Source organism: Saccostrea echinata, unplaced genomic scaffold (assembly GCF_033153115.1).
Source record: "Saccostrea echinata isolate AGI-Se365-2 ecotype Australia unplaced genomic scaffold, CSIRO_AGI_Sech_v1 ptg000023l, whole genome shotgun sequence".
NCBI lineage: Eukaryota > Metazoa > Mollusca > Bivalvia > Ostreida > Ostreidae > Saccostrea > Saccostrea echinata.
Genome location: NW_026889772.1, coordinates 13,971,285 through 14,115,463, shown reverse-complemented (window position 1 = coordinate 14,115,463; position 144,179 = coordinate 13,971,285). Strand labels below are relative to the sequence as shown.

The window sequence follows — 144,179 nt, the reverse complement described above, 5'->3', positions numbered from 1 at the left end:
GATATATACTGCTGAGAGCTATCATAGGCATAAACTTTTTTTAACTTGACTTTTCCTTTGACCTTGACCTCACATTTTTAAATTAGTGTTTATCTACGTTTTAAATAAACCATTTATGATATTTTTTATCAAACTTCATATGCTAATAGTAAATACATACTGATGTAAGCTTTTCAACTGCATCAACATTTTGACCTCAACCTTTCCTTTGACCTTGACCTCTCTTTTCTCAAATAAGTGTTAAACTCAGTTTTAAATAAATCATTCAAGATATTTTTATCAAACCTAATATGCTGATACCTACTGATGTGAGAGCTATTCAACTGCATCAAAAACTTTTCACCTTGCACTTTCCTATGACCTTGCCCTCCCTTCCCTTTAATTTGTATTTTGCTTAGTTTTAAAGAAACAATCTAAGATATTTTATGTAAGCATGCACTTATACATAATTTGGTGAGAATTTATCATCTATATCCATTTTTTTTAGATAGAGTCAGGCCACAATAAGGGATCAAAGTTTTATATAGGAATAAAAGGAAAACAAATCTTCAAAATTCTTCTTTTCAAGAATAACAAAAGCAAGATTAATATGGAAACATTCCCAAGAAGTGTAGATTCAAGTTTGTACAAATCATGACCCCATGGGTTAGGGAGGGGCCATTTTTTTCCTGCCTCTATTTGCCATCCACATGGAAATGCAAATTTTTAAACCATTTTACACATCCACAAGACAAAATCAATCATCTTCCAAATGATCATGATTTAAGGGTAGTGAATAAAATATAAGGAAAGTTCTGGGAACCAGGGTGTTTAAACATTTTAATATTTTTTTTTTAAAATTTGACCCCCATTTGACCCCCAGGGGGGAAATAAAAATTCCAAAACCTTACTGCACATCTACAGGACACCACCAACCATCCCCTAAAAGATGATTAGGTTACTGTGTAAAATGTAAGAGGAATTCTGGGAACCAGGGGCTTTTTGGATAAAAAAACGTCATTTTTCGACCCCTGTCTGACCCCAGGGGGAAAATAAAAATTCCGAAAACCTACTGCACATCTACAGGACACCACCAACCATCTCCCAAAAGATGATTAGGTTACTGTGTAAAATGTAAGAGGGGTTCTTGGAACCAGAGTCCTTTTGCATAAAAAACGTCAATTTTCGACCCCCATTTGACCCCCAGGGTGAAAATGAAAATTCCGAAACCTAAGTGAACATCAAGAGGACACCACCAACCATCTCCCAAAAGATGATTAGACTACTGTGTAAAATGTTAGAGGAGTTTGAGAAAGAAGAGTGTGACAGACGGACGGACGGACAGACATGAGTAACAAAAATATACCCGAACTTTCTTTAGAAAGTGCGGGTATAAATACAAATTAAAGAGAATTGAGGTCAAGGTCACAGGAAAGTGCGAGATGAAAAGTTTTTGACCCAGTTGAATAGCTCTTACTAATATATATCAGCATATTGGGTTTGATAAAAATATCTTGAATGATTTATTTAAAACTGAGCGTAACACTTATTTAAGAAAAGAGATGATAGATTCACGTGACGGGGCAGTCGACAGACGTGTCCGATAATCGCTCCGTCTTTTTGACATTTTTTCTTTGGATTTAGCTTTCTTTTGTGTATACATTGTTTACAGTGGATTTATGAAGTGTTTTTCTTTTCATTTGGAAGTTCTTTTAGACAAAAAAGTTTATTTTTGTGTTATCATAACTGTGTTCAATACAACCGTGACTAGACCTAGAGGTGAGTGAAGCTCACTCAAAGTTTTCATAGAACAATGGCTTTGGAGCAATCAAAAATGTTAAAACCTGTCTACTTAAGACATAGAGATATTCAGACGGATAAGAGCAATCCTATTACAGACTATAATTTAGCGTGTGCCGTGGGCAGTGTTGTTTCCGATATTAAATGTATCTAAAGGGAAAGAGACCTATGGAGAATTTATGTTGAATCGCGCGAAAGTCGGAACCTCCTTATATCTGAGGGTTTCGAACTGCGAAATAAAACAGTTTCTCTTTTTGATACAAATCCTTTTCCCGCGGAGACGGAGAATCCAAACGAAGTGGTAGTACGCGTGACAGTGCGCGGGATTCCCCCTCTGTTGATGACGCGTGCATAAAAAGCATGCTTGAAAAACTAGGTGCCACACTAACATCTGACATCAAATATGAAAAAATTCGAAATCCCAACACATTAAAAATGACATAAATTTTAAATGGAAATCGGTTTGTATACCTGAAACCATTGGAAAATGTTTCTACCAAAAAATAGTGAATGTGCAGGTCTGAAATGCTCTATATTTCATTATGGTCAGCCTACCAAAAAAGGAACTTGGTGTGTACAAACTGTTGGGGAGAAGACCACTTAAGGTATAACTGCAAATACGAAGCTTGTTGTAAAGTTTGCAAAAACCCTGGTCATTCCCCGGGAGATACAGCTTGTACCAAACACGATTCAACTTCAAAGGAAATTATTGCCTTCAGTGGAAAAGATGATGTCATGTCAAACTTCTATGTGATATCACGGTTTTTTTGGTATTTCACATGCTTCCGCAGAACATGCTTTTCAATACAGCAAAGCGATGCGAGCAGGTGATATCATTAAGGCATCAGCTGTCAGAAACGCCGCTACTACGCTCGACGCCAAACGTATTGGATCGCAGGTGACCGTTCCGGATCATTGGTTGCACGAGAGAGACAATGCTATGCGTTAGGTCATCGAAGCCAAATTCGATCAAGTGATTGAATTCAAGGAAAAGCTTTCCTCTGTTGAGTCATCCACTCTACTTGTTGAAGCTGCCTTTGATGACTATTGGGGGTCTGGACTGGATAAGAAAGGTACATTGTACAACGATATGAGCGCATGGCCTGGGAAGAACACTATGGGTCAAATTCTGACGGACATCATGAGATCCAAACGGGGAAGCACAGCTCAGAAGCCCCAGTCGGTAAGAAACCGCAGAAATAACAAATCAAATAACAAGTCATAAACGTTTACGTCCTAAAACTGTATGAATCGTAGTTCTTTTTTAAGGACTTATCAAAAATGTATTTTAAAAAATGAAATCTATAACCATTGTTAGATCTTTATCATAATTTTCTTTAACACAAAATATGTTTATATTCCGCTTTTTTTTATATGAATGATAAATGAATAATTTTGAAATATTGTCGGTAAATGTCCGAGGACTTAACTCGGACGAAAAAAGGGTTAAACTATATACATGGCTAAATGATACAAAAATAGATGTTGTTGTTTTTTTTTTTTTTTTTTTTTTTTTTTTTTTTTTTTTTTTTTTTTTTACAAGAAACCCATTATGTTGAGAAAAATATGATTAAATATGACTCAAGATGATTTTGAAAATCATTTCATTGTTATAGTGACTCATCATTTAGCCGAGGCGTAAGTATTTTATTTAAGAAGGAATTGAATGCAGAAATAGTTGAGAAATATGTCTCGCATGACGGTAGAAGATTATTTTTAAAAGTAAAAATAAATGAAATATTATTTTCGTTTATAAATGTTTATGCACCAAATTCTGTTAAAGAAAGGGGTTTATTTTTTCAAACATTGCATTGTTTTTTGCATAAAAAATGCAAAACAGATGATGATTATATTATCTTATGTGGAGATTTTAATTGTTAAATTGATAATCATCACGATCAAAGTCTTCCAAAACTTAAAAAAAATATATTAAATACGTTTGATTTAATGGATACGTGGGGAACGAAATATCCAACCTTAAATGGATATACATGGTGCAATTCAGAAAATATTCCTAGTAGTAGAATAGATTACAAAACAAAAACTGCGCTTTCGAATTAAACAACATTACTATACGTAAAATTCCTGGAACAAATCTCGGAAAAAGAATGTCTGATCATAGGGTTTTAAAAATATCATTTAAATTAGATGAGAAGAAACGAGGGAGCGGGTACTGGAAATTGAATAATTCTCATTTAACTGATATAGAATACAAAAAAGGAATTAAAACTATAATAAGTGAACTACAGGAAGAACAGGTAAACCCGTTAGATGCATGGAAATCATTCAAAATTAAAGCAAGAGAGTTTTCCATCTGAATTTCAAAATATCGATATGAACAGAAAACGCAACCTAGAAGCACAATTAGACGAGCTTTATGATAAAAAGTGTAAAGGTGCTTTTGTAAGATCACGATCAAAATGGATATTAGAAGGCGAAAAATGTTCAAAAATTTTTCTTAATCTAGAAAATGTAGACAAAAACAAAATGTAATAAAAGAACTAAAGGTAAATGACAATAATATAGAGACTACTGATGACATTTTAGGCGCTATGTGCGACTTTTTTGAAAATCTATACTCTTCAAATAATATACCAGATGATGGCATTGATAACTATTTATCATCAATTGAGTTAGAAAATACAGTGAGCGAAAGCGATGCTAATTTCTGTGAACAATTTCCCTCTCTGGAAGAATGCACTGATGCAGTGTTTAATCTAAAAGCTAACAAATTTCCTGGTCTAGAGGGCCTTACAAATGAATTTTACCAATGTTTTTGGAAAGATATAAAACATTTCTTTTACGAAGCATTGAAAAGTATTTTCGAAAATGAACGAATGAGTTTTTCACAGAGAGTTGCAGTTATCTCCCTTTTATACAAGAAAGGCGATGAAATTTTTTTTTTAAAAATTATCGTCCAATCAGCTTGACTAATACTGATTACAAAATAATTGCCTTTATATTTGCAAAAAGACTGCAAAAAGTTATTGGAAATATAATCAATGAAAATCAATCAGCATATATTAAAGAGAGATTTATTGGTGAAAATGCCAGAATTATTTTAGATATTTTAGAATACTGTGAAGAAACTAATAATGATGGAATATTGCTATTTTTAGACTTTGAAAAGGCTTTTGACTCGATAGAATGAAATTTTTTATTCAAAACTTTAGAGAAATACAACCTAAAAACAATTTTTTTAAAATGGATGAAAATTCTTTATAAAAATCCAGTTTTTCGATTAAAAAACAATGGGTGGGTATCTAAAACATGCATTATGTCTAGAGGAATTCGTCAGGGGTGTCCGATCTCGGCGATATTATTTCTATTTGTCGCTGATATTCTAGCTCTTAAAATCAAGAATAACGACCAAATTTCAGGGATTAAACTTTCTGATAGCAGTAGAGAATATAAACATGTCCATCATGCTGATGATCTTACATTGTTTCTTAAAAATGTGGAATCAATGAAAAAATGTCTTAAAACAATACACGAGTTTTCAAATTATGCTGGATCGAAGTTGAATATAGATAAAACTGAATGCATATTGAGGGGCATTGATGCATGTCAGAGACAAAATAGAAGGTATAAAAGTTATTACTTCATCACTTAAATGTTTGGGCATATACATAGGAATAAATAAAGTAGAATGCTATAGAAAAAATTGGATTGATAAATGCGAAAATATGCAAAAACTCTTTGAATCATGGAAAAAAAGAAAACTTACAATTTTTGGTAAGACTGAAATCATAAACAGTTTAGGTATGAGTAATTTTATCTATGTTGCGTCTATCTTACCTATTCCGAGAGAAAACGAACTAAAAAAAAAAATAAATAAGTGAATTCATTTTCAACTTCCTTTGGAATTCCCGAGACAGAATTGAGCGAAATACATTAATTGGCAAAATAGAAGAAGGGGGGATTGGAGTAGTAGATATACTTACCAAGTTCCAAGCATTAAAAGCTGTTTGGATACCTAGACTCATTAATAATGCTAATCACAACTCTATGCTTTCCCACCTTGACAATTTATTAGGGGTGTATAATGTAAATTTTGAATATATATTAAAAACCAACAGTACTGGTTTGAACGACTTTGACTCCTTTAAAAGACTGCCTTTGTTCTATAAAGAAATCTTTATTTATTTTAATCAATGTAAAAAACTTCCCGATATAAAGAAAATGAGTATTAACGAAATTTTACAAGAACCGATCTGGAATAATAGACTCTTTTTGTATAAGGGAAAAACGGTATTCTTTGAAAATTGGGTTAAAAATATAAAATATGTAAAAGATCTCTTTTCAGATGGTGGATTTAAAACCATCGAAAATATAGGAGAAGAAATTCAAAAAAAAAGTCAAATCTATTGTGTGAATATAAAATGATCAAGACAATTTTTAAATATATTAGAGAAAAAAGTGAAGATCAGCAATATAAATTTATTAACATAAAAAACAAAAGGTATTTTAATTTTCATGGAAATTGTTGTAGGGCTGAAAGCAAGAAATGTAAATTTTTCTATGATATCCTCCTAAGTAAAAAAGTTATTCCGCCAAAACATCAGCGAATACTTGGAGAAATGTTCAATGTTAGTCAAAAAATGTGGAAATCTATTTATCAGCAAAAGATTAAACTGGCTTTAGATAAAAACATTGCGGAATTCAATTACAAATTATTGCACAATTCACTTTGTTGTAAAAAATATATGGTAAAGTGGAAAAAGGATACCACAGACAAGTGTTCTCTTTGCTCTGTTGTAGAAGACATGCACCATCTTATTTTCGAATGTAGAAATGTTAAATATATATGGGATATAACTTCAACTGTGTTTAAAGTTAACATTCAATGGAAAGACATTGTTATCGGTTTTTATTTTGAACGTAACCAGAAAACATACTTTCTGAACAATTTTATTTCCTTTATTGCATTAAAAATATAAATACAAAATATTTTGTAGAATAGAAAATCTTGACGAAACTGAATATAATGTTGTACATCAAATGAAAAAATCTACAATATTTTGGTGTAAAGTAATTAAGTTTTGTAATTATGCTCTAAATGTAGATATTATAGGAAAGTTTATAAAATTTCTGTAATTTGTTATAGTATATAGATATAAGTTTATAAAACTAAAAAAAAAAAAAATTCATGTAATCTTTATGTATCAAGTTAATTCATTTTTATAAGAAAAATTAAATAATTCCCGCTGCTAGACGGTTTCTATCCCTCTAGTAGTGCTGCTGAAGGGGAGCCGGCCGAAGGACTGAGTGAATGTATGCGATTACTCCTTTCGATAGCAATGGGAATGTATTTATATTCATACAATATTAAATAAACTTGTACTTTTCTTTTCTTCTGGTTGTAAAATTAATGTATATGTATATATGTATGAATATGTGTGTGTGTATACAACACTATAATTATCATTAATTATTTTTCATTTACAAGTATTATTATTATCATGTCATCATCCTGCGAGATTATGTAGGACTAATTTAAGCTATAATTGCATTTCGATGGAGCTTAGTCAGGGCCCCATCCCTGGCAGCTGCCATAAAGATTCGTGTAGGGAATTCAAATGTTATGGCATAGGTCTGGGAAATAAAATAGAGAGAAAAAAAAGAAAACAAAAGAGAAGTCAAGGTCAAAGGAAAGGTTGAGGTCAAAATGTTGATGCAGTTGAAAAGCTTACATCAGTATGTATTTACTATAAGCATATGAAGTTTGATAAAAATATCATAAATGGTTTATTTAAAACGTAAACACTAATTCAAAAAAGTGATGTTAAGGTCAAAGGAAAAGTCAAGGTCAAAAAAGTTGATGCAGTTGAATAGCTTACAGTATGCATCAACATATGAAGTTTGATTACACTATTTTTAATGTTATCTTTAAAACTGAGCTAAACACTAGTTCAAGAAAAGTGAGGTCAAAGGAAAGGTCAAGGTCAAAAAATGTTAAGGCAGTTGCATAGCTGTTATCAATATCTATCAGCATATGAAGTTTAATAAAAATATCTTGGATAGTTTCTTTGAAACTGAGCTTTGAACTGAGCTAAAACCAAAGCGCGACAGAAGGACAGACGGATGGATGGAAGGACGGAAGACGGACATGTCAAACACTATATGCCTCGGCCATATTCATGGCGGGGCATAAAAAACTTGAATCTACACTATATGAGGATGTTTCCATATCAAAATAACAAGCAAATTCAAAGAAGGTCCCCTGCTTTCCCTGTCTTAGTGGATGGGATGCCATTATTTATGGCATATTGTTTCAAATATGCACGCCCTATTATATGTCATTCAAAAGTAATCACCAAAGTTAAAATTTTTGAAAATTAGATAAAACATTAAGGTGAAGGGGTAAAAAATCATAGCATGCTCGGAAACATCTTGTTACAGGTAATGTACATGTCAAATATGAAAGTCCTATCTCTTCTCAATCAAATGGTATAAGGAAATATAACATTTTTGAAAAGTAGGTTAAACTTCAAGGTCAATGTCACAGAGTCAAAAGTCATGATATATTAGAAAGGTCTTGTCACAGATAATATACATGTATAATACGAATGCCCCATTTTTATCTTTTCAAAATAATCAATTTAAAATAATGTTAATTTGTTTGAAAAGTAGGTCAAACTTCAAGGTCAAGGTAATGGGTTCAAAAATCATAGTATATTAAGAAAGTTCTTGTAGGTAAAGTACATGTGAAATATGAAAGCCCTATCTCTTATTATTCAAAGTTATGACCAAGGTTAGACAGAGGGACAGACTGAGGGTGACAGAGGGACAGACTGACAAACCGACAGACTGACAGACAAATGAGATTTAATGTCCCCTAGGTCACTTTCGCGAATACGGGGGACAATAATGCCCTTGCTGTTCTTGAGAAGAAGATTTATGAAGAAAAAAATCCCCTGCATTTTTCTTTGCAAATTTGAATCTACACTAAGTCTATGTAAAGAAAGTTTCTACTTTTTGGGCCATTTTAGTGGTTCTTGATAAGACTTTTTTAAAATAATACCACCAATTTTTCAATAATTTTTGATTATCCCCCCTTGAAAGAGGGTGTGACCCTTCAGTTGAACAAACTTGAATCCCCTTTACCCGAAGATGTTATGTGGCAAGGTTGGTTGAAATTGGCCCAGTGGTTCTAGTGAAGAAGACAAAAATGTGAAAAGTTTACAAACGGACAGATGGATAACAGAAAAATGTGATCAGAAAACCAGAAAAACTCAAGTGAGCTAAAAACTTATGATTACAAGTACTTGGAAAGAGTTCAGGCCTCTAAGAGGCCTCTAGAATTTAGGCACCAGCTGGTGCCTTATCAAAAAAAAAATTAGTCGCCAATGCAAATTTTTAGTCGCCAGGCAATTTATCTAAGGCGCCAACCTTAAAAGTTAATAGAATATAGGGACCCATGACGTCCTTAAGAAAACACGACATGTCCATTGCTAAAAATAATTTCCTCCTTTTTTTTAAAATTTCCTATCGCTTTTTCAGAAAAATTGTTAAAAATGTGAAAATCTCCGGAATTCGACGATCGCCAAGTCAATTTAAAATGGTCGCCAATTAGGCGACTTATGGAAAAGTTTTAGGCACCAATCAAAATTTTAAGGCGCCCTGGCGACTAAATTAGTCGCCAATTAAAGCCCTGGAGTTACAGTATTTGAAAAGCAGGTTTTTTTTCATGCTTTGTTTTCAGAAGCTGATAATGTATGACTTGTATCCATGTTGAAAAAACTGCACATTTCAGAAAACAGTATGATTAGAAATAGTTAATCAAGGTGCTTTGAGTAGCAAAATAAGCTAAACTGGCATAGGTAATTCAACCACAGAGCTTAGTCAATTTTAAGATGCACAACCTTTTCAACTCTAAATCATTCTTAAAATATTCATATCATCATTTCTGATTCAAGGGAGAACTAGAGATATGACCAGAAGTATATCTGTTGACTAATAAACATGTACATGTATATTGTGTTTTCAAAGTCGTTTGTTTGTTGTTAAATGTCCCTCTCTGGAATTTTTCACTCATATGGAGACACCACCACTTAATAATAGAAAAGACGTACAAGTCCGATTTGAGATTAACATTTATTTTAGGAGTTTTCAACAATAAAGACGTAAAGAGACAACTCCTTCCCCTCGCCCCTTCCCCCTCCCAGATCCCTCTTTGTTCATGTATGCAAACTAATACTTTGTTTTGACATAAAAAAAATTGTGAATGTATTCAAATAGTTTAATGGTCCATCTCTTCGAATGATTTTCATTCCTAATTCTAGGAGGGTACATGGGTTGACCCAAATTCATGAATGAAATGTCAAGCAATCTTATCATTGATGCACTTTTATTTAATTTGATGTAGTCATATTGTGAACATTTCCAGTTCATTAAGAAAGTGGGGATGACCTCCAGGGGTTCATAACCTTAAACCATTAGATGTACATAACATAATAACACAAGAAACAAAATTATGTATAGTCAAATGGAAAAGTTTTCTACTATTTTGGAGTCACATGATCATTTGTCATTTCAGGGACAGGGAGCGGGTAGGGAGATTGCTCCCCCCTTGCAATTTGCAGAGTCATTTAAATAGGACTATATACTGATTTACAGAAGCAAATAAAAATGACTTTGGACGCCCTGCCCCAATAAAAAACGGACCCTACCATCATTGCTTTTATTTGTTTGTTTGTTTGTTTGTTTTGTTTTGTTTTGTTTTGTGTTTTTGCTTCTCAGGAAATTCTGGGCTGGAAATTTTTTTGACTGAGGTGTGGACCCCACCCCCCCACCCCCAACCCCACCCTCCTCCCCCCCCCCCCCCGGAAAAAATTCCTGGATGACAGTAACTGAATGTAATGTAGACAACGGGAGATAACTCTTCAGAATGTGAAATGTGGCATCCGATGATCTTTGATCCTTTTTAAACTTTAACCTAATCATTTGCATTTCGGTTTATTTTACCCCAATCTATACTTAAACTTGTACTTACCAAATGTCATAGGTCCTGTCAACTTCATGAAATATAATCCAATTAAAACACAAAATGAATTTATTCCTACTGATATACATGTAATGATGTACTGCACCATGTGCAATCTAAAAATGATAATGGTAAAACTAGTACTAGTACAAGTAGGGTGACGCAAGCCCAATGTGATGTAGAAATTTTCAAAAAGGTGTTCACGTACATGTACAGTACAAGAAATTTTGAATTATCATAACAAACGATGTTTTAACATAACTTTGCCATCTAGGCCTATTTCCAAAAACAGGCAAATTTTGTGTGTGTGTGTGAGGGTGTGTGTGTGAGAGTGTGTGTGTGTGTGTGTGTGTGAGGGTGTGTGTGTGTGTGTGTACACGTGTGTGTGTGTGTGTGTGTGTTGGGGTGGGGTGGGGGGGACAAAATTGATTGGGAATGGCTTTTCAGGAAGGTTTTAGCCTAATCAAATACTAAGAAAAAGTTTGCACATTTTGATAAAATCATTAAAAATGCTTTGTTCTAAAATAATATTATTGTTGTTGAGAAAATGAATTTAAAAAGTTCAATTATGGGCCAAAAATGTATATCCCCCCTTTTGTCAAAACCTAATTTACATCATTAATTAAATTCTGTTATTTCAGACTGTTAATGAATTAAGTAAAGGAAATACCTATAAGAGGGACATAGGTCAAATGGTCACCTGAGCATTTCATGCTCGATTTGACGAATACATGTACTGTGTAAATTATAGAATTATTTTGACTTTTTCCTTGGTAAGCCCAATATCAAGGAGTGTGCATTTAGAGGCAAACACCTTAGTGCGGGTATTACTGTCTCATGACAGCATCTAGTTATGGTTTTGGTCCCACCCTTCAGGCCCCAGTGAGATAGAGACCATGAAATTGACAATTTATAATCCCCTGGAATTTACCCACAGAAAAAAATCAGATAGCAATATGTCACCTGAGTAACTGGGGTGACCGAACAATGCAATGCATGCATAATGTACATACGTAAAATTACAATTAAGGATGACGTTTATTCACATGGCAAAATATTCCTTTGATAAGAATGTATGGAGCGCCTGGATTGTCTTATCATGGCAAAATTTTATTTATGATGTGCAAATATCACTATGTGATGTGCTTTTACTATTATGTGGTAAGCTTTTTTCATTTTGTGATGTACATTTGTCATTATGTGATACACATTTGTCATTATGTGATGTGCTTTTGTCATTATGTGATGTACATTTTTCATTAAGTGATACACATTTGTCATGATGTGATGTGCATTTACTATTATGTGATGTGTATTTTGTCATTATGTGATGTGCTTTTGCCATTATGTGATGTGCATTTGTCACAATGCGATGTACTTGTACCATTATATGATGTGCTTTTGTCATTATGTGGTGTGCATTTGTCATTATGTGAAGTGTTTTTGTCATTATTTGATGTGCATATTTTATAAGATCATGTACTTTCAATAGCCATTATGTTTGAATCAAAAGTCTCTATATGTGGTGCAAACATCTTTTCGTGATGTGCAAGTTTTATCTTGTTGATAACGTTGACCTCTTCTTTTTTCCTTCTACATATTGGGTACATACTTCTAATTATTTTTAGAATCGGTAGGGGAGGAGAGTAGTGCAGAAAAAATTACAAGTTCCTTAATTTGCAGACCTGAATAAAAAAAACCCAGTGATAATGTATTAAACTGAGCCTCATACTTGTTGATAAGGAATATGTTCCCTTGCAAAAAAGCTTGGCAGATGGTTTATTAAGAAGATCAGCAGAATTATCTTATGTATTATAACACCAGTGAGAAGTCTTGAATTCCCCTACTTTCACTTTCATTTTCAGAGGTTAACGCAGACAGGCGCATTTTTCCGGAAAACGAATCTGACATGCCACCTCGAGATTTTAACCACGGAAAGACAACTTGATGTGCTTTGATTTGAGGGGTCACTCACTGCTGAACGAAAATTAGGGACATTGCTATGTGAAGAAACGTTAAGATTGCCGCCTACGGGAAAACAATTAGTGGGCTGTACCCAATATGTGGAGGGCTGAAGGCAAATGGTAAGAGAAAATTTTCATAGATCTTTACTTTGTTTTTAACTCGGTGTTTACTATCATTTCCAATTGTTTAAATTTTTGAAAGAAGCACATTTTAATTTGTTTATACATATTTTGAAACAAATCGATTTGTTAATAGACCCCCCTCCCCCCTTGGGAACAGACGGCTTATGCTCATATCTCCCATTGTGTTCACATGTAGCATGTAAATTAAATGCATCGAATTTATACAATTTATTAATTCAGAGCCATTAATAGATATTTAGAAAAGGAACAATTATTGTAGAAGTACATCCACGACTATTGTTTATTTTCAATACACAAAAATTCACAAATGAGGTCGGAATCGGTATTCAGTGAAGTTCAAGGTCAAAGTGAAAGTAGAGTGGCAGTAAGTTACCAAAACTGCTTAGTGCTACCTAGTGCAGAGTCTTGCAGTATGTAGGTGATATGCATTTGTCATTTTATGAAAGAGGTAAAGAAGAAAAAGGTTTCCATGCCTTATTACAATATTTGTAAATGAAAACTTTTATTTTTATGGAATAGAATTACATGAATGAGGACATACATGTGCATTCTTTCAAAGAAGTCGATCAGGCTACAGTTGTGTGGAAGTTAAGCAGTGTGTGCGTGAACATGCACACTAACATTTTTTTTAATATATTTTAATAACTACATAACATGTATTTGTCTAATGTATAATTATTGTCAGTAAGCATGCTTTTTACCTGTATTATTAATTTACATGTTATTTAACAATGATGAGAGTAATGAGTGCAAATTCATCATTTTTAATTGATATCAAATTATGGGCATAAAAGGAATGTGGTAGGATTGTGTGTTTTTGATGTCTGTCTGTGAATGTTTTAGGTGCTTTTTGATGCTGATAAATTAATGCAACATTTTTTAAATTGATTTTTTTAGGTTCATGGTGATACAGGACAACTTCAAGGTTCATGCAGATGGTGCAGATGGTGTTTAAAACTATCAGTCAGTAAAAACAAACTCATTTGAACACATCTTAAGTCTTCACATGTAAAATGATGGCAGTACTTTTAATATGTAAGTTAAATTTTCTAAAACTTCTTTGTGTTTGTATGTGTGTGTGTGTGTGTGGGGGGGGGGGGGGAGGGAGGGAGGGAGGTGGTGTTAAAGCTTAGAAAATGTAGATTTTAAATGAATATTTGAGCTATGAAAGTGACCATCAAACTAATATGTACATGTATGCTATATATTTTACAACTAATATATTTGGAAAAGAATTTCAAAATAATTACATTCATAGTGTTGTGTATGATAAAATATTAAGATTAAAAAATATAAGAGTTGAAATTTCTTTAATACCTGTCAGTCAGAATGAGCGACTTGTAAAGAAATTCAAAATTTTCAAAGTTCTCTTTCATTTTCCTACAAATTACAAAATGGTTACCATGCAAACAAAACATTTTCTGTAGACTATTTATTTCATCTGCTCATGCAAGTATTTTTATTATTTTATAGTTATAATGAATATTTCAGTTCTAATTTCATCTTTAATTAAAAGTACGGGAAAAGTAACACTACATGTGTAATAAGCAATCCATTATTATGATGGCATTATGACGTCATAGATGAGTGAACTTGCATTGGCGTAAAAATTGCTTTGAAACAGATTAATGTTTACAAGAATATAAAGGCTTATAACTTTTTTTTATTCCTACACCAATTATCCTGAATGATACATCAATGGACAGGAAATAATCAGTACTTTCTATTTTTTACTACGTTCGGGGTATTTGTAAACTTAATTTTTTTGTCAATCATGGAGAAACAATGAATTCAAGGGTGAGGGATGATCAAATTTTGTGCGAAAATGCATTGATTTTTTGAAATAAGAGAAATGGACCCATTATTGATTATGATTTTACTTGATGTATGTAAAGTTATGAAAGAGAATAAAAATGGTTTAAGTACATTAATAGGCTAACCAATGACTTAAAGTGTGGGTGCAGTTGTGGTTAGATGGAAGCATTTTAAAAGGATTTTGCATATAGAACTGTGCATGCTGTAAAATTTTATTAATGATTGAATTTTCCCGAAATTTGGCATAATGTTAGTACATAGACTGTAGTATGACTTATGATGTAAAATGTTGTAAAATCCAGAAAATACTTTTTCATATTGGGTACATACCTCTAATTATTTTTAGAATCGGTAGGGGAAGAAAGTAGTGCAGAAAAAATTACACGTTCCTTAATTTGCAGACCTGAATTTAAAAAAAAAAACTGTGATAATGTATTAAACTGAGCCTCATACTTGTTGATAAGGAATATGTTCCCTTGGAAATAAGCTTGGCAGATGTAATTTATCAAGAAGATCAGCAGAATTATCTTATGTATTATAACACCAGTGAGAAGTCTTGAATTCCCCTACTTTCACTTTCATTTTCAGAGGTTAACGCAGACAGGCGCATTTTGCCGGAAAATGAATCTGACATGCCACCTCGAGATTTTAACCACGGAAAGACAACTTGATGTGCTTTGATTTGAGGGGTCACTCACTGCTGAACGAAAATTAGGGACATTGCTATGTGAAGAAACGTTAAGATTGCCGCCTATGGGAAAACAATTAGTGAGCTGTACCCATATACAACAATAGATGACTCAAAAATAATCGGACAAGGATATATTGTTTGAAATATTCCTCTAATACTTAATTTTAAATCAAATAAATTCTAACAGATATTTTGGATGTGAATCATATACGGTACCAATGTTGATGCACTAGATGCGAATTTCGACAAATTGTGTCTCTTCAGTGATGCTCATCCCGAAAGGTTGGCAATCCAAAATATTTAAATAAAAAGAATTGGAAGAGTTGAAAAAAGGTGCCAAAGACTGGAGTCAAATACGTCGAAGGATCAGAGCTATGCATGAGGGAGATAATCCTTAATTTTGAAATAAATGTCTAAATAATACCACAGCCATTAAATATATATTGGTATTCTCAAGCTACTACCGAAGTACTGTAGGTTACTGGGCTGTAGAGACCCTCGGGGACTAAAAGTCCACCAGCAGAGGCCTCGACCCAGGAGTTATAATGTAAATCATATTATATTTATTTAAGTTTATCGAATTCAAATTCTCCCAGAGTAAAATGTCACCCTATTCGCAGTACCTGCCTAAATACTACATATTAAGCGGATCCAGGAATTTTTAAGGGGGGGTCCATCCTACTCAAGAAAAGAAATCCTTCCCAGAATTTTTTTAGACAAATAAAAGAAATACTCGTAAACAAACTTTTTTAAACATGTAACCCTATTTTAGGGTTGGGTTGGGTTTGTTATGCTATATAAAACTACAAAAAATTGAAATGAATTAAATCCAAAAAAAGGCCAAAGCCAAAGAAAAATTTCAAATTTACTGAAAAAACTTGATAAGCAGAAAAAGGGGCGATGCAAAACTTGCCAAACTCGAAAATCCTATTTCGTGAAGGGGGGGGGGGGTCAACTTCTTTCAGTACCAAATTTCATTCATAAAGTACTACATTACCCTTACTTGACTATGCTGCACAAAAAGTGTTTGGGAGGGGGGAACTGGCCTTTTAATGAACATTTTCAGTAGTAAAAAGATGTGTTTGAAAGAAGTGATGCTAAGTGCCTGAAATTAGATTTTCGAATAAGAGGAATTTGTCAAATGATATATCTATGTCTGAAATTTTGTTTAGTCATCAAATATTGTATATGGAAAACGTTTTCATCACGATAAAACTTGCACATCACGTAAAGATATTTTATATAAAGTTTTTTGAACACGACGTAATGGCTTATTGAAAGTATATCATCTTATGAAATATACACATTAACTAATGACAAAAACACTTCACATAATGACAAATGCAAAACACATAATGACTAAATCACATCACATAATGCCAAAAGCACGTTACATAATGATGAAATCACATCACATAATGACAAATGCATATCACATAATGACAAAGGCGCATTACATAATAAAAAAAACACATCACATAATAATAAAAACACATCACATCATAATAAAAACACATCAAATCATGACAAATGCACAACATAAAATGATTAATGCAAATCATAAATTTAATTTTGTAATAATAAGACAGTCCAGGCGTTCCATAAGAATGAAAGCCATCTATTTTACACTGTAGACCCATAATTGTGGTGATATTATTCACTTTTAAATAACTAGGTTAATGACCTACTTTTCATGCTCGTGGCCCCTGAGTATTTCTTGGAAAATACCTCAATTTTTTACCCTTTGACCAATATTTTCTTTATTAACAAAATATAACACTTAACAAAACTCTGTGGATGATGAATTATAATGTGAAATGATTAGTTTTACAATATATAAATAAACAGTTAGATTTTGAACCATAAATTTGTTTGTTATTCCAGTTAGCAATTTATTTCTGTCAACTAAAACCCTGAGTAAATGTCATGCTTAAATGACTTAAGTAAGAACTCATTTAGCTGTATCATTTCCAAAATCTGCTGAAATATGTCTGATATACTGCTGCCTTGGCAAAAAACAATAGATAATCAATCAATAAATCTCCAAAACCAGTTAAACCGAACGATTTTTTTTGTATACAACCGTCAGTACTGTCCATATCAAAGATCTTTTTGTGGTTCATTATGTTAAGTGTTCACATGTTGATTTGTTCAATTGTTAAACTCTTATTGTACTAACCTACCCCATGTGGGGGCTTTAGTGAAAATAAAAGTTTCAAGTTTCAAAAGTTTCAAGAAAGAAAACAAACATAAGGAATCTCATAAAATAATTTTATTACACGATCTAGTTGACTTATGATCATGAAATTTACATTGGAAAGTTACACACAACACTATATATTTTTTTGTGAAATGCAATTGACAACTGTTATGCATCTGAAGGGTTGACAACATTGGCAAATCCAACTCTGTTGTTTTCCAGATCGAACTCGGTGTAAAAACGACCGATGAAAAGATCTCCAATTATCCAGAAGGGACCACCAATAGTGACTGGCACGTCTTGACCAACGAAACCGCTCATACAGGTAGTCTTCCCTTGATGCGAGACCTGATTAATAAATTTAATGACGTATATTGTTCAAATTTGTTCCAGGTCAGAAAACAAAGTCAAAATTATAGCACCTTTCTTTTCACACAAGCCCCATTCTCTCCGTAAATAAGTAAGAGATATTTACATGCAGTAGTGTTCATTTGAATTGATTTATTTATTGTAATACTCTGTTTAATCCAGAGAAATCTTGATGATTTCTGAAATGTAAATTACTAACAAAATATTCATAATATGTTTGATTGTATTCAGCAGAAGAGTTTTCTAGCCATCCAATATTTAGAAACATCGTTATATAACGCAGGGGAGTGCCAGAAAAGAAAAATATGCTTGATATTGTGGTGACGTTTGCAAGTATTGTAGTACGCACAATTTTCAGAAAATATAAACTTGACAATACATTAATCTTCTGTTGTCTAAAAATGCTTAACCTTTTCACAGTTTCCATTCCCAATACTCCAAGTGTTGCTTTCACGCATCATCTAAGACAATTTCATTTACCTTTCGAGTAAAATTCAATACAAGGAGTACTCACAAGTATTCTTTAAACAGTCGGAAAATCATGGTAAAGTAATCTATTCTTTAGTGTTTAAGTGGCACAGAAGATTTTCGGACGGAAGAGACAGTTTACTGGATGACATGAGTGAAGGAGGACCATCTTTCCTAGATTGTAATGCTGTAAAAAATGAAGTTCGTAACCTGACTTTGCCGTATTTTCGTACATACAGTCGTTTTACGCGGACAGAGGTTTATGATTTGCAGGATCTGAGACAGGAACTGTTAAATATTATTTCATGTATGAAATTAAACCAGAACAGTTTGTGCACATTTTTGATGACTGGTTGAAGCGACATAAGAAATGTGTTGAGTTTAACGGTGACTACGTTGAGAAAACTTAAATGTATTTAGCTTTTGAGTAATTCGAGTCGTCTTAGTGCTCCGGGTATGAGTGTGTATCTTTTTTGTATCTGATAAAATATAACTATCTGTGCTTTGTTTGTGATTAGAACTTGCATATTAATAAACTGAAACATGAATTTAATGAAAATAATAGTTTCATATAGTTTATCAATGTTTGTCAGTAATTATCAATGTTGTCAACGAACTTTACGGACAACCCTCGTACATTTAAAATATATCGTGTTCAGCTTTATAGATATAATTTAACATTTTCAAAATAAAATCTTGCTTTTTCTCTGGTTTGAAATGAAATATATTTTTTCTTTAAAATTCATTTTCTGGGATATTCTCTTTTGTTTTGATTTTTGATTCTAGTTTGCTTAATGTCTTAGGGGATGCACAACAGAAGACACCAAAAACTTTAAAAACGAAAAACTGTGAGTCTAGGGCAAATTTGCAATAAACATCCAAACCACATCAGAATCTATGCTAAGCAAAGCAGAAAAAAAGTTAAAGTAGTACGAATGTAAAAGATAACAGAAATTGTTTGTAATTAAGCCCTTTAATTTGAAAAATAATACTTGTAGCTTATCCACACATTTCACTGAAAACTCTTCTGCTCAATACAATCAAACATATTGTGAATATTTTGTTAGTAAATAGGAAAAGTATGTAACTGACATTGCCAGAAGAACAATGTTTCATCGTAAAATAAATTAAAAATAAATACCGTTTATGAATTGAGAAATCTTATGTGCATGTTTGTGCATGTATAAATCGAAATTATATTTCATTTTTCCAAATCCAGTTTCTTTCATTTTCAAAACAGATAATTCAGTATGTGAGTAATGAAATGTTTGGAGATAACGAACAGTATTCAAGCTCAAAATTCCATTAAACAATACAAATTTTGCAGCAGAGCAAACACCGAACTCTAAAACATCTGAGGTGGGATCAGGTGGTATGGAGGAGTGAGCATCCCCTGCCGACCGGTCACACTCCTTGTCATGATCGGGAAATAACGAAAAAAAAAACGTCGATAATTCAATGTGCAATAATGGCCTAACGATAAGTATGAAAACGTCAGTCAGCATTTGACTTAATGATCAATTGTATTTGCTGACAAGGTCAGTGTTCCACCATACAACTTACGAAATGACGACTTTAAACGAGACAGCTGATATTCTTGTTTCATCAACTTGTTTGTCAATAACTTACTTCATTTTAGAAATTGTTCAGACGTAGAGTAAGATCTTGCTTATCGAATCAACTGAGAGATATAAACCCTGTATGCAGGTGATGAAGGTAAATTGCTGCATAAGTAAGGGAAGTTGATGATTGAAAAGTTAAAGTCATCACATTTATCATAAAGCTTGGTTGTTAGATTACCATTAATGTCTTTTTCTAGTAAAATATCCAAATATGAAACAGATATGTCAGACTCTGTGGTATCTTTTATTTCAAGCTCACTGGGATATATCGTATCGACATAATTATGGAAATAACCACTGTTAATTGACAATACGTCGTCGATATATCTAAATGTCGAGTTGAAGGCCACAGCAAGTGTTTTCTTCTTTTCACTTACAAGATTTTGGACAAATTCTGCTTCATATGAACACAAAAAAAGGTCTGCTTATAACGGGGCGCAATTGGTACCCATGGGAATTCCAATAAATTGTTGGAAGACCTAGTCTCCAAAAACCACATAGATATTGTCAATCAGAAACTCTAGCATCTTTTTAATATCAACTTCAGAGTACTTGTGTGTACAATCAGAATGTTTTTTAATCAAAATAATTATGCAAATGACCAAAGACAAGTAAATTTACGAGTTCCAGTTTTAATGAAAAAGCAGCTGTCAGTGATATCAAAAAGCCTGCATCCCTAAGGAAATAATGCACTCATCTGACATGAATATTTTTTTTAAAAAATAAATTACCATATCTATATTGGATTCCGAAACTTCATAAAAATCCTTACAAACAAAGATACATAGCCGATTCCGGTAAATATTCTGCCAAGCCTCTTTCTTTACTTCTCACTAAAATATTAACAGTAGTGAAGGAGAAACTTCAGGAGTACTATGCAACAATATATTCGAGAAGTGGTGTAAATCAGATGTGGATACTTAAAAATTCAAAGGAACTTTTGAATTTGAAAAATTTGAAATCACAAAATTTTACCAAAATCAACAATTAAAAAACTTTTCAACTTTATATACAACCATTCCCCACGATAAATTAAAGTCCAGGCTTAAAAAAAAACTCAAGAAAACCATCAAAGAAAGATTGATTGATTGATTGTATGTTGTTTTACGTCCTATTCGAGAATTTTTCACGCATATAGAGACGTCACCATATACCGGTGAAGGGCTTCAAATTTTGACCTTTACTCGGCACTCAGGGCCATTGAGCAGTGAGGGATCTTTATCGTGCCGACGCCTGCCGTGATACGGGTCCTCGGTTTTTAAGGTCTCATCCGAAGGACCCGCAACTTTCACTTAAAAGTGCCGAGTGCATTGCGAAAGAACAGTTGCTACCCATTTTTTATCGACTTAGGTCAGTCGCGGCCGAGATTTGAACTCACGACCTCCCGATCACGGAGCGAGCGCTCTACCAACTGAGCTACCGTGAACGGTCATCAAAGAAAGATGCTACAATTTTAGATCTGTCTGAGGAGTGCTATCCATCAATGTCTCTTGGGTTACCCTCAAAAAGAGTATGCTGAGTTGTTCCTGGCATAGGTTTGTTTGTTGTTTTAACGACCCTCTCGAGAATTTTTCACTCATTGAAGACGCCACCTCTTGCCGGTGAAGGACTGCGATTCGGCACTCAGGACCATTAAGCAGTGAGGGATCTTTTTCATGCCAGCACCTACTGCGACACGGGACCTCGGTTTATATGGTTTCATCCGAAGGACCGGTCTACACGTCCCGCAGTGGGATTTGAACCCGCGATGTAAGGATCAACTCCTTTCTCCGCGACTCTAGAGCAGATGCTCTAACCACTGAGCCACATGGGCTACCCTGTTACAGGTAAGGAGACTTGAGACATGCATAAAGATTAACAGGGAATATTTTAAAGGATTAGATATGTAAACGAATTGCTTTTAATTGTGCTTTTCTTATCATTTGTTGACCTTTTGCCATTACGTATTGAACGACCCGAGTAACTAGGTATACGACAACCTTTCTGTTGGTACTTCTTGAAATAATATTAGATAAAATTGCTTTGTCTATTTATATATTGAGTGAAAACATGTTCAAGGACACTTGCCAATGTACATAAAATGGTGTTTCATTTTTTTCTTTTCAACTTTTAGGGGATAGAAATAGTCCTTGCACTACAAAAGTATAAAGCATGCAAACAATGACAGTTACATTATCGAAAATGGTCGCCATAAGAATCAATTTGATATTTTCCATACATATACTTTATCTAGACAAAGGGTGAATGAACTACGATTTTCACAATTTTTTCATCATTAATCAGTGTTATTAAACATATCTACTTGTAACAAAATTGAAATCTTATATCTCTGAAGCTATGCAAGGACCTGAAGGTCAATATACAAACTTCTTCCCGGACATGAAATATATGGTGATAACGAACAGTATTCAAGCTCAAAAGTCCATAAAACAATACAAAATAGGAGCAGAGCAAACACGGACCTCCAAACATCAGAGGTGGGATCATGTGCCAAGGAGGAGTGAGCATCCCCTGCCGACCGGTCACACTCGCCGTGTGCTCCTTGTCATGATCGGGAAATAACGGAAAAATCCGTCGACAATTCAGTGTGTAAATAATGGCCTAACAATTAGTATGAAAAACGTCAGTCAGCATTTGACTCGATGATAAATTGTATTTGCTGACAAGGTCATTGTATCGACCATAGAACTTACAAAATGATGACTTTAAACGAGACAGCTGATATTCTTGTGTCATCAACTTATTTGTCAATAACTTACCTCGTATTAGAAATTGTACATATGTAGAGCAAGCTCTTGCGTATCGAATCAGCTGAGAGATATATACCCCGTATGCAGGTGATGAAGGTATATTGCTGCATAAGTAAGGGAAGTTGACGATTGAAAAGTTAAAGTCATCACATTTATCATAAAGCTTGGTTGTTAGATTACCATTAATGTCTTTTTCAAGTAAAATATCCAAATATGAAACAGATGTGTCAGACTCTGTGGTATCTTTTATCTCAAGTTCACCAGGATATATCGTATCGACATAAGAATGGAAATAGCCATTGTTTATTGACAATACGTCGTCGATATATCTAAATGTCGAGTTGAAGGCCACAGCAAGTGTTTTCTTCTTTTCACTTACAAGATTTTGGACAAATTCTGCTTCATATGAATACAAAAAAAGGTCTGCTAATAACGGGGCGCAATTGATACCCATGGGAATTCCGATAGATTGTTGGAAGACCTGGTCTCCAAAAACCACATAGATATTGTCAATCAGAAACTCAAGCATCTTTTTAATGTCAACTTCAGAGTACTTGTGTGTACAATCAGAATGTTTTTTAACAAAATAATTTTGCAAATGACCAATGACAAGGTAAGTATATTTACGAGTTCCATTTTTATTGAAAAAGCAGCTGTCAATGATCTCAAAAAGCCTGGACTTTAATTTATCGTGGGGAATGGTTGTGTATAAAGTTGAAAAGTCGTAAGTTTTTAAGCTGTTGATTTTGGTAAAATCTTGTGATTTCAAATTTTCCAAAAGTTCCTTGGAATTTTTAAGTATCCACATCTGATTTACACCACTTCTCGAGTATATTGTTGCACAGTACTCTTGAAGTTTCTCCTTCACCACTGTTAATATCTTAGTGAGGAGTAAAGATAGAGGCTTGGTTGAACATTTACTGGAACCCGCTATGTATCTTTGTTTGTAAGGATTTTTATGAAGTTTCGGAAACCAATATAAATATGGTAATTCAGATTCATTTTGGTTGCTTGGAATATTAAAAATATTCAAAACTGACATATGATTTTGAAGAATTTCTTCCTTAGAAATGGAACTATGAGTATAAGTTGGATTACCACTTGTAGAATTAAATCCAAGTTCCTCTAAAATACATTTAATATAATGAGCCTTACAGACAATGTTGTTACCTGCTTTGTCAGCAGGGACCAGTACGTACTGATCATGTAATCTATCTAATTCTTTTTTCACTTCTGGATTATTGAATACAGAAGGATAGATGGTCTTCAAATTGCCTCTCAATCTTTTAATGCGCGATTTGAACATACATCTGATACATTTAATCCATTCTGACAAAGTGTCATGGTCTTCTTTTTCATGTCTGGCCCATCGCCTGGCGTAATCCTCTACAGAATCCATAATATTTATGAAATTCCGACGCCAATTGAAGGATCTGGGTTCCCTAAATTTAGGACCTTTTAAAATTAGTGATCTAAGGTCCCCATTATTAACTATATTTACGTCACCAGTAATAACGTGTCCAGCAGGACTATAGTTATAGGGCGATGAAGAACATGAACATGATGGAGAACTATGTTTCAGATATTCGATATCCAGGCCCTGTAAAGTTTTCTTGTAATTAAAAAGTTTGGAAGCAATAGTCCATGTATATTTGTAGGAAATACAAGGTGTAGTCTTTAACTTGAAATATGGTGGAATACAAGACTGGACCCTTTTGTGATTAAGAATATTACTTATATTCACCGCGTCAATTCCTTTGTTGGCATATTGAAGTTTAAGGAAAAAACGGATTGTTTTAGCTGCATTTTCTTCAGTAAAACGCGCGGGTTTAAAAAGCCTATGATTTGCAATATCCATAATCACAGATCCTAGCCTATATTCTGGTGTCGAGGAATCAAAAAATGGACTTTCCTTGACCTTTTCAAGAAGACTATTTAAAAGTTTCAGAGGGACAGAGTAAAGTTTGGTGCGAATATGATGTAGACCTAACTGTTGATCGACGTAAGGTAGTAATGAATCAAAAGAGACATCGTGTATTAAAGGTTTATTGTAAGACCGATGCCCATGACTACGCTTACGTCTCTGCGTATGGTTAAAAAACCCCATCACATTTACATTGTTACACTGTTAATATCAAGATATTTTTGTTCCAGTTTAGTCTTGTTTTTGTGGCTGCAGCCACACACAGTTTACAAAAAGTTAAACATGTCACTTTATAAGAAGGGGCCCATGGACCGCAACGCTCACCTGCGTAACTTTGGAACTGCTGCTCTTCACCAGATTTTCAACCTTATAATACTTACTGTGGCTCCATCCTACCCCGGGGGGATCATGATTTGAACAAATCTAAATTAAGAATGCCCCAAATTCCCTATCGTAAATATCCATCACGTACATAAAACTCTGATATTAATTTAAACCATTTTACAGTAGAATGGATTTACCAAGAGAAAGTTTAAAAAATGTAATTAACTAAGCAGTGATTAATTAACAAAGATTGCATTGAAGCCTATGGGGACAAGCAATATTTTTAAAAATAAAAAATCAAATAAAAAGAAAATCAATAAAAACTTTGGTTGATAGATGTATTAAAACATTAGAAATAGAATGACAATTGAAAACAATTCTTTTACCAGATAATTTTTTAAAATTGTTTTTTAATTAAAAAACAGATGGAGATAATCTTACGAAAATTCAAGGTCATAAACTAGGACACATCCCACCCTTATACAGGTTGGAGAGAATACTCGAAATCGGGTATTATCCGTGAAATCGCGTATAGTCCCCGATATCAGGGTATCGTTGAGTCCTCGAAATCGGGTATACCTTGCGTTTTTCTGTAAAAACAGAAAAACAAAGCAACGGCGCATTGTGTCAGTTAGTGTTACTTGTACATCAGTATCTTGGGAGTTTATTTTTATTGAACTCAATTTAAATGGTTGTCTGACAAGTTTAAAATCACACGACAAACACTGCTGGGGTAGCAAAGAAGGCACGGTGGCGTCATTATTTTTCAGTACAAGTTCTAAAAACAAATAATTACATGTCGTCTGTGTTTATTTCCCTATAAATCATTCCCCAAGCTTAATTTCTTAACCTGTGCATTATTTACAAAATGTAAAACTTTGAAGAAATTTAACGACTAACGCTGTGATATGTATTCTTTACTTAAAAATGTATGGTGTCCCTTTCACGTTAAATTTAAATTATTCCTCAGTTGGTAAGTACATGTATTTCTCATCGATATAGAATACCGACGTTTTCGTAAGGGAAAAAAATAAAATAAAAACAAACAAATATAAAAAAAAAAACAAGAAAGGGAAAGCAGGTTGAAAAATGATATAAAATGAAATAAATTTAATATCTACATGTGTACATGCATGTAAACTTAAATACATTTTTAAAAATTAATACAGTGTATATTGATAAAGGTAAAGAATCTTTAGTAAAATCATCAGTTCCTCCTATGGTGTATGTATATAGTCCTGCAATTCCCGCGGGGAAAGGGGGAGGTGCGTATTTTTTAAAGAAAATATTGTAATATCAGTCTACCATGAAAATTTTCATTCAAAGAACCCGCCAATGTTTTGGTTGCATTTTGATTGATGCAAGCGACGTTATTTTACCTGTGTTTGTTTGTGTGGAAATTGAGAACGAGATGTCTTGTTACAAGGATTTTCGTTTAGCTGGGGTGAGGGGGTGGGGTGAGGGGGGGGGGGGGGGCTTGGTTCATATAAATAAATAAAAAAATCCAATTCGCACATCTTTTCATGTGCTTATTATACATTCTCAATGTACAGCTAATATTCAAATATGAATTATACATTAAAGTTTTCACATATTATACTGTTTTTACTTTTTATACGTATGAACAAACTGAAGTGGAGTGTTCAATCGCGTCTTAGCTTAAGTCTTGAGCTGCATTGTTTTTAATTAATCATCCATACAGATTGGAGACACTTTCTTTTATTATTACTAGATGAAATCCCGCGCAAGCGCGGGGTATTGAATTTATAACCTTCCGACAGAAAATATATTATAGTTTCTACTGACAGCCTACAGGCTTATAGAAGGAAGAAATACTTTGTTCAAAATCACACAGGAAGTAAATGTACGTCTCCACACCCACCCCACCCCCTTTTTGTAAAAACCTGAAAAATAACAATTTCATTTAATTGACGTTTATTGTGAAACCTGTTATATAATGTTATGGATATTGTACTTCAGATGCTCTTATTTCATTTCCGCCAAGGATAAAAGAGCGAATACATATGTATGCACATTTTACTGATAAATTGATGGGGGGGGGGGGGGTTAAAAATTCACAGGTACTTGGGTCTTGGTTTAGAAATATGTATGTACCTTATTGATATGTAAAAAATGTACTTTACTTTTTTTACATCTCAATAAAGTACCCGGTACATACATATTTATATACCAAGACCCAAGTACCTGTGTAAAAATAAGCTGCTTAACGCCCTATGAATAGGCCGAGTATTTGATACAAAAGACTGTATTCAGAAAAAAAACTGAAATGTATTGATTTAAGCACAAAATTTTACAGCTTTAATTATATTTGAACAATATCTCATTCATTAATTTTCTCTTTTTATGTAAGCAAGTTTATTACGTTGCCACGATGCTCTCAGTAAGGAAAATACAAATTTTACCGATAAAGTTACAAATTTTACCGATAAATTTATTAGAAAAACCTACTACATATATGTAATAGTCTTTCGATATATAAATATATTCACAACTTATAGTGTTATCAATGATTTACCATTATTTCAATGACCATTCATACAAAAGTTTTTTTTTTTTTATTTTCATGCAGCTATAATCGCCTCGTTTTTCTTTTTAACTTCGGGCTCGATGCTATCTGATGTTCTAGAAGCTTCCGTCAATATCAAGATCGGCGAATGACGAACATAATTTGCACATTTCCCTTTTTAATTGGTTATCACAACTTATTCCTTTTATATCATTTAAATCAAGTTTTGATTGAATAATAAAGTGATGACGTTTTATGAAATAAATAAACGATTGCTTGTTGTCAGTTTCATTAAAAACTGCCAGTAACTTAGATCCGCCAACCGGAAACGCCACCGTACTCACGTTTTTGCTATTTCATGGCTGTTTATAGAAAATAAAAGTAGACTTTTAATTTAATGTACGACACTTACTATGCGAGTGAAATCTAAATATAGTTTACGGACATCATCTTGTATATAGTATATTGTTAGAGGAGTAAGTAAGAACTCTGATGCACCCGTTTCGGAGTTTATTTGCAAAATTTATTAATTTATAAGTATAGATTATAGTATTGGATAGACAGGGAAGATTTTCCCTTCAGAGTCTGTAGTTTATTTTAGGTTATATCGCTTTAAACCTCATTATAATATGCTACGTTATCTGATTGATTCTAGACAGTACGTCACGTGACAGGGAACTGAAACTTCATAATTCCCTCTTTTCTGTAATCTGTGATACTTATTACTCATGGTTATCACTTTTTGTTATTATTCATCTATGATGAAAAACGTGTTAAAAAATAAACATGAAGTTTAGTTATTTTTAAAACTTGTCGAATGTGGTAGAAAATAACAGGTTTCTATTTTAACCTCATATTGTTTCGGTATATAAACAATTATTGCATGAATGTTTTGGAGATATGAAGAATTCTATTCACTCAAGAGGGCAAAATAGGGAATCAATATGATTTTTATTAGATGAATAGATCTTCTCTCTTTATCATGCAATGAATATATACCATTCAATGACGTTTAGCACAAAACTCTACAATAACATTTTACATTTAATTTGATTATTTTGAAAGGGGAGGGATGTTTCTCTTGGACACATGCATAACACATTCGAGGTTAATTTTCGCTTGACCGAAATAGTCCGGACAAAGAATAATTAATGTAAGCAGCTAGTAACAACCGTTAGAGCTATTCACTTTCGTCCCCTGAAGTCGCCGAAAAATGGTAAAATATTGCCGACTCAGCGAAATTAAATAATCAACAGTTATTTTCTCTCACAAGCTATGTTGCTGAGAACATCATTGTCTTTGCTAAAACGTTGGAGGCATGTTGAATCCAAAGGAAATTTTAATAATTTAAAAAAAGAAAAGAAAGAATATGTCGCCTTTTATAACTTCTGGGAATTAGCTTTAATTGTCATTCTCTATTTATAAAACATATGTACTGGTACAAAATATATGTAAGGAATGCTATTCAACGACAAAAAATAGATTCATAACACCCCCACCTCCGAAAAAATACTAAATAATATACGCGTTATATTAGTTTTTGCCGTAATTTGAAACATTTAACCATTAAATAGTTTATACATTTTGTAATGAATTATTTTTATGCACAAGATGAATGTTAAAGCAATTAATGACGCATAATTAAATACGATAGAAAACCCCCTGTTTAAATGTCAGATTATTTTGTGTGTGAAATGTTTTTCCGTATAAATTGAATTATTTACAAAATGTTCATGTTTGTCGTATTGATGTGGAAATATTATAAATTCCAGACTTCTGATATTTAATAGTTCTGTTGTGTTGGGTATGAACATGAAGAAGATGCAAATACGATTTCACGGATAATACCCGACTTCGAGTATTCTCTCCAACCTGTTACATGCATATATACATACTTCTTTAGCTAGCTTCTGAAAGCATGACTTTCCCAAAGTTTTGCCTTATATACCCGTTGGTTTGGCTAGTCCATTCTAAGGGTTGTCAGGTCATTCCACTATTTGAAGTCTTCAATGCGTTTTACTCAAATGCCCCTTTACCATTACACCTTATTCCTATGTAAAACTTTGACCCAAAGTTTTGGCCCCACCCTACCCCCGGGGGTGATGTTTTGAACAAACTTGAATCTATACTATCTGAGGATACATCTATATTATTAAGACTAATATTGGCTTAGCTGTTCTCAAGAAGAAGATTTTTAAGGTCATTTCCTATATATTCCTATGTAAAACTTTGACCCCCTCTTGTGCCCCCGCCCTACCCCTGGAAGTTATGATACGAACAAACTTAAATCTAGAGTTTGGAATAAAGCTTTCACATAAGTTTCATCTTTTCTTACTCAGTGGTTCTTGAGAAGATTTTTAAATGATGCCACCAAAATTTTCACAAATTCTTAATTATCTCCCCTTGAAAGAGGGCACGGCACTTCCTGTGAACAAATTTAAATTCCCTTTACCCAAGGACGCTTTGTGGCAATTTTGGTTCCAGTGGTTCTTGAGAAGAATTCGAAAATGTGAAAAGTTTACAGACGACAGACGGACGCCGGACACTCTTTGATCAAAAAACTCACTTGAGCCTTCGGTTCAGGTGAACTAAAACAGTTTTTTGCCTGCGCTATATGCCTGAAGTCACAAAAGCCACATTAGCTTCTAGGGCTGATACGAATGCCACAGAACTGATATGGGTCTGCTGGGCTGACACGGATTTATATCATACCCCTTGGAGATTAATACTTACAAAACTGTATTTATGATAATACACCTGTTTTTTACATTCTCTTAAATTCAAATTACTGCTCTTTGATTTATTAAGCTAGTCAGTAATTATTTATTTGTATTTGCTAAAGTAAATGTGTACTGTATTTTATTACTGAGTATGTAATAAACATAATAAAACATAATCTTTTCAATATCACATCCAGTATCAGCCCTCGACCAATATCAGCATCCGGACCTTCCTGACATCTTCCTGATATTTTGTGTCTCGGGCTGATACATGATGCGATATGGAAAAGGTTTTTTTTTTCTCTACATATCTCAATAGAAAAAGGATGGGTATATACAGGGGTTTTTATGATGATACACAGGCACATGTTGAAGTCAGACAGAAGCCGTACAATACATGTATCTCAGAGAAACTTTTATAAAAAGAAAAAATAACATAACGAGAGTATGTTAAGCCTACCCATAAATTCTAACTGGCCTATACAATATATTTGAAAATGTACTATTTGTGGAGGACCGGTTTCCACGTCCCGCATATATAAGGATTCAAACCCTAGACGTAAGGATGAATTCCTTACTCCGCAAATCTAGAACAAACGCTATAACCAATGCGCGACGCCGGCAACTCCAAATGAAAATGAAAAGTAAGGAGAATTCATGAAAACCAATTTATGCAATGGAAATGAAAAAAAGCATACCGTGAATATCATAAGAAATTTAAGTTTAAGAATCAGGAACGCTGATTTATTTCCATCACTTTTTGTAATGAGGAAACCCAGATCTTTCAACTGGCGTCATAATTTCATTTATATCATGAATTGTTTGGAAAATTACGCCAGGCGGTGAGCCAAACATGAAAAAGAAAATCTTGGCACTTTGTCAGAATGGATAAAAAGTATCAGATGGTTGTTGAAATCTCGCATTAAGCGACTGAGAGGCAGTATGAAAATCTTCTATCCTTCTGTTAAAAAAAAATCAGAAGTGAAAAAAGAATTAGATAGATTACACTATCAATATGTACTTATCCCAGCTGCCAAAGCAGGTGACAAACTTGCCTTTGTTTGTAAGAATCATTATTTTAACTGTTTTAGAGGAGCTTGGATTTAATTCAACAAGTAATAATCCAATTCATACCCATAGCTCCCTCTCTAAGAAGGAAATTCTTCACAATCATATGTCAGTTTTTAATATTTTTAATATTCCCAACAATCAAATTGAATTTGAATTACCTTACCTATACTGGATTCCTAAACTACGTAAAAATACTTACAAACAAAAATACAACAATCTGTCGGAATTTCCATGGGTACCTATTGCGCCCCGTTATTAGCAGACCTTTTTTTGAATTCATATGAAGCAGATTTTATTCAGAAACTTTTACGTGAAAAGAAGAATTCTCCTGCTGTGGCCTTCAATTCAACATTTAGATATATCGACGATGTTTTATCAATCAACAATACTCATTTTCGTTCCTACGTTGATTCGAGATATCCCCCTGAACTCAAAAAAAAGATACCACAGAATAAAACACACCTGTTTCATAAGTGGAAATTTTACTAGAAAAAGACGTAAATGGTAGCCTAACGACAAAACTTTATGATAAACGTGATGACTTTAACTTTTCTTTCGTCAACTTCCCTTATTTATGTAGCAATATACCATTGTCATCTGCATATGGAGTTTGATTCGTTACGCAAGAGCATGATCTACGTACGAACAATTTCTTAAACTAGGCAAGCTATTGACAAACAAGTTGATGAAACAATGATTTGAACAGTCTCGTTTAAAGTCAACATTTCGCAAATTCTATTATCGATATACATGTAATGAACTAGCCAGGAAACATAATCTCTCAACTAAGTCGAATATGATGACTGACGTTTTTCATACAAATTATTAGGCCATTATTTACACGCTGAATCGTCGACGGATTTTTTTTCTTTGCCCGATCATGACAAGGAGCACACGACGGGTGTGACCGTTCGACAGTGGGGGCTTACTTCTCCATGGCACCTAATCCCACCTCAGATGTTTTTTGAGGTCCATGTTTGCTGTGCTCCAAATTTGTATTGTGCCAATGGACTTTTGAGCTTGATAACTACTGTTCGTTATCTCCATATTTAATTCCCGATAATGAAGGCAAGCCTTTCATGTCGCTCTTAACAACTAAAAAGCATAAGTTCAACACTACGCCGCATACATACGTTCTAAGACTAAAGTACTTGGAAACTGCTAATAGAATCGTGTGGTTAAAATGTATTGATGAAAATTCTTCGTATATACAAAATGTAATAATTGTTGTAGGTTTTCATGCATAAATAATGTGGAATAATTATTTCTGTGACAGGAAAGTAAAATTCTAGCTGCATATTTTATGGCCCAGAAGTGTTTTTACATAATTATTTTTACACACAATAATGATTTATCCCCAGGGGTAGTGTTGAACTTTGCACTTTTTCATTAAGACATACTTTCGTTTTTATAGACATCGAATGATGATTTCGTATTAGATTGCTTCTTTAGGTCTAAGACTCATGGACGTTTGTGCAATGGAAATTTACAGTAAATGTTTTATACGTGGCTCTACTGATTTACCAATGTTACATTTTACAAAAAAATGTAAATTTGCAGAACAATGATCTTGGTTCTGCCTTAACATGCCCGCGTAATCTCTAAAAATAAGCACAGTTTATAATACAAGGTATTTGATAAGACAAAATCTAATAAATTCAATTTAGATTCTGATTGATACATACAGTCAATATGTAGTCTTTGCCTTGAAGAGTAAAATCTTTGCCATTCAGGGTGAAGCTAACAGGAGGTAAACGTGGAATGCTCGAACAGTTTACTGTGTACTGTAAAAGATTATACTAGTATCCAAGCCACCTTTATTTTGAATATTTGATAATATGGTTATCAAAAAAGTCAAATTAGAAGTTTTACATTATTTCTGTCACTAAGGATAAATATGAACATATCCAATTTGTGTTTTTGTCAGAGAGTTTTTGATTTTAAATAATGAATCATTTGACAGCTTTTCAGAAAAGAGTATAATGATTCTATGTCTGCATGTTACTTTAGTACTGGTGAAATAAAAGGGAAAAACTCAAACAAATGGATGTCATACATCTCCAGATGTGGAGGGCTTTGCTCCTATTGCTTGGTTGAGGGACTTGATTTCTGAGGATGGGCCAGTAAGCCAGGAGACTCCAGTATCAACAATAACTTGACAGCCCCCGGAGCAGCATTTAGAAGTTTTACCATTAATCTTCACTCTGAAACGAGAGAGGAACCTCCTGAATCCTCCAGCAACCTCAAGAATAACTAGAAAACCGAAACAGTCAGGGTGGGCCCTGTTGAGGGCTTTCGAAAAAAAACAGACAACTGCACTCAATACAGTTATGTTTAGAACATAACATTTAAGGAAGGTGACATTGAACAATCACCAACGTGTGTTAGAATTATTAATATTTAAAGATTGGATATACATACAGATTTACCCCCAAAGACATAGAGATAAAACTATATTATCACAAAATTAATAAGAGTCTTTTCTTATAATCAACTCCTGTAGAAAATTTTTGTAAGTAAGAGTGCCATGATATATATACGAGGGTTGTCCCAAAATTCCGTAGACTGAGCTCATATCTTTTAACAAGATTGAACGTATCTCTCCAAAATTTTCTGGTTGGATGAAGTGTGTTATTGTTTGGTAAATTACTAAGTTTTAATATGAATGCTTAAAAACAATTTGAGTAATTACAATTTCAGTATTACCGTTCCTTAACACCCGGAGCAATCTCCGACGTCAAAAAAGATGCACTTAACGTCACCAATTTTGATTGAAGTGGTTTCACTAATTAAAAGAATCATTTTTTTTATTTATCATAAACATTAAAGAAATACATTAGAAATATCATAATTGCTATGATACGATTTTACATTAGAAAATACAAAGTATGCACATGTATATATATCCAATAATAACGATTTTAAAAACCTCATGTCTCTAAGGGTTTTTGATTTCTTTGTCTTCTGAAATGGAGTTGCAAAATCTCACTTTGACCCCGATTCAGTGCCCTTCGCTTCGGGCGGTCTCTTATTTAGTTTCGCTTTTCACAAACTTAGAAAATTTTGATACACTAAGGACCGAAAGACATTTCCATGCTTACCAAACATTTATGATTTCTGCGTTTCTGTAGGAGTGAATTCAAGTTCAGAACATTTGATCACAGTCCAGTGCGCCGCCTGTGTCCACACAGGCGCCATTTTTCGACTGGAAAGATTTCAAATTGGTGCATATAAAACGTTATAAAATTCATATTTTAGTTTGTGAGGGTCCGTCCCTCGCGATTGTTTTTAAGCGCTTGAAGCGTCTCGAGCGGGCTTGGAAAAGTTCTGGATGCACAGGCTGAAGTCATTCCGCCCTAATGGTATTAAGAAATTAAATGACTTCACCAGGATGAACGTGAACTAGACCCAATCCCGGATTGTAACAAACAAGTTCATTCTCTCTATATAGTGTAAACTTTACCGTTAATTCGCATTAGCAATTCTGGAACAACCTACCCAAATATTTACAGCTTACTTTTTTGTTTATTTCTTTTATCCGATTTCCAAATTTATAATATATCCAAATTCATATTTTAAAATTGCCCTTCCATATTATCTTTCTTCAATTTCTTTTTATCATGTATAGTTACGCTATTTTGAGAGAATAAGACAATGTACGAATTACTGCTTGGTCGTAATTAATTAGCGATAATTAATTCGTTCAATTATGTAAATCGCACTTCACCAGAGTACACCCGATAGACCGGACGCAATTCATAGCGCTCCGGATTTCTTTGTTCACAACTGTTTATAAACTTCAAATTAAACATGTAACACTGTAAATATTTAGTGTTTGTTAGTTTAGTAGTAGTGCTAGTTGTTTTTGTTTCTCTATTTCCTTTGTTTTTATGACTTTTTGACTTTTTCCTTTGTCCTGAGGAAGGGACAGGTCGTCTCGAAAATTTGACAATTATTATTGTTCGTGTCGTTGGTCATTTTAGTGCTTTATATATATATATATATATATATATATATATATATATATATATATATATATATATATATATATATATATATATATATATATATATATATATATATATATATATATATATAAAGCACAAAGAAATTCACTTTTTTATAAGGATACCCACTTCCGCCCCAGCCCGGGGTTGAACTCTCGACCTACGGAATCTGTCTCCTAGCAGTACAGGAACAGCGCGCTAGACCGCTCGGCTATCTAGGCAAGTCAAAAAAAACTTGCTTTCGATGCCGATGGAATTCTCGCGGCGCTGTCCTACCCTACACGGTCATTGAGAATGGAAGTGAGATACAGTTATTTGGACATTAGTTTTATTAGAGGATCGTTACCAATACACGTTGTAATGAAATTAATTTTTATTTATAAAGCACATTTTACAACAACTCTTAAACTAACATAACTGCCCTAAGTGAAGGAATATTAATATGGAAAGCACAGAGAAATTCACTTTTTTATAAGAATACCCACATCCGCCCCATATATATATATATATATATATATATATATATATATATATAATGCAATTTGTTCCGAATTTATAGGTGTCTTCCCCTCATAGTGAAGTACTTCTGTTGAAAATTTGAAAAAAAAAATGTACAGCGAAAACTAATGAGTTATCAAGTGATATCAAAAGTGTTGACAGACAGACAGAGAGACATGAAATATATGGAGATAACGAACAGTATTCAAGCTCAAAAGTCCATAAAACATTATAAAATAGGAGCAGAGCTAACACGGACCTTCAAAACATCAGAGGTGAGATCAGGTGCCATGGAGGAGTGAGTATCCCCTGCCAACCGATCACACCCGCCGTGTGCTCCTTGACATATCACAAAATCAGTAGGTGTCTTTATCCTATGGTCTACTCCTACGGTATGAAATTTGAAATAGTTATGATGAAAATATTTTGAGTTGCTGTTGCACACAGTCACAGAACACACAGGGATGGACAGAAAGACGGACAGGCAGAGTTGACTTTATGACAGGTTCACTTTATGCATAAAATTGCCCTGTCCTAATATCAATTAATTGACTATCACCCTCTGTCCCATTTCATATATCAAAATAAAGTAGAGACTTAGTGCTTTAATTTCCTATAACAAAATTTCTTTTTGAGAATTCAGGTATTGGAAAACAGGCTTTGTGAAAATGCAATGTTCTTGAATTTTGCAGAAAACAGGCATAATTGACTACGTTCAGCAAAGAATTAAAATATGAGCACAGCCCTCGATCAAAAATTAAAACATGTTTTAGGATCTTCAGAAACAGATCTTTCATTATGTAATTGCATATTTTGGATCAGAGGTTGTGCTCTATATGAAATATTGAAAAAATTCTCCAACTTTTGACCATTTTTAAAGGAATTTACAGGATATGGTAAAAATGACGCACTTCATGACGTCATAATGCATTGACTACAGAGAAAATTACGTCATGTTTAATAGATAAACGGTTACCAAGGGTGTCCAAGTGATAACTACTGCATTGTCAACCAAAACTAAGCAGTTTCGATTTTTCAGAAACTCACAGGACCAAAAAAGGCCCTAAGTGGCCCTTGCTGTTTATACATTAGTCTCCTTCTTGTACAGTAAAGTATTTTGGTTAAAAATGTGAAAGGTGCAAGGCGCATGACGTCATTATGAGGTTCTAAGTCATAGACGTGTGGAATGGTTGTATACAGAGTTGAAAAGTCGTAAGGTTTATGTTATTGATTTTGGTAAAATTTTGTGATTTCAAATTTTCCAAAGGTTCCTTGGAATTTCTAAGTATCCACATCTGATTGACACCACGAATATATTGTTGCACAGTACTACTGAAGTTTCTCCTTCACTGCTGTTAATATTTCAATGAGGAGTAAAGAAAGGGCTTGTTGGAACATTTACTGGAATCTGCTATGTATCTTTGTCTGTAATGATTTAAATGAAGTTTAGGAATCCGATATAAATATGGTAATAAATTCAAATTCATTTTGGTTGTTGGGAATATTAAAAATATAACTGACATATGATTTTGAAGAATTTCCTCCTTAGAAAGGGAGCTATAGGTATAAGTTGGATTGCCACTTGTAGAATTAAACCCCAGTTCTTCTAAAAGACAATTAAAATAATGAGCCTTACAAACAAAGAGAATGTTGTTACCTGCTTTGTCAGCACTAGTACATACTGATCGTGTTGTCCATCTAATTATTTTTTCACTTCTGAATTATTGAACATAGAAGGATTGATGGTTTTCATATTGCCCTTCAATCGCATAATGCGAGATTTTGACATATATCTGATACATTTAATCCATTCTGACAAAGCGTCAGGGTTTTCTTAGCAATTGGGAATAACTTCTCTCAGTAGACTACAAATTAATACAACCTGCCAAGCGCCAGAACACTTGACCAAGTGTCCAGAATTTTAAAAATCGGTAAAAATACCATTGCTTATTACACCTTTCTTTGCCTCCTAGTTGCCCAGGAACAGAGAAGAATTTCAAAAAATAATGCATTTTCACTATAAATTCAACAAAGCCCCAACACGAGAATTATTTACCCAGGCTCCATAGAATTCAAAATTTGGAAGAAACACACTTGCTAATCATAATTGTGTGCTTATTTTTTTTGCCTAATACCCAGGAGCAGAGAAGAAAATTTTAAGGAATTGATGTATTTTTACAATAAAATCAATAGAGCATTGCCCTAGGACCAGAGGCCTTAGACCCAGGGGCCGAGAAATTCACAATTTTGGAAGACACTCCCTTGCTCATCATAACCATGCAACTCATGTGAGTATGTTTGTTAAAAACCAGGGGCAGAGAAGAAGATTTTCAAACAAATAATGCATTTTCAGGACATATTTAACAGAGCCCCGCCCTATCACCAAAACCCATGACCCTATAAAATTGATAATTTTAAAAAAGGCATCCTTCTTCATCATAACCATCCACATAGTTCATCTGCTATATACCCAGGAGCAGAAAAAAAAAGATTTTTGAAGAATTAATGTATTTTCACTTTATAATCATAGAAACGTGTCCTAAAGCCAGATGGTGTCCACAGTACCTGGTACGGTAAAGTTATTACAACCTTGTATTTTAGTCATTACTCAAAATTTTAAAATCTGACAAAAGTGAAAGAAACTAAGACATTTTAAAAACAATAATATTAATGTTAATTACTCTTCATTTCGTTTTTTTTATGCTCATGGACCACGTGTAGACTAAACTTACCCATCCATTTTAAACTGCCAATAACCCCGTCGAGTCACATTTATGTAGGTGAAGTTACCCGAGTAAAATTTAGGATCACTTCCTCCCAGAATAAGTTCACCCCCCTCCTTTCCAGTACGATTTCTGAAAATGTATGTCATCAAAATTTCATTATTTCATTAATATATTCGATCAGTGCATATTATCTACTAAAGTCAGGTACTCTTCACACAATTGCTCTGAAAAAATATAGTTCTATTATTGATCAGCAAATACATTACAACAAATGCCAAAAATAATGATGTGTATGTCAAACCTGAAAGAAAACGAAATTAACGTAAAATGATTTCAAGAAAATCACCTTTTCCCCAGAAATGCAAATAAAAAGTATTCATATTCCTACGCTAGCTGCCTCCTCAGTCTTTTTCATATATATAGGTCATTCTTCGATTGACAATCTTTTCACCAATTATAGTACTTTCGTGATTATTGTTCGTTAATTGTCATTCAATTTCCTTAAAAAAGAATATTAATCATTAATTTTGTGTGTGTGTGTGTGTGTGTTTTCTGACGTGTTTTTCCGAGCTCGCCGCAAAGGTTCGAGATGCGATAGAAAATCTGATCGCACATGTGTATAGGCTATTTGGTCTTGTGTGCATTCCGTTTGCTAAAGATGCAAGACTGGTGACAGTATTTGCTATGGACAAGTGCAGTTTTGTTTTTCTTTTCTCAGAGATCGTCTGAGCAGAGTGAATATTCGAGTAAATTAAAAGTTGAATATCTTGGATATGGGGTAACCCATATCTATTCTTGTTTATACAACATGAACAGGGAAGAAATATGGTAAATTTTCATTACTAAACAGCTGAGGTATATGTACTTTAAATCACTATGATTCACCTGTTATATATACAAAACTTTTTTTTCAATTTTCTTGTTTGAACGTAAATTTATTATGGAGAGTTCAAATGTTCATCACAATAAAAAAGAGTCAGGGATTAAATAGGTTACTTCACCAAATGAATACCTCTTGATCAAGGAAAGGTATATGAAAAAATTTATACTCTCTAACAAAATAATATAATGAAAACTTTATCAATTACGACCATAAAGTGTTATGAAAACGAACAGTTGTAATGTTCGAAAGTCCTTATTAACGATACAAACTGAGAGCAGAGCAAACAATAATACATGTATAGCAACTGATATCACTATAAGCAGTGAATACATTTATAAACGAAAGATTAATAGCAAATTGAAGAAGATACGGTTTCAATACAAATCGTCCGTGTAATTTTAATCTGAATTTATTGTGAGGAAATGAATCTCATGGTTTCTGAATTGTTCAAATTAGGCCGTATTCTTTCCTTATTTATCACTTTCATATATTCAGCTCATATTTAAGGATGGATTCTTGTCTGTTTTCTGACTAGATGAAATATTCAAAGTATATTTGCTTTATGTCTTATATATTTAGATGTTAGTGATTTAAAAGATCATATTTTTCTTTCCTCATCATAATTGTACAACTTTAAATAGAAATGGTAAACTGAGTTTGAAATCTACCAGGGACTATATTTTTGGCGGAAGGGCGGCGAATGAAAATATCTCCTTTTCTGCTTCTCAAAATTACTATAGAACAACGAATTAAGTTAAAATGTTTAAACAATCAAAGACTAAAAGAAATTTTCAAATGTAAGTAAAAATTAATAATAATGGACTGAAGTTTTAAAATACATAGTATATCAAATAAATTTGATTTTCCAAACAAATACAAACTTCTTAGCTTTTTAAAAGCTTCCAATTTAAGTACAGATTTGAGGAAAAAATCAGTAAAAAGCTTTTTTTCTCTCTTAATAAAACTCAAAAAGTCAAAACTTTTTAATTTTGTATCAATTTGTATATTTATATGAATACTTTTCCATATCTGAAAATAAGAAAAATTTAAATATACGAAGCATATAAAAATAACTAATATATCCTTTAAAAAATGAGAAAAATAGAGAAAAATTCGGATTAGCCAATGTCTATTATAGTTAAATCATTTATGTCAATTTGGTAGTATCATCTGATAGACCCAATATGGTAATATCTTTTTATGCAACAAGAAAAGCATTTAATCTTTAATCTTAGAAGTAGGCATCGCATGATTGACAACAGTTTTTATTCTTAATGTCAAGGAAAGAGATAATGACCTTGACCTGACCTTGCTTCTAAAAAACGGTCAAATTTAATCAAATTGATACCATCACTTAGTGATAATGTTTTCTTGTTTCTTCGAAAGTTTCATTAATTTCTAAATACAAGACATTTGAGAAGAATCCCTCCTTATGAAAGTTTTTTTTTAATGTAAAAGTTTTGGGACAAAAGTCAAAACTGTACCTACTTCTTTATCTGTAAAATATGCATATCCGCCTCTTCAATCGAAACAGATCTTCATGGCAAGAAACTCAAAGTACAATATGTGCACAAAAATATCAAAAATAAACTTGCATATAGGTGTAGACAAAATTTCAAATAATGAATATGGTTTTATGCAAATTTATGAAGTAAAAATGGTGCATTCAGGGACAAGTTTGTTTCGTTAAAAACATTCTAATTCTTCAAATAAGCACTCCGAGGTTGTAATTAAAAAGATGCATGAGTTTGACAGAATGGAATGTTTAGAAAAATTAAAATGCTTGTAAAAAAGCTGCTGGCCTACGTTGTTAATTTGAACTTTATATTAATATATATATATTTTTTTATTACAAGACTCCGTGGTTTAACCTACATAAACAAGTTTACACAGAGTCCGTTCTAACCAACATTAGAAGACTTACAATTCAGATTATCCCAAGTTTCGGTATAGAACTTTGTCCACTGTGATAAATAACAAATGATCATTTTTGCAATCAAAATGTCACTGGTTTTACAGTTTTCTACAGAACATTAAGAAAAAAAAGGTATTGGGTCTAGATTTAATTCTGCATCAGAACGTATATTTATTTTGAATGTTGTCCTATGTTAAAGAAATAAAAAAAAACACGATCAACGTTGACAATGTTGGTTGAAAAACTTTTATAGGAACTACAAAAGGCAAAAAACATGTAATAATGCTCATACACACCTGTCCAGGTAGAAAGAAAAGATGGGTGCTGATACTAGTTTTTGTTTGAGCATGTTGTAGAAGACAGGTAACACATGATCTACTGCGATCTTGGGGTAGGCCATCCCCAGGATTCCATCATATATAGCTGTCGCGAACAAATTTCCAGATTCCTCTGTTACCTCGACAAAGGTCTGGTTCTGTATTTTGATGTCTCCGATCTAGGACATAGGTTAGTTTATGAACAAGATGTATAAGTGCCATTTTAAAACTTATTTAGCTAAAATCTGTTACAACAATAATCAAATAACTGGGTCTCCCCTTCCATAAAAAATACAAAGTAATAGCTACATGTAAGCTATCACTAATCATACACGTTCCTTTTGTAGCCTCGAATGTCACAAATGGGAAGATATGACAATCGGGTTATCCGATAAAATATTTTAGTAATATTTGAAAAAATTATAAGATCTTTTATACAATACAATCCTATTTCTTAACAAAATTATAAATGTTTTAATGGATTTAAAAGGGCCAATGAATCTGGTGTGTGCAAGGTGAAATGGATGGCCTGACAGTGTCAGTGCTTACCACAAATTAACAGTGTCGGTACTTACTGTAGCAGTGTCGGTACTTAACGTAACAGTGTGTGTGCTTACCGTAACATTGTGTATGCTTACCGTAACAGTGTCGGTGCTTACTGTAACAGTGTCATACTAACCATGACAGTATCAGTACATAGCATAATAGTATCGTTGATTACCATAACAGTATCGGTACTTACCATAACAGTATCGGTACTTGCCACAACAGTATCGGTACTTACATTGTACCTTAACGGTATCGGGTACTTACCACAACAGTATCGGTACTTACCTTAAAAGTATCGGTACTTACCTTAACGGTATCGGTACTTACCTTAACAGTATCGGTACTTACCTTAACAATATCGGTACTTACCTTAACGGTATCGGTACTTACCACAACAGTGTCGGTACTTACCGTAAAAGTATATGTGCTCACCGTAATAGTGTCGGTGCTCATTGTTACAGTGTCTTATTTTCTGTAACAGTGTACTTACCATAACAGTATCTGTGCTTACCACAACGGTGTCGGTACTTACCATAACAGTATCTGTGCTTACCACACCAGCATCGGTACTTACCGTTACAGTATCAGTGCTTAAAAATCCCTTCACGGTACCTATTCCGTAGTTAATCTCACACTCTGTTCCATTAGTCCTATACGTTGAGGATTTGGAGCTGTCATATTTATTGTGCAACACTGGAATGATTCATTACATTACTATTTATACATTGCATGTTTGCTACAATTAAAAAACCCCCTTGTTTTTCATTGCAAGGATAGTTTCTCTGTCTGGATTCAGGAAAGGATCAGAATAGGAGTAGAAAGTCCCTAGAGTTTTTTGTCTCCAGTGCAGTGATCGTTAATTTAAATTCCCTTACATTTTATGCTTAAAGTTCCACTTATCTTGATATATGATATAGAAATGAACCACTATGACAAGGCTTACAACAAGCAATATTAGACTGGTTGCATTTCTTTGATGGAACCCAGGAAGTTGAACTACCAGTGTCAAACATCAGTTTAAACTGCTGAGGAGGTGACCCCATTCCAATAACAGCATAGTACTGAATCTGTCAACAAAGTTATAACACAGTTTTAATACCAGGTCTGGACCCTCCTTGGATTTTCAGTTATAAAATTTTTATAGTAACGAAAAAATTACCTTGGAACCCCCCCCCCTCCCCACCCCAGGTAAATGAGTCAAGTATCTAAAGAAAATAGATATTTTAAAGTGGATTGTTCTATCTCTTCCCTCCTCCTAATAGTTTTTTTCAGGTCTTGGCAAGTTGTTTACTGTAATTTGTCAAAAAGTTCCGGAGTCAGAATTTTTTTGAATTGGGGTGGAACCCCCTTCCCCCATCCACCCACCCAGGCCGGGAAAAAAGTCCAGGATCCGAGCATGATATGTTCCTATGTTCACTCACTTCTTTCATTTTCACGTGATTTAGAATAAACAGTACAGTGCCTCCAACGTCATTTTTGACAATTCTTTCGTGTCCTTTCGTTCGTGTATCCTATTGTATCGTGCGTGTATAGGTTTCCCGTTTATCGTGAAGATGGTTTATCAGGTTTGTGTTTATCGTGAAGCTATCCTATCCTTTCGTGCATAAATCCTATTGTATCGTGTATCATGTAAAAAAAATAATGTTGCGAGAACTGTACTAAAATCTTTTAAAATGATGCAAATATGTATGGAAAGCTTCAACTACCTTATGTAGATAATATTCAGTATTTGTGGATACATGTACTTCACTATGGAAAGTTTAATTTACTATAGTGATCACTATGACACTATAGATATCACTATGGAAAGTTTGATTTACTATAGTGATCACTATGACACTATAGATATCACTATGGAAAGTTTGATTTACTATAGTGATCACTATGACACTATAGATATCACTATGGAAAGTTTAATTTACTATAGTGATCACTATGACACTATAGATATCACTATGGAAAGTTTAATTTACTATAGTGATCACTATGACACTATAGATATCACTATGGAAAGTTTAATTTACTATAGTGATCACTATGACACTATAGATATCACTATGGAAAGTTTAATTTACTATAGTGATCACTATGACACTATAGATATCACTATGGAAAGTTTAATTTACTATAGTGATCACTATGACACTATAGATATCACTATGGAAAGTTTGATTTACTATAGTGATCACTATGACACTATAGATATCACTATGGAAAGTTTGATTTACTATAGTGATCACTATGACACTATAGATATCACTATGGAAAGTTTGATTTACTATAGTGATCACTATGACACTATAGATATCACTATGGAAAGTTTGATTTACTATAGTGATCACTATGACACTATAGATATCACTATGGAAAGTTTGATTTACTATAGTGATCACTATGACACTATAGATATCACTATGGAAAGTTTGATTTACTATAGTGATCTTATGAAAACTTTCAAATACTTTAGTGATCACCATGAACACTTTGATTTACTATGGTTTTCAATCTAATATACTTTATATCATTGTATATAAGATGATAACTCTATACAACTTGTTTGATGTTCTTAATGCTATAAATATAATGTTATTAACTAATATAAAAAAAGACCAAGTAAAATAAAAGACAAACTATATTCATTTTAGAAATGTTTAGCCAGTAGCAGTCATTGAAAAACATGAGGTTTCAAAAAGAATCACTAGAAATTAAATTTAGAATAAACTGTACTCCATGCAACGAGCATGAAATTATTTGAAATACAAGACATTAACAAATAATTTTGGTAAAATGAAAAAAAAAAAATCTGTAAAACTTGATGTTATAAATGTTGTGCAATTAATGTGAAATTAATTGAGACTTCTATCACAGAACATTATATACAGTTGTGATAAATCTTTAACTTTGATTAACCATAGTGATCTCTTTGACACTTAAATTTACTTTAATGATAACATTGAAAACTATGATTAACTTTAGTGATAACTTTGACAACTATCATTTACTATTGTGATAATTATGACACTATAGTAATAACTTCGATTGCTATAGTGATCACTATGACACTTTAATGTTTGTTTATTGTTTTAGGTCCCTTTCGAGAATTTTATTTTTCACTCATATGGAGACGCCACCACTTGCTGGTGGAGGACTACAGATTATTTATACCTATACTCGGCACTTACTCGGTTTACACGGTCTCATCCGAAGGATCGGTCTCCACGTCCCAAAGTGGATCGAACCCGCGACGTATATAGATGATTACAAAGGCACAACCATATTGAATTATGAAATCGTTCGATTTTAAAATGTATATGTACATTGAATTTCATAAGGATGAATTTCCACTTTATTTGATAGAGGCAAGGTGAAGTTTTAAAAATTTTGGGGGTAAAATCTCTTTCTTTCTTTCTCTCTCTTTTTTTAACCCGGTCAAAATTAAAATAAGACCTAAAAGAAAGAAGATAAGAAACGTGCGTGAAAGAAACTCGAAACGCATGTCCGAAAGAACATGAAGACCATTTTCAGTTAATTCATATCAAAGAGATTGAACATAATTGAAACACTGTAACTACTACTCTGATTGACCAACTTTGATATGATATATAAAAATTTCAAACAAACCTCGATATATACATCTCATCTCTAATATATATATATATATATATATATATATATATATATATATATATATATATATATATATATATATATATATATATATATATATATATATATATATATATATATATATATATACTCGTCACTATTCGTGAGGTTATTGTAAGGTATTGTGTTTTGTGTGTGAATTGTATTATATCGTAGTAATTAGCAAGAGTTTCGTATGTAACCGTGTCCAATCCAGCATAATCGTTGAAAGATCTTAACTCGTTCGTAATGTTGTCACCACAGTTCGTATTATAAATTGCCACGTTTCGTCCTGGAATTAAATAAATCTCGTACATTGTCGAACGGTCATCGAAGTAAAATTATTCGGGAAGGAAAATAATACCACTCTCTTTCGAAAAATCGCAAGGCTGGCCTGGCGAATAACGGCGATTTTTAGTGAAATTCGTGGTTAATCGTAGCATAAGTCGTGAGGGGGCTATTATGTATATTTTAAATCACTATAAGTTGACCAGGCAGAGTAACCTTTGAATTACCCTTTATAGATGATTCTACTCACTTTTTGGAATGACAGTCACAAAAAATACATATTGCCACACTAAAATTTTGAAATTGATCATTCAGGAGTTCATTAGGCGATGTCTCGCCAACTGACGTGCAAGGACGATTTTTATGGTTGGTGATAGAAAATATCAATCATAATTGGTGAGAATCAACAGAGATTTTTTTTAATTAATACTAATTTCTAAACAAAAAGATAAAGTGTCTGTTTTTTGAAATATTTAACCTTATTTATCTTTGTATGAATTTAAAAAAAATGCATCATTAAAATTGACACCCGGTACTGAATTTAAACTCAAAAGCTTAAAAAAATATTGTTGACGGGCAACCCATCCACAGACCATATTTTAGCCTAAGTGTTTGAATCCTAAAGGCCTTTTTAATTTCATCTTTTCATGTTTTGGGGCAACAGAGATTTTATTTGCCTGAAGACGTTGGAAATAGTTAAGATTGCCAAACTTAAATTTTATCTGAAAAAAGTGTACTTGTGATGCAAAACAGATCAAAATTGTTATGATTTCAAACACATTTTTGTACGAAAACGGTACTAGAGATGTTATTTCAAGCACATCTTAAATACATTATGTACTATCGTAGTTTTATGATTATGACAAAGACTTGCATTCATATAATTTGACAGAGGCTCTGGCTTTGGATCTGTAATCAACTGAATGTATTTCCTCTTCAAATTTTCCACTCTCCTCTCTTTCTCTATCAATGTATCTAGAACTCTCTTCTCAAACTTGTACAGTTTGATTCTGAAATATGGAGAGAAAAGAAATGACAATATGAACTGCCAGATAGAATACTAATGAACGTAGTGTGATGAAGATATGTGTTAAATCAGTGTAGGTGATATAAAGGAATGCTGTACATGCTGCGAAAGTGATTGTGGGTGTTATGCATACATATACAGTATAAAATAGTTTGGGTTCGGGATGCAGCATTTTATCTTCCTATGGATACTTAAGATGTTCCTCGACACCTGTTCAAAGTCAAAAACCCCAGATGGGTTGTAACTATCATTACCCTCACCGTTTTCCTTATCACATACTAACTCATCGTCATTGTATAAGCACAAAAATTGGGATCGTCGGTAAGATGTTTCGATTGGTGAAGTGCAACATTTTAGGTTTGCATTTAGCCCCATTTTTTTTAATTTTGTAATTCGTAAATTTTATCAAATATTTTTTTCTAAAATAAACTCATTGGCGTTTCTATTCTTCATTGATATTTTCAATTTTTCATATACATTTCTAATTGTTGACTGGATTTTTGATAACAATTAAAAACGTTCACTAAAAATTTTCAGTTTGGCTGTCTGAAAGAATAATCCAAAATTCTTTTTCTGTTTAAATATTCGATATATATATATATATATATATATATATATATATATATATATATATATATATATATATATATATATATATATATATATATATATATATATATATATATATATATATATATATATATATATATATATATATATATATATATATATATATATATATTGCTTTTATAATCATGGCATCTTATGAAAACCCTTTAGACAGAATCCTGTGGAATCTAAAACAATCCCCCTGTGAATTAGGGTTTTATTATTTTTAGAGAAAGAATTAAGAGCCATGTAATGACTTGAACTTTTATATAGGAGCTGTGGCACGCATAGTCTCAGAATTTCTCCAAACTCTCTATGATAAAAGTCTTTGATACCATAAACTCAAATCAAGCAAAAATTGGTTGCTACGTGTCATCGTTACCATAGCAACATGTCCTAAAGTTTGAAAAATGGCATTTTTCAACATCTTCAGAGTCCCACAGTTAACGTTTGCAGCAAAGCAAACAAGTGGCAATGACTGTTTCTGAAAGTTGAGGGCCTGGTGTCTTAAATGCATGATAAACATGTTTGGTAAATCATCTATAACATACGTTACTATGGAAACAAAGTAATCAAAAGTAATCATTTTGTTCATTTAATTTTATAAAGTCATACACTTAAGAATAAAAACAATTATAGTTTGAAATGCAAGCAAATAATAGACAAGAGATCCTTGTAACATATACCAAGGGCAAAATATGATATTTCTTATAGGTTGGCAATGGCTGCCATGGTTTTAATACCATGAAGGGATTTTAAATTTACTTTCTTAGTGTTTTAATCTTATCCTATCTTTTTAAAAAGCATATTTCTATATAACTGATGATCAATTTTTAAAGGCCTTTGTGTGACCCTAATTTTCACATTTCAAAAAATTCAATTTTAATTCTTTAAATAGTGCGTTGCTATGGAAATAAGGCGAAAAAACATGCATAAAAATCTGAAAAATACTCTGTTTCCTTGGATACGTACCGTTGTATGTAGATTCCCAAAACTTTAATGACTGATATATGTGAACAACTAACCTGACTTTCAATTTTGACTATCACCCAATCTCCAACTGGATGCAAAAAGCTGGCACATAGGGTCTAATATTGACAAAAAATTAACAAAATCGAACATTTTCTCTTCTTGGTAACCATAGCAACAGTGTTGTATTTTTCAACAACCTTTATCAATATGTGATATTCAACTTTAGTTCTACGAGATTACTATTCAAGGTGATTCATATAATATGTTTCTTGATTAAAAGGTTAGTGAATTCCTAAAACAGCAAAAAAAATATCACTTTAAACAACTAGTACGTTGTTTCCATGGTTACACTGCAAAGTAACAATTAATCTCAATTTTTCTTTATGTTGTCGGTGTTGCAAGGTCCTAAGGATGCATATGTGCCAGTCATGAATTTTATTGTTTTTCCTCACGATAGTAGCATTAACCCAATCATAGCAACAGATTTTGCATTGTGACACTGTGTTACCATGGCAACCATGAAAGTTATTTTTAGAATAATATTGCCAATACCTAATTACATAAGGTCAAATATTTTTCATTGTTTTTTCTTATGTTGTTGATTGAGTTTGATTATGTAACATCTATCATTTGTGACTATAGAGCATTTTTCAGCATCTAAAATGTATTCCAAATGTACCCATGGTTACAACTTAATTAGAGATAAATTCTAAATAGTTTCTTTATAGCATAAGTGGCAACAAGGTGTCATGTTTTTGGGAGAATGGTTTGTTTGTTTTTTTAAGTCTTTATTAAGGCTTCATAAAGATTCAAAGTAGCTGAAAATCTCAATTTTTCCAAATTTTCTGGCTGTTACCATGGCAACCAAGACACATAGCAACAAAATTTTATGTGATATATGTATCTAGTGTCAAGTTGTAATAATGGGCAAAGTTTCATCAGAATCGGTGACCATGCGTGGCAAAGAAGTTTAATTGATTACAGAGAATCCCTATTAAATATTGAAGATGATTTCAGTCAGATAGCAAAATTACAAGGTGGCGCAGTGGTTAGAGAATTTGCTCTTGAGTGCCGGTGTAAGAGGTGATCTTTATTTCACAGGTTCGCATCCAGTGTGTGACGCGGAGACCGGTCCTTTGGAGACCGTATTAAGCGAGGAGGTCCTGTGCTGCAGTAGGTGCTGGCAGGAACAAAATCTCCCACTGCTCAAAGGCTGTAAGTGCCGGTACAGATTTATGGTGCATCCCTCCACCGGCAAGTGGTAGCATTTTAATATAAGTGAAAAATGCTCGAAGAGATGTTAAACAAGCAAACAAAATTACAATAAATTAAATTTTCAAACAAGACATCCTAATTGCACGGTCAGAAAAGGACGTCAATTCTAGCCAAAAATAACTATAATTTTCGGAAAACACGAGAACATCATAAAAGAACAAATGAAAAATTGCAATAACCACAAAAATAAGAATTTCAAAACAAGAGAATAAAATTAAAATGCAATCAGTAAAAAAAAACAACAACAAGGAATTAAGAACTTGAAAACACAGAACAATTATGGAAATAAGTCCCCTGTCGACCGGTCACACCCGCCATGTGCTCATTGTCTTGATCGGACAAACGGAAAAATTCCGTAGACAATTCAGAGCTCAAATAATGGCCCAACAATTAGTATGATTTTGTTTGTTTGTTTGTTGTTTAACGTCCCTCTCGAGAATTTTTCACTCATATGGATACGACACCACTTACCGGTGGAGAGCTGCAAATTTTGACCTATACTCGGCACTTTGGGCCATTGAGCAGTGAGGGATCTTTTTCGTGCAAGCACTTACTGCGACATGGGACCTCGGTTTATACGGTCTCATCCGAAGGACCGGTCTCCACGTCCCACGGTGGGATTCGAATCCGCGACCAATTAGTATGATAAACGTCAGTTAGCATTCGAACAAAAAAATGTATTGATTAAGACAGCAAGTAGAAAATTTAGAAAACACAATTAAACAACTTAAGATTAAAAAAAAAACAGGATAGAGGTAGAAAAATTAGCAAGGGAGAGTTTATCACAAATGGCACAAAAGTTCGTCCACCAAATTTGTCACGCCCGATGGAAAGATCGAATTAAGCTTTCTTCACAATCCATCCACATTGCATTAGGTACTTCATTTTTAGTTTAAAAAATAATTAGATGTACATTGATCACTTCATATGTATATAGCTTATACAAAGTAGAATTTCTTGCAACAAATATACATTAATGTCAATAAATAGAGCAAATTGCGTGCCGAATAACTCTGTGCGGAAGTGCATACATAGAGCGAAGGTTTTTTGAAATAGTCAGCCAACAGAAATACAAGTTAAGAATGTCTGCCCCTCAGATAGGAACAATAAACATTACATTTATTATTTAATTGAATAAGTCTCAAAATGAAGCTTAAAATTTAATTTTGTTTTCGTGCAGCAATTTTCATTTGATGCATCTAAATATCTTCCTAGGTTTCTTTAAAGACTTACAAACAATCTTGTAAAGAGAAGACATTTGCATGAATAAAAGTACTTTTTTAATTTTACATTTAAAAAAAACCTTTAAATTTCCTTTAATCTTGTCTAAGATACTAATGCTTATTATATATTAAAATGAAATTTAAAGTGATACCTTGTAATTATATCACTTGCTTTTACACTATGTATTTATTCATATAACAAATGAAGTTACAAGAAGGACTAAAATACTGATAAGTATTAAAAATATGCAGTTTTTCCCGAATGCCTGGATACCTCTATTTTTTCATCCTAAAAAATACTTGTTTATCAAATTTAAATTAGAAAACGTATAACTGGTGCGTTCATTCACGTTATCTGAATATATATTGAGAATTGATAATTTTCCCTGCATAATGTGATTAATTACAATAATGAACTTTGAAAAAATAACATGGATAATGACAGATTTCTTTGTGAATTCAGTTAAATTTTTGTAAGAGTTTTCAATACTTAACTGCTGATTGTTAAAACCTGACGAAAGGACTAATTAAAATTAATATTTATACAGTGCTTTGAAAGATTCTTTGCATCGCTTTTCATTTACTTTACAGCCCCTAAAGACCGTGTTTTGTTAGATAACTTCTTCCATCACCAATGATGCATCACCAGCATAATTATATGTAAATATAATAATTCTATTTTTTCTTACCTTTGAAATCCAGAAATACTTGCTGCAACTAAAAAGAGGAAAGAGAAAATCAAAAGCCACCTCATCCTGCAGTTGAACAATGTTTTACGACTAACGCATGATCATATGAGGAACCACGTGATTTCTATGTGTAAACTGGTCCTCCAGGCATTTACCAAACGGCACCCTATTGTATTTTAGTAAATTGGAATTAAAGACTACCTTTTTGTCTTAATAAATCATTAAGCACACTGGTCGTTGGGTACTTATCAAAATATATCCTCACATTTAAAATATTATTTGATGGATAACTTGAACAGAGGGCTCTCATGAGATTGGAGCTCTACTGTTTACGAGCTTACAAACATAGAGGCTCGTCTTCCGGATTGTTAAAAATTAAAGAAGTAAATAGAAATCTAAATATGAGTCACTTGAAATGTAAGAAAGATGTTGACACGTTTAGCCATTACTATTTTAAAAAAATAAGGACAAACCACACCTATGGACATAAATTCATCAATGTATGAACTTTTGTAGAATACAAAACCATAGGAGGATAAGAATTCTGAAGAAATCTAAGACCAGTACAGAAAATATATTCTTTTTTCAGAGTCCATGGCAGTTCCTCTAAATTAGTGTCTCAATGAAGTCGCCTTTTGTAACAACTTGAATGAATAATATTGTAGAAGTACGTAACAACATTAAAAAGTGTTTACAGACAAATAGAAAGACAGAGAGACTGCGGATAATATAAAATTGCATAATTTTTAATATTTATTCAAATAATCATACATTTCCCCTGGTTTTTATCAATAATCTTGAACATTAGACATTGACGTGTCCTCTATTGAAAATGTACTTTAGATTATATCACCAAAGAAATAATAAATAGGTCATGTAATAGCCATATCAATAGACTGACCTTCAAGAAACGCTATCAACCATTTTGCTATCAGTAAAGTAAATATAAAAGATTGTACCTTAAAAATATTCTAGTTATACATATGCTGCAACGATATTATTGACGATCGTGCAGAATCATTCGTGTAACGTGCGTGATCGTTCATGTAATCAGACAGATCTTGCGTGAATCGGGTGTGATCGTTTGCATATTTAATCTTGCGTAATCGTTCAGCAGGAACCGTGCATATTTCATTTTATCATCTTTTATCGGATGTAAATTGTAAAAAAAAAAAAACAAAAAACAAAAACACACCAAATCTCTCTCTCTCTCTCTCTTTCTCTCTCTCTCTCTCTCTTATTCTGCATTATACCTAAAGTTAAAAAAAAGAGAGAATAGTACTTTTAATATAAAATGCTTCATCTGCAAGTTTCGAGGATCTAGGATCTACTCATTCAGAGTAAGTATTCCTTATACATGTACATGTAATCGATTTTAAAAGACGAGCAATATTGTTACATATGTGGGGATTGTGTCTTGTTTCAAATGAAGTTTGTTTGTTTGCTTGGTTAACGTCCCTTCGAGAAATTTTCACTCAAATTTAGATGCCACCACTTGCAAATTTAGACCTGTACTCAGCACTACTAATTTAGTTTAATATGGATGTCATTTAATTGTCATCTTAAATTCGACGTTATCCTATGAGACTGATTATTCTATTTATATTATGTCACCTTTAAAAAATCTTTCTTTTATCTTTATTTGAATCTCAGTGATGAAGTAAGACGTAAGTAATAATCCGTGTTTTGCTATAGATATTGGACATTCATTTACTTCACGCCTTTTCTGCCTGATCGAAAAAGCAAAATGATCTCAAAACATACACATTTTCATATCAAAGGCAACCTTTCATTTTTCAGATCCATATCATTGAACATTGCTCATGGAAGAGTTGTAAAATCGGTGTATTTCCGGTGGCTGTAAACTTTTGGATCTTTACATACCCCTTCGTAATACATTGCCTCTGTGTATAGTATTAGCTTCCAATATATGTACCTTTCAAATTACCTAGTGTATCAAGAACATAATTTGAACTGGAGGTCGGACAGACATTGATACATTGTATCTCGATATCCCATAAAACTTTGTGGGGAAGGTTTGTAATATACAAATTCAATTCCTACTCCTCTAAATGTCTTGGAGTGAAGAAGACTAAAAAAAAAATGACTCTCATTACATCTTCATTACCATTCCCAAAGCCTGTACCTTTATTACAGGAGAAAGTGTTTATCATTCTTTTGGTAGAAAACTTTTTGGTTTTTAAAATACGGAATATGAGTTTTTCTTGCTCATGTTTATTACACAAATTAGATTTCCCATGTCAACAGAAAACAAAATTACAAAATGTGAATTTCAAATTGTAGAAGGTTGGTAATCATTCTGCATCAAAATGGATTTCCATTTTGGATATCTATGGGTAGTGTAATTTTGAAATACATGTTGCTTTCAAAGTTCAATGTTGAAAAATTTGTATCAATCCAAAAGAATAAAAAATTTTAATTTTAATTCCATATGGTCTTCATGGAAACCTGTTTTTGATGACTGACAGTTCAAATTATTTTATTTTTATTTTTTCTCTCTTCTTTTTTGTTTATCCTTAAATTGTCCTTAAAAGAATATGTATATTTAATAATTTGGAAAATATATGTATAAGGTTAAAGAGGAAAAAGTGACAAACTGTATTTATAACAGGTATTTTTGACTACATAAGAAGTGTGAATATTGGATGTGGATGGTGTGAGTTAGTGAGCGTACCGCATGTGAGTATCTCATATATTTACAATCACTTTGTTTAGTATGAGAAAAATATAAATAATGAAAAAAAATTATGCATGCATGGTATCAAATTCTTGATCTGCAAGATAAAAAAAGATTTAGAAATTGTACGATTTCAATACAATGCTAACCCTTGGACATTCATCCTAAGTGGGACTTGAACTTCATGAATTTTATAGTGAGTAAATTTGTAATTGATATTATACATAAGCCTGTAAGATATAAAATGGTATTGCATTATTTATGTATCTGTTGTGTAAATAGAGGCCATCTGGTACTTGTCTTTAGAACACTGATAACCAGCTTGATATACAAAAGTTGTATGTACTACACTTCAGACAACCCATTTTATATAATCTTCAACATCATAATGAAATTTGCATAAAAAATCTTTTACTTAGAGAGGTGTCTCTTTCACTTAGAGAGATATTTCTTTCTCTTTGAGAAGATATCTATTTCCATAAGAGAGATTACTCTTAACATTATAGAGATGTCTCTTTCAATAAGAAAAATGTCTCTCTCACTCAGAGAGACATCGATATCTCTTTTACTTTGCAAGATCTCTCGCCAAGTTAAAGAAATAACTCTCTAAGTTAAAGAGATATCTCTTAAGCAAAAGGAGATATTTCTATTTTTTAAAGAGATATCTGTTTTCTTTAATAAATAGTAAAAGAACTTGCCATAAACGACCGACGTAGGCCCCTTAAATGATATAAAAATCACAATTAAAATCCCGATAATCAGGAACTTTAAATGATGTTTGCTAAAAATAACAAACACTAATTTTGATTCTGAACCTACACAGAGGCTACAAGAGGCTGACAAGGTAGGACATTTTACCGAATTTCTTCAATTCTGATGGAATTTTGTCAAATTTGAGATACTTTTCACCTCAGAGCACAAACTCAACCTATATGAGATTTTCAAACACGAGAACGGATTGAACTTTATTCCATGTGACTATATAAAAAAGTTTATAATCGAAGACATGTATGTCCTTCATTTTAATTTTTGACAAATACCGTCAATTGCTATGCAAAATGAAATCTGTAACTTTTTTTCAATGTATCATAGTTCTTTAAAATTATTGACGAAGAATTAAACAGAGTATTTAAAAACAATTTTTTGGCACGTACACTCAACAACCTTTACTGCATAATCACGGCTTAACAGTCATTAAGTTCAGGCTTTGATTGAAATTTTAAAAGGCATGGATTGTATTTGACACCAAATTATCAATGGTAAATTATTTTATTTATATATGTGTGCCACTTAGGGGAAAACTGAATATTTGATTTGTAGCCATATAATCCGTATATCTATTTTTATTAGGAAACAACTATTTTCTTAAGACGGAGAAATGAATGTTGTGAAGGTGATTTAATTATGGACATGACGACATCCACGCTTGGAGAATCTTTCATTCTAAAGAAGAGAAACCTATGTGACAGACTCATTGCTGCAGCTGTTGTAACTATCATTCCTTGTATACATATAGGTGCTTATATGTTTCATAAATGATCGAGTAAAATAATGTTTTTTCTTTCTATCCTGACTTACAGCAGTTCTGCTGCCCATCATGCACGGATGTAGTTATTGTCGTATTATAATGCAATTATCTATAGGCATTGTCAACAACATCATATGGGTCCCCGAGAAACCGAAAGTCAATAGGACTCGATGTCACTGTGACTGCTTCGATACAGTTTTCAAAGGTTGGTGTTCCTTTCTTTAAAATCTTAAAATTGAAGAAAAATTTAAAGAAAAATCTGTGCACCCACGAAATTTGACATGTAAAGTATTCTCAAGGCAGATATTGTAGGTAAAAACTCGTAAAATGATTTTACAACTTCGTGAATTTCTTCTTCTCCGAGTGTGCATTTTGATCAGGAATCTAATTAATAAGATTTCTGGATGCACGATGTGGTCTGTAGCTTGAAAGATATTATTTCTGAAAATTGAATAAATGATATTGAACAAGTACATTGATACAATACTCCAAATTAATATATGTACTTGTTACGACTTACGGCTGTCTATGTTTAGCAGCGTAACATTGTGGGGCTCCTTAATCTGAATATTGAACGAAAGACAACAGGATATAAATTGTTTTTATTATTTTATTAGATTATATTCAAATAAATGTACACAAACCTCTTCTTTGGTTCTGCAGTCTGCACCTGAAATAAAAACAAACCAACCACCCTTTCCACCAAATGTTAATTCTTAAACCACCCTTAAACAAACCCTATAGTAAACATGAATAGACCTAATACCTTTAGGTCTTAGTTAAAAGATTGAATCAGTGATTTCTTCACTACTGAGTAGAAATATGAAATACCAGAGGTTATAGCAAACAACTATTTGTATAGGGACAAAATGTTATGCTAATTTCTCAGTAAAATTCAATACAATGCACCATTCATTTGTTAATAATAATGTCAGGGGTTATAATATCAATTTCAGGTCACTTCTTGTGCCTGAGTAAATAGTAACCAACAACGGTGAATTTTGATCACTACTTGTGTCTGAAAGAAACTTGTAAAATGCATGAACAAATAAAGCAATCAAAAGTTGCTAACAAATATTCAGTGTTAGATTAGGTTAATAATAATTACCCATCTAAATTCTTCTGAACCATGCTATGCGAGCGTCATTGTTGTTACAGTGGCAGAACCTTACTGTAGGTGAGACTGCAGACGTCTGTCTGTCAGAGCCCGCGGAGCTCGTATTTATACCAGTTAGACCCTCTATGACGTCCCATGTATGACGATTTGGCGCCATAACTTCAAATCACTGGAAGACTTCGGGTGCAGTTAGTTTACTGTACTCATCCGAGGTGTTCCGAACGTACTTTACAGCTTTTACCGCTTAAAGCTGAACATGATTCGTAAAAGCAATGTGTTCGCCATTTTTGTTCGGATTCTCGCTATATCTGAGGACCCCTATATAAAGGGCCTGACTTGGACACTGTTCAGTATAATCAGTCGACGCCGGTGTAGACGGATGTATGCTATACAGCACTCGGTAGCGACAAAAGTAACTGTAATACCTCGTCTAATGCAGGAAAGTAGATACAAAAGAAACTTACAATTATAGTTGTACAGGTCAGTGCAGTATACAAACAAACACAGATACACGTAACTACAATAAAATGTAAACAAAGGTAATGCAAGATAACCAGCACGAACACGGGTCGCCATTCCACGCCGATACCCGTGACAATAAAGCAGCCAGGTGTAACGAATGCGAAGAGTTTACCCTGGTGTTGATGTATCGTAGATATAATATCGAAAATGGCGTATGCCTATTTACGAGTCGTGTTCAGCTTTAATATGAAAACTGATGTGTAATTGTAAGGTTTTACCCAAATTGTCAGTCACTTGACTTATTATTCATCCAAATTACTATAGGTAAGCATATTCAGCTTTATAATAATGTAGTTATTGAATCATTAATGGTGTATTTACATTGTGTGTTGGATTTCCCTAGTCACGTGGAGGAAATTCGGAATGAGATGTACACTATACGACATTTTCTTATTAAGATCCTGGCTTTAATTAATGATAACAATTACTAAATGAAAATGAAACATAAGTATATATTCTTCATCCAATCATTCATCCACTCATTATTTTAATGACTCATTCCACTAGAAGTAACTTATCATGTGTTTGCTTGTACATAACCATAGTGGAGAATGCCGAATTCGTAACATACTTATACGTGAAATTATGCTTTTTAAAAATTCTTTTCTTACAGGTTCGTACGAAAGAGTTGGAAAAACAACCTACAAACATATATATTTCAATGCTACTTACGAAATGCTGGTCATTTGGGTAATGACGCTTGGAGTGATTATTGTCTCCTATGAATCATTCAAACATCTATATGATTTGTATAATCATAGGCTGTTAAGATGGAGGATGTTTTTCTTGTTTATACTAGATGTTTATCCCAACTACTATTCATACTGGATGTTCTTCAATTATACAAATGACGGGTACTATAGTCAATTTTATCATCAAATGTTTTTCACAGTGACGGAGTTATTTTCTACGTGGACTGTATTTCAACTTTGTTCTAAAACCTTGGATACAGATTCGATACGTTCTTTTATAATTATTTCGATCAGTTTAATTCATATTTTGCTGGGAGGGGTAGATCAGTTTTTTGCACAGTTAATTTTGTGGCAAGACAATGCATTTCAGAGATTCAGAGACTTGGGGTTTCTTCTTCCAGATCTGTTACATGTATTATTTACCATCCAGTTACTATCAGAGGAACGGAGGACTAAATGGGAGAAAACCTTTACTATTAATGAGCTAAGGAAAATCAGTGTCTTTGTCTTTAGCGGATTTCTGGTTGGGAAGTTTTTATTTTCCTAAATTTTTGTAAAGTCAGACAGAACGGAGAGCATGTAATTTTTCACAATTTATTATATTACCGTATTTTGTAAATAAAGAGATTTGTTGACATTTTAGCCGAACAAGACATGCTAAATGTTTATTTTTGACCTTAAGATAAAACATGGTAGTTTTTTCTAGAATATTTTCAATTACATGTAATTACTGTTCTACCTATTTAATCAAAGCTGATGGGTCGGAAAATCCGCTTTTGGTTGTTTTTTTTTTAATTCCCTATGATACACAATCTTGTACGTGAAAAGAAGAAAACACTTGTTGTGGCTTTCAACTTGACATTTAGTTATATCGACGACGTATTGTCAATTAACAATGGTTATTTCTATTCTTATGTCGATACGATATATCCCGGTGAGCTTGAAATAAAAGATACCACAGAGTATGACACATCTGTTTCATATTTGAATATTTTACTAGAAAAGGGCGTTTATGATAATCTTACAACCAAGCTTTATGATAAACGTGAAGAATTTAACTTTACAATCATCAACTTCCCATACTTATTCAGCAATATACCTTCATAACATGCATACCTCTCTTTTTATATCTCTCAGCTGATTCGAGATTCAAGATTCAAGAGCATGCTTTACGTAGGAACAATTTCTAAAACGAGTTTATGAAACAAGAATATCAGCATCTCGTTTAAAGTTTCCTGATGCTCAAGCTGAAACGTTGAAAATTCAAAATATTTAAATAAAAAGACTTTGAAGAGCTGAAAAAAGATGCCAAAAACTGGAGCAAAATACGTCGAAGGATTAGAGCTATGCATGAGGGAGATACTCCCTAATTTTGAAATAAATTTCTAAATTTTACCCCAGGATTTAAATATATATCCGTATTTTCAAGCTAGTACCGAAGTACTAGGTTACCGGGCTGGAGAGACCATCGGGAACTAACAGTCCACCAGCAGAGGCATCGACCCACGGGTCATAATGTTAATCAAATACGGTACCAGTTTTGATGATTGTTAGGCCATTATTAAAACACTGATTCCCGTTATTTCCCGATCATGACAACTAGCACATGGCGGGTGTGACCGGTCGGCAGCGGATACTTACTCCTTCATGGCACCTGATCCCACCTCTGATGTTTTTGAGGTCCATGTTTGCTCTGCGCCAAAATTAGTATTGTTTAATGGACTTTTGAGCTTGAATACCGTTCGTTATCTCCATGCATTTCATACGTATATATGATATATAGAAGAGCAAATTTTAAGTGACGTTAGGTCAATAATCGACAGATACTCTTATGATAATTACAAAAATGTCTAATGCCACTCATTTTAATATTTCTATACCATTTAAAATTTAGTTTGTTAACAATATTCAGGAAGCTTTAACTTAAATTCCATCTTTTCTGGTAAAGTGGACCTTGAGAAGATTTTAGATTATCTCACCCTTTATTGCCTTTTTTTGATTATCTTTTCTTGGTAGAGAGCTTGTCGTTCTTTCGAGTTATCCTCCCACAAGAACACCTTGTGCATTTACCAAGTCTGATTAAATTGACCAGTGGTTCTGGAGAAGATGATAAAAAAGTGGAAAAATTTAATCAATACGACAACAACGTCGATGACGACGGACAGCGGATAAAATTCGATCAGAAGAATAGCTACAATGTAACACCAGTACAGTATTCCATTATATGTTCTCACAGAATAATTGTTTTACCGAACTACTTTGCCTTTGATTTTTCAAAGTCTTCAGAACTTTTGACAAACCATATCTCTGACATCTTATAAATAAGTAACATCCAGATTTTGAATTGCATTTTGCTGCACAATACAGAGCTTATATCTAAAAGAATCCAACATGATACAGATATGATGTGTTTCTTGAAAGGTCATGCAGTACGATTCACTACATTGTGATGTAAACAAAGCAGTTGAGCACTGTGTAATTTTGATTTTATTTTCTGTAGTAGCATTATTTTAAATCTTTTATAGAAATGAACTGTCCCTCTCGGCTATCCATCCCCTTAATCTGTAAGAGAGGCAGTTGCATTTAAGTAACAGTATGTGTTCCTCATTACATAATATGACACCCAAAGAAATCCTAGACATATACAATAACAAAATTGTTTGTTTTGCTCATCATGCTCATTTTATAAAATCAAAAGCATACAAAGCCTCCATAGCAGTAATAAGAAGCCTTTCACATTCTTCGGTGTTTATCACTCGAGTTATCACCAGATTTCTTGAAAACATCCTTTGCTGATTTGTTGTGATTTTCTTTGTTTTGACAACCGCTCTTATTAACGTTTAAATTTATAAATTATATCATTTCCGGGCAGATTACTCTCTGATCCTTCGACATATTTGGCTCCATTCTTTGGCACCCATTTTTGAGCTCTTTAAAGTTGTTCTTTTTTTTTAATTTAAATATTTCGGATTTTCTCGGCATGAGCATCAATGAAGAGAAATAATTTGTTGAAATGCGCATCTGGCGCATCAAAAACTGGTACCGTATTAGATTTACATGTTCAGATCTAAACACGTAATTGAAGAGTTCATTTTCTAAGCACATTTGTTACATTGTATACTTCTTTGATTTATTGATTCTTTGTTGTTTTACGTCCAGTTCGAGAATTTTTCACTCATATAGAGACGTCTCCATATACCGGTCAAGGGCTTCAAATTTAGACCTTTAATCGGCACTCAGGGACATTGAGTAGTGAGGGTTCTTTATCGTGCCAATGCCTACCACGACACGGGGCCTCGCTTTTAAAGGTCTAATCCTAAAGACCCGCAACTTTCACTCCAATGTGCCGAGCGCTTGGCGTAGGAACAGTTGCTATCTACTTTTTATCGACTTCGGTCAGTCGTGGCCTTGATTCGAACACACGACCTTCCGATCACGGAGCGAGCGATCTACCGACTGAGATATACCGTGATGGTTATACTTGTCTGAAAATTGACGCTTGCATCACTGTTTTTTGTAAAGCTTTTGAACCAAAAAAAAGTTTGATATTCCATGTGTATTTTGCTTGGAGCACAAAAAATCACTGGAATTGAAATCGCCAAATTATCTGAAACCGCTGGTTCAATTTCTCTCATTTTTACATAATCTTGGTTCCATTTTTATCATTCTGTTGATTTTTTTTGTAAAAATTGAATCATAATTTTAAAAAAGACCATACAGTGTAGCATATTTACATACGAATTTACAATTTTACATCACATTGTACTCAAATATACCAGTCTATATATTGTGAATTTTAGTTACAAAAAGGTTACCTTTAAAAACCCATCACTGAAGTTTGCAATAGATTAAATTGTAATTTTTAAATAGGGCACGTTCTCAAAACGAACGTCTTATGTCACAATTTTCTTAGAGGGGTCTGATAGGCAATATTTCAAACTAAAAATTTGCAGTTGAATTTCTTCCATATCACTTTTTAATAGAGATTTTGTATCCTAGAACAAAATTTCAAAGTTTCAAACAAAAAAATGAATTTGAGGAAACATTTGGCCTTTCTTTTGTCTACTACTTTAACCATTTTTCCCCAAGATATTTTGGTTTAAAACTTTGCAATTATCTGTTTCAAAATCGCCTTCAATTTTGCTTTTAAAATACATCTGCTTAAGTAGCATAAATATTTTTTCTGTATCAAAATTAAAAACTTACAGACCATTTCACTTTTAGATTGTTTAAGTAACACTTTTTCGTGAAATTGATAAATCGCAATGAGAGTGAATAAGAAACACGTAAAGATATTTGATTGTTTTATTCAGCAACTAAAACATGTGGAAGTAAAATAAAACATAATAATATTGTCCACAAAGCCATTTACGCCTGACAGCAACAGAAGTTCGGACCACATGTTGTCGTATCGCAGCCATTTCCATATCTGTACATCGCCAACTGAGCTGATCCTGTTTGTTCCGGAGTTAAAGGAGAGTACTTGTAGTAAAAATGAAATGCTTGAAAACAGCTTCCCCTGTTTAAAAAAAAAATTAAAAACTAAAATACATATATTCTATTGCAATTGCATGTCCGAACAGGTAGCATTGAAGAAATCCAAATATGCAAACGTTCAGAAATATCTTTGTGATCATCAAAAACTCAAATATGATAATATATACGATGTGCTTGAGGAAACCTTCTACCTAAATGCACAATAAAATGAATTTTTCCCGGCAAAAAATGTTCTCGAGTATATGAAGGTCTTGAAATAAGGATAATTCTCGTAGTCGAATAAAAGTTGGTTTACAGTATTCGATGAACGTTTATGACACATTTAAAAGAAAAGGTTGTATATTTTGTTTAACATCTACTGACTGAACAAGATTATTATTTTCATTACCCAGTCGAGATGCTACTGATTGGTTCTCCAGAATTACACTCAAGTTTCAATTCATTAGAACGTAGGGTTACAAAAATATATACGTGCATCATTTTAATATCAGATTGAATGTATTGATATTTGATTTTGATAAATGGATTGTTACATTTATTCAAAATCATGATATGTTTACCTCATATCCAACGGCATACAAAAATTTGACATACTTTTGTGAAAAATAGACAGAAAATCTTGCCTAAACCAATTCATATATCTCCTCCCACTGAAGGCGACTTAAAAATATTCATTAAGTCACATTAGTGTGAGTTATCAAGATTAAACGTCTTCCACGAAAAAGCATTATAGAATAAAACCTACGTGGTTGATCCTTGATTTCCATAGATAGCTCTCATACTGCTGATAGCATTTTGGCAAAGGGTGTTACATGATGGTCCCGTGCCGCATGGTTTCCGAATGGCAGATACAAAATGACCATTGGTTGCACTTGCAGCACATGCAGCTTGAACAATAGCATCAGCATCGAACCCTAAATACATTTATCTAAGTAAAAAACAGTACAATACCTGTGCTTTTTATCGCTTAAATTGTGTGTGTGTGTGTGTGTGTGTGTGTGTGTGTGTGTGTGTGGCTTTATTTTCATATACATGTATATTGAAACAAATTGACTTTGACAAAGTTACGAGAAGACTAGAAGAAAGCTCTGATAATCATCATCATTTTTTTACATTTACTATAATATTATTCAGATATGAATCATTCATATTGATTGACAACGAATTAATTTTATCACAGCATATTTCATTGAATAGAAAAGTTAATCAAAGTAAACACATTCCATGTTAATCACAAGTTAAGCATGTTTAGAGAAATATCATATGGAAAAGATACAAATTATATTTTTTGTAAATATCCTATCAAATTCAACAAAAAGAATATTTTTTCTGAAATAATTCGATTGTTCATAAACAACACAATTCCTTCTAAAATACTCTTATAGTGTTCCCAGAAATTATTGAGAATTTTTTTTTGAAATGTCTTTTTCTTTATATATATATATATATATATATATATATATATATATATATATATATATATATATATATATATATATATATATATATATATGTATATATATATATATATATATATATATATAATCAAGCTAAAAATTCCATAGTTTATACCATGTGTGGTAAATATCAAAGGATCAAAAGTTAATTTGAAGGTCACCACGAGTGCAAAACAAGGTGTACAGGGTATACACTAGTAAGTAAATGTCAATCAAGCTCTAGTACCCAATGATGAACATTAATGCACTTGATTGACAGGGGTACACAGACCAGGTATTTTTGAAGGCGGTGCTTAAAATCTCTGCCTTTCAAATAAAATATTTTTAGTTTATAATTTTTTTATTTATTTTTTATTAAATGAAAATATTTGCTACTTTCATATTTTATATGCAGTTTTCATGAAAAACTCACAGATTTCTTTTTATACTTCCGATCGATTGCTAAAAAAGAAAGCTTATTGTAGATGTTTATTAACAAAGCTAGCGATTCTTCTGCAACACTGAGTATCCCATCGCTACTATTAATTAATATGGGCCAAATATTGAAATTGAAAAATGGAAAGGAATTCAGCGGAGGGAAAAAGCTGATAAGGCTAGGAATGAAACCCCATTCTTCTACATTTAGTGTTGTTCTTACTGAGGAAATATCCAAGCCTTCTTTGATCTGTGAATGTTAGTTGCTAGACCTATAAACTCTTTTCCCTAACAGAATTCCTCTTCTTTTTCAATATTTTGTATCGCACAAACAAAGTAGACGTTGGAATATTCGGTGTTTCAGAAATATCACTAGATTTCACAATCCCTTACTTACACATTATTTAAATAGGCCTTCTATTTTCAATAGCAGTAATTTTGAACATCAGCAGACAACAGGAAGTATATAAAAGAAATAGGAGGCTATCAACAAAAACTGCATGTATCATTAGAAAGTAAGGGAGATTGTCGTTAAATAAAATAGTAACATTAAATTAAATTGTATGTCATTAGTCCAACATCTTAGATGTATCATAAGGAATTCTCAATAATTTCTGGGAACTCTATATATATACCCTATATGCTCAATTGTATAGGGCAATATATTTGTATCTTTAATTTCTAACGATTACACAGTAATGATACAATGTAGAATGATTTTCATTTAATTGCTGCGTGGTAACACGATTTAATTGTACATATATATGTCAATTCAATTTCCAATTATTAAATAGTTCCACTAATCAGAAAATACTTATCAATGGAATTTGAGGCAAAGATGTCATTAAAAGAATTCTAATGATTTATAATTTTTTATAGACGTGATTCATGCGAACTCTTGGATTACCCTACATTAAGCTGTGTAAACTAACTGTAAGCGTGTTTGATTTAAGTTACAAATTACATCAAGTTTTTTTTTTTTTTTTTTTTTTTTTTTTTTTTTTTTTTAAACTTAATCAAAATAAGTTATTTCCTGTCTTAGTTTTACGAAAGTGCTTGTAGGTCTACTTGTTTTCTGTTACACTACACAAAAAGAAAGTGTCAATTAAAAATTACACATACTCCATAGCAACAATTTAATATCTTGAAAAATTCTTTTTACGGTGTGAAAGGTTCTTATATAAATTTAAGTGAAAGTCCTTAAAAAAAATGTTAATATCAATAGTTAACTATATTTTTTTTTCGGGGGGGGGGGGGGGGGTTAGGGATAAGAAAAATTCTGTTTCATAACTGAGCAAGATATAATTCACGTTCTCTACTAATTTTTATCTGTCAGTTAAGGTTTTTCCCCATTTTATTGAGAGATTCCCGCCGTGACGGGATGCCATTAGACTGATAGAAAAAAAAAAACATTCACCAACCTTTGGTTGCTGCAACTAAAATGCTGAAGATGAATACCAGAATCATGATTACAGAGGCCGAACTATTATTTGCTTTCCTTTAAAGGTTAACTTATATATAGTCATGCCTTGTATCAATTGCTATGTTATTGAATTACGCTAAGAACACGTGGCATAATAACTATGATAAAAGCACGTTTTACATCCGTTGCAAGATACACCTGTTTCATGAATTATGTGTTATGCTGCAAGGATTTATTTAATTAAAAGTAAAATGTTTAGTTGAACTATTTCAGACAACTCAGTATATTCTCAAAACAATCAAATACTACAAACATTATTTATTTATGATATACATGTACATGCACTAAAATAGAATTAATAAAGAAAATCCTATTTTTTATTCAGTTAATTAAAGTATCACCGGTACAAACACATTTAACTGCATTGATTATTGAAGAAGAAATTGTTCTCTGCTTTTCATAACGAAAGTAAAAATAATATTCCATGAGAACCCCGTATGAACTTATAAAATTTATGCCCCATGTTGCTTGTTTGCTAAAATCATCCCTCCGAGAATTTCTGTTAGATTGGGAGACCTGGCTCCGGGGCCATAAGACTTAGAAGAGCTCACTTTTGATCTCAGTTTCACTTTTCCACAATCTATTCCATTTTTTTTTTACATGGCGCTTATGACCATTGTGTGTTTTGCAACTGACTTGTCCACAATCAACATAAGAAGTTTTGCTATGATTATGTTAGGTTCTAGATCATAATGACATTTTGTAAATGTGTGATTATTTTAATGTCGGATCTTATTTGTCGCCATTTCAGTATTTTGGTATTTTCTAATACAAAAAATAATAATAATAACAGATTTATTAATATTAATGATACAAATCTCAAGTCTGAATGTCTAAATTAAGTCTCCTATTTGATAGGAAAGGTATGGTAAACGCTTGAAGGATCTCAATTTCTTCAAGTAATTATGGACTTTAAAATACTAGTAGTTCACACATGCCAACAAACAAAAAAATTGGATGCATGGATTGACTAAGTCTTATTTTGATTTTTTCATTTCCCTTATGAATCTCTTTATATTTCCTTTTATCATTTTATAGAATATTATTGAGAAATATTGAATGAATAATGAAATTTATGCGGCTTAACCTTTTTCCTTTTTAATTTTACTTAAAACATATTTTTTATCATAATTTTGAAGAATAAATTGTTTGTAGCATCTTTCCTTGTATTTAGTATGATCTTACTTTTAAAAAAAACTGTCTAAAAAATTATTTAATGTTTAAAATTGTTTTGTTTTAATTTATTTATTTTATCTAGATTTTAAAAATATATTTTGACTTTGATAGTAAAAAAAAATGTTTTAAGTTAACAAAGCTGAGCTGTAATTTGAGTGATAATCATAATAGGATACACGCTTATTTTATTGTTCTAAAAATGAATTTGAGATCATTTCAAGGACAACCCTTAAAATCGTTCAATGACCCATCTATTTTCTACATTATCATATACAATCAGCTGTTTTCTCGTAGCAAAGCAATCTGGCGTTAGATGATTAAAAACAGGATATCCGGAAAAAAAAACACTCGAAGATATTTTGTTTTAAAATATCTGTCAATTTTAAAAAATGCAGCTCTACGCCTGGTATTGGAATTAATGAAATTACGATCTATGTATTACTAGTATCTTATATCAGTCTCTTATCATACAAAATATGAAATCTGATGTCGCGTTGAAATGTTTGAGATTACAAACAATTTCTAAAACGAACCAAGCTATTGACAAATAAGTTTATGAAACAAGAATATCAACAGTCTCGTATAAAGTAAAAATTTCACTGATTTTATGGTCAATACAATAACCTTGTCAGCAAATACAATCTATCATTAAGTCGAATGCTGAATGTCGTTTCCACGTAAAATGTTGGGCAATTATTTTCATATTGAATTGTCTACGGATTTTTCCTTTTGTCCGATCATAACAAGGAACATACGATGGATGTGACCGGTCCACAGGGGATGCTTACTCCTCCAGGACAGCTGTTCCCACCTCTAAAGTTTTCAGTGGTGCATGTTTGCTCTGCCCCAAACGGGTATTGTTTCAGTGGACGTTTGAACTTGGTTAATGTTCGATATCTAGATTTTTTCTAGATGACCAATCCAAGATATGATTGGAGCCCAACTTTTACTGCAGAGGCATTGTCTATGATGTAAAAAAAGGCTGATGATAATTGAAATTTGCATGAGGAATGGTTGTAATGAAGCTGAAATGTCAGATGCATGTTTTGAGGCTGTTAATTCTGGAAAAAAAATACATTTCAAATTTTCTAAACGCTCTTTGGAGTTTTGGAGAACTCTTTTTGATTTATACAACGTTTTGAACACTTGTATGTTGTAGCATAGTCCGTCTTATATTATTCACAGCAGTTAGTATGTCTGTGAGGAGTAAAAAAAAACTGGGTGGAACATTTATTAGACTCTACAATGTACATGTATTTGCGTTTGTTAGGATGTTTATGAAGTTTTGGAATCCAGTTTAGATTTGATAACTCGAATTCAATACTGTTGACTTGAATTAAAAGTAATCAAAACTGACAATTGATTGTAAAAAAAAAACTTCATTTTTTGAAAGGGAACTATTGGTAGACGATGGATTTTAATAAAATATTGAAAGAAAACTGTGAGTAGACCATAGGAGGCATTGAAAGGGGAGCGTGTGTCTATGTTCGATTGCCATAAAGGTATTCAAAGGGACTAGTGGGTAAAAGCAAAACTACCATTGAAGAATTCATAGAATATTGTGTGTATAAATTGGAATACCATTTGAGATATTGAAAAGGAACTGTAAGTATACGTTTGATAACAATATGGGGTAATAGTGTTGAAAGGGAATTAAATATATAGGTTTAATTTCCAAATTTTGTAAAATATATCTTCAATACAATGACCTTGTTTGCAAATACAACCTGTAGTTACATGTAGGTCGAAAGTTAATTGAGGTCTTTAACACGCAACTGATAGGCCATTATTTTGACACTTAATTGGCTACGATTTTTCTTTTTACCAGAACATGTCAAGGGTTACACGGTGGGTGTGACGGTCCACAAGGGATGCTTATTCCTCAATAACTTCTGATCCCACATCTTTTCAGAGATCCATGTTGGCTCTGCTCATAATTTGTATTTTTTAAAATATAATATCAATCACAAATAAGCAGCTTTAAGGGTCTCCCGAGTGTCACAATGACTTTTTCTATACGCAACATATGTGTTTTTCCTTATCTACCATTACAATCACTTGACAGCCTAATGCATCTCTATTTGGTCCAGAGGGCAATGATTCAGACAAACTTGTATACTGCATGAGGATACATAATGAGTTGATATTTTAAAGCCCTTAGCTATACAAAAAGTGGAACCAATTTTATTATTCATATTTTGTACGATTTGTAGCGCTGTAGGAAACAAAGATGAACATTTGCTAGATCACGCTTGTATCTGTTAGGGTTAATGTATGAGTAGCGCTCATGCAATTCCTTAAAAGTAATGGAGCCGAGACACCGAAGGGGCCGAGGCCCATTGCTTTTAAGGAATGGAGCGCTAGAAGTACATAAACCCGTTTAAAATTCACTGTTTTAAATGCTTGTTATTATTGTTTGTTAATATGAAATAAAAATATATAAAAGATACACAGTAAATATACATTTAACATAGTAGCAGCATTTAATATATATATATAGAGAGAGAGAGAGAGAGAGAGAAAGGCGAGTAAAGTGTTTCAAAAATGAAATCAGTCGTCTGTCAACAGCTTCGATAGGGCAGTGAGATGAGTGTCCCACTCTCATGTTTAGGGTATCGGGTTCGATTCTCAGCTGTACCAGTGCCATTCTGTCTTAATATGAGAAAAAAAACCTTAGTTAATGAAATTTTCAAAGTTCTTTCTTCAGTAGAGGCACGGGAAGGAGAATTTGAACATAGCAAATACTGTTTTCAATGTAATGTGAAAATCCATTCCTGACAAATAATGGAGTGCTCAAACAAAAGAGTGACGTCACATGTGGATTTTAATAAATTGTAAAGGTTTCTTGTAGTTTAGGAATCCAGCATAGGTTTAGTAATTAAAGTTTAATTTGGTTGTTGGAATTATTGAAATTATTTCAAATTGACAGGATTTTGAAGCATCTCTTATTTTAAAAGGGATATATCAGAATGAGCCTTTTAATAAATACTACAGAATATCAACTCAATCATATATTTGTGGATATTTTCAACTCTACATCGCAATCTTTAATAAAAAAAAAAATGGAGATAAAACTAACTAACTCATCATCAAGATTTATTAAGAAAACATTCTCTTCTTAGAGATTCATAAATATCTTCAGTTTATCCTTGTTTATAACTTTTGCCAATCTCATATGCATGCATAAATTCTACGGATAAACGAGAACATTTCAAATTCTTTTTTTTCTTTTGAATACGTCGCATTTATCAGTTCGAATTTGCAGTGTCGTGATGCCATATTCCACTATGACCTCATGTTAAGGCAGTTTAGAGAAGCAGGTGCATAAGACGCAGGTCGATCCTTAGGCTAAACGCGAAAAAACTAATATTTTCCCTAATATATATCCATGTAAACTTTTGATCCCCTTGTGTGGTCCTTAATTCAAAACAAAGTCTTGCACGTGGATAATATCAATTCGATCAGTTATGACTCTGCTGTTTGAGAAGATTGTAAAAGGTTTTATTTTAATATTACCATGTTAGTTTGTAAAAGTGAAAAAGAATGATTTTATTTCTTTTTAAAAATAGCGAACGTCAATCGGCAAGAATTCAAGAAGATTTTTTCACACCCTTCAACTGAAATTCCTGACTCTATCCCTGCTACACATATTTAAGACGTTTTGACTTACAGAGTGTTATTTGAATATTTTACGAATATAGAAAAGTATCAGTTACCATTCATTTAGTAGTTGTTCCATTCACCTACAAATCGAATAACCCAAATATCAAAACTTTGAAATAAAACATTTTATGAATTTAAAAGGTGAAGATAACGAACAGTGAAATAACAAATTCCATGTTATAAATAAGACAATGAATTTGTTTATACTGATAAGAATTTATTTTCATATTCTATCGCTCAAATACATGCAGTTCTTTACATCACAAATAAACAATCTTTGTAAAATTTCATGCATCTTATTCATCACATAAAATTGCATGAAGTTAAAAACATACAAAATGTAATTTACATATAAATTTAAGTATTTTATGAACATCAGAGGATTGTCAAATGTATCACTGCATTGTAATATCGTTAACATCAATTCAACAAACCAGATAAATGTTGATCAGTCAAAACGCCAAATTAATTTAGATAAGCCGGATTCCATCTCTGCGATTTAACCAGTATGTTTTCATTACACCTTTGCCCTAGAAATACATACATGTATCTTAGATTCTTAATTATGGTTTGAAATTCATTTAAAAGGTTTATCCGATTTGTTTCTGTTCAATTAACCTTATCGGTGTCGATCACCCAGATTTCCATTTAATATGCTAGTTATTTTGGAATATTTGTCTTAATTTTTCAAAAAATATTTTTAAAACAAAATTAGCATCCTATCAACCATAAAAGCTGAATCAAGCCTTAAAACACTTTACAGAGACATCAAGTTTTAAGACTCGTGTACGTTTACCTTTACAGGTATTTGCCCCCTTTCCTCCAGCTCAAAGTCTTGGTTGTCAGCAAGAAGATTTCTAGTAGATTCGCTTACATGTATTCTCATTGCTATTTAAGAATGCAAGCAATAATACTTACAAAATGAATTATATACATTTTACCTTTGACTGAAGTGAATGTTAGATTCTAACCCATATAAACAGCAGCCGCTATTAAAATGAAGTGCTCTGATAAAATGTTCTTTTTTAAACAAATTCTGTTAAGTATCCTTGATTAATACATGTACATTATCAAGTATTTCAAAAATAGCATTCTGCAAATTTTAAATAAGATGAACATTTTTTGATATCATTTGAAGAATTATAAAACTAAACAGTATATAATCAAAGCGCAAGTTATCAGAGGAAAAGCTTCCGATAATAAAAATATATGTTATGAAATGTACTCACCCTCCCCATTTGACTCCATTCGAGAGGCAGTATTTACTGTATCACCAAAAAGACAATATCGTGGCATTTTTCGTCCAACAACACCAGCGCAAACGGGTCCTCAATATCAAAAATAAAAATATTATGAATAATGTTAGTAAGAAGCCTTAAATTCATTCCCATATTATAGTTTTGGAGCTGAATTCAGGATATCTTTCTAAACTCTTCAATGAAATATGAAGATAAAGAAAATTAATCAAGCTCAAAAGTCCATTAAAACAATACAGATTTGGAGAAGAGCAAACACGGACATCTTAACACATCAGAGGTGGATCAGGTGCCATGGCCAAGTAAGCATCCCCTGTCAACCTGTCACACCCGCCGTGTGCTTCTTGTCAGGTGATAATGGTACATTGCTATTTAAATGAGGGAAGTCGAGGATAGAAAAATCGAAATCGTCACGTTTATCATATAGTTTTGCTGCTAAGTTACCAACGTCTTTTTCTAGCAAAATATCCAAAATGGAAAATATTGTGATGAAAACGTTCAAAGTTAAGTTGAAATTTTCTAATCATTAACAATTCAAAGTGGAGTACAACCTTCCAGACAAGATATACATTAAGGCGCAAATATCTTCGCCAATGAGACTTTCGAATCAATTATTGTGTTATGGTGAAAATCAAGAAAAAACATTGCATATTCCTTATCGGATGTCCCCAAAAGCTTACCTTTTTCGTTTCACTTAAAATTTTCACAATATTATATTTTGAGATAATGTACCTTGTGGAGAGACAGTGGTTACCAAAAACCCACCCCTATCCCATTTCATGCTTCCAGCATTCGCAAGTAATATCTAATGTTTAATGTATTTTAAAAAATAAATATTTAAAAAGATTTAAATAACACTTTCAAATGTAAATTTACCTGAATGCAACCCTATACGAGCACGTAATTTTTCACTCGGTTTGTGACGTATTTTAAATATTTTTACATTATCTAGTATGGCAGTAGACATTCTGGCTATTTCTACGACATGCCTGTCACCGTTACGTACTGGCAGACCAGACACGACCATGTACGCATCACCAATTGTTTCTACCTGAATAAAAAATATTTCATTTATAAACAAAATTATCCATTTTTTTCTAATATTCCAATGATGAATATGATTATACTGTGTATATTTGTTTTTGGTCTCTGTCACAAAGATACGAAATCCTTTTCTTCAAATAAAACTTTCACTTTGTAACTGAAGTGCTATAATTTTGTCGACTGAGATTTCACTTACCTTGTATACATCATAATTTTCAATGATTTTATCAAAACAGGTGTATAGATCGTTCAACAGATCGACAACCTTAAATGAAAAGTGTAGAAGTATTACAAAGATTAATTAAAGAGTGTAAATCATTTTTTGTTATTTTTATATCCCATTCAAGATTCCAGATTCATTTTATCATCAGTACAGATTTAGAATCGGTATTAAAACGGGAGCTTATAGGAACAGTAGGTTTCTTGTTTACTTACTTTCTTGCTCTTAAACCCAAGTTTTCGCAGAATAACTTTTCAGGAAAAGAAATCGGTTTTTCGCTATCCTTCTATCTTTATGGAATGGAAAAATGAATATGATTTCCAAATAATATTGAGAGTTTAAAGTCAAGATCAACAAAATGCAAGTACCTACAGATTTATCAAAGAATGAGTGCACTTTAGAGTGTCATTTGGAGCCTTTCCGGCCACCCATTTTAAGCCTTAAATTAGACTATATTGCTAAGTTAATCTATGATTATTGTGCATACATATGCTTTTGATATTTATACTTCGAATATTTTGCTAAACATATTGCTATAATTTCACACAACGTCATTGAAATGAACATGTATAAGCCTTAAATTCCGGAAATTTGAACTGGACCACTTTCGAATTTAAAGTACCCGCAAATGGGCGGAGATATTTAAATCGCATGGAAGTGGAATGTAAACATTTACACATTATTTCCAAATTGATTCTACAGTATGAATTTAAATGGAGGAGAGAAAGATTGTGTAGTTTCATGATTCACACAAATAATAAATGATTCATGGCCATACATATTGTTCATTTTCATGATTAGTAACCATATGTTTGATGCCTAGCACCGAATTAGATCAATCTTAAGTTTTCGTATATGATAAAAAACGCCCCCTCATTTTTCTTTAGCTTTATCATTTTTCATTTTATATGCTGAATGCTTTTCAATTCAAAGAATGAATGTACGTTTTAAGAAAGATTCACATGTACATGACTTCGATGTCACACTACATTTAATCGTAATTCACTGTACATGTAGTACGTAGAGTAATACAAACGTGTAGTGAATCAAATTATACATGTATGTAGTACTCACAGTAATACATATTTTTATTATATGCATGTATAGATAAATAACATTCGGAAATAAAATATAAAATTTTAACTTGAAATTTGAGTCGCTAGGTTAACATGAAAACTCCAAGAAATACAAACTATCTGTAATTTAAATTAGCATTTTATTGACGGAACAAGTATATTTCAGATTAAAAAACATGGTCAACGAAAATTCTACAACGTTACTATATCGATAATCACTCGCTTATGTCTTCAACATCTCTTTCATTTCGGCAATCCAAATATTGTCAGGTATGATACTAGTGTTTAGGGATGTGTCTGTAGATGCCTGCAGACCATAATACAGAGGCGACATGAGCTAACACAGCTATATACTAATCGTGCACTTGATTTGCACTGGCAGTACCAGAATTTCCCTCAAAATACCAAACAAAAAACACAATTTAGTGAAAGAAGACAAGGTAAACTTTAAGACCCTAATAAAATTTTCGCAAAATTCTTCATTATTTTGAAGTTGTTCAGACCGGTACAAACGGTGAGATTTGTAGTTACTGTATAATACAAGTATTATATTTGTATTATAATACTTTCCTGTACACACCTTTATACGTTTTATTAGATTGTTAATAGACTTTAGGGATTTCTACGTGTTTCCCTCGCAATATTTCTCTCTCTCTCTCTCTCTCTCTCTCTCTCAATAATGGAAAACGAGGTTCTGTCTCAGTATCTGTTATCGTATTATGCATTGCATTAAAACTGAAAAAAAAACCATCGTAATGGAAACAGCGGCGGAACACTCGTATATGTACTTGGTGCACATAATGCATCGCTAGATGAGGTGCAAAAGAGAAGACCCCAGTAATTATAAAAACTTCTTTAAAATAGATAACGCTGCATTTGGGCAACTTTTACAATTACATGTAGTTACTCCTTTTGATCTTCCCATAAAGCAAAGAGTTTTTCGATATTTTTACTGCATGCTAAAGTCGACCATTATTTACCATGTGCTTTTTTTGTTATGATAAAAATAGGATGACCACAATGTGAGTACTTTTGATTTGTTTAAATATGAAAGGTAAGTTAAGACTTGTATTAAGAAATAGAGCATTGCCCTATTCTTAATACAGTTTTATAAGATTCAAAAATCTTAGGATTCACCGTATTAAAAGTCAATACATAGTCATACATGTGTACAGCCCTGAAGTCCATTGACAGACACAATGAAAGCATATCGAACAGTGGAATGTCACGTGAGTAAAGTGATTATAATATCAAACAGGTAAAATAGGTTGACACTCGGTGACCTGTTAATTTAGTAGCTAACCCGAGCGTAGTTTGGAGAATTTTTAAAAAAAAAAAAAATACATATGAGCCGCAAATTGTCCAACATTGCCCTTTGGATATGTTTAAGTTTAAATCAAAATACACATTCTGTGCAAATGAGAAGAATGGACAAGTTGCGGCTCGATGTAGACAATGTCGTTGAAAACTGGTATGCATATGAATAACAGTAGAAATGTGACAAAACTGCTAGACCCCTGTCGCAAAAACCAGTGTCGCTCGGCATTTATTAATATTTTTATGTGATATAATATATCAAACCCTGCTCTTAAGATATTGTTTAATAATTCTGATTCAAAAAGTTTATAAATTTCGGAAATCTATTATTGGCAAAGCACCGGGATCCAACTCTCATAGCTTAAGTGCACTGATCCTTTGAAGAAAAAAGTTCCTATAGTAATACTTTATAACTATACCTAAATTGGTAACATAAAGTCAAAATTTCAATGAGAAATGATTGATTGGTTGATTGTATGTTGTTTAACGTCCCATTCGAGAATTTTCACTCATATAGAGACGTCACCATATACTGGTGAAGGGCTTCAAATTTTGACCTTTACTTGGCACTCAGGGCCATTGAGCAGTAAGGGATCTTTATCGCGCCAACGCCTGCCGTGACACGGGGCCTCGGGTTTTAAGTTCTCATCCGAAGGACCCGCAGCTTTCACTTCAAAGTGCCGAGCGCATGGCGAAGCAACAGTTGCTACCCATTTTTTATCGACTTAGGTCAGTCGCGGCCGAGATTCGAACTCACGACCTCCCTATCATGGAGCGAGCGCTCTACCGACTGAGCTACCGTGAACGGTCAATGAGAAATGAAGAAAATGAAGAAAACACTAGATAAAAGTTTGGAAGTTTTTCCATATTCGATTAAACAAATGTATCCAGATTGCCTTCCGTCTTTTAGAAAACGATATTTTTCAATTCTTGACCTTTTCTTAAAATAATATTTAAGTGAATGTACACGCATGTTAGTATCTGGATAACTTTTGACATGGAATTCAAATTGAATTTAATAAAATTGCTTCATTTTCTACATAATTCAGTTATAGCCGTAAAGTATAGGATAAGAAGTTAAAATTAATGACGTCATAATGGATCTCGCACCAAAAAGACAGTGTAAACTTATTTTCTTGATCTTGTCCTGAATATACCTGCATTGGGGTACTCTCGGATGAAAGGGACGTAAATCCAACAATGTCACTGAAGTATATTGTAACACAACCAAATGCCTCGGGATCTACCATTCGACCATTTCTTAGTTCATCGGCGACATACCTACAAAATCACAATAATCTCATATGTTTATAAATAAAAATAGAAAAATGAATGAAATATCGGTTGAATGTCAGAGAGACAGGGAGAGGGGAGACATTCAAATTTAAATTTTAAATGCTTTAGAGGAACTATGTGATGGGACTTTGTAACAGTATACAGAGACATAAGCGTAGTCATGGACATCGGTCTATTTTACACGATGCCTGTTTTGATTCACTACTACCTTATGTAAATAAACAGTTAGGCACTCATAATATTCGCACCAAACTTTATTGTGTCCCTTTGAAAGTTTTGAATAGTCTATTTGTAAAGGTCAAGGGAAGTCCATATTTGGATTCTTCAACACCAGAATACAGGATCGGATCTGTGATTATGGACCATTGCAAATCATAAGATATTTAAACCGTCACATTTCGCGGAAGAAAATACGAGAAGAAAAAAAATTATTATAAAAGGGCAAAAGTTTAGGGAACCTCCATCTTTCAACTGGCGACATAATTTCAAAAATATTATGAATTCAGTAGAAGATTACGCCAGACGATGGGTCAAATATGAAGAAAAGACCTTGAAACTTTGTCAGAATGGATCAAATGTATCAGATGGATGTGGAAATAGCGCATTAAGCGATTTAGGGGCAATATGAAAACCATCTATCCTTCAGTTTTCGACAATGCAGAATTGAAACAAAAATTAGAACGATTATACGATCAGTATGTACTGGTTCCCGCTGATAAAGCAGGTAACAACATTGTCTTTGTTTGTAAGCTCATTATTTGAATTGCGTTTTAGAGATACCACAGATTCTAACACATCTGTTTCATGTTTGGATATTTTCCTAGAAAAAACTTAAATGGTAACCTAACAACAAAGCTCTATGATAAAAGGAATGACTTCAATTTTTCAATCGTCAACTCCCCTTACATTAGTAGCAATATACCCTTATCACCTGCATATGGGGTTGATTCGATACGCAAGAGCACGCTCTTTGTATGAACAATTTCTAAAATTGACAAACATGTTGAAGAACAAGGAAATCAACAGTCTCGTTTGAAGTCATCATTTCGCAAGTTTTATGGTCGATACAATGACCTTGTCAGCAAAAACAACCTGTCATTAAGTTAAATGCTGACTGACGTTCTTCATACTAGGTGTTAGGCCTTTATTTACACACTGAATTCTCGACGAATTTTTCCGTTTTCCAGATCATGAGAAGGAGCACACGGCGGGTGTGACCGGTCGGCAGGGAATGCTCACTCCTCCATCCAATGAGCTTTTCTGCTCAAATTTTGTCCGTTGTCTGTCGTCGTTGTCGTCGTCGTCGGCGTCGATGTCGTTGTAAACTTTTCACAATTTCATCTTCTTCTCCAGAACTACTGGGCCAATTTCAACTAAGCTTGGCACAGAGTATCCTTGAGTAAAGGGGATTCAGGTTTGTTTGGTCAAATGAAGGGCCACGCCCTCTTCCAAGGGGAGAAAATTACAAATTAGTGAAAAATTAATGGAATCCTTTAAAAATCTTCATCTCAAGAACCACTATACCAGGAAAGATGAAACTCATGTGGAATCATCCTCAGGTAGTGTAGATTTAAATTTGTTCAAATCATTACCCCCAGGGGTAGGGTGGGGCCACAATGGACGATCAAATTTTTACATAGGAATAAATAGGAAAAATCATTAAAAATCTTCTCAAGAACCACTAGGCCAGGAAAGATGAAACTCATGTGGAATTATCCTCAGGTAGTCTAGATTTACGTTTGTTCAAATCATGACCCCCGGGGGTAAGGTGGAGCCACAGTGGATGAGCAAAGTTTTACATAGGAATATATAGAAAAAAATTTTTTTTAAAAATCTTCTTCTAAAGAACAGCAAAGCGCTGATTGGTCATATTTACAGGGAAGCATCCTCAAGTGGTGTACATTCATGTGTTTTCAAATCATTACCCCTGGAGGTAGGGTGGGGTCACAATGGAGGATCAAAGTTTTACATAAGAATATATATGAAAAATCTTTAAAAATCTTCATACTGTATTTATTTTCCAAAAACAAATGGTTAATCGTAGTGAAAAGGTCTTTTAGAACGGTGTATCATTATACAATTACTCAGTTTGTACCTTGGTAGAACTTGGTAAAGGAGCTCCTCTGATCTTCTTTTTTCTTCTAAAAATGCTTGTGTTCTTTCTTCGACTAAATCTTCCAAATTATTAGCATACTCTTCCATCCGGGATAGAAGATTATCCAAAAACTTATCACCAGTTTTATCCCTTCGAACAAAATATTAGAAGGGCATATATATATATATATATATATATATATATATATATATATATATATATATATATATATATATATATATATATATATATATATATTGATGATACATGAAATTCATTGTAAATGAAACTATTCGAATAACTTTCACTTTTCTTCTTAATGTGTTCAAATTTACTACATTATACAGTTTTTCTAATCAAGGTTATCAAAGTGAAAAGTGATTAAACTGAAAAAATCGATGATTATTGCAATTTTGCTGCTTGCAAAAATAATAAGGTGAAAGAATGGTGGCATAGAAATATAAATATTTTGTACGGTATTTTAGTTATTTGTGATTTATGACCCCTTTATTTTAAGTTGAAGTAAGACAATTTCAAAATCTCTCCGTGGAATATTGGAAGGTTTAATGAATATCCGGTCAATTCAACATTAAAGAGAACATCATTTTCTAAACATTGATCTTTTTGTAATACTTATATTAACGTCTTTAAAGGTCAAAAATATATAGAGCATGGAATTCAAAATCTATGTAGCAATATTAGTTTCGTTACCAGTGCAATCGTGAAGCTTCTTTTTTGATTGCAGTAAAAGTTGGTCTAGCTTTAGGGGTTTCATTCCAGCAAGCCTTCATTAAATTTACCATTTCTTTGTCAGCGTCAGCAACATCTAACCTTGGGCGGAATGGTGTTTCATCAACCTCCTTTAGCTTTCTAATTATTTCTGAAAATATAGAAACTCAGGTGGATTTGATTGTGAAAGTCATTAAAACAAAAAAAAAATTAAGGCAAATTTAGAAATAATTCAAAGCTTGATATTCATAAAACAGACATACAAAGGAGAATGATTAAACCATTCACCTGAATTTTTTTTTTTTCACTTTTTTTACGAACCTTCAAACGAGAGAAATTCTTTGTCGTCCTCGAATGCCTCTTTACGTGACAATATTTCATATAGGATAATTCCAAAGCTGTAAATATCAGCATACTGCATCTCCAATACATCCCTCTCAACTTTTGGTTTACGAAGTAACTCAGGGGCAACCAGCAGAGTATCTGTGACGTTTTAAATACGATAGGACAGGGTAAAAGCTAACTTGTTATTTTCCGGAATCTTTTAAATTCTGTATATCTAGTAAGATTTTTATTCATGTTATGACTTTGATTCTAGATTATTTCGACTTACTACATTATATCAGATTTCCTATGGTGATTACCAGTGCTTGCGAAAGACTTAAAATGAGTCTGATTGGGCATACAAAAACTGACCACATATATGGATATATATATATATATATATATATATATATATATATATATATATATATATATATATATATATATATATATATATATATATATATATATATATATATATATATATAAAACTACAGTCTTTAACTATTATGGTTTGCATTTTTGTCCTACCTGTTTTAAAAAACAAAGAAATCTCATTGGACATTACTATTTTGGTAAAGACAATCAATTTGCACAATCTGGTTATAAAGAAAAAACTGTTAATATTTATGTTTTCATTACCTTTATCAGTAATATCTATACAAAAATCTCTAAGAGACTGTATTCCAAACTCTGTAACTTTTAAAACAAAGCGGCTGTCGATCACACAGTTCATACTAGTCAGATGACCGTGATATTTGACGTTGGAGCTATGGATGTAGTCCATTGCCTGCAGATTAAGCACTTATTTAATGACTTAATAATACTTGTTTCGATATTATACCTGAGAGCATCACTCAATTTTATTCCAAATACACGTGAAATTTTTTTGATTGTTTCAAACTTTTCCTTTTCATATTGTTAATATTAAGAAAAATCACAAACTCTAAATTTTACCTGAATTATGTCACAGATTAAGGACGCTCGAAATTCCCAATTCAGTGTGAAGGAATCATTACTTAGAATATCCTTCAAGGAAAAAATAAGATATTTTGACAATTATTCTGACAAGTTCAACTCAGTATAGAACTTCAGATTGTGCTACATGCTGCTTATTCTTATTTGCAAGGTATCTAAAGAAGTTAAAATCATATCTCATTAAGTAATGTCTGGATTTAAAGAAATAAGTATATTTATTTTTTAGAAATATATAATTAATATATAATGAAAAGTTGAGTTACACAGTATGATCAGATAATTAAAAGTTGAAACATTTGATGTTTGTGCTCATAACAAAATACCCTTAAATCCCCACGGGTACAGTATTCATTCACAGCATAAACACCTGAGGTACTCTCGGTTAGTCCGATAAATTTTGTCAAGTTGTTACAGTTTATGTTTCTAAGCTGAAATAAAAAAAAAAACATTTAGTCAAATATATATGCTTTCAAGCTCTAAAATCAAAAAAAAAAAAATGTACTCGATGTATTCTAATCTACAAACTGTAAATTTAAGTCAAATTGATAATGTTTATGCATTAAAGATAAATACTCTAAATGGAAAAATAAAAACTTTGCAATTCTTAAAGAAAAACAATACAATCAGTTTCAACAAATACTTCAGTGCATATTTGTCATATTCCTATCTTCATTTGTATCCCATACCTGTAATAAATCTAAAAGGAATTCTCTTGTGGTAGGCAACGCATTCCTGTTGAACTTGAAAAGAGACACCTTTGCCCCCTGATGGAATAACAGATGCTTGACATTTACTGTAAGTATGTTTTCTTTTCAAAAGCGTAAAATATGTTATACTACAACGATACTGAAAATAGAAAAAGTTGATTGTGATGGAACACAATAGAATTTTGTTTAGAATATGCAAAAGATTGATAAGCAAATAAAGACACTCAGTCTTTTTTTTTTTTTAAATACAAAATAACACATTAAATTACGTCCAAGGAAAAAGGAAAAGGATGAGAGGTCAAAGAAATGTGCCTTGAAGATTTTACTTAAAGGAATGTACGAGGGTCATTCAAAACAATACGTAGTCATATTCAAATTATCGTCATATTGTTTTTTTAGCCAGAAATTTAGATCTTCATATTGTCATATGAAGAAAAAAATTTGTCGATGTGTGGAGGTTTCATTCCTATTGAGTAAATAGAACTCATGGTATTTAAAATTAAAATCATCATGTTTGGCCACCACAGAGCACTACTGACAACATTGTAACGTCAAAAACAAACCAGCATGACAGTTTCTGAAAAATACTCCCACTCTAAATTTCACACATGATCTTTGGCACATTGCAAAACACCTTCCTATACCACTTGACTTAGTTTGCCAGCAATTTCAAAAGACTTATGTTAGTTTGATTTTTTTTTTCCAAATACTCTGCTTTAACAAGTTCAGCAGCAGTAAAGTGCCCATCGCTTTGTCTGATTTACTTATTCTTTTCATGAGATTTTTTTTACTGATAATCTGTTTCCTCTCGAGTTGACCATCGTCTGATACAGAGTCTCTACACCAAAAAAAAAACTGTCTTTGCCATCTATACACAAATGCACAGTTCCCTTTCTGCTTCCACCAGTATTTCCAAAGTTTATTTCGGACTTTTCCCGAGTGCAACATACAAATGTATTGCTAACTCGCTGCTCTGTGATGTCTTGCAACTTCACTTTTAATTATTTTTATTATTATTTTAATGAAGACTGCCTGTTTTCTGCAATTGAATCTTGCTTTAAAAACCAAATTTAACATTGAGAATTTGCATGTGAAATGTTTTAATTATACACAATTTCAACCGTCACGGTAGCTCAGCCGGTAGAGCGCTTGCTCCGTGATCGGAAGGTCGTGTGTTCGAATCACGGCTGCGACTGACCTAGGTCAATAAAATATAGGTAGCAACTGTTCCTTCGCTAAGCGCCCGGCACTTTGAAGTGAAAGTTGCGGATCCTTCGGATTAGACCTTAAAAACCGAGGCCCTGTGTCATGATAGGCGTTGGCACGATAAAGAACCTTCACTGCTCAATGGCCCTGAGTGCCGAGTAAAGGTCAAAATTTGAAGCCTTTCAACGGTATATAGTGACATCTCTCTATGAGTGAAAAATTATCGAACAACATAGAATCAATCAATTAGGCTATCATTAAAAATATCTTTGTTTCCCCTAACCCGACCCTTAAATCTCAAGTTGGATAGGTAGGTAGGTAAATATTTTTTTTTTCTGACAGCAGCTTTGAAAATACATTCTGAGATTTGATGGAATACCTTTATAATCAAGAAAATTAAAAAAGAAAGCGATTTGTTAACAGAATATCATACAAAGACCATTTAACAGTAATAGGGAAAATTAATTCGCAACTATTACTCAATTGAACTTGTGAGACCCACTCCAATGTAAATTTATTGATATCGAATATTCAAAAAGATTTTCAGATACGCAAAACCGGACATCCAAGTATATTATTCAAACCTACTATTAGCTTCAAGTGTTAACACATGCAATTTTCTTTTTCAATGGCCTTGTGTTGTGCTGTGGTTCTAGAGCATTTCGTCTTGGAGTCCCTAAGTAAGGATCTAATTTTAAGTCGCAGGTTCTAATCCCAATGAGGGACTTTGAGACTGGTCCTTCAAATGGGACCGTAAATTCTTGGGTCCAGTGTCGCAGTTGATGTTGGCACAGAAAAGATCCCTCACTGCTCAATGGCCAAAAGTGCCGAGTACATAAAAGTATGTAAACAATATTTATTTGATCGAAACCATATCTTAAAATGATTAAAATGCCATACACGATGTAATAGTCACGATGTTTAACCCATGAATAAAAGGCATTAAGAAATAACGTCTGAATAATGTTCATCAGGATGAAATATGCAGACACGTATATATACAACTCCTGTCGTCCCATATAGTTAACATAGGAACATAGATGAACCGTTTATTAGATCAAAACTCAAAATAAATAAAATGCAGTGAAATTGATTGATGTGTTCATAAGGTGGGCCCCTCGTCTGCTAATGTACATATAGTCATGAGACGGGCCTTACCATGTACTACATACTTTAATTTTAAAAGACAAGTTTGTAAATATCACCAAAACACTCTTAATTAGTCATGATATATTTTATTAACGAAATGTTTCAAGAGTGTAAGATTCTAATAAGCTAAAGGCATAAGGTTATTACGTCGCCGTTGTTTTATAACACAAACTAACCCTTTGTGACCACATGTGGGCACCAATTTATTTCCAACAATGTCGACCCTTCTGATAAAAACGGATTTTGATGAAATGATATTTTATAAAAGTTGATAAAATTTTAAAAAAAAATATTTGAATAATCTTACTTAAAAAATCTTTTCAGTCGGCGCGATTTAATTGGGTCGGTCGCGTTAGGGGAAATAAAGGAATTTTTTTTATTTTGGGCTTATATACACAATTTCATGATTTAATTTATTTTATTTTACTGAGATACGACTATAAACATAATTAAGGGCCCTCTCTACACTGCACCCTATTTTCAGGGTACTTTTGTGTAATTAGACTGACCCACCATTTGACATATAAGTAGAAAAAAATTGTAATCTGAACTGTATCACATAATTTAAAATAAATCCAAGTATTCTAAACATTATTTTAGACCAAGATAGAGTATTTGAAAACTTTATTTGCATGTATTTTATCCATTTGAGTAAGCGAAGGCAATTTTTCTTTTCTATTACTTCATTGTCTTTGACGATTTTTCCTGAATGACAAAGGCACGCTCCCTATATTAAAAATGAGTTAGTTAATTTCAAAATATCCTCCTTTTTGTTATATAATTTTCTCAAAGTCCAAAAAGCATTTTTCATCAGTGTATAGAGGGTCCTTAAATGTGTTTTTCGTAAATCACTATAATTTGACGTGTTTTTGTCCTTTTTGATTTTATTTATCATGATATATATTTTTTTTAATTATTTGAAGTTTACCTTGAAATTTAAAACTCTCAAAACCTTCGGAAAAATATCATAACTTCCATAATACAAGAAAGCTTCAGACCGATATCATATTTATAATAAAAACCTGTTTAGAAACATCTTAATTTTTAATGTATTAATTTGGATTTAATATGACGTTTTGACAAAAGTCTACGTATGTTTGAATGACTCTCGTAAATGAAAAACAAGATGTGTTTGTGAAACACTGATGCCCCCGTATGGCAGCTTATGGCGAAGGTTAAAGTTTCTTCAAATGCAAGTCAAAATCCAGGCCAAAATATAAGAAATGTTGATACCCAAAGAAAGGTCTTGTCTCCAGAAATACACCTATGAAATTTGAAAGCCCTAGATACAACTGTTCAGAAGTTATGGCGAAGGTTAAAGTTTTTTGAATAAAAGTCAAACGTCAAGGTCAAGGTCAAAGTGGTTGGTATCCAAAGGAAGATCTTGTCACAAGGATTAAATATGTGAAGTATGAAAGCGCTAGCATCGACCATTCAAAAGTTATGGCCAAGGTTAAAGTTTTTCAAAAGTAGGTCAAACTCCTAGGTCAAGGTCAAAGGGTCAAAGTGGTTGGTATCCAAAGGAAGGTCTTGTCACAAGGATTACATATGTGAAGTATGAAAGCCCTAGCATCAACCATTCAAAAGTTATGGCCAAGGTTAAAGTTTTTCAAAAGTAGGTCAAACGCCTAGGTCAAGGTCAAAAGGTCGAAGTGGTGGTTGGTATCCAAAGGAAGGTCTTGTCACAAGGAATACACATGTGAAGTTTGAAACCCTAAGCACCAACTGTTCAAAAGTTATGGCCAAGGTTTAAGTTTTTCAAAAGTAGGTCAAACTCCAAGGTCAAGGTCAAAAGGTCAAAGTTGTTGGTATCCAAAGGAAGGCCTTGTCACAAAAAATACACATGTGAAGTTTGGAACCCCAAGCACCAACTGTTCAGAAGTTATGGCTAAGGTTAAAGTCTCATAAAATTTTGCAAAAGGTCAAACTCTAAGGTCAAGGTCAAAAGGTCAAATATGATGGTACCCAAAGAAAGGTCTTGTCACAAGGAATACACATGTGAAATATGAAAGTCATAGCTCCAACCAATCAAAAGTTATGGGCAAGGTTAAAGTTGACAACAGACAGACAGACAAACAGACAAACTGACAAACAGACAAACGGACAAACAGACAAACAGATAAACAGACAAACAGACAGACAGGACAAAAACAATATACCCCCTGGATCTTTCGATCCGGGGGCATAATACTTGTAAAAATATTAATATTCAGCATTATGATTTCTTAATCGTTGGACTGATAACTGAATAACTGTTAAAAAATTCTGAAGTTAAAAAACAATATGACAATTATGATAAACTTTGCCTATATAACATGCACTAATATGTATAGCTATCGTAACTTATACGTCACGTGTAAAAAATGTAAATTAATTCAGAATACGGTTAGGATTGAAAAGTAATTGATTCTATAACTAGTACAGTATTATCTAGATGAGACGTCCGACCGATTACTCAATCCGTTTATCGCCCCCTAATAATATATAATTGTAATGGCTAAATACAGTTTTGTATGAAAAATAGTTTAATATGATGTTTTTACTTAAAACATTGCCCTTTCAATTTCATTTGTTGCTTTGACAAAAGTGTTAATGAAAAATGAAGCAATTTTTTTGAATCGAAAGTAGGGATGAAATTTCATTGGGTTTTAAGCAATCCTTTGGATTATAGTAAATGTAATAAAGAAATGGAAAGGAAAATGCAGATGCAAACTTTGATAAGACGCTAAATGTAAATTAATTTCTAATAAGAGATCGAGAATATCTTTATAAAAGATAACATACGAATTGATAATATCGCAATGTATAACTAGAACTCTTCTATGGTTAAAATGACAGATTTACCAGCAAATTCTGCTTATAGCAGTTAACTACCACTCATTAATTGTTCGACCCAGGCAACAGAATAACACTAAATGAAAACACTGCTTGATGTTTAACAAGTTTATTACAATTTCAGGCCAGATGGCTTGTGTTTGAATCCTTGCTTGGTCAGGCGCAATTTCCTGAAATTCTTGTGATAGTATATTCGATTTAATTTGAAGATTAATATTTTCATTTTCTAATTTTTATGCTCAATTCATAAAATTATGTTTTAAATAATCATTGTACATGTACTATTAAACTTTTGTTAATAATCACATTTTCATTACTTGTGTTCAGTAACAGTCCAAATTTGAAGGATATCAGCACCTAAACAATCTAATATTACACTTAATATCAGACTGCTCACTAATATCGGACATTGTCAAAGGTCATTCTTTAGACTGCAAGAATAAATGTATGACATCTCAGAAATATATATATATATATATATATATATATATATAGAAAGAGAGAGAGAGATTTAAAAAAAAAAAAAAATAAAAACTAACCTTATATACGGCCACCAGAGTGTTTCTGTATTTAACCAAGCTTAATTCTTCGTCACACAAAGACTTCAGCTGTCAATATACGAAACTCTATTTTTATGACACTTTTGCAATGTTATTTCCTTCTAATAATAAAGAGGCATGGAGACAGATTTGAGGGAACTTAAAACTTTCGGTTGACTTTCATGACTTACATAATGCAAGAGTGTTTCAGATCGATATATCATAAAACCTATATAGAAACATCTTTCATCCGAAAATTATCAAAACTACGAAATTTCCGGCGTGTTTGAATGTCATACATCATAGCACTTTCATATACTAAAACTTATCCTTAGAATTCAAGGAAAGTAGGAAATGTAAAGTATATTAATAAATGATATAAAATCCATAATCCAAAAAGTTAAAAAGAAATATTAGAAAGTAAAATCAACACACCAATATTGTAAATTTGCAGTCTGTGATTGAGCAATATCAGCAATTCAAACACTCTCGGTTAAACATTAATATTAACAATAATAGAGCTCGTTCTTCAACCAAAACGCACCAAAGACTTTGTAGCTCCATTTTTTCATTAAAAGTACTTTATTGTATTTATTGAATTTGTACATACGCATTGTGCGATTTAAAAGTATTTCAATATATTTTACCTTAGACACAGAAAACCCAATACTAGAGGTTTCGCTTTTACCAGAGGAGATCCATATGATCTCTTCCCAAGGGATCCGCCACCAGTTGCTGTACAATTCTGACTCGTTTTTCATTCTCCTACCAAATAATTTAAATTTGTTAAGATAAAGTATATGTATAGATATACATGTACATATTTCCATACTGTACACTGTATATAGACAAACTTACTTCAGCAGTAATAATGGATGAATCAAAACTATTTTAGCTTAAAAACCTGAAAGTTATATAATTAAATTAATGAAGTGGTACCTGTAAACAATTAAAACAGATAAGCCCAGGAGAAGTATCACACCTGAGAACACAATTGATATGATTCCAATCAAAGGAAACCCTGAAATCAAAATCAGTAAAACAATTACACAATAATTATCACTAGAACTGATGATTTCAGTGGAAACCGAGGAAGAAAAACCTCAACAGTAAAGTTCTAGAATGTCATCATAAAAAAGAAACTTGATATTTACAATAATTGTTCCACTAGTTTTTAACCTGTGATTTGACATTCAGGTGCATCTCCAGTAAAGCCGCATCGAGGTTGGTTTGCTGGTGGACCCTTGTTGTTCGGCCAGTGTATGGTGACATCAGGGTCAAATTCAAACCTTCCTTTTGATCCGTAAAAATATCCAACTGCCTAAAAATTATCACGAGTTCAAAAACAGTTGAAAGTGCAAAAGACAAAATAACACTTATTACAGAATATAAATAAGATATATTTCTAAGCTTAAAACATATACCTGGAATTCCCCCGATTTTGGATGCATATCCAACAGCATCATGTCCATTTCTCTGTCACCATTAGCATTAATAAGAATCTCTCCACTTACTCCTGAATTATGGACATATAATATTTATTAATAATTCCAATTATTTTATTCCAATCACTCTGCCACATCTGTTTCATATTTTGGTATTTGAATTTGATGTTTTCCTTGTGACTATAGGCGATAAGGGCCAACTAACATCTAAATTGTATGACTTTATATTAATCAAGTAATATTCCAATTTCATTTGCTTATGGTGTTTTTGTCTCCCAACTCATCGCTACTCATGAACATGCTCTGAATACAATGAATTTTTAAACCGAGACAGGTTATTGACAAATATGATGATAGTGCATGGATTTCAACAATCTCGTATTAAGTCAGAATTTCGTATGATCCTTCCTCTGATGTTTTAAAGGTCCGTGTTTGCTCTGCTCCAACATCTGTTTTGTTTTAATGGACGTTTGAGCTTGAATACTGTTCGTTATCTCCATACATTTCATGTAGATTCTTTGGTCGTTATAATGACCATGTAATTAAATACTTACTATAATTGGATCGTATTTGACTAACATATTCCATACCAATTTTTAGGCCTTGTTTTTTTTTTATATATGATTAGACTGGGGTTATTCTGTCCACCTGATCAATACATAATGTTCATGGCGGATGTGACATGTCGACCAGTGGATGCTTAATTCTCCTAGGCACTTGATCCAACTTCTGGAATATCCTGGGGTACGTTTTTTTGCCCTTTCACAAATTTGCATTGTTGTAAGTTTTTCGATCAATCACTGTTCGCTACCTTCACATTTTTCATACTATTATCAAGGGAATGCAACCACGCTCATGTTTCAACATTTTTTCCCCTTTATTTCTTTCCAACGAGGAGATAAAAAACTTTATGCAACTGTTGTTTTTTTCAGTTGGATTTTCTTTTCATTGAATTGCAAATTGTTATCGATCTTGATTTCAGACTGAATTATTATATCTTAAATAATCTATTATTGTTAAAGAAAAGTGGTTATTAAGAAAAAAAAACTGAATTTAAATGTGTTTTATTAAAAGTTTCTTAATTGCAGCATGTAAGTAATTTCACTAACCATGGAAAGTTCTGTTCCAGATCCTGCTCTTAATCATCTCCCCGTTTTTATAATCTTCTCCAGCCTGTATAGTTTCTTTTAGGGCTTGTCCGTAGATCGTGAACGCATCATAGAACGCTGTAACATAAGGATTCACCTATAACAAGAAATAAAAACAATTTCTCCTATTGCCCCTATAATATCCATCACTCTCACACAGTGATTATTCATCACTCCCACCCAGTGATTATTTTTATATCTGTTACACGTTAGAGAGAAACTTGGTGAGCATTTATTCCTGTAGTAAAAGTGTACACATGGTTTGAAGAAATTAATTTGTACAAAGGATGAAAAAGGTTCTTTAACATGTACTCGTTTGTCACCGGGTTTTATTTTAAACTCTTATTCATTTCTTTTTTCATATCAAAGACACTCTCAAGACCTGTAACTATCTCGCATAATATGAAATCCATTTTTCTTTTATGATGAAGGGGGAATAAAAAAGAACCCTTAAATCTACAGAAATTATTAGTCAACATGAAAGAAGACTTCGTGAAACCGCCACAAATACACGGCTTTTATTCATTTACAGGATTCACCTCTTGAACAAATATTTTTCTGCATACCAATTGACTTTACTTTTACAAAGATCATATAGTTGAGTGGAAAGAAAGGAATAAAAAGTGGTACAGTCCGAAGGAAGAACTTTGTTAAGAAAGACAAAAAAAAAATAAACATGCAAAGGAGAAACTGATTACTTCATTTAATTACGTGGGCAAAATTCTGAAATTTCTACGAATCTGATGTATATGAAATTTATAGAAATGGTCAATAATTTCAATAAATTCAATGCAAACAGATTATTGGAATTCCGTGGTCACTACTTGTACTCCTCTTTTAGCTGGTCTGTTTTTATATTCCTATGAAGCAGAATTTATGCAAAACTTCTACATGAGAAGGGAAAAACTCTTGTTCGGTCTTCAACCCAACCTTTACTTAGTATATATATATATATATATATATATATATATATATATATATATATACAAAGACAACTTTTTAATTTATCAAAATATTTACTTTCCTTCATATGTTGACTCGACATATCCCAGTGAACTCGATATCAAAGACTTCATAGAGTCTACTTCATGTACATTTCTTTCATATTTGGATTTTTTACTGACTAAAGACGATAAGGATAAGTGTCAACTGACAACTACACTGTGTGACAATTTGACAAATGGGTTGACTTTGGTTTTTTCATCGTCAATTTTCGTATATAATATTCCACTATCACCTGCATATGGAGTTTGTTTCCGAACTGATTCGGTACACAAGAGTATGTTCAAATTTTACACCGAGGCAAGCTACTGATAAATAAATTACTTTTACAAGGATTTTAACAACGGTGTTTAAAGTAATTGTTTGCAAATTCTAATCACTTTTTTGCAATTACAGCCTATCGTTGAGCCATGTTTTGTCTGATATATTTCGTACCAATTGTATGGTCATTTTTATATCAAATTTGATTAGAGATTACTACCTGATCAATACATAGGGCTCATTGCGGATCTGATCGATCGACAGGGGATGCTTACTCCCCTAGGCACCTGATTCCACATCTGGTGTTTCCAAGGGTCTTTGTTGTTGCCCTGTTCAGGATCCGTATTCTCCACTCGATTTATGAGATTGATCACTGTTCGTTACATTTACCTTTTGCAATATTCTGCTGGGTCGTTCAATTATTCGGGTAAGTCTTTGCATCTCCATGTCATTTTGGTTTAGTCACATTAAATCTTTTTTTGCAATCCACAGTTCGGGAAAACCGATCTATAGATAGATGTTAAATTAACTTATCTCCTAATCAGTGTCAATTCCATACACAAGAGGACCAATGGCCTAGAATCGCTTTTCTGATAAATTGCATCATTGTTACTGTCACTTACTTTGGAGTCAACAAATTGCCAGGTCCGAAGACACATCAACTGCCTGGGTTTAATGTTTCTAGGCTTTTTATTACTAGTATGCAAGTTTAAAACATTTGACAATAAATAAAGATAATTGATATTGTTGGTCACTTTGACCTCCTTTTTGTTAACACATCCACATGCCCACTTTGCACCAATTTTCTAGGTTTCTTCATCCTGAATAACATAGTGTTGAAAATGTAGAAGGGATTTCGAAATTTTAACCATTAATATCAAAAAGTAGATCATTGTGACCTAGTGTTCGGTCAACATATCACAAGATCCTAAGAAAATCAACTGACAGGTTTGATGATCCTAGACCTCTAGGTATTCAAGTTAAAAATATCTGACAAAAAATAAAAATTATTTCAAAAAGTAGATCACTGTTATCTTCGAGTTAAGTTGCATCAACAATTTAAATTTCATAAGCCCAGTATATTTCATAATATTTTATAAAATATTATAAACTTTTATAAAATGATAAGCTATTAAATTCAGAAAGGAGGTCAGAGTGACTTACTTTTTTGTTGACACTCCTTAAACAAAAAGATGCATCAACTTACAAAGTATGATAATTCTAAGCCTCTTAGTATCTTAGCTATAAAAGATGTGAAATTTAATTGACACATAACTGAGAAAGTAGGTCTCTGTGACTTGTTTTTTAATTGACATTATTCTGAGGTAGATGACAAGGTTTGATTATCTAAAGCTTTACAATGTCCAAAATACAAAACAAACTGAAAAAAGATGCATCCTTGCTCATCATAATCATGCACATAGTTCATCTGCTAAATACCCAGAAGCAAAGAAAATTTTCAAAGAAACAATGCATTTTCACTTTATAAACAATAGAGCCCCGCCAAAACACCAGAACCTCTTATCCGGGGGCAATGAAATTCACAAATCTGGAAGACGTGTCCTTGCTCATCATAACTGTAAACTTAGTTTATCTGCAAAATGCCCAGGATCATAGACATAATGCATTTTCACTATGTTTTCAAAAGACAACTCCACAACATAAGCCCCTGAACCAGGGGCCATAAAGTTCACAATTTTGGAAGAGGCCCCTTGATCTTTTGATGTTTTACTAGAGAAATACATTGTTGGCAATCTAACTCAACATTATGATTAACGTGATGACTTCAACATTTCTATTGTCAACTTCCATAATTTATATAGCAATAAGCCATAATCACCTGCATATAATGTATATGTCTCCAGGTTGATTCGATGCCCAAAAGGCATGTTATGTGTACGATCAATTTCTACGACGACAAAGGCTACTGGCAAATAAGTTTATGTCACAAGGATAACTTCAATCTATTTATAGTCAATTCGCAAATCCTGTGGTCAATAAAATGACTTCGTTTGCAATACAACGTATCGTTAGGTCGGAGACTGAATGACATTTCGAAAACCAATTGTTAAGCAGATTTTTTCATACTAATTTGTCTACAGATTTACCAGATCAAGAAAAAAAAGCTCGCGGCGGATGTAAGAGGTCTATAGAGGATGCATACTTATGAAAAAAAAAGATAAAGATAATGAACATTGATCGCTCACTTAAAAAATCAAAAACAATACAAATATGTGAAGAGGGCACACAACACAGACCCCTGGAGATTCCAGAGGTGGAATCAGGGCTAGGATTCATAAACATACTTAAGACTTGTGCTTAGATTCACACATAAGTATAAAGTAAATTTTTAGCTAAAAAAAATTCATACGCCATATTCATATAAATTCTAAGTGCCATTCTTAGCTAAGTTTCATTCTAAAAAATTAGATTATTTAGGTTAGGTCACGCTAGCAACTCATACAATTTCCAGAACAAAAAGCGCACTCTTTTGTGATGGAGGTATTTAGTTCTATGTGCATTACATCACAACTGATATGTATAGCAATGTCATCAACATTGCACATTTGCAACTTACAAGTTGATAAATTTCTCATTTCTAGTTTCTAGTTAGATGATATAGCGTGGTTTCTTCATGAAAAATTAAGATTAAGTGTTTTTTCAAAACTTAAGAATATACTAAGAAGTTTTATGAATCCCAGTCCATGTACCAAGGAGGAGTAAGCACCCCTTGTTGACCGGTCACCCGCCGTGAGCCCTACGTATTGATCAGGTAGACGGGACATTCTGTCCGTTAGTCCGGAAGTTATTCTCCATGGCACCCGATCCGATTTCTGATGGTTTTATGTGTTCTGCTCTCAATTTGTAGTGTTTAAATTGACTTTTGAGCATAATAATTGTTTCTTATCTTCATGAAATATGAAGATAACGAACAATAATCAAGCTCAAAAATCCACGGAAACAAAAGAAATTTCACGCAGAGCAAACAATGACCTCTAAAAACATCAGAAATGGGATCAGGTGTGGTGAAGGAGTAAACATTCTCCATCGAGGGATCGATCACATCTGTCGTGTGCTCCTTGTCATGATCTTACAAACGGAAAAATCAGCAGTCAATTCAGTGCGAAAGTAATAGCCTAACATTTTTTTAAAAAAAAAAAACGTCAGTCAAGATTCGAATCAAGGATAGATTTATTTGCTGACAAGTTCCTTGTATCAACCATAGAATTTGCAAAATATTGACTTAAAAACAAGACTGTTGATATTCTTGTTTCATCTACATGTACCTATTTGTCAATAGCTTGTCTCGTTTTAGATATTGTTCGTACGTAGAGCATCTCGAGTATATCGAATCAACTGGGAGACATAAACTCTATATGCAGGTGACAATGGTGTATTCCTAAATAAATGAGGGAAGTTGTCGAAGAAAAATTGAAGCCATAACGTTTATCATAAAGTTTGTTAGGTTACCATAAACTTTTTTTCTGGTAAAATATCCATATATGAAACAGATATTTCAGACTCTTTTATTTCAAATTAAAAGGGGTATATCGAATCAACGTAGGAATGAAAATTAATATTGTTAATTAATAAAACGTCATCGATATATATCTAAATGATGAATTGAAGGAGGCCACTACAAGAGACTTCTTTTCATGTAGAAGTTTCTGAATAAATTATGTCTTATATGATTAAAAAAAATAGGTCTGCTAATAACGGGGTGCAAATGTAACCCATGGGAATTCCGACAGATTTATTGATAGACTTGATCTCCTAAAAACTTCATATAAAACATGCCTACCATTTATCAAGTACTTTATATTCAAGCAAACATGATTAAATCTAATTCAAGTTTATATTTCACGATTTATTATTATAATATTGTTTATTGCTTATAAAAATTGTTTTCAGTAAAACATATAGAGATAACGAACAGTATTCAATCACAAAAGTTCATTCAAACAATACAAATAGGGAGCATAGCAAACATGGACCTCTAAACATCAGAGGTGGGATCAGGTGCCACGGAGGAGTGAGTATTCCCTGCCGACAGCTCACACCCGCCGTGTGCTCCTTGTCATGATCGGGAAATAATATAAATCCGTTGACAATTCAGTGTGTAAATAATGGACTGACAATTAGTATGAAAAATGTCAGTCACCATTTGACTTAGTGATAGATTGTATTTGCTGATAAGGTCATTGTATCGGCCATAGAACTTATGAAATAATGACTTTAAACGAGGCTGTTTATATTCTTGTTTCATCAATTTGTTTGTCAATAATTTACCTCGTCATTTAGAAATTATTCATACGTAGTGCAAGAAATGAAATGTTATACTTACATCATATCCTCGGTCATCAAAGCTAAAATTGTATAGCTCCATGGATCTGTTTTTCACCTTTGATTCAAATGTTCTGAATTCATTACTTGCTGGTTTGAACAAACTAACAACAAGCAAAGATTCGTAGGCTTTCTTCACAATCTGCATGTAAAGTATAACATTCAGTATTATTGGAGGAAATATTTCGCAGGTTAAGAAATTTTAGGAATAAAGAGAATTTGCATTGTGTGTGCAACATTTCCTTAATTCAGTTTGTTGACTTTGGTCCAAAAATTATTTTTAAATTTAAAATATTATAAAATAAGCTCAATTCTTTTCAAAAAATGAAGCGGTTTATCCATGAATGTGTAATAAATATTCACTTCAAGAATAATCTTTTTTTTTAATTAAGAAAGTCACTTTACGCGATCGTTTTCGTCTGATTTTCTCCATGAAATGTCCCCATTTCCAATTCCTCGAAATGCCTTATAATACACAAAAACGTAGTCACCGTTCGTCATCCCTCGGGAATGAGCCACTATCATAAGTTCTCGGAGAGCGACACTGTCACATGCTATCACAAACACTGAAAGAATCGGTTTACATTAAACACAGATCACACGTAATGCTAGTTTTGGTATTGAAGAAAATTTGTCTTCGAAGTTTTGATCAATTTAATGATTCACAATGGAATAATTTTCCAATTGATGCGGAACCTTCCATATTATTGAGAGCTTTTGAGTACAGTGCAATCATTCTAGAATTACAGTTTTAAAAGATGAAATATATTACAATGGGTTTACAATATACTTTGCCTAGAACATTAATTTTTTACGACATTGTCTTTCAATAAACATAATTTGCAGTTAATATAATTCATTTCTATTCGTGTGCGCGTAAAACCAGAATAGTGCAAGAGAAAATATGCTAAAAGTTGCATTATTGATAGTCAATAAATTATAAAATGTCAGGCAAAATGCTCGTTGAAATGAAATCAGCACCAGGATATTGTATTCCTTCACACATAGGCGCATTTATAATATGAATTATTAAAAAGAAGAGTTAATTTTGTGAAATAATATGTAATTTTGTTCATCAAAAGCATATTCAAAAATGTAATTTGTAGAAGATATGTACGCCTCAAAGAGGTTGATAAATTTGAAAGACATTGAGATCAATACACATTTTGTTTTCGTGCTACAGCAAACATGAATTTTTACGAATAGAATAGAACATTATATGTTCTTATTATTTAGTGCATTGTAGCTTTTACAACAACTTACTGATAAACGCAACATCGGGAAATCCCGACTTTTGCGTGGTGTTATATATAAAATGTACAAAGAAGTACATTGTACCGTATTTTGGTTTATTAGTCCCCTACCGGTGAAACCAGAGGGGACTATAGGTTTCCTCTGCGTCTGTCCGTCCGTCTGTATGTCTGTCTATGTATGTCCCACTTGGTTTTCCGCACTTTTTTCCTAAACGCTTGCAGATATTGAGTTGATTTTTGTATGTGACTGTATCTTGATGAGTTATAGATTAAGTTTGCATTTCGTCCCGCTTCAATGATTTTTGACGGAATTCTGGCATTTTCAATTTTTAACGGGAACCAGATTACACTTGCAGGTAGGGGACAAGTATTGCATTAGCAATGTTTGTTTGCATTGCCATTAATAACAAGGGTTAACCTGCTAACCTGCATGACAATACACCCTTTTTTATAACCCCCCCCCCCTCCCGCCCTATTAAGATTTAAGGTGTACTTTCAAAAGAAACAACATATGTCTCATTTTATGAACTTAAATTTGTTTTGTGAATACGTTTCCAAGAGTACAATGCTAACCTCTTGATGATGTGCTTGCAGTGGTCAATAGTTCGTTGTAATCTTTTTCCGAATCAGAAACGAACTTCAGAAGTGTGGATCTTAGCCCTGCTTTTTCAAATTCCACTTGTAGGTTTTCCCCAATAAGTCTGTTGAGGACCTTACTTGGTAGAGTGCGTTTACCCATCAGATCATACATAACAGTAATGTCGGTCCAATTAAATTCTTTGAAAACGTATCTATAAAATCGTCCTAATTGTGCATAGTTGTAGGCAAGCCTTGTGAGAGTTTTAAAATCTCCTTTGTTGCCCAGATCTTCGTTGGTGCCGACCGGAGTCAAAATCGGATAATTCCAGTAACTAGCCATTCTCCCAACCACGTCCACTGCTGCACTACAACCTAAATATGAAGCACAAACAGAAGTTGTCCTTAAAAATAGTTCAATAAAGTCATTCATCCAAGTAAATTTCAGAAATTTCCATTTCTGACATACAAAGATAATTTTAGAAATAAATGTTTCCTACGTACAGTGCAAAAAAAATGCCTCAACGGATCTCAGTAAATAATATTCACTTAATCTTCTGTATTGTTGATAATGTGTAATAGTGTAAAGCACAGGAAAAAAATCTGCACAAAAAATCATTCCACTTGACTTGCAACATGATCATTTATGTGTTTATTTGTAGGATGAAGAGAATGATTAGGCACTTACCAGGTCCTATGAACGCTGACACGTTCCCTACATAGTACATTTCCGCCGCTATCGCACCGACCTTGTCCGCCACACACTGAGACTGGGGTACACTGAGGAGGAATGTGATATTGGCTTCCTCTTCCAAAATTTCCTGAAGTTTTTCCATTCCCATTTCGATAGCTGGCCCTGTGAGATAAATGGCAAAGGGCAATTCATCTTTGTCGGCTACAATAGTTCCAATTGTAATATTCTGACGTTCTGCCAAGGCGGCTCTCGTAGCCAAAAATATACCAAGCCAGACGAGAAACATTTTGATTCAGCTGTTTGTAGAATCCCAAAGTATCATCGATAAGGACGCTTTGAAAATATGTCGCAACTGGTATTGGATTTATATAAGACCTCGGTGAATCATATACTAGTATCTCTTAAATCAGTTGTTGTATGAAAGAAAAATGATATTAAACATTCGCAGTAGATCAAAGAAGTTGTACGCAATATTGTTTTTAATATTATGATAAGAAATTAAATTCATTTTTTAATTAATGGCTTATACATCATGTGCCAGTGTTTCAAGTAATAAGTAAGAAATTAATTTCAAAAGAACTGTGGAAAGACTTCGGTCCAAATTGTTCCTGGATGGTTCCCACTTAAATTGATTCAGAATATGTGCTTTATCAAGCAGGTAAATGGTGAGGTAAAATATACATTCTAGATAGAAAAGTCAAGTTCGATATACTGAAGACGGAAAATTGTCGATTCAATCATAATGGACTCCTTCACTGTGACAATGATAAATCACAAACACACACCCTTGAAGCTGTGCAAAGCTGATCTTTCAAACGTTGACGCAGCTGTCCATACGCAGCAACCAAAAACAACACGTTATAAACTAAGTTTCAATAATTCATTGCAATTTTCTCAAACATTTAAAGTGCTTTGTGTTGTTTTATTGATTTGCAATGACACTTTCAGTGTATGATTAGCAATTAATCATTACCACAACATTATATAATGTCGAAAGATTTAGTTGATATACATCACAGTCATACCGAATCTGCAAGATGTGCTGCACAAAAATAAAGCTGAAACGAGGAAACCTTTTAAGATATTAAAATTTTAAAACAATTTTTTGTTACCCTATTCCAATAAAAGATACACCCTTTTTTTCATTGTTGAAGTCTTAGTTCGTTTCATCACATACTAACTTGGTGACATCTCAAAAGCAGTCGTTATCCCAATGAACACCTGTTTTCAGAAATGACACATTATAGTTTAGTACAAAGAATTAAATAAAGAAACTTCTTATTTGAAAGCATATTACAGCTTTTTAAATTGATGGAATGTAGAACATTGTGTCGGCAGTTTCAGATATTTTGGTCATTAAAAGAATGAAAATGTATAATTTAATTTTTACAAAAAATCAACAGAATGATTGAAATGAAACCAAGATTAGAATGTGCAAAATGAGGAACATTGTACCAGCAGTTTCAGATATTTTGGCCATTAAAAAAATAATTAAATGCATAAAATTAAAAGAAGTAGTAGATGCCGTCACAATATTGACTTTTCAATCTTCAGGAGTACTGTACAACAATGTATTCGAGAAGTGGTGTAAATCAGATATGGATACTTAAATTTGGACTATTTGAAATCATAAAATTTTACCAAAATCAGTAACATAAAAACGTACGACTTTTCAACTCTATATACAAGCATTCCCCCATGAATCGCTCACGTGGCGCAGTGGTTAGAGCGCTTGCTCTAGAGTCGCAGAGTAAGAAGTTGATCCTTACGTCGCGGATTTGAATCCCACTGTGGGACGTGGAGACCGGTCCTTCGGATGAGATCGGATGAGTCGCAGTAGGTGCTGGCACGAAAAAGATCCCTCACTGCTCAATGGCCTTGAGTGCCGAGTATAGGTCAAAATTTGCAGCTTTCCACCGGCATGTGGTGGCGTCTCCATGTGAGTGAAAAATTTTCGAGAGGGACATTAAACAACAAACAAACAAACATTCCCCATGATAAATTAAAGTTCAGGCTTTTTAATACCACAACAGCTACTTTTTCAATAAAATGAAACTCGTAAATTAACTTACCTTGTCATTGGTCATTTGCAAAATTATTTTGTTAAAAAACTTTCTGTACAAACAAGTCTTGCTTGAGATTGACAATATATATGTGGTTTTTGGAGACCAGGTCTTCCAACAATCTGTTGGAATTCCCATGAACACCAATTTCGCCCCTTCATTAGCAGACCTATTTTTGTATTCATATGAAGCAATATTTATTCAAAATCCTATGCATGAGAAAAAGAAACTTTTGCTGTGGCTTTCTTCTCAACATTTCGATATATCGGTGTATTATCACTTAACAATAGTTATTTCCATTCATATGTCGACACGATATATCCCAGTGAGCTTGAAATAAAAGATACCACAGAGTCTGACACATCTGTTTCATATTTAGATATTTTACTAGAAAAAGACGTTAATGGTAATCTAACAACAAAGCTCTATGATAAACGGGATGACTTTGACTTTTCAATCGTCAACTTTCCTTACTTATGTAGCAATATACCCTCATCACCTGCATATGGGGTTTATATCTCTCAGTTGATTCGATACGCAAGAGCATTCTCTACGTTTGAACAATTTCTAAGGTAAGTAATTTGTTGATGAAAAAAGAATACCAACAGTCTCGTTTAAAGTCATCATTTCGTAAGTTCTATGGTCGATACAGACCTTGTCAGCAAATACAATCTATCATTAAGTCAAGTGCTGACTGACTTTTTTCTGTTATTTCCCGATCATGACAAGGAGCACACGGCAGGTGTGAGCTGTCGGTAGGGGATGCTCATTCCTCCGTGGCACCTGATCCCACCTCTGATGTTTTAGAGGTCCATGTCTGCTCTGCTCCCGATTGTATTGTTTGAATGGATTTTTAAGCTTGAATACTGTTCGTTTTCTCCATATATTTCATAATGGATGTTTAACTGAATATAGACGATAATGGCCAACTAATAACTAAACTGTGTGATAAACGGAAGACTTCAGCTTTTCCATCGTTATCTTCCCTTATTAAGGTCTTCCGTTTCCAACGGAAGACCTTCTACAGATTGTGATGATTAAGATTATTAAGGTCTTTCGTCTCAACGGAAGACCTTCTTATTATTCTGTTGTTTCTTTTCAACTTTTTTTATTATTATTCTTACCGATTTTGTGCACGCGATTTCTCGTAAATGCATCGATGGATTTTCATGAAACTTTCAGCAATGGTGGCAAATTATATGAACTTAAGGCATTTTTTTTATTTTGATGATGTCACTTCCGGTCGAGAGTTATACTTGATTTTCTCTTTTTAAATTGAAATTTTGTCTGTGCCTCTTCTCAAAAACGGTTGAAGATGGAGTCATGAAACTTTCTGGGATAATAGATCATGATCTGTACATTTGTCTCCGGTGTTTCGTTTTTTCCGGCGTCACTTCCGTTGTACACCAGAAGTAGCTTAAAAATATGCAATTTTTGATTTTTTTTAATTATTTTTAAATGTTTATAACATTGACATATAAAGTGTTTCAAGTCATTTCATTTCCACCGGAAGTTGTACTTTTAAACCGGAAGTTGTCCAAAAAATGAATATTTTTCATCCAAACTTTCAGGAAAGATTTGTACACACTCACTGTGGAGTTTTAAGTCGTCTTGAGCACTTCTTGTCATACCGGAAGTGAATTTAAAAGAACCGGAAATAGATCGAAATTAAAAGATATCACTTTTTCATGTGTTTCTAAACATATTTTAAATAATTCAATCGCCTATTTTATCCAATTATACTTGTTCTTCCTTCTTTTCTTTTTTTGAGTAAATCTATCACAGTCAACATCGTAAATCGGACGGAAGACCTACTCGTTGCTTTGCAACGAGCTTTGCTCTAGTTCTTATTATTCTTTTTTTTTTCCTAGACGACAACTTTGAAGCTTCATATCTTCCTCATTACTGAACAGATTTTGTTCAAATTTTCAGAGCTTTTAGACTTTACAAAACACTATCAGAATACAGTAATACAATTCGGAAATTACCTTCTGTTCACGAGTTATTCCCCTTTGATTGAAATTTGAATGCCTTTGATTTCTAGACAAAGGCTTTGAGACTGTAATAATTGGAGCACAAAACCCTTTGAAATTGAAAAGAAGAAGCATTGAAGTTGTGCACATCGGTTTTTCTTTCTTGATTTTTGCATTAAAAATGGCGCTAGAGAGGGGTCAAAAGTTAGAACGCGGAAAAGAGCAAAAATTTTGACATATTTTCCTTTATATCTTTAAAATTAAAAATAATTTGTTAACACATGTAGAATAAAAGTTGTGCATAATTCCAAAAGATTTCATTTAATATCATTTAAAAGGGTCTGGCCCCTAAAATTAGGGATCTAGAGCCCTTGAAAGTTTTCGCTTTATAACTCAAAAACGGTAAATATTTCGATATGGCTTTCGGAATTAAAGTTGCTCTTTAACACCTTATTGATCTCATAAAAATGTTGTTTTGTTCCAGTATTGCGTAATATGTCGTAATGTGTAGGTAAAAAGCAGGTCCCGTAAACAAGTAAGCGTTTTCATTCGGCAAGTAAATCAGAACTCTTCATGTGTATAACTTAAACACATTTGCTATAAATAATATACCCTACTGTATTTAATGTTAATTTTCTTCTAAATAAGGTTTTTAACGTGTTCTGTGGTTCACTCATAAATTATTTTTTACAACTTTCTTTTCTTTTTTAATTTAGTTTTAAAGGGAACAAAACGTCTTCAAATAAAGGAAGGAATTAAATGTATCTATATAACTATGTAAGTAATATTAAACTTTAAGCACCGAATAATTAATGATCATTAACTGTACGCATTTTACGTTCTCCATGTTCACCTAGATGTTTTTAGTTATGTAACACAACCCGCGATCCCATGTTGCCGAGGTCACCATCGACCAGCCACCTGCGGTCATAAACCATGTAAACAAAACAAATATCTGTGAAGACTCTGATCACGTTTTAAATTCATCGTGTAGAAACAACGACTAATGAAACATTATGTTTTTTTTTATTTATATTGAATCTTTAAGATAACTTAATCTCATCTTTGATTTAATCTTAAATCCAAACACTAGTGCATAAAATCATTTCGAATTTTTGATCGCTTTTACCGGCCTGTTCACTGTCGACACAACAATACGATTAAAAAAAAAACAACAAACAATTTATTTCTCCGTCCCGTGTAATTAAGGTCTTCCGCTCCAGGCGGAAGACCTTCTACTGATTCTGATGGTTAAGATTATTCTTATTATTCTTTTTTTTTCCTAGACGCCAACTTTGAGACCTCATATCTTGCTCATTTCTCAACGGATTTTGCTCAAGTTTTCAGGGTTTAAAGACGTTACAAAATTCTATCAGAATGCTGTCAAACATTTCAAAAACCCACTTCCGCTTTTGGGTTATCTCCCTTTAAATGAAAATTTAGGAGGCTTCATTTCCAGACAAAGGCTCAGAGACTACAGAAGCTGGAGTAGAAATTCTACCGAATTTAAATAATAGAAGCACTGAAGTTGTGCACATCGGTTTTTGTTTTTCAATTTCTGTATTCAAAATGGCGCTAGAGAGGGGTCAAAAATTAGAACGCCAAAAAGAGCGAAAATTTACACATATTTTCCTTTTTATCTTCTAAACTAAAAATATTTGGATAAAACATGTAGAATAAAAGTTGTGCACAATTTTAAGGCCTTTCATTTGAGACCACTAAAAAGGGTCTGGCCCCTAAAATTAGGGATCTGGGGCCCTTTAAAGTTTTTGAATTATAACTCAAAAACGGTAAATATTTCGAAATAGCTGCCGTAATTAAAGTTGTTATTTAACATCTTATTGATCTCAAGAAAATGATATTTTGTTTGAGTCTTGTGTTCTAAATGAGCTAGAAGCATAACACATATACAGGTAAGTGTTTTCATTCAGCAAGTAAACAAGAGCTCTTCATGCGTGTAATTAAAATAAACTTACTATAAATAATAAACCTTGCTATATTAGATGCTAATATTCTTTAGAATCAGGTTTTTGAAGTATTTTGTGCTTTATTTCCAAATTATTTACTGACAACTTTCCCTTTTATTTCGTTTGTTTTCAAATTTGGATAAACCAGTCTACTAAACAGGGATAAAAAGATAACCTTTTCTTCTTATCATATAAAAACAAACAATAAAGTTAGAAAATAAAACAAAACTTTAAACATAGACTATTCACAGCCATTAAGTACACGCCTTTTACATTCACCTCGTGTGTTTACAATTATGTAACCCCTCCCTCGATAGCGCGTGGCAAAGGAGGTCACCGAGGATCAATCGGCGTGTGAACCAGCGACCTAAGGTCATACACAAAACAAACCATAGAATGGCCATTCCAAATACATTTTAACTAAGTGATGAGTGGATAAATATGATGAATCTTTCAGATTATTTCATATCTTTGATTAAGTCGCTAGTACATTTCGATTTATATTTTATTCGCTCAATTACAAGAAAGTTGCATATTTATTCTTATAAACATTGCATTGTTGAGATAATTGCGCTTTGTGGAAAATTACTTTAAAATCATTTCGAATCTTTCATATGGTTCCGTCTTACTGTTTAATTATCACTCGCTCGTTTTAATCAGCTAGTCTTAACTGCCTTTCACTTATTCACTTCAAATTCAATGCATTTTGAATGCCGAAAAGACCACTTTCTTTGCGTATTAAAGAAACAGTTTATTTATCTCTCTTATGTTATTATTTAACGAGTTGCTATTTCTTTCATGAACATTAAACAGGATGTATATAATTAAAAACGATAATTGTATGTAGAGGTCACATTTTTAATTGTCAGGAAAATCGAAAATAAAATTAAGTACTTTTGAGTTTGTATTATTTTCTTCCTACGTTACTTACAATTATATTATTGCATACAAAATACTAGGTCGGACGCATGTAACTTAACCGCCTCAATATTTCACTTGTATTTGAAAATTCTATCGAGCGTCGAATGAATTTTACCCGTTAAAAAGTGTACCAAAAAACCCCTTCCTATGCAGTTTTCTTTGGGAAACAATTGGCTTAGATAGTCTACTCCGACAGGTGTTGACAAAACTCACGCAATGAGAAGACATACATTTCAAACTTGTGACCTCTTGGTCAGTGCATATGAAGATTACGCATGGCAATTAGTGTCTGGAAAACGAAGTATGTTTTATAAGTGATTTGACAGGTTAAGATTTGTTCTCATTCCAAATTAAATACAAATACAAACCCTTTATTTTCTTTGTTATTTTATACCGTCAGTTATATCAGATAGATTGTTTTAAAAACGTGTTGTTTAGGAAGATTAATCTTATGCATTTGTTTTATTTCATCTAATAAATTGAATTTACCCATGACACAAATTATTGGTACATGCATGTAAGTACGCGTAAATGCGATTTAATTTGTTTATGCGGAAGAGCGCCCAAAATAAATACACTTCGAACTCTGGAATTTCCCTATTTTACTGTTTAAATCATAGGTCCACTCAGCTGACGAGTTGTTTTAATAACGGTAATAAATTATATTCAAGTCCTGACCAGCGATCGTTACGGTTGGTGACATTGCAATTAAACAGGTCGATACTAAGGTACTAAGATACTAATGGGTGTATATATTTTCACCTAATATGTTTTCATTGAGTGTTTTCATAAGAAGTAAATTGCTGGAGGATATCATGTTCTCCCTGATCACATCGATAGCGTGTAGAAACAGCGGTATATGAACACACGCTTTTGTGTACAAAGCAAATGTGTAAACCAAAAGGATGGAAAAAAAACGACGAATTAAAAACATTTCTCTATATTAACTGAAATTATTGTCTTTAGACAGATAAAAATAAATGATTATCCGCCATAGAACATGTGAAAATTATACCCAAATACAATGTAACGAAGGATTTTGGGTTTAATCCCGAGTACACAATTATAGCAATGATGTGTACATGTACATGCAGAATACCTCTTTTTTTATCCTTCGTCCACGTGTTCCTCCTTAACGGAAAAAATTATCAGTAAATTATATTATACCGAACGAGGTTGAAAAATGCCGAACTTTATTTCTTAAAATTAACAGCAATTATCCGACTTTTCTCATATCACTGTAAAAATGCCGTAAAAACTAAAACCGTCTGGTTTGACTTTGTCAACGCGTTTTAGATCGGGTTTGAGATTTTTATTAAATGTCTGGAGTATTTCGCTTATTCTGCAAGTCCGTATAATGAAAGAAAACACAAACAGATTTAGAGGAGGTTCAGGGGGCCTGCCCCCACTGGCGGGTTTAAGTGGGGCTTGGGGGCGCACGCCCCCCCCCCCCCTTAAAATTTTCAAAATATGACATGACTAATATTAATAATGCCATACTTTGGTTTTATAATTAATGGTCAATTAAAAAATGGTAATTTTATTTTATGACCAAGTATCGGTTTTCTTAAAAATCAAGTCTGAAAACCTTGCATTCCCTAGGCTATGAATATTATCTCAATTATTCAAAGCGGAAAACGTCTACTGATTTCGTTTGAAGGGTAGACAGCACTAGTCAATTTCCTATGATGACGCAAAGAAAGGCTGGTCGAAGGTAAATAACATTCGGCAAACCTCGGCTGATTCCGTCACCTTCATCCAGATGAGGTACGAATCGGCCGAGGTGTGCCGAGTGAGGTAAATAAATGAATTTAAAAGGTCTACGTTACAAACCTATCCACTGATTGATGTATTTATTTATTAAATGGTGTAACTATGCAGTAATTTACTTACATAGATACAAGACTTTTTTTTAACGTCAGGATATAGGTTAGAATGGTCACAGACGAGTGTAACTTCGACCACCTGGTTAATTTCGACTGTTCATAAATACCTTAAAATAATTTGTTTATAACCCATTATAGTGTACACACATCTATTTTATGCAGAAAGAAAGTGCATTTTTCATATACAAATCAATGTTGATAATAATAGGCGAAATTTATTTCTTTACTGGAAAATTACATCCAAGAAGAAACTTTATCGCCCGAAAAATTACGGACGAGTATTTTTAAACCATTGCGGGGAATTATCAGTTTATCACCTCTAAAAATATCTTGTATATACAGAAAGACACAGTGGATATTCCTGGCGTGAAATTTATCAACTATGTTTAAATTGGCAACTTAAATTCATACCTTTTAAATTTATAGTATTTAGTTTTTACAAATAAAATGCAAATCAGCTGAACAGAAATCGGCCGAAGTTACCCTTTGCATGAATACGGCGTCAGCAGGTAACTCAGTTCGACCAATGAAAATGACGCAATGCTATTTGTTACCAGAAAAAAATCATGACCACCATCCGTATAAAAAAAGTATTAGGATAAGTATTATGTACAAGAATATTCCGTAGAAACTAGTTCTATAACCGTGAAAAAATCATCTGTTTTGTTTACATGCGGTTTAGATGCCTGCGCATATATATATTTGTAGCATGCCTTGATAAATCGGTAAATTAGTCTCTAGGCACCTGGTGCACTTAATGTCTTCAAATTAGGTACATTTTGAAAATTGCTTTTTTTTCTTTTTGTCAGCATTTTTTCACAATCTTTTATGTTTTACAACAGAATAATTTAAATTAATATATATGTATTTTTTTAAATTAGAGATGACGCGAATAATTTCATTTATATTTGCACATCGATCGAAAATACCCCGTGTGCAGTTGAAGTTACCCAACACACATATCTTGTAAATCGAACACATTTATTTTATATCATGACGAATAATACATATAACACAATGTAATCTGAACAATAAAAGGTATTCCGAAGGAAAAATAATCCAGTAAATCAGTAAATGTTGAGCGTAATACATGTAATAGGCAGTGACATACTTGAACAAAACCCCCTGCCTGAACGAAGTTATCCACGCCCCCCCCCCCCTCCCCATCACAAATCCTATATCCGCCCATGGCCCCCTTTTGTATCCAAAATATACACAAGATTTAATAAATCAATTTGTAATGTGGCTTTGGGCCCCTACCCCGACACAAAACTGGTCGGGCCCCCTTTTCAAGATTCCTGTTTCCACCACTGAAAAAGAATGTGTTGTTCCCTTGGATGTCGATATCTGAATTATGTTTTATTTAAACACCTAGTCTAATATATCATGGGCGCCAATAATAGGACGATTATTTGTTTTTTAAAATAAAGTGGTTCTTACAGATGTTAAAAAAACCTTATAAACGGCTAAATAATTATTTAATTCATCTACAACAAATGTTAGTTTAGTTCTTTGCTTTCATAATCTAACTTTTTATAAATTAACACGAAAGTCGTGCGATCGTATACAAATACTCAGAAGCAATCTTTCATATTAAATGAACGTATAGGTGAATAAATTTCCTCTCATCACTATACGTAAACCCCCATCCTCGAAATAAATAGAATGTTTTCCTTCGCAGTCGATTGGTTTTACCAGGTACATGTCAGTACAAGTGAGGATGGAGCTTTATAGAAGCAGGTGATGAATTCCGAGAGAAAGGCACTGCCTATATTATATACATGTACATTCTTAGGGACCTGGTTTTCTGAACCGATCTCACTGTTATTCAAAGACCTAGCTAGAAATTCTCTCTCTCTCTCTCTCTCTCTCTCTCTCTCTCTCTCTCTCTCACTCACTTTGAAATGCAGGCCCGTCGATTGTAAAAAAAAAAGACAAAATAATTTCAATTTTTAATAAGTATCTCATCTCCCAAGCCAAAGACCCAAGTAAGCTTTTGCTGTTCATAATTCTTCATCTTTGTTTGCTATATTGGTGTATATAAGCATTAACGTCGTTGTTGTTTTAAAGCTACTCGTAAATTTTTCTCATTTTTATCTTATGAAGAACCACTGGACCATAACAACGAAAATTAATACAGAATATTTTGGTAATGTTTTGTTCAAATGAAGGGTCACATCCTCTTTTAATGGATACATGTAGAAAAAATTAGATGGGGTCCAGGCGCAGATCAAGGAATTTTCTTCCACGGAGGGGGGGGGGGGATCCCAATAAAAAAAAATATTTCAACCCAGAAATTTCTTGACGAGCCAAAAAAAAAAAAGTAACTCTTTTCCCAAACGTGAAAAACCTATTTCGTGTGTGTGTTTGTGTGTGTGTATGGGGGAGGGGGGGGATCGTTGACTTTTTAGCTCAAGTGAGCTTTTCTGATCACCCGTTGTCCGTCGTCCGTCCGTCTGTCTGTCCGTCCGTCCGTCCGTCTGTAAACTTTTCACATTTTCAACTTCTTCTCAAGAACCACTGGGCCAATTTCAACCAAACTTGGTACAAAGTATCCTTAGGTGAAGGGGAGTTTAAATTGTTAAAATGAAGGGCCAAGTCCCCTTACAAGGGGAGATAATCAAGAAAAGACAAAAATAGAGTGGGGTCATTAAAAAATCTTCTTCTCAAGAACCACTGGGCCAAAAAAGCTGAAACTTATGTGGAAGCAACCTGGGGTAGTGGAGATTCTAAATTATTAAAATCATGACCCCCGGGGGTAGGCCGGGGCCACAATAGGGAATCCAAGTTTTACATTGAAATATGTAAGAAAAATCTTTAAAAATCTTCTTCTCAAGAATCACAAGGCCAGAAAAGCTGAAACTTATGTGGAAGCATCCTGGGGTAGTGGAGATTCTAAATTGTTAAAATCATGCCCCCCGGGGGTAGGCCGGGGCCACAATAGGGAATCCAAGTTTTACATTGAAATATGTAAGAAAAATCTTTAAAAATCTTCTTCTCAAGAATCACTAGGCCAGAAAAGCTGAAACTTATGTGGAAGCATCCTGGGGTAGTGGAGATTCTAAATTGTAAAAATCATGACCCCCGGGGGTAGGGCGGGGCCACAATATGGAATCCAAGTTTTACATTGAAACACATAAGAAAAATTTTTAAAAATCTTCTTCTCAAGAATCACAAGGCCAGAAAAGCTGAATCTTATGTGGAAGCATCCTGGGGTAGTGGAGATTCTAAATTGTTCAAATCATGACCCCCGGGGGTAGGGCGGGGCCACAATAGGGAATACAAGTTTTACATTGAAATATAAAGGAAAAATCTTTGAAAATCTTCTCCTCAAGAACAACTGGGCCAGAAAAGCTGAAACTTATATATAAGCATCCTGGGGTAGTGGAGATTCTTAATTGTAAAAATCATGACACCCGGGGGTAGGGCGGGCCCACAATCAGTATTACAAGAGGGGAAATCTGGTTAAGAACAGCATGGCTAAAGTTACTCAGGTGAGCGATGTGGCCCATGGGCCTCTTGTAAAGCTTCATACCTAAGACTTTTCATACCATTTTAACACAGATCCGCGTTTTGGGGGAAGGGTCCGTGTTTTCTAAGGGGGGGGGGGGCATGGTCAGTTTTACTTGTTAGCTCACCTGAGCTGAAAGCTCAAGTGAGCTTTTCTGATCACCCGTTGTCCGTCGTCCGTCCGTCTGTCTGTCCGTCCGTCCGTCTGTAAACTTTTCACATTTTCAACTTCTTCTCAAGAACCACTGGGACAATTTTAACCAAACTTGGTACAAAGTATCCTTTGGGGAAGGGGAGTTTAAATTTTTAAAATAAAGGACCAAGTCCCCTTACAAGGGGAGATGATCAAGAAAAGACAAAAATAGAGTGGGGTCATTAAAAAATCTTCTTCTCAAGAACCACTGGGCCAGAAAAGCTGAAACTTATGTGGAAGCATCCTGGGATAGTGAAAATTCTAAATTGTTAAAGTCATAACCCCCGGGGGTAGGGCGGGGCCACAATAGGGAATACAAGTTTTACATTGAAATATATAGGAAAAATCTTTAAAAATCTTCTTCTCAAGAACCACTGGGCCAGAAAAGCTGAAACTTTTTTTGGAAGCATCCTGGGGTAGTGTAGATTCTAAATTGTTCAAATCATGACCCCCGGGGGTAGGGCGAGGCCACAATAGGGAATACAAGTTTTACATTGAAATATATAGGAAAAATCTTTAAAAATCTTCTTCTCAAGAACCACTGAGCCAGAAAAGCTGAAACTTATGTGGAAGCATCCTGGGGTAGTGTAGATTCTAAATTGTTCAAATCATGACCCCCGGGGGTAGGGCGAGGCCACAATAGGGAATACAAGTTTTACATTGAAATATATAGGAAAAATCTTTAAAAATCTTCTTCTCAAGAACCACTGAGCCAGAAAAGCTGAAACTTATGTGGAAGCATCCTCAAGTAGTGTAGACTCTAAATTGTTCAAATCATGACCCCGGGGATAGGGCGGGGCCACAATAGGGGGAATCTCAAGTTTTACATTGAAATATATAGGAAATATCTTTAAAAATCTTCTCAAGAACCACTGGACCAGAAAAACTGAAACTTATGTGGAAGCATCCTGGGGTAGTGTAGATTCTAAATTGTTCAAATCATGGCCCGTGGGGGTAGGCGGGGCCACAATAGGTATTACAAGGGGGGAAGTCTGGTAATGAACAGCATGGCCAAAGTTACTCAGGTGAGCGATGTGGCCCATGGGCCTCTTGTTTAGTATATACATTTAACTGCCCCCAACCCCCTCTAGATCATGGGGTCATTTGAAAATAGTATTCTCAAGAATCCCTGGCCTAGAATGAGAAAATTTCCAACATAGCATACATTCATTTTTTTTTTCAAATATTGATTCCAGGGAGAAGGTTTGGGCCGGAAAGAGTGTTCATAATTTAACAAAGGAATTTATATATCCCCCCAAACAAAGTGTGTGGGTTTGGGGTGGGGGTGTTTTGAGTCTTTTGGAATCACACTGTCCGTCTGCCTAGCTGTCCGTCTGTACGTGATAGTTCGCCAAGGATATTATAACTTTGTTATGAAGAAACTGGAAGGTCATACTTGGTACAAAGATTACTAATGATCCGAAGGTGTGTCATGGTTTTGATCCAATATCATTCCAGCAAGTTCAAGGTCATTGGAAAAAAAATAGCAAGTATCAAACTTGATACAGAAATTGCTTATGACAAAATTAAAGGGTTTGACACGACTTTCATCCAAGGTCATTCCTGTAAGTTCAAGGTCACTGACAGAAAACTGTAAGACTACTGTATGTGTTATAACTTTTGAAGCTCATACTTGGAACAAAGATTGCTTATGATCCACCGGTTTGAGATAACATAGTACTAGACTGGCAGAAGAAGTGGCAAAATTCGTGCCTGGATTATAAATTTATAAGGGGTGGGAGGAACACAGGAAACTTTTTCTCAGATTGCTTGAGATGGGTTTTCCTGACCTTGAACAAAGGTTTTTTTCGGCAAGTTCAAGGTCACTGGCAGATAAATATTATTTTTTTTCCATTTGCTATAACTTTGTTACATAAAATCACTGGAAGCTTTTACTTGATACAGAGATTGCTTATGATCCAAGAATGTGTTTTGACCTTGATCCAAGGTCTTTCTGGCAAGTTCAAGGTCACTGACAGAAAAGTGCAATATTCTTTTTCAGGTATATCTTTGTCATTGGGTATCACTGGAAGCTCATAATTTTTTCAATGGTTGTTTTTGACCTTAACATAGGTCATTTAGGCAAGTTCAAGGTCACTGATATAATAAGTGTAAAATTCAAAAAGGTCTAGTCGCCCAAGTGGCGCAGTGGTAAGAGTGTCTGCTCTAGAGTCGTGGATTATGGAGTTGATCCTTACGTCGCAGGTTCGAATCCCACTGTGGGACGCAGAGACTGATCCTTCGGATGAGACCGTACAAACTGAGGTCCCGTCTGGCAGTAGGTGCTGGCACGAAAAAGATTCCTCACTGCTAAATGGCCATGTGTGCCGAGTATAGGTCAAAATTTGCAGATCTCCATCGGTAAATGGTGGCGTCTCCATATGATTGAAAAATTCTCGAAAGGGACGTTAAACAACATACAAACAAATAAACAAAAAGGTCTATACTTTTGTAATAGAAAAAATTGCATGCATTTGCATTTCACTGAAAAGATGATAAATATATCATCCAGAGTGTGTAATGGCCTTGACTTAAATTCGAGGTCACTTAGAATATGATGTTTTTGATGAATAGTCTGAAAGAACACGTGACTGTGATTTTTTTTTTTTATGTCGGTGACATAAAGATGGTGTTTGCTCTTAGCAAGCTGCAGAATGTGTCATGGCTTGACGCAAAGTTATTTGGACAAGTTCAAGTTCACTGACAGGGGAATTTTACATTCCTTTACTGTCTTTCTACTGTTGAAACATTGAAAGTTGATGCCCCTTACAGTATTGTTTATAACCTTAAAATGTTGCATGAACTTGACTCAAGGTCGCTCTGTCCTGTCCGGAGCTCCGACGGAAGACCTATTCGTTGCATTGCAACGAGCTCGGCTCTAGTTGTAATCTATTTCAATTGTAATTGAAAAGGTGCTAAGGCAAAAAATTGCAATTAGTGATGGAAGTATTCATGTATTAAGTATTAATACTTGTGTAAAGTATAATTTTTTACTATCAGTCTCTTGTTTCTTCATTTAATTTTTCATTAAATATTAAATAAACTATATACATCAAATAATACTTTTAAACATACAATAATTCACGCCTTCTTACAGCACAGTTTACATTCCGCTCTGTCGCTTTGTAACCCAGTCTTCGTTCACACGTGGCCGCAGAGAGCCGGGGTCATATCGGTGTTAAATATGGAACGCCGCAGCTGCCTTATGTGGAGAACATTCATTATATGCTGATACTTTAACATTATATGCTGATAGTTTGTCATTATATGCTGATGGTTTGTCATTATATGCTGTTACTTCAACATAATATGCTGATACTTTAACATTATATGCTGATAGTTTGTCATTATATGCTGATAGTTTGTCATTATATGCTGTTACTTCAACATTATATGCTGATACTTCAACATTATATGCTGATAGTTTGTCATTATATGCTGATAGTTTGTCATTATATGCTGATAGTTTGTCATTATATGCTGTTACTTCAACATTATATGCTGTTACTTCAACATTATATGCTGTTACTTCAACATTATATGCTGATAGTTTGTCATTATATGCTGTTACTTCAACATTATATGCTGATACTTTAACATTATATGCTGATAGTTTGTCATTATATGCTGTTACTTCAACATTATATGCTGATACTTTAACATTATCTGCTGATAGTTTGTCATTATACGCTGATACTTCAAGAGAAAAAATCCAAAAAAAAAAAATTGTTTTCAATTGCAAAGTTTAGTATATATATACATGTACATGTATTGTACATGTATTGGCAAATTGATGGGACGAAAAGGGATAGGAGGCACGTGTAAGCAGTCTTGAATATACTGGCGTATTTGGGAAGGGGTAGAGAGTACATATATAATATTAAGAGTGAACTAAACGAAGATAGCTTTGCAAAAAGCGCGTGCACTGCACGAAAATTTAAATATATTTTGGAAGTTCAGGAACTCTTCATCGTATTAAAACTTCGCTGTTTTTTTAAACATCAATGATGTTACAGGACATCAAAGCAGAATAATACAATTTATAGGGGACAAACATTTGATTCGATGAAGGGGGGTGCAATTTTTTTTTCTTCGAGTCATATTATTTATTTTCATGTCACTTCGTGAATGATAGATTATTCATTTTCTAGATGACCAGGTACAGATTATTTATTTTCACACAAAACAAAAAAGTCTAACCAAACTCGAAAACTCCATTTCTTTGGGGAGAGGGGTGGGCCTACCGCCACGCCAAATTCATCCTCGTACAGATGATTAATTCACATATGATAACCCCCCTCCCCCCTCCCACGCGTATAGCATGGTCGTTCCGGCCTCAGAACCACGCGTCAGCACTTAAGTTTTTGATATGTCTTTTATATGTAATTTTCAAATCGGTAGGACGGGGGTTGTTGTTCAGGGATTTCATTGTTATGACATCGACATAGTAATTTAGGCTACTAATGACTCAAAAGCTTTTCCAGAATCTAGCTGCCATTGCATTTTAACTGGACTATTTTAGCTGGTCTATACATCCAATGCCATGCATGCGATCATTCTGGAAAACTGTAAAATCACCGAAACTGAGATAATGAAGTTAGTTTGAACTTTGTGAATATTTATGGAGTTGTAATCTTGCCAACAGCCCCCCCCCCCCTTCCCCTTTCCAAAAAAAAAAAAAAATAAAAATAAAAATCATAAACTCAAAAATAATATTTTTAACATCCAAACAATCAATATAATATTTCACTAAACATTCTTCAATTTCGATTAAATTATACTCATGCAGTATAAATTCATCTATAAGAAATCATATTAAAATACATGTATTTACTTGTATTTATTTATTTTTTACAATAATGCATATAATCATGTAACTTGTAAGCCAGTAAACACATTCCAGAGGGGTATACATGATTTCAAGATGAAAGGGGGGGTGGTTTGTTTGTTTGATTATTGTTTAACGTTCCTCTCGAGAATTTTTCACTCAGATGGAGACGCCACCACTTGCCAGTGGAGAGCTGCAATTTTTTTTACCAATACTCGACAATTAGGGCCATTGAGCAGCGAGGGATCTTTTTCGTGCCAACACCTACTGCGACACGGGGCCTCGGTTTATACGGTCTCATCCGAAGGATCGGTCTCCACGTCCCACAGTGGAATTCGAACCCGCGACGTAAGGACCAACTTCTTACTTCGCGATTCTAGAGCAGACGCTCTAACCACTGCGCCCGGACGCGGGCGACCGGGGGGAGGGGGGGTTAATATTAATGACAACATAAACTCAAAATACTTGTAGTAAAAATGAGTATATAAGAGCAAAGATTTTCTCAAGATTCAGGTTTTCTCTGTTGAATATCAAGACCATAAAAGTTTTCTAAAACTTTTCTTTCTTTCAACCTCTTACTTTTTTCTTCATTTTTTTTTTTGAAGACGTACATATACCACACCTATATACTTTATGTATATATATATATAAGTGTGGTACATCTTTTTTAAACGTGGGTTTTCTTGACTGAAAGTGTCAGAATCTTTATTTTAACAACTTTTAAGTATTTTTAAAGTATTCATAAATTATTTATTAACAACCCAAAAGATAAGCCCCTATGATTACACATACATATTTTAAGATACAACGTTAGTTTTCCTTGAAATGATGAATGTGAACAACGATCGAAATGTCTATATCTACTTGAACCTTTAAAATCCGACCAAAGGGACCTTATTAGCTGAGAAAAGGCGTGCATACGTCGAACAACCTGCAATATTCCATCTTAATAAAAACTTAATATTCTCACACATTCTGTTAAAAAACGCGTTTTGGACGATTTTTGCAACACGATCCCGATGTTTAACCTATTTTTAAAGCACCATATAGTGAAGTATCATCATATAATGTTAAAGTATCAGCATATAATGTTGAAGTATCAGCATATAATGTTGAAGTATCAGCATATAATGACAAACTATCAGCATATAATGTTGAAGTATCAGCATATAATGTTAAAGTATCAGCATATAATGTTGAAGTATCAGCATATAATGACAAACTATCAGCATATAATGTAAAAGTATCAGCATATAATGTTGAAGTAACAGCATATAATGACAAACTATCAGCATATAATGTTGAAGTATCAGCATATAATGTTGAAGTAACAGCATATAATGACAAACTATCAGCATATAATGTTAAAGTATCAGCATATGATGTTGAAGTAACAGCATATGATGACAAACTATCAGCATATAATGTTAAAGTATCAGCATATGATGTTGAAGTAACAGCATATAATGACAAACTATCAGCATATAATGTTGAAGTATCAGCATATAATGTTGAAGTAACAGCATATAATGACAAACTATCAGCATATACTGACAAACTATCAGCATATAATGAATGTTCTCCACATAAGGCAGCTGCGGCGTTCCATAGTTAAAATACATTGTGTACTCATAGCGATTAATGGAAAATTGGGTTTGAAATCATTTCGAATCTTACATATTATTTTATTTCACTCTATCTCACGCTTATTTTTTATCAATCCAAACCGCCCGTGCATTTATTCATTTCAAGTTTTATGCATTTTAATTGCCGACTTAACCATTAAGTTTGCAACAATTTATTTTTCTGTCTCATGTTTTAAACTGCATGTACACATGCATGATAATTGTAAGTGGAGGTGACTTTTTCAATTCTCGGCATCCTCACAATGTCAAGGTATTGTGATTTCGAAACCTTAATTGACATTGTGAGGATGAATTCTCGGGAAAATCGAAAAGTTTTACGGATATATACATACATACATGCATGCAAGTACAGAACATGCTCTTTTTACAAGCACGATCATGAATTCGAATGTACAAGTGTACATGTATATGCAAGAGCGCCCCAAATGTACGCATATCGAGTGTTTAAAATACAGAGAAATACAAAATCCCCGGTCTCTGTTTTACATTATCTTTGCAACAAAATATTGCTTAATCTGAAATCAATTTATTGATCTATAGCTTATTTTGAAGTAAATTATCGGTTCACTGAGTTGATAATACGTTATTTTATAACGGGTACATTTAGAGTATTCCGAATCACTTTTTACATTTTGACGGTAAACGATTTTATTAACAGGTTTATAAATGGTTGGATGGTATTAAAGGAAAGCCAATTCAATGAAAAATCAAATCTACATTACACGGCGAGTCTATCTACGATACAACTGCCTTGACAGGGGTTATATTTACATCACCTTTTTAGTGTATTGCAGGTCAGTTACGGGTATTTCGAATCACCAGGTAAATGGCTAAAACGGTCAGAGAACAACATTATAATTAATGAATTAGTTGGTATTGTTTACCAAAAGTATCAAAAAATAAAAAGAATTATTTTCTTGTTGAATGTTCTTGTTTTTTTTTTTAAATTAAGTTATTAACCCCCCCCCCCCCCTCTGTAGACACACTATAAAACAGCGTTCTTAGAGGCGGATCATGCAGAAAAGCAAATACCAACAGAATATTACTTTCAGAAATTACCTGATTGTAAATTGTTGTCCTGTAAATATAATCATGATAATTATGTAATTTTTTTTTTACCCATGTGATTTTTTTAATGCAAATAATTAACATTGAACTGTCAAAATTCTACGAGTAGGCTACCAAATAATGATATAATGATGATAAAAAAATTGTGAAAAGGAATTAAACCAACTCATGTTTAGATATATCATGATTATCAAGAATGACGTATATCACTGCATACGTGTACTCGTACATATCAACAGTGATCAACACTGATCAAGTGTATACCGGGACCCGGGATAGTCTTATTATAGCTCTTGCTTTGTCAAATCTCATACCCCTTGCATTTAAGAAAAACAATGTTTTAAAAAAATAATAATCTGACATATAACAAGTATGCAGCGTGTGCAATTTATTTGGCTGCGAGCTTGTACACACGGGGTTCGAAACTGTAGGGGGCTACAAATGCGGTCATAACTAGTATATTTTTGAGGTGTTATCAAAAACAAATAATACTCACAAAAGCTTATAAAATTGCCGTTCTATCGATACCTAATGTGCCATGTTTCATCCACCAACAACGCCACGACATCGATGAGAAATACCATGCAACGTTTCTACACGGACATTTTCTTCGAAAAGGATAGGAAGTTACAATGTAATGAATTAAAATATTAATTCTTTTAGTTAAGGACATTGGCAAGTCAAGGTTTTCCGGAGAAAGAAGGTTTAATACATGGGTTTTTTCACTTATAAAATAGTGATTGAGAGTGATCTCCCATGTAGAATTCTCTAAGCGGTGGAAACCAAAAGCGTATGTTACAGAGGAAAACAAAAGCACGTGTACTTCCTTCAACGGGTAGAATCATCTATACAGCAAGAAAGAAAAGTAGTAATGGCTTTGTTGTACATTGTATTCAGGGACAAAGAGCCAATAGGTCGTCATTTACGATAGTTATGCTCAGTATGCTGGGAAGGGCAAAGATGTGACATATGCTGAAAGGTAGGCCGACTGAGTACAGTTCTTAGCTAGGTCGTGTGAAGGAAGCAGCATTTAGTAACTACGAATAAAAATAAAAATAAAACAATGCCAATATTTTTGTTACAATGTGTTTCAATCAATGTGCAGTCAACTACATGATAAAAACAATCAACCAGTCTTTTGATCAATTTTAGCTGTTAAGGGAAGCAACTCAGAAATAATGATCGGTGCCGGTATATCCATGTCTTGTTCCGATATATAATTTTTTAGCCAAAATTTCTAGAAGTCATGGGAAATGAAGATACAATAATGTATATAATACAAAAACTGTATGAAATAAGTGGGTTTTGGAAAAATATTATGGTGAAAAATTATGTAGGTCCCTTTTATCAACATTTTACATAGGAAATGCATTGAGAAGTGTAAAAACACTGATTTGACAAAATCTAAAAAAGAAGGTTGGATTGGTAGGTTAAACGGTCCAGAATATAGCCTGTTTAGTACATTTAAACCTACTCAAGAGTTCTTGAAAAATTCTATACGATAACCAGGAACCTTGCCAATGTCCTTAACGCATTATGTTTACCTCTTTATTTGTTGTATGCAATAAGTATAGACCTACTAATAATGACTGTTTGGTTGTCACACCTCTGCATGTGTCGTGCGAGGTACAGCGGTAAGGTAAATTACCGAGAGTCGCGATATGCGGGGTGATTCGGAATACCCTAAATGACTGTGGTCCATTGAATTTCTACTAGCAAATCAACCTGTCAAAGCTAACATGGGCCCACATAATACGATTAAATTCGTTTCATGAATGAACTGGTTCTTAACAAATATATGTACAGTATGCAATATCTTTTCTTTAGATCTGTTTGTTTATTATTTTCAACCACAATCTGCAGTACATGTATAGTTACACGAAATCCATGCACAACGGCGCTACACCTGTCAATCAAAATCACTCGATATTGTGAACTCAGTCTGGTGCTACGGCAGCATTTCCGAAGTGATTAAAAATATTCTTTCGGCTAATTCTAATTTTTCGCGTTGAATAATAATATTTTGGAACAAAGTTGGAATTAAGGCTGGAGCTGCATGCTGTGAATTTATCACACCTGCAGTCTGCAGTCTTCCCTTCTTACATGTATATTAAGCATCTGTTTAGTAATGAATCAGAGAGCATAATATGCGGAACAAGTTTGATTGAGATTTTTACTTTTTCTTTAAGATAAAATGATTAATAACATAATTTATGCATCTAATAGATACATATAAATGTACATGTATAGCTTTTTTAAAACAAGAATCTGTAATTGAAAATGTGAAAGTGAAGAGTTTAGGTAATAGTTTTTAACCAAAATTTAATGACAGTTCATTCTTTCCTAGTCTCTATATAACTTTTAATTACGGCCGTGCCCTCCCCCCTTCAATTGATGTCTTATACATGCTTTTAAATTCTGTTTATATATCAAGAAAATTTCCACAGGTACTTGTGGAAGGACCCCACCCCCACCCCCGAATTCAACCCCGATGTTTGTTGGACATTTTTTTCCACAAATCATATTTATTACACTTATTCATCATGTGTACCATAGGAAAAAATCGAGTACAAGTACCTGTGGAAATTTCTATTTGCCCCCCTCCCCTCCCCCCCCCCCCCAAAAAAAAAAAAAAACTGAAATTGCTTTCCACGGGCTTGACAACAGGTACTTGTGGACAGAACCCCCCACCCCCACCCCCCGATATTCAACCCCAGGGCTTGTTGGACATTTTTTCCACAATTTATATTTATTGCACTTACTCATCATGTGTACCATATGAAAAAATCGTGAAAACCCCCAAATAATCGTTCCACACAAAAATGCCTCACTATGTATAGTTAAAACATTAATTTTTCATATTTCTTGATGAAATCAACATTAAATAAATCAACACAAAATTAATACCGAATTACATATCACTTGAATTTATCATTTGAATTTATCATAAAGCAGAAAATCTGCTCTGCGGGCTTCAAGGCCAGTTCAGGAACCTAAGGGTGTCCTCATTTTCCAAGTCCAGTACAGAACGTAAAATAAATGAAATAAATCACACGATCACTAGGATGAACTCAAAGAAAGAAGACTCTTGAGGAAAAGATATTTTGATTCGACTTATAGACTGAAATAAACCGATATTCTCTTTTTGCCACTCTTTCCTGGTGCCCTGGGACTCTGAATCTAGGATCAGGATTTTTTTCACAGGTCCGTTGTACGGATTGTACGGGGGGGGGGGGCAGACTTTCTGAAAATAGTCTTTTGCTGTAGTTTTAATTATATGTAAATTTTGATTTAGTTGCTGCTTGCCCCCTCCCCACTCTTTGCTTCTCTTCGGTCATACATAGGCGAATCCCAGCAAAAATGTAATGACCCCCCCCCCCCTCTCCAACACACACTTTTTTTTTTGAAAATGTGTATTGCGATAGGACTTAAAATTGGAAAACATTTTCTGTATATCTCTACATCGAAAAATATAAAACAAATATTTTTTTTATATTTCCTTTTTAAAACAACCTATATAATTATGCATAGCTAATTAAATACTGCATTAAATATTTATCTTTGCAGACAATATATGCTCTGGGTTATAGAACATGATGTGAAAGCGTATCGTAATGCACCTTGTAATCCTTTGGATTTTCAGATTTAAGGCCAGTGCGAAAACCCAAAGATGCCGACATTTTTTTATGCTACTGTAATCGAAGATCCGGGGGCATACAGTTTTTGTCCTGTCCGCCTGTCTATTTGTCTGTTAGACTGTGTTAGCCTCTTTGTCCGCAAAAACTTTAACTATGCCCATAAAATTTGATTGGTTGGAACTACTGCTTTCATATTTCTAATGTGTATTCCTAGTAACAAGGACTTTCTTAAGGTACCAACATATTTGACCTCTTGACCTTGAACTTGGAGTTTGATCCTCTTTCGCAAAATTTTACCAAACTATAACCTTGGCCAAAACTTTTGAACAGTTGGTGCTAGGGCTTTTATACTTCACATCTGTATCCCTTGTGATAAGTCTCCTCCTTGGGTATAAATATGTTTGACCATTTGACCTTGACCTTGGAGTTTGACCAACTTTTAAACAACTTTAGCCTTGACAATAACTTTTGAATGGCTAGTACTAGGGCTTTTATATTACATAGGTAATTTTCTTGTGACAAGGCCTGTCATTGTATACCTAAAATTTTACCTTGACCTTTGAGTATGTCCTACTTTTGAAAAACTTTAACCTTGGTTTTAACATTTGAACAGTTGGCGATAAGGCTTTTTTAATACCAAATGTGTATTCCTTGTAACAATTAAGACCTTCCCTCAAGTACAAACAATTATGATCCCTTGACTTTGGAGTTTGACCTTTTAAAGAAATTAATCTTGACCATAATTTTAAACTGTTGCTGCTGTGGCTTTCAAACTGTAGATTCCTTATTTTACGCGAGTACTTAATATCGCGAAATGGCCCAAGGGCGTCAAATCGCGAGAAAAATAATTAGCGAATGGGTGATTTATCTAGAGATTTTACATACATTAAAGCACCATAAAAATCAAAGTACTGAAAGTACTCATGGGAGTTGAACATAGTAATGTGAAAGATTTAATAGGAAGTAAAGGAGCTATAGTGTCGGAACATTTTTTCATGCTTTAGATATAAGTCAACTATTGCAGATTTGACAGAGATACATGTACAACACCAAACATTAGAAATAATTTCAAAAACATTTGAATAACGAAGATCATGTGCCACAATACTCACCTGAGTAACTTTAATGACTTTAACCGTGCTGTTCTTATTCAGATTTTCAAAAACTTTTACCACTTAATATTCCCATGCAGGGACGTAGCATCGTTTTTGAAAGGGGGGGGGCTCGAAAATTAACTCGAAAATTCTATTTTTTGGGTGTGGGGATAGGTCTTGAACTTCTTTCAGTATCAAATTTTGCTCATACACTACTACATCACCCTTATTTGAATATTCTGCAACAAACGGGGGGGGGGGGGGGGGCGGACTTTCAATGAACATTTACAATATTAAAATTTTATAAAATTTCATGTTTGGAAAAAAGTGTTGGGGGGGGGGGGGGCAGACCCCTCTCCCCTCCCCGATGCTACGTGCCTGTCATGAAAAAAATGTGTCCGCATAAATTAATATGGCGATATCAAACTCTTAGGGGTCTCTAAATCTACACAATATTAACAACAATGTTTTGCAATTATGAAGATTTTTTTCCTGTGCACATACATTCAACTTAAATCCTAATTTATTTCATTTATTAAATATCCAAAATTCATTTTTAGCCAATTTCACATGCATAGGATCCATATAATATAAGAGCGCAGAACATTAACTGGCGAAATTAGAAATATGCAGCTTACGTTATTTAAATTTTCATCTGTTACAATCATAATGTTTAAAGAGAGACAATGAAATGGGCAGGTACAATCAACATGGACGTCCGAGAAAACATTGGATTAAAATTCTAGTTTGAAATTCATTTTCAATCCACCTGAGCTGTTTTCAAACCTAAAGTGTGAATGTATGATCCGAAAGACAAATAATTTCAATTCCCAAATACATGTTGTTTGACATTCATATTTATGACTACTTTAGCATATAATTTTAAGGATACGTAAAAGTAAAAGAAGACGGGGATTACTTTTTCAGGGAACGGCCATTTGATTCTAGAAGGGGGGGGGGTCAAAAATTGTCGAGTCAGATCATGCCTTCACATGATAGAATATATTTATTTCTAGGATGACAAAAGCTTTTTTTTATAGTTTTGTCTTCACTGAAAACTGTTTGATAAACAAAAGCAGGGAGGGGTTGTCAATTTAAAAGAAAATTTTCATATTTATTCCAAGATCGTTCAGGCCGCCTCCCTCCCAGCACACACATACACATACCATACAGAAATCAAATATTTGTCCATTTATATTTCTTTAAATACACTGGACAGAAAATTCTGATTTATATAAATTTCAAACTATTCCAAAATTGAAATTATTTGTCTTCTTGGTCAATCAGTAACATCGTACGTTCTTGCGTAGCTGAGGTGGATTGAAAATGAATTTCAAACTAGAATTTCAATCCAATGTTTTCTTGGACGTCCGTGTCAAATTGTACCCACCCAAATTGTTCCGCGGTCTTAATTTGTTAAGCAAACTGAATCAACACAACTTTGAATGGCTTGCATTCTAATGGTTCTATTGCAGCAAAGTTCTCTCAAAACAAGCGTAACTTTTTAAGTCATTTGGATGTAATATATGAATCAGCAAAATATTAATGGACATGCTGATACAGCTCATCCCAATTTCTGAAAATAAAATCTTTATCTTCTGGGCTCCTTTCTTTAATTTTTCGAGCATTGATAATTTATTTCAAATACCTATGAAAGCATCTGAAGCACGACGCCCTCCCTACTCTCTTCTGAATATGTAGAAGATCCTTTTATATGCAGACATGTTGAAATGCATTAATTAATGTAACACACGTTTTTCAAGTTCAATACTAGTGTTGTACACGTGACCCACTAAATGTTGATAAATTCATGAAATTTAAGATTAAAAATTAATGTCATCTGAAGTTGTCACAAATTTACTTCTTTCTTTATAAGTAATTCTTATCTGCTGAGTGGTCAAAAACACTCAGTCTTGTCGGCAAGGTCGGAAAGGAATTTTCTGGACCGATAACGTACAAGAAAACTGTGGTCCAAACGACCCTTTAATTAAAACATTGAACGTGATGCAAATTTCTAAAACGCTGTGCCTAGGTATGGGCCACAAAACGCCGAAAACGCACGTATGGTGCCGATTGTCGATCAAAATTGTTAAAGCAGGTCTCTGATTAGAGACTCTGTATCATAAGATTGGATTTTTTGTGAGAGCGAATATCATAAATTTTAAAAGACATCTTATTTTAGTGCTATTATTTTTTCCCTTTATCAGCGATTCAGCGTACAAAATAAGATTCATGTCTGACAAAACTTTGTCCAGTCTAACAGATACACTGGACAGAAAATTCTGATTTATATAAATTTCAAACTATTCCAAAATTGAAATTATTTGTCTTCTTGGTCAATCAGTAACATCGTACGTTCTTGCGTAGCTGAGGTGGATTGAAAATGAATTTCAAACTAGAATTTCAATCCAATGTTTTCTTGGACGTCCGTGTCAAATTGTACCCACCCAAATTGTTCCGCGGTCTTAATTTGTTAAGCAAACTGAATCAACACAACTTTGAATGGCTTGCATTCTAATGGTTCTATTGCAGCAAAGTTCTCTCAAAACAAGCGTAACTTTTTAAGTCATTTGGATGTAATATATGAATCAGCAAAATATTAATGGACATGCTGATACAGCTCATCCCAATTTCTGAAAATAAAATCTTTATCTTCTGGGCTCCTTTCTTTAATTTTTCGAGCATTGATAATTTATTTCAAATACCTATGAAAGCATCTGAAGCACGACGCCCTCCCTACTCTCTTCTGAATATGTAGAAGATCCTTTTATATGCAGACATGTTGAAATGCATTAATTAATGTAACACACGTTTTTCAAGTTCAATACTAGTGTTGTACACGTGACCCACTAAATGTTGATAAATTCATGAAATTTAAGATTAAAAATTAATGTCATCTGAAGTTGTCACAAATTTACTTCTTTCTTTATAAGTAATTCTTATCTGCTGAGTGGTCAAAAACACTCAGTCTTGTCGGCAAGGTCGGAAAGGAATTTTCTGGACCGATAACGTACAAGAAAACTGTGGTCCAAACGACCCTTTAATTAAAACATTGAACGTGATGCAAATTTCTAAAACGCTGTGCCTAGGTATGGGCCACAAAACGCCGAAAACGCACGTATGGTGCCGATTGTCGATCAAAATTGTTAAAGCAGGTCTCTGATTAGAGACTCTGTATCATAAGATTGGATTTTTTGTGAGAGCGAATATCATAAATTTTAAAAGACATCTTATTTTAGTGCTATTATTTTTTCCCTTTATCAGCGATTCAGCGTACAAAATAAGATTCATGTCTGACAAAACTTTGTCCAGTCTAACAGATCATTTGACTTTGTCATACCAAATGTCTGACAGTGATTCAAAAATTTTGACAACTCTGCCCTGAAAATCACTGCACGGTAAATTCATTTACAGTTGTGTAGACTTTACAGTTGTATTCTGTCCTAATTTACTTAGAAGTATAGGTGAAATATTTGCGAGATTTTGCCATGGTTTATTTCCTTCTTCACATGACTATTAATTGTTTGGAAGTTTGAAAAATAACAATAAAAAAAGCAGTTTCAGTTTGTTATACGAATCTAACGTAAACGGTTATAATTTGTTGTTTTCCCACTTAAAATTTACATGTACATGTAGTTCAAATGCCTGACTCGGCTGTTCCGACTTATTTTATCAAGAATTTCATATGTGTGAAATGCTTATAAATTTTATGCCACAGCATGAAAACAACTTGAAAACTCAAAAAGCTTACTCTAGTAATTTATCTTAAAGTTTCACCTTTCTGTTTACGTTAATCACCTTCTCTTCGATTTTCTTCCTCTTCGATGTTAAACGTATTAGGATTCAATATTAAATGAACAATTGTACATTTATATCCAAATCAATGAACATGTAATTTGTTTATTCTTTTGATGTTTATTGTATTACCAAATAAATATTGTTGAAAACTTCGAATATTTATGGCTAAAAAATAGGTATAATATTGATTGTGAAATAATTTTTACCACGCGTTAGTCAATGTAAAGAGGTTTCGCGCAGTCATATAGTTACATGTGCAGAGTTGTCGTTAATACTTCCATTTCATTGTTTATAGGTGCCGCTGTGTGTGCTGCAAGGGAGGTTCGTGACGACAATTTTCAACATTTTTTTTTTAGTTCTGTATAGACCAATTTTAATTTAATCAAAATATAGTATTCAAATTAAGTTAAATGAAATTCAATTGCATTTAGTTTCATGTCATTTATCAAAGTTAGATAAATTCAGAAAATGAACTATTTTATGGCGGACGTTTATGCAAGTTTACATTGAATATCACAGGAGTAAATTGGTCGACACAGAAGCCCCACGGACGGCCACTATATAATCAATACAAATTACTGCGCTTAGAAAGCCCGTGATGACCAAGGGAGATTGAACATAGTTCAACTCCCAATAAAAGCGAGTAATTTTATTTCGCGAGTGGTGCTTCTCGCGATAGTACGCGATAATTAATTCCTCGCGTATATTTAGGAATCTACAGTATATATTTCACAGTATATTCTTTGTTCAAGACCTTTTTTTGGGTAATAAATTTTTTTTATCTTTTGTTCTTGACCATGGAGTTTGACTTGCATTTGAGAAACTTTAACTTTTGCCATAAGATGCCATATGGGGGCATCAGTGTTTCAGAAGCACACGTTGGTCAGTATCCAAATCGGGCATAAAACATTTACAATGATCCTTTAAAGCAGTGAGTTGTACCTAATAAATTACGACTTTAGAAATTATGATAATATATTTCGATGTATGGTTTTAAAAAAAAACGTTTATTATACCTCTTTCAAAACTAGCTTACAAGTGAAAAATCACTAGTAAAATAGAATTTGATTGGCCGAGTAGGTCACGTGTCCATCATGTTTGCCCTGCAACAAAACGTCGTGTTTCACGTGTTTGACGTCACAATTAAACGACTGAGGAGTTAGATTGTTTATAGCGACGCTGCTAACTTCGTTCGCGCGGTAACAACAACTAAAAATTCACCCCAAAAAATCACCTTAATTAATGGAATTGCATACAGATAGTAGATTAAAAGTTCTTTGTTAAAATTTTTTGCACTTTTCAAAATTCGTTTATGGAAATACAGCTAACATACGTCATGAGACATCACAGTCTAGACGTTCCAAATGTCTCGTGCGGTTTGAAGAGGCGGATTTTAAAATTAAGGTCAAGATCTAGTAAATGAGTTTAGAATTTCTTCTTGGTGCTAGATTCATTATGACGTCATAATTGATTTAAAATTGATTTTTCCCGTACTTTACGGCTTCAATAGAATTATGTAGAAAATAAAGCACTTTCATGGAATTTAATTTGAAAATATGTCAAATGTAACCCCGATACCCTTATTCCGTTTAATATCATTTTAAAGTAGAGATCAAGAAGATATGAAAAACCGTTTTCTGAGAGACTGTAGGCAATATTGATACATTTCCTTTGTCTGAGATGGAAAAGACTCCCATATTTATTCCAGACTTTCTTCATTTTTCATTGAAAATGGACAGTTTATAATATGTTTTTCCGATGAGTTTACCCCAAAATTATGTCCGGATACACCTTATTTTACCAAGCTTTATTCGTAAAGGATCATTAAGAGAATGTGTATCTCAAATTTGAGAAATCTGTGGGCACCTTTCATTCACTAGATCTTGACCTTAAGTGAACAATGCACTCGCCCCAACGGTCGCACCGTCAACATATTATCGTTGACTGATTGTGTCGATTTAAATGTGTAAAAATGTAATGGTGGTGTTTGAATGTTACTGATGTTATCACATAAAAATGTCACGTAGGAATGTTTTTTTCTAATGAAAAGAGGCTATTGGTGTACCTGTAACTTACATCTGTATCATATCGTTCTCATCAAAAGCATGTTTGCTTTATCCATTGGATCTCCTTTGTAATTCCTGCATTGTGGTTAATTCGGTATTATAAACAATTTATTGCATAATAGTGAGGGAGACATGAAGATTTCTTCGCAAATGAAAAATCGTATTTCCCTCGGGCGTTGCCTTCGGGGAGTATGATTTTTCATGGGCGAAGAAATCTTCATGTTGCCCTCGGGGAATATGATTTTTATGGGCGAAGAAATCTTCATGTCTCCCTCACTATCATGCAATAAATGTAAATTGTGAACTTGTCAAGTCCGAAACACACAAAAGGGTATCGCTGATATCATACAGAGTGTATCATTGCCTTGATCAGGCCAGTAGGAAGCCAATTCAGTTTTTTTTTTTTTGGGGGGGGGGGGGGGCACTGCCATACATTTTCAATTGACAAGCAAAAATTCCCTGACAAGCAAAAAAAAAAAAGTTTATCAGACGTTTTTATTGAGGTGGCACAAGCTATAGTATCTATGTCTACTATAGTAATTTATATATCGGCAAAATTCGTGCCCCCGTCCCCCCCCCCCCCCCCCGGTTCCTACGGCCATGTTGATAAAATTTAGGGTCACTAAGGAAAGAATGTTTTGACTGGAAGAATGGTCTGAAAGAACATGTGTTAACTTGTCGAGTCGGTAACACATAGATGGGGTTTGCTTATAACCAGAGTGTGTCGTAGCTTGATGCAAGGTCATTTGAACGAGTTCAAGGTCATCAACGGAGAAACAACATTCCTTAACTGTCTTTCTACTGGTGAGACATTGCAAGTTGATACCCCTTTCAAGATTGCTTATAACCTTAGAATGTGGCATGACCTTGACTCAAGGTCACTTCTTCCTGTTCGCAGCTTCAACGGAAGACCTACTCGTTGCTTTGCAACGAGCTCTGCTCTAGTTTATGTAGAAATATTCTAATGTCACCTGCATATAGGTTTATGTCTCCCAACCGATTTGATACGCAAGAGCATACTCCGATGACGACATGTTTTAAACCGAGGTAACCTACTGACCATTAAGTTAATGTTACAAGGATTTCAACAACCCCGTTTAAATCAGCCTTTCGCAAATTCTACGGTCGTTAAAATAACCTAGTTTAATTTTTAAGTAGAACCTATCGTTGGGTTGTATTTTGACTGGCACCATACACAATTGTTAAGCCATTTTTTTTTATACATGAACTATTAGTACAGAGTAGTTGGTATACTTGATTAATACATAGGGCAAATCGGTTGTGACCAGTCGACAGGGGATGTTTTCTCCTCAAAGGCACCTGATCCCACCTCTTGTGTTTCCAGGGGTCCGTGTTTTTGCCCTGTTCACGTTTTTTTTTTTTTTTTTGTTACTGGATTTATGAGTTTGATCACTGTTAGTAATCTTCACCTTTTTTGATTAATTCCCCTTGGAAGGGCTCTTGACCCTTCAGTTTTAACAATTTAAAATTCCATTTATCCAGGAATGCTTTGTACATGCACTACCTTACGTTACAATTAGCCCAGTGATTCTTGAGAAGAAATTGAAAATGTGAAAAGCTTATAGACGGACAGACAGACAGACACACGACGGACAACGGGTGATCAGAAAAGCTCACTTGAACTTTCAGCTCAGGTGAGCTGAATGTCTGCTTCAAAATTTGATTTGATGATAAACTCATTTTTAAAAAGTTTCACTTTGATCTGTTACTTTCTCGACTTCATTATAAAATCAGCTTAATCTATCTATCTTTTCTCGATATTGGCATTTCTCACAATTAATGGTAGTTACTTTTGTGTGGTATATAAATAAAATAAATTTTTTAATTAATTTTTTTGGAGAATTTTCCCTGAAAAGTGATTAAATATTAGTTACTTACATACAGCTGTGATGATACTGCTGCTACACCATCAACGTCCTCAGCCGAGGCCATCCCTCATTGTGTGTTTCGACCCCTAGCTCGGTACACTCTCAGGATGGGAGGTCTACAGTGATGATCAGTCACTGCGCGTTGGTGGTGGGTATCCAGCTACTAGTCTCTCTTTTTATCCAAACCCGGCATGATGATCTTTCTGCTGCTTGGGCCATCCTTTAAATTTGGACTGCTGTTCTCCTGCCTCTCCCTGTCACCCACAAAACATCCTCCAAACTGACTGTGCCGGGAAGCCTCTACATCCAACTTCTACTGGATAGTTCCAGGTCTGGCATCCTTTTTCCCTACATTCTGCCAGCAATGGGTCGTATTTTGCCTTCATCTCTTCATGGGCTTCATCGCATCTTTCTTCCCAAGAAACTGTCAGCTCTATGACAATGATCTTCTTTGTACTTGATGACCACAGTACCATATCAGGCCTGGGATTAGTTGGAATTATCTCTGGGAATGTCAGTTTCTGACCTAGATCTACGGCCAGCTTCCAATCGTCTGCCTGGTTAAGTATTCCGGAGGTCTCTTCTCTCTTCTTTGCTGTTTCACCTTCTTTTACAAAGCAAATCTGTGTATGTTTGCTTTTACTCTTCCGCTCTTTTTCTATAGTGTCTGCCATCTCTTTTAGAATCTGATTATGACGCCATGTGTATCTTCCCTGTGATAATGCCACCTGGCAGGAGGATAGAATGTGCTGTAGGGTTCCTCTTTTTCTAAAGGGGACACTCTGGTGTTTCTATGAGATCCCATCTGTGGAGATTGGCTGGTGTTGGTAGCAGATCGTACACTGAGCGTAGTGGAAATTGTTGTTGGAACTGCGGGTATTTCAAGATGGCTGCCCAGGATAGTGTCCGTTGGTCTATTTCCCATCTTGTCCAAGGCCCCTGGCCTCCCATCTCCACTGCCTTAGCTTGTCGGTTTTCTTGTATTATATCGTTTAAGTGTGTAAATGTTTCCTTGATTTCAGTATTTTAAAAATTTTAATTTCCCTGAAAATCCCTGTCATTCACGTAGCATTTAAGTGTATGGTGAATAGTTATTTTGTATGGTGAATAATATCACATTGATTCTACACATGCACGCTTAACTTGATATTAAAATGATGCTGGAGTTGACAACATCAATATATGTAGTATTTGTAGACCAGGTCTTCCAACAAGCTGTTGGAATTTCGATGGGCATTTATTGTTCTCCTTTATAAACCGACCTTTTTTATATTCCTATTTAATTCAATATTCAGATATATCGACGTCGTTTTATCAATTAATAATAGTTATACTTTTATTCATATGACGACTCGATATAACACAGTGAACTCGAAATTAAAGACACCTCAGAGTCTATTACATCAATTTCATATTTGGATTTTGATACCGACTATAGACGATATGGGCCAACTAATAACTAAATTGTATGACAAACGATATGACTTCAGCGTTTCCATTGACAACTTTCCTTATTTATGTAGTTACAGTTCGTTTTCACTTGCATATGTTGTCTATGTCTCCAAACTTATTCGAAACTCAAGAGCAGGCTCTGCGTACAATCAATTCTTAAACCGAGGCAGGCTACTGACAGATACGTTGACGCTTGTTACAGAGTTTTCATCATCGTTAAGTCAACGTTTCATAAATTCTATGGTCGTTATAATGACCATGTTAGCAATGTAACCTATCTTTAGGTGTTTTTAATGACATATTTCAAACCAATTGTTAGGCTTTTGTTTTTCATTCTAAACTTAACTATGGACTATTCCGTCTACATGTACCTGATCAATACATAGGGCTAATGGTGGGAGTGATCGTTCGACAGGGGACGATTAGTACTCCTAGGAATCTGATCCCACCTTTGGAATTTCCTGAGTTCCTTGTTAAAATGCCCTGTTCACAGATTTGAATTGTTTGTAGGTTTTTTTAGAATGGTCACTGTTCATTGTCTACAATATTTCATCAAAATAATACAAGAGTGATCGTTCATAAATATGTTGTAACATCATTTTTGAAAGTCAATGTGGGAAGTGACAAAAGATAATAAAAAGTAAACAAGTTCAAGAATTCAGTTTTACGTACAGGAACCCCTGGAAACATCAGAGATGGGATCAAGCCCTGGGATTATGAAACATCCTAATTCCAAATCTTGATTTTGCGATGAAATGATTTAGCCGAAAAACAGTCCAAAATATAAATACTATTCGACATTCTATCCTCAAACTGCATTTGCCTGCAAATTCAGATTTTCAATTTACAAGCTATAAACATGTTACAAATGATTGAAATTTTGACTGTAAGCTAAGTTTGTTTCAACTCCCAGGACCAGGTGTTTTGGAGGAGTAAGCACCCCTTGTCAATCGGTCACACTCGTCGTGAGGCTGAGCTCTTTGTACTGATGAAAAATATCGGAGTATTCTGTACAAACAAGTCAGTATATGAAAAATGGCTTAAAATTTTTTACTTAAAACTGTAGTCTATATTCGACCAAAGTTTTTGTAAACAAGCTCGTTGTATCGGCACTTGTGAGATGCTCTTTTAATACCCCTTGTAACATCAACTTATTTTCAGTAGCTGCCTTGGCTAAGAAAATTGATTACGCAGAACATATTCTTGTGTACTGAATCACCTGGGGGACATTAGCACCATATCCGGGTGATAGTGGTATATTGTACCATAGGACTGGCGGTAAATTTAGATTTTGCTTTGATGTTGCTGTGGTGTATTTGCCAGAAGAATCACAGTTTTTTTTAAGTCACGCCTACCTTTTGGCATCAAGCCATACTGTGACAAGACCTTGACTGATGAATAAATGATGTCAATTTCCAGACCTGGCTGATCGATGAATGAATTAAGTCAACATTTTTAATTTCAAAAATACTAACATTAGCTTGTCGATGTTAGCTTCATAAATGTTTCTGTATGTTTTCTCCGCGTATCCTTAATCAGTAAATGATACGTCCTATCTCGAGTTCTCGTCAATCTCTTTCCCGTCTCCAAATACAAATAGCAATTTCACATCAGAAGTCCCCGCGTTTTTTTTTACTTCCAATACCATTTCAAACTTTCATTAAAATGTCAAAAATCATTTCATTTTTTTTTTGTACGCTGACTGCCATATAGAAAAAGTTCAATGGTGATGTTTCCCATACCCCCCCCCCCCTTTTTAAAAAAAAAACGATCTAGAAAGATAAATTTTCTTTCAGACTTCACGACTTGAATATAAAAGCCTACAATCGCTACCCCTGTACCTGTTCCTGACAAAGATCATGTTTTCTGCGTCTTCAACATTCCAAAGGTACAATATCTTCACAGGTACCAATTCCGAATCTTTCATCAACAAATTAGGTAGCAGTGACGCAGCTAAATATGATCCTTGCAGATGGAGACAGCTTATATATACGGACCGTGGCTTGACACCTCGTAGTAGGCGGTGCTAATTATCAACTTGCTTTTCTCTCATTGGTCCTCTGGTACAAGTAACTTACACAATAGATATTAATTGGTTGGCGGTAAATACACTCACAGTTTTTATTCACTCGGGGCTCCGCCCCTCGTGAATGAAAAACTGTGAGTGTATTTACCGCTAACCAATTAATATCTATAGTGTAACTATAACTTGCTTTATAGGTTATGGAAGCTGACGATAGAAAAGTTGAAATCATCACGTTTATCATTAAGTTTTTAGTTTGCCATAAATGTCTTTCTCTAGTAAAACATCTAAATATGAAACAGGTGTACCAGACTCTATAGTATCTTGTGACACGATGGCGTGTTTTTTTTCTTTGAAGGAGCTCTGTGGGATATCTTAGTTCAACGTATGAATGAAAATGAATATTGTTAATTATTTACTATAAATGTCGTAGATATAATCTAAATTTTGAATTGACTTTTTTCAGGCCTTCTTTGTTTGTATTTTAGAATTTTATGAAGTTTTGGAATTCAGGAAAGGTACATGAATGGCAATAAAAAATTTATTTAATTGATGGGAATATTGAAAATATTTAAAACTGGCATGTCTCATAATTTTGAAGAATTTTTTCCTCTGAAGGAAAACTATGAGTATAAACCAATCGAAAAATTAACATTCTGAGAGTATTGTATAAACAATACTAGTGTCCTACCCGCAAATTAATCTGGCTCCCCTTGAAAATTAAAAAAAAAACTTTTATTCCGTCATAAATCATAGAAATGAAACGAATTGCAAATTGATCTGTAACTCATTAAGGTACACTCACACACCAAAAATTAGCTCAATATCTGCAAGCGTTTAGAAAACCAAGTGGTTGAGACTGACAGGCCGCCAGAGGAGAAGGAACCCTCCAATTTCACCAATAAGGGACTTGTTTAATTTATTTACACAAGTGAACAACACTCAATTTCTTGAAATAATACTAGTAGACTATGTTAGTCCATGCTCTGTCAGCTTGAATTAGCACTGATCACGTAATCTTTATTCTTCTGAATTGAATAAATGGTACGCATTCGGCCACTCAACTTTATCCTTCTTATTTTTTTATCCACTCTTGACAAAACGTTTAGGTCCTCCACTTCCTATCTAACCTATCGCCTGGCATAATCTTCGACAAATTTTAGTTCTTCTATTTACTTCAATTATTACATAATATATGAAAAAAGCTTGTGCTATCATTGCAAGACATCACAGATCATTTTTCAATTTAATATCAAGCTAATTAGCATTGGTATCTAAGGCTAGCTTTATGGAAATTCGATTTCTCTAAAAACGTATTTATTTTTGTTCTTTTGTGGGGTGCAAATGTCATCTTTTTACCAGAGCGTTTGTAAGACTTCAAAGAACTTGAATCATGCATGAAATTAAAATTGTTGCACAAAAAGATTTCTATTTCAAGCTTTTTAAATAAAATAATAATTTTACGAATTATCGTCCCTAGCTAAGGAGCCTTAAGACCTCATAATTTAATTCACTCTGACGTTAATACAATAGTTTTGTAACCAATATATATATATATATATATATATATATATATATATATATATATATATATATATATATATATATATATATATATATATATATATATATATATATATATACAAGCCTAATATATATATATATATATATATATATATATATATATATATATATATATATATATATATATATATATATATATATATATATATATATACAAGCCTAAAATACAAAGCGTCGAAACAACTGGGTGCCGTTTTGTTAGAGGACCAGTTTACACATGCAAATCACGTGGTTCATCATATGACTGCATCCTATGATAGTTGTAAACTATTGTCCCACCGGTGTCGTACAAGATGAGGTCGATTTTAATTCTCTCTTCCGTCCTTTTGGTTGCAGCATGTGTCTCTGCATTACAAAGGTAAGAGAAAGTGCTGAAATTCATGCAATTTACGCTGGAAGAGCTTCAATGGTGAAGATGTTAAGTATCATAGTATGTTTAATTTCAACTTCGCTGCTTTGAAAACAGTCACATGCAGTGATGTTATTCCATTTTTTTAGCAAATACATAACACCTTGTGTGCGCTGAACAAACGTACATTTGTAACTATGATTATCATTCCTTCAAATTGCGTTGAGTTCAGAGCAGTCAATAATCTTGCTGCCCACAATTGACCTTTATCAGATGTTTATCACTGTTAATAATATAACATTTGTAACAGGAAAGGAGAAAATGTATGGCTGGGCCAGGAATCGAACCTGGGACCCCTGCATCACTAGTAAGATGCTCTATGGACTGAGCTAGCTAGGTCGATATCCACGGCCCAAACCATTACATTCCTCCCTCCTTAAATGTTTTCACGCTCGAAGACACAACCCAAGTTCTTATTAGCCCCTGGCAGGACTTTCACCTGCAAGTCCAGGGGTGGTCACGGCACCAAATCTGTAACAGGAAAGGAGAAAATATATGGCTGGACTGGGTATCAAACCCGGAACCCCTGCATCACTAGTCAGGTGCTCTACTGACTGAGCTACTGAGGCCTATATCCACGGCCCAATCATCACACATTCATCTGTTCAAGAAGTAACTGTGTAGTCGCTAAAAAAATTGATTGCTTTAGATAGCCTTTCGACATTGTTAGATAGCCTCACAACTTTTAGAACTTTGAGAACAAAGTCTCTTAAGGAGATGCAATTTGCATTGTGATTTATTAGTGCATTGTTTTCAGAAGAGTTCTAAGTTGGAAACCTTCACTGCTCCCAACATGCCCAAGTGGGACATTTTAAGAGGCTGAAAAAAATATACATATAGGAAAAAATATGATATTAAAGATAGCTAAATCAAGCTATTTTGAATAGGTAATTCTCAGTTTTTAGTTGGCATCTAATGTCACATACTTTTATGTATTTTTCAGAATCAAACTGCACAAGTTTGATAAAACTGTTCGAGAGACTTTGTTAGAAAAAGGAACAAGAGTGGAAAATTTAAAGAGGAAATACAGTCGGTTAATCACAGGTCCAGAACCAGAGCCTCTGTCAAATTATATGGATGTAAGTCCTTATCATTAATATCAGGTTATGTTTAAAAGTGTATTATGTATTTAAGACATTGTTTGAAATTACAACTAGCCTAGTTTTATTTTGGTACAGGAAATTGGTTGAAATCTTGGTATTGATGATATATTTTGTTTCACAAGCTACATGTATTATTTTGTGAAATTTCAAATGACATTTATGATTAGTTAAATTAATCATGTCCAACATTTTCAATCAAATAAAATCAGCATTGCAGAGCATTACTAAGGTGATGACTGTCCAGTGTCCATGTGTCTCAAAGCCCAACCAGGGCTCTCAATTGCCTTGATCTTGGCCTTGAAGTGGGGGATAAGGCTATCATTGTTGAGAATGACCCATTTTGTGTTAGTTGATTTGTCTTTAAGGGGATATTTTTTTAAATAGATTAGATGTTTAAAAGATTGTATTGTTATAGGTTTAATGTAGGTTTTTGAAGTAATACCTGCTATGTAATATACTGATTAGAAGATCTGCTTTATAAATGGATATCTCTGTTGAAAGCAGTTATGATATAGATTCTTAGACCAGTGAAAATGGTAGAAGTTAGTATGTATAGAAACACCTGTCATATGATTCACAGGAACATCTTATCCACTGTGTTCTCTATTACTCAAATAATGCTGTAATTACAGGTCATTTAGTAATAGGGAACAGAGCGGATTGGATACCCCCTGTGTGGATGCTTACTATCTATGTAACTTTTTTCACAGGCTCAATACTATGGCGTAATCGGAATTGGCTCACCTCCTCAGCAGTTTAAAGTCATCTTTGATACTGGTTCATCAAATCTCTGGGTCCCATCAAAGAAATGCAAACTGACTGACATTGCTTGCTGTAAGTCTAGATTGTTTCTTTATGAGTGGACAAAACAAGTGTTATTACAAGCAGAAAAAAGTGCATGAATAAAAAAAATGTATTGTTATTATATGACACCCCCTCCCCCCCAAACAAAAAACAAAAAATAGAAAAAAAAAAAGAACAATCTACTCTATTTCTGATCCTTCACTGTATCCAGGCAGATGATATTCAAGTCTTGCAAATGTCAGTGATTTTTCTACATCCTCTTTAGGTCCGAATATCGGCCCTTTCCCCTCTCAAAAATTACCGATTTTTTCCCAATTTCTATTGCTTTTTTCCCAAAACAAAACCGATGTTGTTTTTGTTATATTGAATTTTTTACGTACGACTTTTCTAAAATGGAACGCTATTGTTCTCGGTCATTCAGACTCCTCAAATAATAGTAAGAAACAGCAGATTATGTTGTGCGTTTACAAGACGTAGAAAAACACATGGTCATGTCAAACCTGTTGTATAAATACATCGTAAGAAAGTGTAATGTGCATGTGAACCGGCAAAACGTAGCTCATTTGTAAATCCGAGTACTAGTAACTCTACAGTAAGCATCAAAATCAAACTGTTTCTACATCCGGCAGATGCAACTAGTATTGCATTGCTAGTATTGCAATATGATTAGCTAGGGTCATAAAAAAGCTTTAATAATTAGTTTGAAAAAAAAGATGATTTGTCATTTATCATGGCAGATTAGTCTATCTTCAATGGCTATTACGAGAAAGATTTTCTCTTATGTCTACCATTATGGCCAAAAAAAAAAAAAATGGAAATATAGGTTGGTCAAAAATTAATGACAACTTTCAAAGATTAAAAAAAGGGTTAAGAATTTAGAACTGTGTCTAATTTGTTACTTTTTAGCAAATAAATTGAATAAATGATGTTACATTTACTTATATACCAGTATTTCATTTTACCTGCCAATTAAGGTTAAATTTCAATCTTTTTGATTTTTCCCAATTTGATACATATGTCGATGATTTTTCCCAATTGTAAAGGCCCAGGCCCCTTTTAAAAAATGTAGAAAAATCACTGAATGTAAAAATTTTTTCAATGTAGGTTGCAAGATAAATAGCAAACATACAATATATTAACAGTTATTCAATAAATCATTTCAGTGTTGCACAATAAATATGATAGCTCCAAGTCCTCAACGTACAAGGCTAATGGAACAGATTTTGAGATTCGCTATGGAACTGGAAGTCTGAAGGGGTTTTTAAGCACCGACACTGTTACGGTAAGTCATACATTCTGATACATACAAAAATTATCTCGTTAAAAATTTAGCGCAATTTTTATCAACTGATTAGTGTTATCATAAATTAGTGAGCAAAACTTCTATATATTCTTTATCGTATTTGTTGATCAATTGTTTGTGCATGTTTGACACCTTTCTTTCACCATCTGCATCTATAGCAAGTCCATCTTTACAGTGTCAAGGTTTTGTGATACCATTCCTCTACACAAACCCTTGACAAAAGTCAATATTTGAAAGTCAGGCTTTTGGTTACACATGGCATAATGGTGATTTATACCAACCATTGAGAATATCTCTTTCAAATCCATCGTTATCAAATGGCTCAAAGCAACAGCACATCTTTGTGTTTGTTATGTGAAGGATCTTCCAAAAGTTTTTCAAAAAAATCTCCAAATTTCATTTGAGTTTACTATTCACAAATCCTACACATGTACAATATTGACACTTTCCATTTCAAAGACAAGTTATATTTGTTTAAAACTTACCTACTATAAAGGCTGTTTTGTTCTTGACAGGAACAAATGAAAAAGTAGCTTTCCAGCCCGACTTTTAAATAGTGACTTTTAAATTGTCAAGGGTTTGTGAAGAGAACAATAAGAGAACAATATCATAAAACCTTGACACAAGTGAAGATGTAGCAAGTCAGAAAGACATGTGACTGTAATAAAAATTTCTGCAGATTGACTTTTTATAACATAGTTATGTATAAATTATCAGTGATACTGTGATACAGTCTCAATGTCTGAATTGTAGCAAGTCCTGAAAATCTGCCACCAATTCAGCCTGAGTTTAGTGCCTTTAAAGCTGATTTAATTCCTGTCCAGAGTCATTTGAGGCCAACAATTAAAAAATGATCTGTTTGATGTACTCCAACTGATAATTAAAATCACTCCTACCCAATTTTTTCAGTACTTTAATTTTTTTTGTTTCTGGGGAAGTACAGATCATTTTTATGATTTCAATGACAATTATCTATGTGTTAGGAGATTCAAAAAAAAAAAAAATTACCCACCTTGAAAAATATGGTAGGGATTACATCAAACGAAACATTTTAAATGATGGCCTGAAATGCTTGTGAGCTTTTAGTTAATGTGCACACTGCTTTACAGGAAATTATTTATGGGGATCACTTATGTTATACACTGTCAGGAAGTGGTACTCAGTGGTGTCACATACATATAACTCATTCAAGTAACAGTATGAGCTTAGTTCACATTGTAGGTTGTAAATGACTTCATAAAAATGTATCATAAGTAAATGAGAATACTTTTATAGTTGAGCTTTTCTCTGACACCTAAGACAGATTACATTATGCAATCTGTAGGTACATTGATAATGATAGCTTTATATATCAGTAAGAAATATGGTCAACAAACTTTGAACCTTTACTCATATATATTTATCAGCATAAGTACTTTAGTCAAGGCCTGAATCTTAATTGTGTCTTACAGTAATTGAGATTTAAGAGATAATTTGAGATAATAGATGCATCTCATATCACAGTAGACAAAAGTCAGTTGTTATCTCTCAAGATGCTTGAACACATTGAACTGTCACAGCCTGAATCCATTATCTAGCACTGAAATGCAGTTGAACACTTTTTTGAACCAACATATAAACTTCACTTAGGTAATATTCTACACTCATTTAAGTGTAATTGTTGATATTATAATACATTCTAGTTTTTGTGGAAGGTCCATAATTACAACAGTACGTAAAGAATCGTATTGAATACTAACAAGTCTTCTTCATAAACATGATAAAAACACCAATATCCTAGATTGGAGACATCAAGGTACTGAACCAGACATTTGCAGAAGCAACAGAACAGCCAGGAATCACATTTGTGGCAGCTAAGTTTGATGGAATCTTGGGGATGGGCTACCCCCAAATCTCAGTAGATCATGTGTTACCAGTCTTCAATAACATGGTCAATCAAAAACTAGTACCAGCACCCATCTTTTCCTTCTACCTGGACAGGTGTGTATCAGCATCATTACATATTTTATTTCTTTATTGAAAGCAAAACCACTCTGCATATTTATATAATTTATTCCTTTTTTTTTTTTTTAAATTTCATTAAATGTGCAACAAAATCACTTGCAGCAAGCAAAGTGTATATGTACTGTCTAAATACAGTGTCATTCAGGGGCATAAGTATATCCAGATTAAAGTTCATTAAAAATCAATTTCGGGGGTTGTGTCCCTTTACAGTAATGTGAAAAGTAACTTGTCAGTTTTCTTGTTGGTTTACTTCAAACTTTCAAAGAGCACTGTCTAATAGCTAGAGTAAAGGATTCAAGTTACTTTATCTTGAATTTTGCAGGGTTATTTGTTCTTTTTATAATTTAGGAATGATAATAATAACTAAATCTGTAATTATTATAATAGAATATGGATAAAAAACAATTTGCAGAAATCCTACTGGCAAGGAGGGGGGTGAGTTAATTCTAGGAGGCAGTGATCCTAAATTCTACTCTGGTAACTTCACCTACGTTAATGTGACCCGACAAGGTTATTGGCAGATTAAAATGGATGGGTAAGTTCTATATACGTGGTGCATAAGCATAAAAAACAAACAAATTGAAGAGCATTCAGAATATTTGATGCTTATTGACAGATGACATTTTTTTTTCAAGAAAGTTTTATAAAAATCTCTTGGCTTTCCCTTTTGTCAGAATTCAGAATTTTGATTACTGAAATACAATTTTGTAATAACTTGTCTAATCAAAGTATTGTGCACACACACCACCATTTGTGGAGTCTATGTTTGCATCTTGACATTCAAGTTTTGTACACAATTCAGATTATATTTTTTCTGGAGAAAGCTCTCTCTCTCGTTTTCAGAGTTAAGCTTAATGGTAAAACCTCTAAATACTGCTCAGGAGGATGTAAAGCTATTGCTGATACTGGAACCTCCCTGTTAGCTGGCCCAACCTCAGAAATCAAGTCCCTCAACCAAGCAATAGGAGCAAAACCATTTGCAGCTGGAGAGGTATAGTTCCCATTTGTTTTGAGTTACATGTATTTTACTCCACTTTCCCAAGAGTGGGGAAATTAAATCTCACTGGTTTGTTAGTCTGTCAGTCAGTCTAGCTGTCTATCACAAAAACTTAACAGACAATGACTCGGTACATTTTTTATCTTAATAGCGCTATCATATGATTCATAATTACCTTGAAGTAATAGTCTCCGATAAAAAACAAATTGGACATGCTTTCTATATGCATTTTTTATAACAGTTTTTGTAAAACTTTCATGCTGGATGTCTTGAAATCTTCTCTATGATTTTCTGATACCAGCAGTATTTATTTAAGTGGTTAGATTAGTAAATTAGTAATCTTTTTCAGTACACAGTAGACTGTTCAAGTATTCCAAGTTTACCTCCAGTGAGCTTCACCTTAAATGGCAAAGATTTTACTCTTCAAGGCAAAGACTACATATTGACTGTGAGTATAGAGAGTAGAATCAAAACTGAGTACTGTTAGCTTGTTTTATCAAATTAAGTAGCTTGTACATTTATAAGAATTTTGCTGAGTTATCATTCTACCACTCATGTCTACCCTCACATTGTGCCTGTCATACATCACAAAAATCCGTATATACATGTACCTTCACTTTGTCTATTGACATATACATTTTGTGCCAGAGCAGAACAGAAGTATTGGAAGTATTAGGGATGTGTGATTTAATCAGTACACCGGAAAATCCTGCTTTTTTTTATTGCACAATACATACTGTGATATGGAGACTGAAATACTTGTATTTAATAGTATGTACAATGTAATTATAAATTCTGGAAATAATTAATTTTTCTGCCCCCATAATCATTGAAGTACAAACAGAAAGGTATTGATACTATTTATCCTATATGTATATAAGCATAAAGTTTCCCAATTTGGGTTGGGTGGGGTCTTTTTTCACAGTGTTGCTGGAGAGAGGTTTATTTCATTGATTATTCCATGTTTATGAGATTTGGATATTGACATTAATTTTTTTTTTATTTTAAAGCATTGTTTAGGAAGCGAAATGATTTTGTACATTTGAATGCATTGTTCAATATCCTATGTCCGTGAATGATATGTATACTTTTATTTAATAAGAGCACTTAGTAAACATGCACTATTTAAATAATTACAGGTAACTGAGATGGGTCAAACAATATGCTTGAGTGGCTTTATAGGTCTGGATATTCCTGCCCCTGCTGGCCCCCTGTGGATATTAGGAGATGTTTTCATTGGCA

At 33.5% G+C, this 144,179-nt stretch overlaps 5 protein-coding genes across 6 annotated transcripts in view; 2 read left to right on the top strand and 3 right to left on the bottom strand.

Moving 5' to 3' along the window:
• Positions 1-17,636: 17,636 nt before the first annotated feature.
• Positions 17,637-43,679, bottom strand: LOC133191314 (lysosomal aspartic protease-like). Its single transcript, XM_061327061.1, has 8 exons — positions 43,671-43,679; positions 43,193-43,316; positions 42,824-42,942; positions 41,680-41,879; positions 38,592-38,714; positions 33,411-33,558; positions 33,040-33,138; positions 17,637-17,927 (listed from the first exon to the last, which is right to left on the bottom strand). The coding sequence occupies exons 1-8, from the start codon at positions 43,677-43,679 to the stop codon at positions 17,748-17,750; spliced, it is 1,002 nt and encodes a 333-aa protein (XP_061183045.1). The 3' UTR covers positions 17,637-17,747.
• A 12,406-nt stretch (positions 43,680-56,085) lies between these two features.
• On the top strand, positions 56,086-59,148 carry LOC133191313 (uncharacterized). The gene is made up of 3 exons (XM_061327060.1): positions 56,086-56,191; positions 56,319-56,408; positions 58,456-59,148. Exons 1-3 carry the CDS (start codon positions 56,086-56,088, stop codon positions 59,079-59,081), a joined length of 822 nt encoding a protein of 273 aa, XP_061183044.1. The 3' UTR covers positions 59,082-59,148.
• Positions 59,149-62,825: 3,677 nt separating this feature from the next.
• On the bottom strand, positions 62,826-66,389 carry LOC133191232 (uncharacterized). Its single transcript, XM_061326986.1, has 3 exons — positions 66,324-66,389; positions 63,777-63,945; positions 62,826-63,053 (listed from the first exon to the last, which is right to left on the bottom strand). Exons 1-3 carry the CDS (start codon positions 66,367-66,369, stop codon positions 62,903-62,905), a joined length of 366 nt encoding a protein of 121 aa, XP_061182970.1. The 5' UTR covers positions 66,370-66,389; the 3' UTR covers positions 62,826-62,902.
• A 5,073-nt stretch (positions 66,390-71,462) lies between these two features.
• On the bottom strand, positions 71,463-99,035 carry LOC133191231 (atrial natriuretic peptide receptor 1-like). Its single transcript, XM_061326984.1, has 23 exons — positions 98,713-99,035; positions 98,022-98,399; positions 96,601-96,761; positions 96,197-96,337; positions 90,550-90,685; positions 89,420-89,511; positions 89,175-89,316; positions 88,935-89,016; positions 88,643-88,760; positions 87,996-88,064; positions 82,246-82,323; positions 81,883-81,987; positions 81,539-81,610; positions 81,224-81,371; positions 80,579-80,740; positions 80,240-80,408; positions 79,529-79,678; positions 77,295-77,418; positions 73,721-73,789; positions 73,357-73,531; positions 72,454-72,552; positions 72,021-72,112; positions 71,463-71,754 (listed from the first exon to the last, which is right to left on the bottom strand). The coding sequence occupies exons 1-23, from the start codon at positions 99,002-99,004 to the stop codon at positions 71,695-71,697; spliced, it is 3,114 nt and encodes a 1,037-aa protein (XP_061182968.1). The 5' UTR covers positions 99,005-99,035; the 3' UTR covers positions 71,463-71,694.
• Positions 99,036-136,535: 37,500 nt separating this feature from the next.
• LOC133191230 (lysosomal aspartic protease-like) overlaps positions 136,536-144,179 on the top strand; it is an 11,775-nt gene continuing 4,131 nt past the window's right edge. The window contains exons 1-9 of one of the 2 annotated variants that reach the window (XM_061326983.1): positions 136,536-136,675; positions 137,670-137,805; positions 138,540-138,663; positions 139,797-139,915; positions 141,717-141,916; positions 142,353-142,475; positions 142,784-142,931; positions 143,287-143,385; positions 144,077-144,179. The exon at positions 144,077-144,179 is cut by the window's right edge and continues 1,283 nt beyond it. In XM_061326983.1, coding sequence (XP_061182967.1) covers positions 136,611-136,675; positions 137,670-137,805; positions 138,540-138,663; positions 139,797-139,915; positions 141,717-141,916; positions 142,353-142,475; positions 142,784-142,931; positions 143,287-143,385; positions 144,077-144,179 — 1,117 coding nt within the window. In that variant the 5' untranslated portion in view covers positions 136,536-136,610. The remainder of the gene's footprint in view (positions 136,676-137,669; positions 137,806-138,539; positions 138,664-139,796; positions 139,916-141,716; positions 141,917-142,352; positions 142,476-142,783; positions 142,932-143,286; positions 143,386-144,076) is intronic. The other variant, XM_061326982.1, reaches the window with a different exon arrangement.

Excerpts from the sequence above, each read along its gene's own strand:
- LOC133191314 (XM_061327061.1), bottom strand. Across the intron at positions 42,943-43,192 it reads CCAGTCTAATATTGCTTGTT|TGTTGCACAATAAATATGAC; the intron begins GTAAGCCTTGTC and ends GAATCATTCCAG. Across the intron at positions 33,559-38,591 it reads TGGCAGTTTAAAATGGATGG|AGTGAAGATTAATGGTAAAA; the intron begins GTAAGTTTAGTC and ends CTCTCGTTTCAG.
- LOC133191313 (XM_061327060.1), top strand. The coding sequence starts at position 56,086 with ATGACGACATCCACGCTTGGAGAATCTTTCATTCTAAAGAAGAGAAAC. Across the intron at positions 56,192-56,318 it reads CATTCCTTGTATACATATAG|GCATTGTCAACAACATCATA; the intron begins GTGCTTATATGT and ends AATTATCTATAG. Across the intron at positions 56,409-58,455 it reads CTTCGATACAGTTTTCAAAG|GTTCGTACGAAAGAGTTGGA; the intron begins GTTGGTGTTCCT and ends CTTTTCTTACAG.
- LOC133191232 (XM_061326986.1), bottom strand. The coding sequence starts at position 66,369 with ATGATTCTGGTATTCATCTTCAGCATTTTAGTTGCAGCAACCAAAG. Across the intron at positions 63,946-66,323 it reads TTTAGTTGCAGCAACCAAAG|GGTTCGATGCTGATGCTATT; the intron begins GTTGGTGAATGT and ends AAATGTATTTAG. Across the intron at positions 63,054-63,776 it reads GGAAATCAAGGATCAACCAC|GGGAAGCTGTTTTCAAGCAT; the intron begins GTAGGTTTTATT and ends TTTTTTAAACAG.
- LOC133191231 (XM_061326984.1), bottom strand. The coding sequence starts at position 99,004 with ATGTTTCTCGTCTGGCTTGGTATATTTTTGGCTACGAGAGCCGCCTTG. Across the intron at positions 88,065-88,642 it reads TTGGGTTTTCTGTGTCTAAG|CTGAAGTCTTTGTGTGACGA; the intron begins GTAAAATATATT and ends GTATATTGACAG. Across the intron at positions 82,324-87,995 it reads CTCTGGTGGCCGTATATAAG|GGGGCAAAGGTGTCTCTTTT; the intron begins GTTAGTTTTTAT and ends TTATTCCATCAG.